We start from the raw sequence: 144,179 nt of genomic DNA on the forward strand, positions 1-144,179 counted from the left end.
CTCTCTCCCCCTCCTCCCTGCCTGTCAGCTCCATGTCTGTCTCCACCCCCCTCTACACTATTATTAGAAATGAAATATTGCAATGATCACTGCCAGCCTCTCTATTAGAGCTAGGCATATCACACTGTATAAGTCTTTTTTTAAAACGAGGCATGTAAATACAGATTTAGAGTGATCTTCAGACCAGACACGTGACTCTCGGCCTGTGTCCAGGGCTACTGCGGGAGGGGCTGAGCAGCCATGTGACCTCCCCAGCTAATGTCAGAGGGAGATCTTGCACCTCCTGCAGTAGACCTGGATCAGAGGTGTACAGCGGCTGCGAGTCACGCAACCAGCCTGAAGATTGCTCTGAAAAGGTTTTTACATGCCTCGTTTTAATTTAATAAAAGACTTATACAGTGTGGTATGCCTAGCTCTAATAGAGGGGCTGGGAGTGAATCACATGTTTGGGTTAACAACCACTTTAAAGAAAAGGAGACAACCCTAGCTGCCACACCAGAAGAAAGCAGCAGCACTTTATGAGGTGATTTAAAGCCTCACCTTTGCAGGCAATTAGGAGGGGTGCCGACACTACAAAAGAAGAGAGCCCAGAATCGGGTTTTTAATATTTCAATCCTTTCAGAGCGGCACGCCTGCTGAGATTTGAAACAACCTTATTCAAACCTCACCTACGCGGTTATTGTGCAGGGCTTCACACTACATGAGCAGTGAGTCACTATTACCAAAACTTTGAAATGACTAACTTCTCTCTCAAGTGAGTTTGGGTGCTGAACTGAGTCTTTGCCCCGTGTAAAAGAATGCCCCCAGGGGTATATCCGATCATTCACCTTTGGTGGCATGGCTTAATGTTAAACTTTGGAAACCCTGGAACACCAAAACACTCTTTGGCTGAACCTATTCTCTCACTCCTATATTGAAACTAAGGTAATTTTTCTCCAATCACAAACATTTTACTGATCCACTGATGTGATGGGAGTCGTTTAAAGCATTCCCCTGGGGGGGGGGGGGGGGTCTTTATCTTTAAAATTATGGCTATTTAAAAAAAAAAAAGCATCCAAGGAGCATGAATCCTAGGTGCCTCAACTGGTACAGAGGCTGGAGCAAGAACATATCTGTCTAATCCCAGATGCTATAAAAGAGACCTTTCTGCACAGGATATTTATGTTCAGCTGACAGATTCCTCTGCTAAAAACATTTATTTCAAGTTAACATTTTATGAAGAAGGGGGACAAACTTGTCGCCTGCTAGCATAGATTGTTAATGCTCAATGTACCTCCCAAGCCATATGTGCACTCAGAACACTGGAGGGTAAATTAGTCAACGTCCCTGTCTGGATAATGGCTGAACTAGTTTGATTCTATTTGGATTTCTAGAACTTCAAGACTTAAACCTCTTTGGTTTCTCTAATTCGCTATGTAAAATCGAATAACCTCCCTAAACAATTTTTTAATCCTCCTTTTTGGACTCCCAGATTACGGAAGAGGAGCCTCAACTGGTGAGCAGTTTGTTCTCAACTTGTAAGGCCCCAGTTGATGGCCTCCCAATAGTGATTTTCTGACAGTATATGGCCTCAGTTTTTGACTGTGTTAAATGGACCCTATTAACTATAGGCCCATATTGTTATTTCTGGCAAATGTTCTTGCCCTCGGGCTAAACAAAGTCCTCATGAGTAGAGTACTCCCGGACTTCATATGCCAAAAATCAACTGCAATCAATCTCCATGGGTTATTTATTAAGATGCAAACCCCCACAGATAATGCAGGTTACTGTGCCTTATTATCCCTAGATGGAGAGGGGTGCTCTCCCACTGTCATGTTGGGGAGAGTGACAACGCAGGGCTGCTTGCTCTAGCTGTTATTTGCCCTGGCCATCAAGCCTTTAGCAGCCGGGATTTGGTCAGATAATATCAAGGGCTTCAGATATTTAGGTATACAGGATATTAAGAGTGTTACGGACAATTTACCCCCAATAAATTGTACCGCCCAGGGCATCTGCCCCTTCCGCCCGCCCGCCCCCCCCCTTTGCACCAGCTCTGATGATATGCACCTGTCAAACAGGTGCTGAGAAGTTGGTCTTTGGGTGTTGGTGATGCCTTCCCACTGTAACCCTATAGAGGTGCTCTTGATGAAGGCAAAAAATAATTGCAATGATATGCAACTGTCAAAGCGGTGCTGAAAAATTGGTCTTTGGGTGTTAACTGTGCCCATGAAACCTATTGTCAGGGAAATAGGCGTAACCTCGCGCGGTACGATCGCGTTAACGCGCGTCAGCAAACAAGAAGGCGCTATATGGTTCCGAGACGAACGTCCCAAGCTGCGTCTGATCGAGTGCGAGTACGCGGTGTAGGACGAACGCATTCCGTTACACGTCGTAGGCGTACGAACGCTACGACGCGCACACGACGTAACCCAGCCACCCTGCCTATTTAAACGTTCACCTGACAGAGCCTCATCGCTGGATTATCGTCAGCTTCTCCTGAGTACCTGTGCCCGTGATTCCTGCTGTCTGATCTCCCGTTCACCGACCCGGCTCGTTTGACCTGCTTCTGTTGATTCTCCTGGCTCCGACCTCTGGCTTACATCTGACGCTCCCTGTCTGCTCCCAGTATCCGACCTCGGCTTGGCTTGACCTCCGCTCTCCGGCTCTCTGCTTGGGACCTATTGTTCTGACCTCTGGACTGATCTTCCGTGTTGACCCTCGGCCTGGCCTTGACCCTGCCATTGGACTTCCTTGCACAGTTGCCCCAAGACTGATCATCGGCTACTGCTACCTGGCAACCTGTGCTACTGTGGGCACTGCATCCCTGTGTCACCTTCAGGGTTGTACTGCACTCGGCCGCAAGGGGAGCCCTCTCAGCATCTCGGCCTCCCTACCCGGACGTGACAGTATAATCCAGCCAATGTCCGAGGCCGACAGAGGCGACTCCCCGATGGAGGCCATCCTACAGGAAGTTATGGCTCTTACTCCAGCAATTAAGGGACTCCAAGAAAAGTACCTCCGGCTGGAAGAACATCTGCAGCACTCCTCCTGCCAAGGTGCTACCTCCATAACTACAACCCCGCCGGAGCCACGAGTCCCTGCACCAGAGTATTTTCAGGGGGACCGAAGGAAATTTAGATCCTTCCGGCGCTCATGTTATTTATACTTTTCCTTACAACCCCAGACTTTTGCTTCCGAAGTAACCAAAGTGGGGTTCACCATCTCCCTGCTAAGGGACGATCCCCAGACGTGGGCCCACGGCCTACTAGAACAACGCAGCTCCTTCGTCAGTACGTTGGACCAGTTTTTTCAAGCCATGGCTCGCCTATACGACGACCCCTTTCGGACAGCAACAGCCGAAGCAACCTTGTATTCCCTGCGTCAAGGTGAGCGGCCTGTGGAGGACTACACAGTGGAGTTCCAGACATGGTCTGCAGATTCTGGCTGGAATGAGGCAGCTCTGAAATATCAATACCGGATGGGGTTGTCTGAAGTCCTCAAGGATGAACTAGCCAGAGTAGAGGTTCCCCCTACACTTGAGGATCTTACCCGACTTACCATTCGGCTGGATAGGCGTCTACGGGAACGCCAGTCTGAACGCGCTCGGACCCTTTCTCCTATCCTGGCGCCACCTTCGGTCTGCCCCTCGGCAACCTCCGCTCCGAAAAGCCTGCTTCGTTCCCCCTTAACCTCCGAGGAAAGACTTTACCGCCGACAGGCACACCTTTGCTTCTACTGTGGAGAGCCAGGACATCTTATAAACAATTGTCCCACAAGACCAAGCAAACCAATCCTCTATCCTCCACTTCACCTCCAAGTAACGAAGCCCGCCTCGGCCCATATCACCCTTCCTGTCACATTGATGGTGGCAGGTCGGGAAGTTCACTTACAGGCAATACTCGATTCTGGGGCCTGTAGCTGTTTTCTGGACTTAACCTTAGCCAAGAATCTCGCTCTCCCACTACTCCTCAAGAAACAAAGACTGACTGTCCGTCTGGCCGATGGCTCCCTACCTAGCTCTGGCCATGTCACCAGGGAAACAAGACCCATTCTAACGACCACAGACTCGGGTCATCGGGAGTTCCTTAAGTTTGATGTCCTATGTTCTCCTATGTTTCCCGTTATCCTAGGAATCCCATGGCTGCAGGCACACAACCCTCGGATTGATTGGCCTAAGAAGGAGATATCCTTTACTTCCGCCTACTGCCAACAATATTGTCTGGATCCCGAATCTAAGGACTTGTCCAGTTGCCTGACCATTCAACCCATACTCAGTCCAGCCCCCAACATACCAGCTGCCTACCAGGAATTCAGAGATGTATTCGACAAGAAGAAAGCAGATGTCCTACCACCACATCGCCCTTATGACTGCCCCATCGAGTTATTACCAGGGGCTCCCATTCCCTTTGGCCGGATATTTCCTCTTTCCGAAACCGAGCTTGGGGCCCTAAGACAGTATATAGACGAGAACCTGGCCAAGGGATTCATTCGTCCCTCTTCGTCCCCTGCCGGTGCAGGCATCTTCTTCGTAGAAAAGAAGGACAAAACTTTAAGACCATGTGTAGACTATAGGGAATTAAACAATGTCACCCTGAAGAACCGTTATCCACTCCCGCTCATCCCCGAACTTCTTCAGAGGTTCCATACTTCACGTATTTTTACCAAGCTCGACCTACGTGGAGCCTATAACCTTGTCCGCATCCGGGAGGGGGACGAGTGGAAGACGGCATTTAGGACGAGGTTTGGACATTTCGAATATTTAGTCATGCCCTTCGGATTGTGCAATGCCCCAGCAACTTTCCAGCATTTTATTAACGACATTTTCCGGGAGTATTTAGACCACTTCGTTGTCGCCTATCTTGACGACATTCTCATCTTCTCAACCACTCTGGAACTCCACAGAATACATGTTAGGAAAGTATTATGCATTCTCAGGACTCATGGATTATTCGTTAAAGCCGAGAAGTGTGACTTCGAAAAAGAATCCATCCAGTTCTTGGGGCTCATCATCACCACAGGCGGAATTGCCATGGACCCCCAGAAAGTAAAGTCTATCCTAGACTGGCCCGCCCCTTCTGATAAGAAGGGTGTCCAGAGATTTATTGGCTTCGCAAACTTCTACCGAAGATTTATAAGAAACTTTTCCACTATTGTAGCACCCATTACTCAGACCACTCGCCAGCATACCAAGTTCCTTTGGTCCCCAGCAGCTCAGTCCGCCTTTGACCAGCTCAAGACCCTCTTCACCACCGCACCAATTCTGCAACATCCAGATCCCGCCTTACCCTATGTGCTGGAGGTTGATGCCTCAGAGGTAGCCACAGGAGCGATTCTATCCCAACGCCAAGGCCCCAAGGCACTACTACATCCTGTAGCTTTTTTCTCACGAAGGATGAGCGCTCCGGAGAAAAATTACGATGTGGGGGACCGGGAACTTCTGGCGATCAAGACCGCCCTCGAAGAGTGGAGATATCTCCTGGAAGGTGCCGCTCACCCCATTCTGGTTTTTACCGATCATAAAAACCTAGAATACCTCCGCACGGCCAAACGCCTAAGACCCCGACAGGCCCGATGGGCTCTATTCTTCTCGAGGTTCAACTTTCACGTAACTTATCGCCCAGGATCAAAAAATGGTAAGGCCGATGCTCTGTCCCGAATGTTCCCAGATTCCCCAGAGAGAATCCCACCCAGTACAATCCTGTCTCCTCAAAACTTCCTGCTCATCCAACCGGATCTAAGAGCTTCATTAGTGCAGGCCGCCAGCCAATGTACGGAAACAGAAGCTTCTTCCCTGAGAAGCCAAGAGGGGCTTCTATGGCATCAGAATAAAATTTTTGTTCCTCAGCAAGCCAGGTTACTCGTGTTAAGGACCTTTCACGATCATCAATTAGCCGGCCACTTTGGGGTCCGAAAGACTATTGACCTGGTGCAGCGGTCCTTATGGTGGCCTACCCTAAGATCTGACTGTAAGAAGTATGTTGACTCCTGTTCAATCTGCCAGCGTAACAAAGGGTCGAACGCCAGACCCTGGGGCCTGTTAAGGCCGCTACCAGTCCCAGAAAAACCTTGGAAGGAAATCTCCATGGATTTCATTGTAGAATTACCTCCTTCTGAAGAATATACTACCATCTTAGTGGTGGTGGACCGTTTATCCAAGATGGCGCATTTTCTGCCAATGAAAGGGACCCCCTCTGCCTTGGATACTGCTAAGATCTTTGTAAAAGAGATTTTCCGACTACATGGTGTACCTGACAGCATTGTGTCAGATAGAGGGGTACAATTCACCTCCAGGTTTTGGAAGGAACTCTGTAAGCTGCTGTCAATTAAGATATGTCTATCCTCGGCCTATCACCCACAGAGCAATGGCCAAACGGAAAGAACCAATCAGACGCTTGAGCAATACCTCCGATGCTTCTGTTCTTTCTCCCAGGATGATTGGGTCTCTTTGCTGCCCTGTGCGGAATTCGCATACAACAATTCAATGCACGCCTCTACCAACCAATCACCCTTTTGGGCAAATTACGGGTTCCATCCTTCATTTTTACCAAATACCATTCCTGAATCTACCGTCCCAGCTGTTCAAGATAGGGTAAGCTTCATTCAAGCAAATTATCAAATGCTCCAGGATACTATGAAGAAAGCCCAGGAGGAATATAAGAGGCACTATGACAAGAAGAAGAGGAGTAACCCCACCTTTAGGATAGGGGATAAAGTGTGGCTCTCAGCAGCAAATCTGAAATTGTCATGTCCATCTCGGAAGTTGGGACCCAAGTTCCTGGGTCCTTTTGAGATCAAACGTGAAATTAACCCTGTGGCATTTGAACTTACCTTGCCTAAATCTTTCAGAATCCATCCTGTGTTTCATGTCTCTCTTCTCAAACATGTAACTGTCAGTCCTTTTTCAGGAAGAGAAGAAGCGCCCCCGCCTCCGATTCAGGTTGGTGATGATACGGAATTCGAAGTTGAGTCTATCCTTGACTGTCGTCGGAGAGGTAGGACAATCCAATTCTTAATTAAGTGGAAGGGGTATTCTGTCGAAGAAAACTCTTGGGAACCTGCAAGTTTTGTACACGCCCCTAGGCTCATACACAGGTTTCGCAACCTTCACCCTGAAAAATGGGCTCGTTTAGGCATCCGGAGGCTGCCCCTTGGGGGGGGGCACTGTCAGGGAAATAGGCGTAACCTCGCGCGGTACGATCGCGTTAACGCGCGTCAGCAAACAAGAAGGCGCTATATGGTTCTGAGACGAACGTCCCAAGCTGCGTCTGATCGAGTGCGAGTACGCGGTGTAGGACGAACGCATTCCGTTACACGTCGTAGGCGTATGAACGCTACGGCGCGCACACGACGTAACCCAGCCACCCTGCCTATTTAAACGTTCACCTGACAGAGCCTCATCGCTGGATTATCGTCAGCTTCTCCTGAGTACCTGTGCCCGTGATTCCTGCTGTCTGATCTCCCGTTCACCGACCCGGCTCGTTTGACCTGCTTCTGTTGATTCTCCTGACTCCGACCTCTGGCTTACATCTGACGCTCCCTGTCTGCTCCCAGTATCCGACCTCGGCTTGGCTTGACCTCCGCTCTCCGGCTCTCTGCTTGGGACCTATTGTTCTGACCTCTGGACTGATCTTCCGTGTTGACCCTCGGCCTGGCCTTGACCCTGCCATTGGACTTCCTTGCACAGTTGCCCCAAGACTGATCATCGGCTACTGCTACCTGGCAACCTGTGCTACTGTGGGCACTGCATCCCTGTGTCACCTTCAGGGTTGTACTGCACTCGGCCGCAAGGGGAGCCCTCTCAGCATCTCGGCCTCCCTACCCGGACGTGACACCTATACCGAAGACATTATTCCAGATGAAGTGATTGAACCCCCTCAAAGCAAGGCAGCCTCAAAGTCCTGCAGAGATTCCACATCCCAAAAAAGACTTAATCTGTGACATCGGCATCAGGGGCTTCATAGCTGGTAATCCAGGACTGATTCATTTTTTATAAAAGTCAAATGGTCCACGGAGTCTGTGGACCGACGCATTCTATGATCAATAATGAAACCTCCTGCAGCACTGAATGCCCGTTCTGAAAGCATGCTGGATGCAGGCAGCCCAACAACTCAATAGCATACTGGGCAAGTTCTGGCAAGTGGTCTATTCTCATGACCCAGTAAGTCAGTGGATCGTCAGCTGGAAAGCTCTCCATCTCTGTTTTGGCCCTGAGGTAATTGTCCACCATGTGAAGCAGACGCTGCTGATGGAATGTGGAAGCTGACAGCCCTGGGCATCGAGGACTAAAAAAATTCCGAAATGCCTCACTTAGGCGGACACCTTCTCCAACGTTCCTCTCTTGACCAACAGAAGACTCAAAACTATGTTTTCCATGACACTGTAACCTACTGGAGTCAGGATTTTATCTTCTGCACTCTCTGTGGGATGAGTTCTGAGGCCTTCCCCTTATAATGGTGGTCAAGGAGGGCTGCCAACCAGTAATCCTCCTTCTCCCTTTTGCCATGTATTCTTGGGTCCTTTCGCAGACTTTGAAGCATGAGGTTGCCCATGCGCCTCAAATTTGCCAAGGGTTGAGAGTCAGACTCCTCGGGGTCACTCAGGATGACAGCATCTGGAACTTCCTCATTCCAGCCACGTACTACTCCTAATGCCGCATACACACGACCAGACTTTTTGACAGCAATGGTCCGACGGAACGAATCCATCAGACAATTTGATTGTGTGTGGGCTCCATTGGACCTTTGCTGTCCAAAAATCTGACGGACTTTAGAAATAGAACTTGTTTCAAATTTTTCCGCCGGAACTCCACCGGACCCAGTTCCTATGGGGAAATCCGCTTGTCTGTATGCTAGTCCGACAGATCAAAACTGATGCTAGGGCAGCTGTTGGCTATTGGCTATGAACTTCCTTATTCTAGTCCGGTTGTACGTCATCACGTTCAAATCTGTCGGACTTTGGTGTGATTGTGTGTGGCCAAGTCCGTTCATTTGGAAAGTCTGTTGGCACTCCCCTGAAAGTCCGTCGGGAAGACCGTCAGACCTAGTCTGCCAGAAAAAGTCCAACCGTGTGTACGCAGCATAAGGGTCCTGGGGTTGAAAAGCCATAGCTTACAGATTGACGGAGGTCTTCCACTTCTTTGAAACCAATGAAAGTGCCAGAATCCTCCTCATCCTCCTCCCCTCTCTCCTCCTGTGTGTTCAGTGACATAGGAATGATGGTGTCTGGATAAAGTGGGCCTTGAGAAGAAAGAAAGTCCTCCTCTTCCTCCTGCTGCTCTGCTTCCAGTGCCCTGTCCATAATGCCATGTAGAGTCTGCTCCAGCAGGAACACAACAGGGATTGTGTCACTGATGTATGCACTGTCACGGCTCACCATGCTTGTGGCGTCCTCAAATGGTGACAATACAGTGCATGCATCCTTAATGATCAGCCATTGGTGTGGGGAAAAAAAGCAGAGGCGGCCTGAGCCTGTCGTTGAGCCATATTCGCACAGGTATTCATTGATGGCCCTCTGCTGCATGTATAGCCACAGCAGCATTGACAAAGTAGAGTTCCACCTGGTCAGCATGTCACAAATCAGACAATTTACGGGCAGGTACATTTCCCGCTGAATTTCAGCCAGCTGAGCACTGGCTGTGTATGGCACATGTCAACTTTCCCTGTCTGAGAGCGGACAGGAGGTTTGAGCCATTATCACACACCACAATTCCTGGCTCCAGCTGGCGTGGGGTGAACCACCTCTTGGTCTGCCCCTGCAGAGCTGCAAGAATCTCTGCTTTGGTGTGGTTCCTGTCCCCTAAACACATCAGCTGAAGCACTGCATGGCACCTTTTAACCCAACTCTTGGAATAGCCCTTTGAACGCTTAGGGGGTACCTGATGTTCATAGGACAATTCTGCAGATGAGGGCATGGAGGTGGCGGAGGAGGAAGAGGAGAGGGTAGAGCTCACAGATCTGGCATCATCACCACCAGCTGTATGGAGCTGTGGGGGCACAACAAGCTGCAGCACAGAGCGCTGTCTTGCATCCTTTCGAGTTGCGAGCAGCGTTACCCAGTGTGCTGTGAACAAAATATATTGTCCCTGACCATGCTTTTCTGGACCACATGTCAGCAGTAAGCTGGAGTTTTCGGCTGACTGCCTTGCCCAACGATGCCAGAATTTTCCCTTCCCATGTGATCGGAGAGAGATGCAATGGCCTTACGTGAATAGTAGTAGCGACTGGGAAACTGGAACTTGCCATTGTGGTACAGCACATTATGCGAATTCACGTAAGGGGGCAGAATCCACTAGGCTGAAAGGCAGAAGTTGGAGAGCCAACAGCTTTGACAAGCTTGCATTTAGACGCTGGGCATGTAGGTGGCAGGGACTGTATTTTTTTTTCCACTGCAGCGGATGGAACAGAAAAATTTGCTGGCTACAGTCTACAGCTGGTGGTGTGCTGCTACAACGTGGGGCACCCTGTGCTATACCATCATCCCTGTCAGTGGAGGCTGCTGAGAAGTAATGACTCGTTATAGCAGGGGCAGACTGCACTGTAAAGTGGAGGAACAGATATGTGCCCCTTCTGTGTGGCTTTTAGGTGCTCTTGCCAATGGGCTGAGTGGTTCGATGTTAAATGCCTTGTTAAGCATGTGGTACCCAAATGTCTGGTGCTTTTGTCACATTTGATGTGACTGAGACACAGTTTGGAGATAGCAACAGTGCAGTCTGCTGCCGATGTACTGAAAAAAGGCCCAGACAGCTGAGCTTTGGGGAGTGGACCGGGAGATAACAGCTGCAGAATGTGCTGGAAATAGGGTGGCTGCTCTCTATTCATTTTTGATGACCCCTCACCTTCAGTTTCCCCCTCTGCTCTATTTAGCACCCAAGTCGCAGCAGGGACCTCATCATCATTACCGCTGGAGACAACTTGGCAATACGCTGCGGCATGCCAATTTGTCTACCAGGGTTCTCCCCTCTCGCTAGTCTCATGTTCCTTTCATCCTCAACCTCATAACTAGGGATGAGCTTCGAGTTCGAGTCGAACTCATGTTCGACTCGAACATTGCCTGTTCGCCTATTCAGCGAACAGTGAACAATTTGGGCTGTTCGCAGCAAATTCGAAAAGCCGGAACACCCTATACAAGTCTATGGGAGAAATCTAAAGTGCAAATTTTAAAGGGTAATATGCAGGTTACTGTCCTAAAAAGTGTTTGGGGACCCGGGTCCTGCCCCAGGGGACATGGATCAATGCAAAAAAAAGTTTTAAAAACGGCCGTTTTTTCAGGAGCAGTGATTTTAATAATGATTAAAGTGAAACAATAAAAGTGTAATATTCCTTTAAATTTCGTAGCTGGGGGGTATCTATAGTATGCCTGTGAAGGGGCGCATGTTTCCCATGCTTAGAACTGTAGCTGCACAAAGTGTCATTTGTGCAGGAAAAAAAGTCTTTTAAAATCACTTGCGGCTATTTTGTCGGCTCACCGTAATACTGAGAACACTCAATGAGTGTTCTCTGTATTAGCCGACAATTCATTCATTCATTGATAAAAAAAAAAAAGCGTGGGGGTTCCCCTAAATTCAATTACCAGGCCCTTCAGGTCTGACATGGATATTAAGGGGAACCCAGTGTCAAATTTAAAAAATTTTTTACGTGGGGGTCCCCCTAAATATCCATACCAGACCCTTCAGGTCTGATATGGATATTAAGGGGAGCCCCGCATCAAATTAAAAAAAAAAATTGACGTGGGGGTCCCCCTAAAAATCAGAGGGGGCGGGGTCACCCATACGCCACTGGGGAACCCCTGGCTTCCCTCTCCAGCGTCAGAGGGGCGGTGTCAGGTGACGGGTGGCCCCGCCCTCCTAATATAAGAAACGTCAGCGCTGGGATCTCCACAGTGGAGACAGAAGACGGATGTATGGACAGCGCTGGACTGAGAGATCCCCTGTCGCTGGATATGATCATCCATCGCTGGACCCCGGAGATTCGTCGCTGGATAGCAAAAGTGGATTAGCACTGCTGGAATCTTTTTTTTTATTTTTTTTATTTTTAATAAAGGAATTTTTCAAAAGTGTGTTTGTTTTATTTAACCATTTTTACACTTTCTTTGTGAAATGGTAGGGGTAAGTACCCCCTTACCATTTCAAACGGGGGGGGCGGGATCTGGGAGTCCCCTTGTTAAAGGGGGCTTCCAGATTCTGATAAGCCCCCCGCCCGCAGACCCTCACAACCACTGGCCAGGGTTGTGAGGATGAGGCCCTTGTCCTCATCAACATGGGGACAAGGTGCTTTGAGGGGTCACAGACCCCCAAAGCATCCTCCCAATGTTGAGGGTATGTGGCCTGGTACGGTTCATGAGGGAGGGGGGCCACTCTCTCGTCCCCCCCTCTTTTCCTGCGGCCTGCCAGGTTGCGTGCTCGGATGAAGGGTCTGATATGGATTTTTAGGGGGATCCCCACGTCAATTTTTTTTTTAATTTGATGCGGGGTTCCCCTTAATTTCCATATCAGACCTGAAGGGTCTGGTATGGATATTTAGGGGGACCCCCGCGTCAAATTTTTTTTTTATTTGACACGGGGTTCCCCTTAATATCCATGTCAGACCTGAAGGGCCTGGTAATTGAATTTAGGGGAACCCCCACACTTGTCGGCTAATACAGAGAACACTCATTGAGTGTTCTCTGTATTACGGGGAGCCGACAATATAGCCGCAAGTGATTTTAAAAGACTTTTTTTCCTGCACAAATGACACTTTGTGCAGGGACAGTTCTAAGCACCAGAAACATTCCCCCCTTCACAGGCATACTATAGATAACCCCCAGCTATGAAATTTAAAGGAATATTACACTTTTATTGTTTCACTTTAATCATTATTAAAATCACTGCTCCTGAAAAAACGGACGTTTTTAAAACTTTTTTTTGCTTGATCCATGTCCCCTGGGGCAGGACCCAGGTCCCCAAACACTTTTTAGGACAGTAACTTGCATATTACCCTTTAAAATGAGCACTTTAGATTGTGAACATTCGAGTCCAATAGACTTTAATAGGGTTCTAAAGTTCACACAAGGTTTAGGTCTGTTCGCAGGTTCTGGTGCGAACCGAACAGGGGGGTGTTCGACTCATCCCTACTCAGAACCAACATCTGAATCCAGTAATGGCTGGGCATCATCAAGGAGCAAGTGGCTGACACTGTGGTCAAATAACTCAGCTGGGGCTATGGTAGAAATAGATGTGGACAAGAAGGCAGGTTTATCCACTCTAGCAACTGCAGGGGACTGCACACTTGTCTCTGCTTGCATGACAGAGGATGAGGAAGGTTTAGTAAGCCAGTCCACCACCTTCTCTGCATGCTGTGGCTGGATAGCACGGGCAAACTCACTAAAGAGAGGCAATGATGCCCTGCCTGAGGACAGACCACCACGTTCACCTTTGCCTGTGGCCACATTTGTTGCTGGCCCCCTTACAGTGCCAAGGGAACATCTGCCTCTCCTTGTTGTCCTCCCAGATATTATTGGGAGGGGGCGGTGCTTATAAGCAAACATATAGAACTGTAAATCTGTACGTAGATGCACTTTAATCAATGTAAAGTGGTGTTTGGTGCACTTTAATTTGAGTACTCACACTACACAGACACTCCAAGGATACACTATAATATACTGCATTATAATACGTCAAACGTACAGTGACGCACAAAACTATATGGCGTTAAACTGGCAGTAATGCACGCAGAAATTTATGGCGTTAAACTGCCAGTAATGCAATCAAATAAATATATTTTTGATGAAGTGCCTCTCTCCAAGGGGAATGAACATTGAGGTAGATCTAAATTGCTTTATACACAATTTTTGATCTAGATTGGTTTTATTTTAGTCTGAATAGGTGTAGATCCTTGAATTGGAATATATTATATATTTTTGTATATATTCTGGAGTTTTTGAGTATTGACAATTATTGTATAATTTTTTTTGTACATTTGATATTGGCACATATGTTTTGAGATTAGGGATACATTTCTGGTCTATAACTGCACATATTTTTTGGATTTTTATTAATATTAATTTTATTCACATATTTTTACTTATATTTATTTTCCTTTTTATATTTTATGATTCTTCAGTTTTATCTATTATTTTTTTAATTTTTAGTTTTATTTTCACTTTTTATATTTATATTTATCACTACACACATTTCATATTTTGTTATATTAAATATATATACTTTTTTTGCATATGGATATATTATATATTCATTAGGGGGAGTGGTCAGATGTAAGGCTCACTAGTTCATATTATGATAATGATTTGATATGATGGGTTAAAATAATGTTCCTTGATCATCCAATGATTTATAAAACTGGTGATTTGTGGCTTTAATCTGCTTGTTCATATATTTTTGTAAGGAAAGAGGTTTTATAAGAAATTACCGCTTTTATTTATGTTATTTTAAAATTTGCATATCCTTTGATGCAGTATTATGTTGATCTGTGAGTGTGAGAAGCTACAATGATATATTGTACTCCTATGACAACCGATGGAGATCGGCAGGTGTATGGGTTGTTTCTCCCACTCAGTTTAAAATTAAAATGATCTGACAGCAGGGTTTGCAGTAATATAATAAAGGGGTGGTGCTGCCTCTGTTGCTCATTGTATGCTGCTTGAATATAGGATATAATTGTTTTATTGTTAGAAGAACTGTGAATAGTAATCAGTGTAAGCTGAGGCATTGATGTGATAGCAGACACAGTTAGTGCGCAAGCGCAGAGGCATTTCTCACTAAGCGATCTGGCTGTGGTGGGAATCAAAAGTCTGACACCCTGCCTAGTAGCCAACCCCATGATTAAGTCAAGTGAATGACGAAACATGTCGGGGCGTGGCTACTAGGTAACAGTGAGAGGAACCATCGAACAGCTCACGTCTATATTCACCAAGGTGCTGGCGAGGCCAAGGAGCGGTGAGAGATTTAAAGAATGTCTCGCATACCCTGGGTCTGCTAAAAATCACCAATGCTTTGGCAATCAGCTGTGTTAAAGTGTGTTGTGGCTTGACTTATTTGGCATGGTTACAAGTTTTTAAATGTGAGTGTAACTTAAGAGGATCTTCTTATGTGTGATTAAAAGTTTTTTTTACGGTATCACGCTATGGGAGCATTTCCTTTTTTCTATTTCATGAGAGCACTGTCTATGAAAGTGTCAATTGGGTCAGCTTTTCTCCCGCTGAAGTGAAGGATTGTATACCTTTCATCCACATCCCTGCAAAAGGGGAAAGTGCTTTTCTGCCAAATACGTTGAGTGTGAGGCTGATTTAGTCAGTAAGTTAATTCACATAAGGGGGAGAGGAATCACATTTCACAGCGGTGTGGTGAAGGAAAGGCGGTTTGAGAGAGAATAAAAAAACACTGATCAATATTACTTGTTAAAGTGAAATGTTTGAGACTCACAGACTTTTGCAACATTGTATGAACACTGCATATGCTCTGCAATACTCCATGAGGAGTGTTTAAACTTATTCACTGGGTTATTGATTTTTATTTCATGTTTATTTACTATTATTTTATATTTATGTATACAATTTTTTTTTAGCTATATCTGACACACTTTGTAGTATAATATTTAGTGGTGTAATAGTCACTTGGTTTAGCGCCACGTATTTCAAATTATTTACAATAGGAACAAATACACAGAAAATGCAATCAAATAGACAGTGTTCAACTGTCACTACACTGACGCTATCTGAACTGTCCCTACTCTAGCTATACACTGTCAAGATTACTGGCACGGTCTCAGTACATTACAGCTATCTGATCTGTCCCTACTCTTCACTAATGTATGGGTGTATGAATGACACAGTGCCACTATACTACAGTGAAATTATCCTAGCTGTCCCTACTCTAGCTGCACACTATGCAATGCTGAATGATGGAGCTCCTCACTGCACTCACACTATACCAGTGTTTCTCAATTCCAGTCCTCATGGCCCACTAACAGGTCATGTTTTCAGGCTATCCATTATTTTGCACAGGTGATTTGATCAGTTTCACTGCCTTAGTAATTACCCCAGCTGTTTCATCTGAGGGAAATCCTGAAAACTTGACCTGTTAGTGGGCCATGAGGACTGGAATTGAGAAACACTGTACTATACTAACTAGCATAGTATAGCACACTAATAGCACTGAACAGAGCCCTGTTCCATCTCTCTCCATGCTGAAATCACATTGAAAATGGCTGCCATTGAAAGAATACTTTTTTACTGTGGGGCGGGAATGAGCCATGATTGGATAAAGTCATGATGACAGTGTTCAATCATGACTTAGACAGTGCTCTGTGCCCTGACTGGCTGAAGCTTTCAAGGATTTAGGAGGGATTTTGGTCCGCTTTACAGATCTTTTGATATGTGTGCAAACCTGGTAACCAACTACAAGAAATGTCTTACCTCTTGCCAACAAAGGTTTATCCACCAAGTCATGTTTTGCTTGGGGATCAAATACATATTTTACTCACTGAACTGCAGCTTAACTTATAGTATTTATTGTGTGCGTGTTTTTTTTTTTTTTTCATCATAGGTGTATTTTAAAATGGAGACAATATCAACCAAATCCAGAAAAAAAAGTAAACCATTCATTTTTGTCAGTGTGCAAACTTACAAAATCTGCAGGGAATCAAATTATTATTTTCCCAACTGTACACTGAGAAAATTATGTAGGCGTTATAAGCAGGGTGGTAGACTGGACCCTAGGACAGTAGGTTCACCTGAAGAGGCAACCCACCAAGGGAGAGTTAGCAACCAGACTCATGTCAGTGTACCTGGAATGCCTCCGGCCTCTATCCTGCACAGCAGGGGAACAGCTTGATAGAAGAAAGCGTAAATGAGTGAATTCTGATCCCACAGTGCCACAAGTGCATCAGAGATAAATAGCTTGGAAAGTAGCAGGGCCACATATAAAAGGAAGCATCACATATATAATTTCAGTCTGCCAGTTACATAAAATGGACCTAAATTCAGCCAGTCCCAGAAACTTGGCCCATTTGGCAAGTGTCTGAAACACCAGGGTTGCGGCCAACACAGGCAACGCCGACCTGGCAATAGTAAATTTAGTGCAGGCAACAGATTCTGCTTTGTGGTCTGTTGGCCTTGTTGTTTCCTTGAGGAAACTCCTCCACTGGTATCATGGTTGCTTTGTTCAACCTGGAGATGGGAAGCCACAACAGGGGGAGAGGTCCACTTCTTCAGAAAGGCCTCCTCAAAAAAGGGGGAACATATTGCAAAGTGCTTGGAAGCATACAGGGCTGCTTTAGATGGTTCCCAGTTCTTGTAGAGATAATTTAATAATGTAGGGCAAGGAAAGACGTTAAAAATGTACTAGCCGATTTGTGCGTACCAAAAGGGGACAGCCACCTTATTCACACCTGTGGGGTCCTCAAGTTTAAGCATCGATTGCACAGAAGTAATAAGTGAGGCCAGTAGCACTCATGTGTGGCAACTGCAGCAGAAACAGATTCTGGCTCAAATGTCTGAGGATGAGGGGTGCTTTGAGAATGCCTAGTACCCAAACGACTCCAGGACCGCTGATAATGCCACTGCCACGCTACAAGAAAATGGCCGCTATGCATCCTCTGCAAGTCTTTGGTAAATGTCCACCCCAAAATGGCTGCTGTGGCTCTGGGAACATGGCTACCACCTGCCCCAATTACATGGTGGCTTCAATACAGCCTCCCATTAAGGGGTAGGTACTGGATTACACCCCCACAGGGGCCTAGGCTTGCCATCCATCCAAGATTTACCCAGACAGTCCAGGTTTTACATCCAGCATCTGGGTTTGACCCCTTACAACCCAGGACACATTCAGACCAGACTGTGGTGGCTCCCTAGGTAACCAAGTACCGCAACTGCCAAGTGCATAGGCGTGGAGCGGGATTGGTGTGTCTGGGCACACCCTAATCACCAAGGTTGGCAACCATCTGGAGGGCTGGCTGCAGTTGTCAGAGTGTCACTGACACTTGGCTTACACTGCCAAGAACCAGCACAGTCCCCCCCCCCCCCCCCACAGCACAGACAGAAAAGGAGAGAGGGCTCAGTCTGCTGCTCCTCCGCCTCCTCCTCCTCCTCCTCCTCCTCCTCCTCCCACCCCTATCCCTCAGTTTCTGCCTACCCACACTCCAATCTCCAGTGTGCTGTGCCTCAGAAAAGGGAGGTGTGGGTGGGTAAAGGCGAAGCCTAGCAGCCAGGAGATACATCTTGGATGAAAGGTGCCGATGCTCGAGCTGTGAGTGAGCTCATCCACTGACTGAAGTCTCCCCCCTCCCTCGCGAGCACAACAAGGTAAGAGGGAGATGGGTTTTATTTTTGTTGGGATTTGTGTGCACCAAGGAGGGTTTTTTTTCTAAAAAAGGTTTTGAATCACATTCAGTGTACACAATTTAAAATAAAAAGTTCTTGCACAGATTTTTAAGATTTTTATTAAAAGAAGAGTTATCTTTCCACAGTAGTTAAAGCTTTGGCACATACAGTATAAAAAAAATAAAAATCACCAACCATAATTACATCAGATTCAACAACCATCACTTGCTAGATTTCAGAATTTAGTTTTCCATGTTAAAAGTAGAAGGAATCTTCTGAAGATGCAGCAGACATTGATAAATAACACTGAAGGAAGGTCAGGTATTAGTAAGGATTGTGCAGAAAAAAAATAAAATTAAAATTGTGCATACGGTAAAGAGGTTGTGCCAGAAGCAGCAAATTCAGTGCTGCATTGGTAATATAATATAGCGCAATTGGTCCCTTTGGCATTTGGCCTCTATTTACCCCAGTGCTGCCAAAGCCCTCCACAGTTCATTGACCAGTGTGGAGATAAACTGTAGAGTTCACAAGGCACATTCAGGAACACTTTCCCAACAACTTTACTCTTAAAGGCTGCAATTCGCCAGATAAAAAAAAATAAAAACAAACAAATCTTCCCTTTTGTTTCCCAGATCATTTGAAGCAAAAAAATAAAAAATTACAATCATTGAATACTGAATGGCATGAAGTACTTCCGGTGAATTTTGAAGCTTTATCAGTTATCTGCCAGTCAGAGGGGGCCTCCACCCTCCTCCCACTTTAATTTAAGTTAACTTCACATGCTCTGCTTTCGACAAAATTAATTAGTTCTTGGTCTGTTCAGTATGATGTGAATCTGCTTGAAGGCCCAAAGGAAGGAAGCACTCAATGGGACATTTCACATTCTGCAAAAAGGAAAAAACAAGACAAAATAAATTTCACAGCCTATTTATTTTGAACAATGACATTTGTATAGGCCTACAAATAAAAATAAAAAATGATACGGGTCTTATTTATCATTTTTGTTGTGCCCCATAGTCAAGGTCCACAAGCAACTTTTTTTTCAATCTAGTTTAGAATTGAATTAAAATTATGTCGGTTTTCTCTGGGTACTCCAGTTTCCTCCCACACTACAATGACATGCTGGTATGTTAATTAGCTCCTTTGTATATATGAAAGTTAGGGGCCTTAAACTTGACACTCCTTGAGGGCAGGGACTAAATTTCAGACTTATGGTTTACTGTTCAGTCCTGGGATAACTCCTGCATACATATGGGGCCCATCTTCATTGTCTCATTACCTCTGCTTTTGTACATCATTGCTTCATTTACTCACCTGGAAGCTGTATGCTCCTGACCTGGCTATCAATTTACTAACTATGTCAGTGTGTCATTTGCCTGAGGACTCCTACCATTCTAGAATTTGTCCTGCATATTATTGGCTGTTGTCCTTCGCAACACTGAGGGTCCAAACAGACAATAGGTTTTAGGTTCTCCCCATTTCTGACTACACTGGAGTTTTTCCAACTGACTTCCTTGCATTACTATACCCTCTTCCTAATATCAACTTTGCCCTTTATCAGACTGATCCTAATGAAGAAAAAATATCCTGTTTTAGTCTCACATCATTCACCCTGCATCTAGCACAGCAATGGCAACATGACAGAAGTCTAGAACACTTACATAGTTTGCTTGATATCGCTGTGTGAACTGAGAGACTGTGTGTCCGGTGGCATCTGGAGTAACAGCAGATCCTGGCCTTCGGCAGTTATCACAGCGCCAACCCTGTCAAAACAAAGAGGCTTAACATCGGACAATAATTTTCATTCTTGTTCATACAACATTCTGGTGAATGCTCAATGGTGTGAAGACTGCAAAATGGTAGACCCATGTTATCCATTTCATTGTAGAGTCTCTAAATATGCCTTTCATGCACATGCAGCCAATTATGCTGATAATGCTAGAACCCAAAAGCAGTTCTAGCATTATCAATACCTTTTTCAAATTACTTAGTAGCGCGCCCGCCCCCCCCCCCAAATAAAAAACAAACACCACACTTTCCTAGGGTGATGCAACATTGATCCAACGCTGCATCTGTCTCCTGCCAGGTCTACGCTGAGGACTGAGCAATCAAACACTGGTGATCACTCAGTTCTCCCCTCGGCTCTGAGTGGAGGAGCTGAGACACAGAGCTAGCTGCCAGTCCAGGCATCTAGGTGTATCACAACTGTAAAGCTAGGATCGATCCAGCGCCTGGGCCAGCTGAGGGAAGTGGTCACAATAGTGCAGAACTGCATTCCTTTGATCCATAGAATTAGGGCCAAAAAAGCTTTAGCCACACTTTTTTAAAGGGATTGTAAAGTGAATTTTTTTATTAACAAACATTTTATACTTACCGCCACTGTGCAGCTCGTTTTGCACAGAGTGGCCCCAAACCTGCTCTTCTGGGGTCACTCGGCGGCTGTTTCGGCTTCCTCCTGCAGGTGCTTCTCACGTTCATGCGAGCTCCCTCGCATGGTGAGAAGCATCTGCAGGCGCGCTGCTGTGATACAGCCGGCGGCTGTATCACACGGCCCCGCCCACCGGCGCTCCGCGTCAGTGGATGTAATTGACAGCAGCGCGAGCCAATGGCTGCGCTGCTTTCCATCCATCCACTCCAGCCAATCAGCGGCCAGGCTGAATGGTGGAAAGGACATCGGGGGATGAGCGCGGGACTTTCGAGGGGTGAGGTAAGTAAAACGGGGGGGGGGGGGGGGGGGGGGGCTGGGGGCGCCGGGACTGTCAGATGTTTTTTTCACCTTAATGCAGAGAATGCATTAAGGTGAAAAACATTTACCTTTACAACCCCTTTAAAATGAACAACTACTGATCAGTAGAAAAAAGTATATGCATAATTTTCCCCCTACTTCCATTGGTACAAAAATTAGTTTTGAGACACTATTTGAAAACATCGATGCACACAGGGTTTGTCTTTTCAAACATGGTATGAAAATGGGCTGCACACCACAATTGCGATCCAAAATCCTTTATTAGGACATCTCAGAGTGACACCACAAGACCAGTGTTGTAGTGATTAAGCACTTATAATTGTGTAACATATGTCTACCAGGCACTCTGGTCTTGTGGTGTCACTCAGATGTCCCAATAAAGGATTTTGGATCACAATTGTGGTGTGTAGCCTATTCTTTTCATATATTGATTGTGGAGGTGACCCGAGGCGTGCACCCACTAGTGTCATCAGGCTTCCTCATCTCACCTGGAGAAAGAGGAGACAGTAGGAGACTGCTTTGCACAATACTATTCTACAGGAGCAGGCAAGTAGAACATGTTTCTTTCAATTTCAAAAATGCCTTTTAGAAACCTGTTAAGATTCTGTAACTTGCAAAATGGAAGAATATATGTTGAACAGGTTATTTTACAGTTAGATTTACAAACTCCCATTAATGGTCCTACAAGCCTATTTGTCTGCCAACTTGTCATAAACATGGCTTGTGTGCATGCTTTGTTAGCTCACCTGCTGTCCTCCATAGCATGTGCATGAACAGATGGCTCCCAGGTACTCTTTCTGCCATTGCTCCCCAACATTGTAGAGTTTGCCTTCATCATAGCATGTAGCCTCATCTGGAAAATAATATATACACCCTGAATAGAATATACCTAGGAAAAGTAGACCCTGCCTTTTGTCAATTGTAGATTTGCACAACAGACCTAGAAGCTGCAGTTTACTTACGCGGTTCACACTTGAACTCTCCCTTTCCATTTCCAAGACAAGTGCAGCTTAGCATCTGCCCATTCTCTCCCCGACGATCCCACTTCTCACCAATTCTATGGTTAACGCCATTGTCATGGCACCATTCTGCAAGAATCAATAAATTAGATCACACCACAAAATTGTACTGACTAGACTGACATGGTTCATTTTTAAGTTTTTCCATCATCGGCTTTAAACGTTGTGAATGTAAAGCAATAGCTTTTAAAGTCATTTGTATAGGTTTAACTGCAGCCTACTTTAGGCCAGTGGTCTCCAAGCTGCCCCTTTGCATAACCATCTGTCCCTTGAGGCACCATGCCTCCCACCAACATCAACATTGGGGCAATAATTTCAGCTCGGATACTAACAGGGAGATACTATTCCACCCACTGACACCAATGATGGGGCGCATATATTTTCCCCAATGCCAAAGATGGTACATAGTTTACTCCCACTTATGCCAGGGTATTTTATACTCACACTGGCCACAGTCCGGCCCCCTAAAGTCTGAAGCAAGGTAAACTGGCCCTTTGTTTAGAAAGTTTGGAGCCCAATAATTGAAATGTCCATTGTACAGAAGTGATTGAATACCTACATCATTTTCTATTACTTAATCATTTTAGCATTAGAGGTCAACAAGAATAGTTCGTACTTACTTGATGAGTCACATCGGAAATGCCCACTACCATATCCTAAACATTTGCACCAAAGTTTAAATCCAGATTCTGAAATGCGCTCCCACTCCTGTCCAACTGTGTAATGTGCTCCAGTGAAAGTGTCATAACAGGTGTCCTCTACTGATGGTAGACCTCCATCAGGAACAACTATCAAAAGATTTCAGTTATTAGGACAAAATTCTACATCACATCTTCATACATTAGTAGATATTAGTTTTGTAATGTACAATTTTTTTTGCTAGAAAATTACTTCAAACTCCCCAAACATTATACATTTTAAAGCAGAGGCCCCAGAGAATTGGTTGGTTTTTATTTATTTATTTAATTTTAATAGGTCACAGTATTATTTTTTGGGATTAAGAAAAAATAAAATAATTCTCTCCATCACTTTAATTTCTGTCACAAGGAATGTAAACATCTTTGTGACCGCAGTAGCCACTTTACAAGTGCTCTTCTCGTGTCCAAATGCCCTCCCGCTGCTGCTAATAGCAATCGAACAGCTAGTTAGCCACTCCGATGGCTCAAAAAACAAACAAAAAAAAAAAAAAAAAAAAAAAAAAAAAAAAAACACAACCCCCACCACAACTAGTACTGGGATGAGATCTGCAGCTACCATCCTGGTACAACTACTTGAAGACCGGTGATGTACCAGATACGTGACTGGTCAGCAAGTAGTTAAGTCTGTAGTTAAGTCTGTTAGAGACTACAGTAGTAAGTACTTGTAATTCAGCAAATTAAAAAAATATTTTAGATATAAATTTTCATTTATCCCCCCCCCAGGGTCCCCTTTACGCTTTGCTCACTTTAAAAACAGACTATTCTCTTACCAGCATTGCTGACTGTCACCAGCTCCTCCAGAATCTTGTGTCTATTAACACCTTTCAGAGCCTCCACAATGATATTATATGTGGCTCCACGGGTGAGGCCATTAAGAGTAGCACTAGTTGAGGTGCCAGGGACCTTGAACTGTTTAAAAAAAAAAAAAAATAATAATTATGTAACAATAAAATTACATTCTTGAATGCATATTGAAAACATAATTTCACATTATATAAATATTTTTTGATCTTCTATTGCCAAACACATGATAAAAAGTAAACCCCATAAGAAAAAAAAAAATGTAATAAAAATGATATAGCTGCCATTTCTGTCCTCCTGAAAATGCTGGTATCAATACTTCAGAGTCATGAGCCCAAAATAGGATTTCAACAAATGTTTGCAAAGTCAGAATTATTTAACTTTATACTTGTTCCGAGTCAGTGGCTCAGAAAACGCAAACAGGCAACAATTTCACAGGGAGACATTGGCAGCTGTCTCAAATGTTTTCCTCAGTGGGATGACTGGAGAGGGGAAGTTTAGATTTTTGGAGGGCCGAACGTCCAATTTTTGTGACATGTTAGTCTCATGTCAAAAGTGAAGAGGTTACTAAAAATATGAAATTTTTCGTACAACAGAATACAACATAAAAAGTGATGAAATGTGTTGAATAGTTTCGTATGTATTCTTTCATTTGAGCATGCGTAGTCTTGCCCCTACGTGTTTTTTTTGTATGAAAAGCATACTAATGAAATGATAATCGCACGTTGAGTTTGCATCTGGCAAAATTATAGTCTACACATCCAACTTTTGTCTGACAAAGTGGAGGAAAAAAAAAAAAAAGCTGTTGAAAGCACCGTACTATGACCTGAAAATCTTCAGACAGCTTGTCGTACGAATTTTCCCATCTGATTTTTGTATCATGTGTACGAGAGAAAAAAAAAAAAAAAAAAGTAAGTCCCGTACACACAATACGAAAATCAGATGGGAAAATTTGTACGACAAGCTGTCTGAGGATTTTCAGGTCATAGCACGGTGCTTGCGACAGTTTTTTTTTTTTTTTTTTTTAAAGGAGGATTTAAAAAGTTGACTGCCTTCCCCAGCAGGGTTCAGAATGATCATTACCTATTACTTTGCATACTATGATTGACTAGCAAAACTGCCTGTTAAAAAAAACTGGCAAGGTTGTGGAAAATACAAACAATGATAAAGTAGCATCTTAGTGTGCAGAACAGAAGTGCAGAGGGTATGATGGCAGGCAATACGGGTGGGAAAGGAGTGTAGAAAGTATGAGAAAAAAAAAAAAAAAAAGGTTTGGGAAAAGAAGGCTGATAATGTACACCATGTACAAGGACAGTGTCTGTAAGACCTTGGGGAAAAAAGAAGAAATGGAAAGTGCAGGAGGATAGGTTACATGGTTTTAAAAACAGAAAAAAAAAAAAAAAAAAAAAAAAAAAAAAAACCACACACAAAACCTTTAACACTATGGAGACAATTACACTTTACAGAAAAACTAGAAACCTATTAGACCCCTTACACCACCTGCAAGCATGGTGTGTGCCAGTGTCTTCATTTTCTGGGTTTGCAGTCACTCGAGTCTGTATGCCTTTAGAAACTCAGAAAGACGGAGTGTGGGGGTGTGGGTGTGTGGAAATAAAGTAGACAATGCTATACGAGAGGTATGGAAATGCTACACAAGGTATGAAAGCAGATAGATGGTGTATGAGCCAAGTGCAACATCGAATAGGAAACAAGGTAGTTCACTTCAAAAATCAGAGCCAGTAGGGAGAGTGAACACCAAGGTGAAGAGCAGACAGAAGGAGGGTGTAAAGCAGAGTGGTTGCCAGAACCCTCCAGTGATCCTTTTAGTACAAGACACAGGACGTATAGCTTTGTTTACTGGAAGGGTCATAACTGCTGTTGTGGATAACTACATGTGAATTGTGCATGGGGAGGGTGTGCGTCATGGGCAGATATACAAGAAAGACCAATGAATGGGTTGGGTATGGAATCTTGCTGTACTCGCAAGTCACCCTATGCAAAAGTGGCACTTCGTGTTATTACTATGTAGAATTTATATGCAAAACATAGCCATAATTATAGAGCAAAAGCACCAGTGACAAATTGTTTCCTAGCTAATCAAGCCAGTTACACGCAATAAAAATTGTTAGCCTACCTCAAGAGGGGCTTCCTCATGACCCACAGGATGGCATGAGATGATGTATTCAGTGGTCTCCAAAAGAGGTCTCCATGAAATGGTAGTTTGAGATGCCACTTCCTGTATGCCAGTTTCATTGATTTGTGGCCCAAAGCCGTGTGGATAAGGCCCTTCAAAATCTCCTCTGGGCTCCTGGTAGGTGGGCTCATGAAGGCCTGCATCCACTGTAACAACATGACCAGGGGTGAATTGCCCAGGTCTCACAGGTAGAGCGGTGGTGGGCAAAACGGGGCTTCTAAAGTATTCTTCAACAAATTGTCCTTCATGGCCAGTGCTAGGTTGTCCAACGGAGCCTGGAAGTTTGATACCATTACCATTGTCAAATGTTGTCTCAGTGATGAAAGGCGTTTTCTCTACATCCGAAGGGACGTCAAGGATTTCAGGGCCAGGGATGGGGTGAGGGAATGTTACCAGTTGGGGAACCTCATCTGACCAAAGAAAGTATTAGGAGCAATAAAAGCAAAGCATTAGTTAAAAGCAAGCAGAAGCAAATGGTCTTTGGCACCAGAGCATGGTTTGTGATCATGGTACACAGACAACAGTAGGTACTTTTAAAATCTAGCAATTTAAGGCCACATGCAAAGTTGATTTGATCTTTGCATACATTTAGTTGGAATGTTGGAGAAAACACACTTATATTTTGAACAGACATTGACAGAAACATCTGCTACTAACGTAGGAACAACAACAAAAAAATAAAAAAATAAATAAAAAAAAAAGACACTGCAACCCATTTCACAATGTTCAAAATAAAGGTACTGACTGCAGTTTGGGCTTTAGGCAATTGGGCAACCAAATAGGAACGCAATTTTACATGTGGCCATAAAAAGGTGTAATACATAGGTTTAAATTTAAAGTGCACATCGTTAAGGTGTCAATACACCAAAAAAGGCAGTTTTAGTTATAGGCCTCTTAAAATTTCTTGGAGACTCCCAAGGCCATATCTCCCCATTAGTTCCTGGTTCTGCTCCTGCTTTAGACTTTGGTGGTCACAAGCCCCATGATATGGAGCAGTTTCAAACTCTGTGTAATATAAAAAATGAATGTTGACCCCACACAAATGGCAGGTGTGTAAAATTGGGATATCAAGTACAGAGTTGTCAAAAATGAACTCCCATTTGGGTGGGCGATCCTTTAAGGGCTACTTAGCTTTGGGTGATCAGGGGGCAATGCATTTGATCAGTAAAGTTCCAACAACACAGCTTTCATTAAATTTCTATATAAAAGTTAATTTGTCACTGCGGTGTCAGAGAATTGGAGGCTTCTATTTGGCCAACTCATGACTGGCAAGCTCAGGCAACATTAGACGTGATGAAAAGCTCAGCTTACCAACCAGCCTAAAAACAAACTGAATTGTCATAACCGTTCATGTTAAAAACATTACTTTAAGAGCTTCTACTATGGAGTCTCAAAATGTAGAGTTAGGACTGCAGATCATATTGATGTGCCTAGTCATGGCCTCTGCAGCTTATGCATTTATTTGCACATGTGTTGCCCTGCCATGTGCTTCTTGCTGTTAAGGCCAGTTATGGGTTGGGGCAATTTCTATTTGTTTGCAACATTAGCAGTGAGTAGAGATATGAAGGACTCCACAGGAAAGTAAAACTGCAGATATTCTGTTCACCCAAAGCTAAAAAGTGGTGGAGAATGTACTTTGACCTGAACAGATATTTAGCTTATCCGTTCAAATTGGAAAAAGGCCCCAAATAAAGGCTATACAGAAATGGATATATGTATTATTGTACCCACTGTTAAGACCTTTTAAAATGCATAAATGCTTTAAGTCTAAATTGTTTTAACATATTGGTTTCATTCAATGATTGCAATGATCATGGTTAGAAATGTAGTTTGCTTCACTGTGAAGGACATTTAACATTGCAAAATCGTGTCCCCCCCCCCCCTTTCGAAACATTTAAAAATAGTAATAAACCTAAAAATATATGTTAAATTTAAGTTTACAGATATGGTGGGCTGCATTATTTTTTCTATTTTCACCTGGTGATCTACCCAAAGTCTATTTTTCAATTCACTTTAGGGCCTCCTCCACAGAGCTGTTTAGCTGCATACATCAGATTCCAGTGACAAAAATCTGCATATTCTTGTGGCTAGAAAGGCAGGTACATGCAAATAGTGGAGGTCGCTCAGTCTGTACAAAATTATCCAAATGCGCCCAGGCTCAGACACCTGTATCTAACCCCAGGTAACCACTTGGGTGTGCGGTGGCTGAGATTCTTCTCTATATGTTCTGTGGATTACATGGACTTCTAGCCTGACCTGTACTGTACCCTCAATGGAACACACCGAATGGGGGACATATGCCAGAGCAAAGACCCTAAAGAGGGAAGGTTTGCTGTAACAGTTTAACAAATTGAAACTGAACTCCAGCTTACACTTCATAATCAAAGTCCATCTAAAATCAGCTAGTCTAACAGTATTATCTCCCCAGACTGACAATGCTAGTCTGTCCAAAGGGGGTCTACTTTACTCTTCATCCAGAATGCAGACAACCTATGACAGGAAGAATGTCTCAAAAGAATCTACCAATAGCATCTTTTGCATTCCTGAGGCCATCTTGATAATTTATACTAACATTTTTACTGTAGGTCTCACATTGAAGCAAACACCTCAATTAGAATAATTTCTTTTAAATTGAAATAACCAGAATTAAAATGACTGAACACCATCTGGATTTTTTTTTTTTTTTTTTTTTAATTATGATGAGAAGCATGTGCTTGGATTTTCAAAATCTGCCCAATTAGTCCCAATCCAGGCACTTTAGTGTCTGTATCCAAAAGATGTTCAGTACAGGAAATTAAATCACTACACGCTACATGGTAAAAGAAAGCAACTGCAGCATTGCAGACAGACAATGAAATGCAAAATTACTTTTGCAAAGGGATGCTAAGCCAGTAAATTGGATGCATGTAAAAACAACGCAGTAAAGAATAAAACTGTCACAGTGCTAACAACCTTGTTTTGACACATCCCTGCATCATTTACATATCTATATAAAAGGAAAGCATTGTTCAGATTACAGTCCAACTTTACAGAGTGCTGTTCATACCTGTCTTCTTGCGACCAATCAAAGCCTCACTCTTCTGGTTATTTCTCACAGCAATTACATGAATAATGTATTCTACACCAGGCTCTAGGTCTGAAAAAAGGGGGAAAATACAACTCATTACTTTACGCCGTTTTATACATTTACCCAAATGCACTTTTGGGGACCACTGTCCCCTTCAAGTCCTACATGTCCCTGATTCAGCAAGATCTTGGCTGTGTCAATATCACTGCTAATTTTTGGTGAAAATGGATGAATGGCTGTATAGCACTGAAAAGATGAAGAGACCTCTTCCACATTGGGAGTAAATGGTTTGCAAGTGTGTAAGTACTGTATCACAGATGCCATGTCAGACAAAAACTTTTAAAAGCAAATCTGTAAAAGATTCGAGTCCACCTTACCAACGGGTATGAGATTCTCCAATTTGTTAAACTACCAAGAGACAGATGATTTCTAATGAGCATCTTCAACACCCTTTATGAATACCACAGAAAGTTACATGTACTGAACATTGATCAGTTAGGACACTCACTGGTTATAGTGGCCTCAGTGGTCCCTGCAGGAAGGCGGGGCAGATGTTCCTTAGGTATTCCTCCTACTCGTTCATACTTAATGATGTACCCTGTGATACGAGAGCGAGGGGGCTGCCAGGAGAAGAGCAGGGAGTTGGGTGTGCTGGACAGGAATCGCAAGTTGGATGGACTATCAACAGCTAGAAAAGTAATAAAAGCAACACTATAATACCCAGTACTTTAGTCTGAACAGGGTACAAAAACAAAGAAAAACAGCAACCAGGAAACGCAATCCATTCGTGTTATTTTACCTGTTGACGCATCCAGTGTGACAGGGGAGCTGCGGGCATTGTCATTTAAAGTATACAGAGAGATCTTGTAGTCTGTTCCAGGCTGAAGACCTATAATAGGAGCATTAATGTTAAAGAGACACCAAGGTAACAGGCACTACAAGAAGGCCTCTAGAGAATGCCGTAAAAAATAAATCTTACCTGTGACAGTGAAGGTTCTCACATCTGGTTTGATTACTCTCTGAATGGGAGTCTGGCCACCAGCAGGAAGAGCCTCAATCAAGAAGCCAGTAATGGTTTCTGTCTTTGTGCGCCAGGTAATGGTTATTGTGGTTTCTGTAACATCTGTGACACGTGGACGGCGAGGGGGGCTAACATCTAGGAAAGTATATGATGATTTTTTTTTTTTTTAGGCTTACTGGTACCAAGAGCAGAAAAATGTCCAAATTCTAACACCACCTAGCAGATACACACCAAAGTTAAATTACATTAAAAACACTATCTTTATCCAATCTAGGATAATGGCCCATTATTACATTAAAAACACTATCTTTATCCAATCTGTGGAAATGGCCCAGACTATGTATTGTGTTAACACAATGCATTACTATACGTTAGGGCACTCCAAGTTCAAACTGGCAGTGTACCTTGCATAAAAGTAGTGTTTTGCAACATAGGCCATGTGTTATGGTGCACTGCATGTGTTTTTACCCACTACTGCGATTCAAAATGAATAGCCAATGTGTTAAAGCGGAGGTCCAGTACCCCAAATTTTTTTTTTTTTTTTTTTTTAAAGACTGATCTGTAACGGTCAACCTGCGAATGAACATTTCTAACATGTCATTTTTTGCGCTTTTACCTTCTTTAAAATTGTTACTTTGTGATCACGGAAGCAGGCAGGTTCCATTTTAGTTGTGGGCATCTGAAGCCCCCTCGTGTCAATTTCCTAGATTTCTGTGCAGCCGTCTACCAGTCATGCAATAAAATGTATTCTCTCTACACACTGTGCAGGGGAGAGGAGCTGTACCCATAAGTATCAGTTACATAATTTAGTACAACTGTGAGCAGACTTGTAATGTGTAGCCTGCGCTGAGACCGTATAACATTGAGCAGACTTGTAATGTAACTGTGTGCAGGGAGAGAGTAGCTGTCAGAATTAATCGGTGATGTCGGGTGTGGGCGGGACCGAGCAGCTATCGAACACCAGCCAATTATTGGTCTTCTTAACATGTAGCAGCCCAACCTGACCCCATGCTATTGGCTGGTGTTTGATAGCTGCTCAGTCCGCCCACACCCGACATCACTGATGAATTCTGACAGATCCTCTCTCCCTGAACAGTTACATTGCAAGCCTGTTCAATGTTATAGGGTCTCAGGGCAGGCTACACATGATCACTAACATTGAGCAGACTTGTAATGTAACTGTGTGCAGGGAGAGAGAGGAGCTGGCAGAATGCATCGGTGACATCAGGACAGAGCAGCTATCGAACACCAGCCAATAGGATGCGGTCAGGGCAGACCACTACGCCTCCTTTCCCAAGCAGCCCAATAATTGGCTGGTTTTAGATAGCTGCTTGGTCCCACCCACCCCCGACATCGCCGATGAATTCTGACAGCTACTCTGTCTCCCTGCATACGCAAGATTTCGTCAGGCTTTTTACAAGTTGTCATGGGATCCCAGGAACACTTGCAAATCGCCTAGGCAATCCCAAGGAGAAAGTAATGTATAGATAAAGAAAACGGTATTTAACAGCAAAAAAATAAAATAAAAAAAGCCATTGTGAAAACTGAGCTACGGGCATGTAGCACAGCCAAGTATTGGGAAAAAAAAAAAAAAATTATCTATAAAATGTGTTTGCATGCATAATGAGCCCAAGGTGGTTCCCCATAAATCACACGCCTAATATAACAAATGGCTATAAATATTCAATGGTTCCTTTTTTTTCTTCCTTTACTAAAAAAAAAAAAAAAAAAAAAAAAAAAAAAAAAAAACACTTAAAATAATATGTTTTGTCTTTGGTTACTTTACTTACTCTCCAGTGTAGAGATGATGCCTTGCAGTGGGGGGCTCATCAGGCCATCCTTAACAGCATATACACTAACTTCATACTTGGTGGCAACCTGATCAAGAAATCAATATTTTAGTAGTCTCACGTTAGGTGCAACAATAAGGTTGCTTTAAAAATATTCATTTATACTTAACCAGATTAATCTTTACTGAACATGGTGAAAAAATAGGTTTAAAAATATCCCAGGTAACTTTTGGAAAGATTATGCGTTGACTACTGCAAGCCACTACTAAACCTTCAAAATGTCCCAGTGTAGAAAAAGGGTATATAAATGCTCATTCTCAATACATTTTTCTGAGCATCAGGGCTTCAGGAGACAGATGGGTTAAAGTACAATTACAGTATAAAGAATTTTTAAAAACACACACAAAAAACAAAAAAAGGAATTATGGTTTGTATGTTATAGAACCAGGATTACCAGCTAGGAGTGGACATGTTTGGGTCTAAACACCTTAGTGAGAACCATTTTCACGGTAACTGCAATTACTGTACGGTAATGAGTACACGTAATTGGGCAGACTCCTACACTCCCATCTTAGTGCACAGATCCACGTTTGCTGACCACAAATCAGAAACCTAGCCATAAAGTTGGTCTTGAGGCAGTCATTACCATTATATTCCATTATGACTAAAATTAGATGAATAGTAAAAGGTCTTAAATGTTAAAGGGCAAATCCATAATCAACATTGCCATAGTCAGCGCATACTTCCAAGTATTTTAATTAGAAAAAGATATCCAGCCATCACTCACCATCAGACCTGTAATAGTAGTGGCAGTTGTACCAGGTGCTGTGGTAAACTCCTTCATTGGTCCAGTTTTCTCTTTGGGATTCACACGTACCCGGTATCCAGTGAGCTGGACATTAGGTGCATGCCAGCTAAGAGTAAGGCCTGTTGGCGTCACTTGGGAGAACTGAAGATTTGTTGGGGCAGGAATGGCTGCAAAATGATAGGAAGTGTTAAATTATGAAAAAAATGTTTTTGTTTTTTGACAAACACTGTATATGCCAAGCAATGTGGATAGAAATGTTTTATATATAATATATATTTTGCCCTCTCTCCATCTCTAAGAGCACACAGTACAGTGTCAGTGGTTCGTTTCATACATACAAATATAAAATCTCTTGACTAGTAAGTACAAAGTTTACACTCTACCTTATTGAATAAGTCAGTACAGTAATGTTGGTACACCCAGTCAAATATTTCCACTGGTTCAGTTAGGCATTTTAAAGGCTCACATGTTACATCAATTTTATAAACCAGTTTAGATGCAAGAAATGTTTAACTACATGACACAAACTATTTCAAAATGTTATAAGAACAGCAGTACTGTGCAACAAGATTTAAATGCTGGAAACTGGCTGTTGACTTCTTGCTCAGTGATCTAAAGTATTGCTAAAAAAAAAAAAAAAACCTGTCAGTTTGGCAAGCCCTTTTGCCAGCCATTGCAGCGTGAAGGTAGAGGTCTAGTACATGCATTGTAGTATGCACCAACAGCTATTAATTTAACTTTTATGGTCCTTTATAATGTATCAGGATATACAGCAAGTGAAAAACTAAAGGATGAACAGAAAGGTGAAATACTGCACGAGGCAAAGTTACAATCATTGGAATTAAGCGACTACAATTTGCTGGTGGATGGCACCTGCAGGGCAACAAAGATATTAAACAGACACACAGAACGCTTCAAATGCTCCAGATACCTGTACGCTGGATTCCAATCACGGGCTTGCTTTCCAGGTCATCGTGCAATGCCACGATGCTTACAGTATACTCTGTGCCCGGCCTGAGACCGTGCAATTCAGCAGCATCGTCATCTCCTTCTGGAGCTGGAAACAACTCTCTGACTCCATCCTCAGGGCTTGAGTAGGTCACTCGGTAACCAGTAACCCGCCCTTCTGGGATTTCCCAGGATAGTCTAATTGAATCAGCATTCACTTCTGGAAATGCCAGTCCTTTGGGTTGATCAATGTCTGTCAGGCAAATTAATCATGAAAGCAATTAAAAGCAAAGACAAGCAGCAGAAGCAGCAACAGGAAAGAAAAAGCTGCCGGAGTATTTCTACTCTCCCAGCAGTTAAAGAAAGTTATACATCATGTGTTACAGCTTGTTAGATATAAAAAAAAGCAGCATTTGAAAGTCTGTCCATTCAAAACAAGCTTTTGTTTTTTGTGTAGATGCTGGTGAGCTGAATCACCCAATGGCTTCTTAAACTTCTCATGGACTCCAAGCAGCCCAATCCATGGTTTGGTGTGTCCAGCGCTAGATCCCACCTCCCATTAGGTTGTCTTAGACTCCATACACACTATTAGATTTTTGTCTTCAGATTTACCAAAACCATATAATAATGGTAAACAAAGACAAAAATCTGCAGAAAATCAAAGTGTGTATGGGGCTTTAGCTGCAGCAGAGGTGGTGGGATCCAGTGTGCTGGCTTTCTAAAAAGGCCAACAGGCAATTTAAGCCAATACTATACTGTAATAATAAGAATGGAAATTATAGTTTTGAGTGGACTGACCATTTCAGCAAATACAATCTGTAGCCACCTTAACCCAGATAACCATGCTAAATTAATGGCAATTTCTTAATGCTATCTTTTTCAGATATAAACAGGCAAAATTTCTACATTGCTAGGCACACACAGCTCTGAGATTCAATCAGGTGCGAATCAATGCAATGTAAAAATGTGCCAAGTATCCTAAAAGATTGAAGATTATAGATAATAATGTTGGAAAAATATACGTGCAAGCTCTCAGGAAGACTGAGCATGTTTGCATATGCCACCCATTGATGAACCACAAACCTTAAAAGTTATAGGTCAACAAAAGAAAATATGCTAAACTGTGCACAAAATTATTGATCCGTTTCAGCTCTACACCCGATGCAAAAGCATAATATGCAGGCGTAATTTTGATGCTGCAGTAATTCTAAATGCAGTTAACTGCCATGTTCACATGCACACTATCAATCAGTTTCTAAAATGCAGTAGATCGCACTATACAGAATTAGGATGACAGAACTTTCTCTCCACTAAAGGCGCAAAAATGCATATTTTACATCCTTCAATTTAGTAGTATATTGAATAGGATAAGCAGAGTAATTTCACACTACATCATTTTAGGAGAGCTAGAAAACATGCACCATTAGTTTCGAATACCAGTTAGAATACACTTGAGCTCTGCGTTTTCAGAAGTTTAGCCCATTAGATCACTGGACAGTCGTCCATCACAGAGGGTGCCTCTTCATGCCTGCAAGAGTTTGCACATCACCCTTCCCAAAAACACCCAACATATTTAGAAACTGTCTGTTTTTTTGTTCTTTGGAGGACAAAAGGTCAGTTAGGATGTTGGTCTACCAGACCTCCACATCCCTCATCACAAAGTCAACAACTCAAGAGCTCTTCAAGCAGAAACCTTTGCAGAAAAATAAAATGGGATAAAACTGACAAATCCCAACAAGTAATACATACTTGTGACAGCGGTTTCAACTAGGGGCTCACTCTCTCCGCCAACACCCAGAGCATACACGCTCACCACATACTCAACAGTTGGTTGAAGCCCCACAATCGTCATTTCAGTTTGATCTGTGAAGAAAAACAAGAGAAAAAAAAAAAAAAAAAAAAAAGTTACCTAAAATGTGAAGAGACAATTTCCTTTGGAAATATTATATGGCAACAAGATATAAAATAAACTTGCATCTTTTTTTTTTGGAAAACAAAGAGGTACTGCTTCCTACAAACAATTAGCCTTACTCTTGCTTCAAAGTTAAGTATTTTCCTAGATGACACTTTGCATTTGTCAGTGATTTGAATGCATTAGCCACCTCAGCACCATTGTTTTACCCCTTCAGTACCAGGCCATTTCCGGTTTTTGTGCCGATACTTTGACAAATACTCCATCACAACACTGAAACCAAATTTATATATCATTTTTTCAGCCAGCTAAAGTTCGAGTATGCACAATTTGAGTCTAACATGTTCAGAATTAATTCACTTTATGCAACTTTTTTTTTGTAAATATATATTCTATTGCGTTTGTGTACACCAAAATTTGTGTATTTTGTTCTTCAAAATGTGTGGTTGATAAACAGCTGCACAAATATTGTGTGGCATGAATCGCAATCACCATTTTTTTTGCTTCAGGGCAGAAGCTTTCAGAACAATGTTTCAGAAAATGTTTGGAGCAAAGTAATTTTCTAGCACAAAAAAAACAAACAAGTGCAAAAAGTTTTAACATTTCCCTGGACAGTAAATGGTTAACTTCCAGTGTTTCTATTTTTTTTTTTACTATAAAATTAGAAAAGACCAAAAATTCTGAGGAGAACAATAAAAAAAAAAAAAACCCCACTTTAAAATATTATAGGACATTTCAAAAACAAAACCCATGAAAACCTCTTTTGGTTGCTTTAGGAAATTAGAAAAAACAAAAAAACAAACTAAACTAAACTAAACTAAAGGCCAGTATTGAGGGGGCAAAGACATTGAGCTTGGCAATGGTGCACCAGGTACATTAAATGTAAAGGTCACATTCAGGAGGTATCAAGAGGTGATGGGCCTCATTATAAAAAGGTCATACAATGGGAGGACAATGAAGGGTGCAGGATATGGTAGAGGAGGGGTTAATATACATGTCAGTCAGACAGGATGAGGTGGACATTCAGGAGAGGGTGAATGACAGAAAGGGGAGAGTTTTCATATAGTGTTGGCACCTTACTGGATTGAACTGGTTCTGGCTGCTGGCCAGGAGGCGCCCTTTTCTCTCACACACTAGTCAGTGTGAGAACAAACAGTGCTGTCTGATCACAGGCCAGTAAGGTAGACAGCTGCTAACTGTAGCCTGTGTTTACATTCTATAAAGCGGATCATAGCAATCACATTGTACAGAGCCAATGAGAGTGGCTCTGTACCATTTGCCTGTAATCTGTGTCTAATTGCAGTACGATCACAGGACCACATTTTTTTTTTGGGAGAATGCTACTTCCTCCCACAACAAGAGTGAACCAGTCTGAAAGAGTTAAATCAGGTCGGGTACAAAAAAAAAAAGGAAGAAGAACTGAGGGATGAAGAGTATATGTTTTTAAAACCGCGAGACGGAGACCCTTATGTAGATAGAATTTTCTAAAAGGCTCAGGGGAAGAAAAAAAAAAAAAAAAAAAAAACACAAAAAAAAAAACAAAGCACACACACTAATAATAATGTAAAATGATTGGACTGCCAGCATTTCAAAAAGGAGGTGGTGTAAAATTTTAGCTATAGGTTTACAGTTAGAACTGTAAAAAAGGTCCAAGAACAAATTCTTGAGGATCTGGTGCATTAGGTTTTATGTATTCCTTGTACAGCCCACAAGAAAAAAACAAAAAAAAAAAAAATTGTATAGTTACCGGATGGTAAAACTTGGGTAATGGTCTCTCCATGACCACCTTTAGGTACACTTGTAACCCTATAACCAGTAACTGGGCCAGTAGATGGTGTCCATCTAACATGGATGCTTTGGTCTTGGACATCCGTGACTTGCATCTCTGTTGGTTGCTCAACACCTGAAAAAAATACCACATATTTAGAATACAGCTTATGATTACAAAGTATTACGAAATTTCAATATGTTCCATCTTTATAAAAGACAGAATGAAGTCCATTTGGTATACCTGTCGAATGAACAATGGTGATTGGCTTGCTTGTGGCAGGACTGTCCCCTCGGCCAGTGACAGCATACACAGTAATAGTGTAACTTATGCCAGGTTTTAGGTCTCTGATTGTTGCAGTGTTGGAAATTCCAGGCACTGTGATTTCCTGAGCTGGGCCTTCACCTCCTGTGTGGATAAAATCCAAATCAGAAAATTCTCATTTTGAACTCAATTAAAATGGGAACCATAAAATTATACTCGATTTCAAATATTAAAAACATACCAGTCTCTGATGTAGTAATTCTATAGTATCGTACATTGACTGCAGGTGCATCCCAAGTAACTGTAATTGTATTGGGAGAAGTAGACTTTGCTTCTAGATCAGTTGGTACATCAGACACTACAATGGACAAAAAGCAGGGAGTGAAATAAGAAAAAAAAAAAACCCACACACACACAAATCATATGAAGCGCCTGCTTGGGCTCTTTAGTCTAGCCAGCAATGCTGACAGAATAAACGCTGCAGATTTTTCTTTCCCCTGCTTGCGTGGTAGCTGCAAAGAGACAGGACTGAGCACAGATTGGCTCTCAGTAAAAGGCAAGGGGTAGAACTTGTCCCTAGCAACCAGCCAGGAGGATCTGGATTTGCTGCGTGCATCCCCACCCACAGATAGGAGAAGGACAGGGGTCTATGTGGGTTATGGAAAGAGCACTGGGACCCAGGAGAGTCAGTGTACAGGACTCAGATTGCCACTACACAGACCCTGGTGGGAGTTTTCCAGAGTTCCTGGGAGAGCAAAGAGTGGAGGGGAGGATGTGCTACTGCTGGACTTAACTGTTTTCTGGGCTATATTTGTGCTAGCAAGCTCAGGAACAAGTACCGACTGCTGTGCACCTCAGAGCCTGCATATAAGGCTAGAGCGTAGTGTCAGTAGACTCACCATCCTAGCAACACCCATGCACCATAGTCAAAGACATAGGGCACCCAGGGGTACACTTAGAAAAAGCACATAACATGCCATGGCTAATAGGTGGGCTTGTAGAGATCATACTCGGACATGGGAGTGGCTTAAGAGGAATAGATTAGAGTCTGAGCCTTCTTGCTATATACACTGCACATGATGCAGTTTTTGTACCCACAAATATGCCCAAATACTGTGCTAATCTGACAGAAACCTTGGCACAACTATCATTTATAAAAAATATCTTTCATCAAATATACGTTTCTGGACACTGAACTCAGGGCAGCTGCTGATGGGGACCCTTTAAGAATTTGAGGGTTATAAGTGTACCTCCCTAGCACTGCCACTGTGGTAGACTCTACACTGCCCCACGTGCCAGTTGTAGGGCATCTTTGCAGTAGGTCGGCTGTATTGCTATTGCAAAAGTAATTTGTATTGCGTCAAGATTTTTTATTTATTTTTGCATTATGAGCCAGTACCACCGTCACGCACTCCTTGTGCATGTGTTTGCAACAGTTGCTTCCCAGGTAAGCGTGGGTAAGGAACTGTGTTGAACAAGGTACTGGTATTGCCGTGATGAAGGAAACTAAGATCTAGAATTTATTTTTATTTTTATAGATCGTTGCATTTAAATAAAGGCCATTTAAAAGGTGTGTCAGTGTTCTCGGAAGCAGGTTCGGGCAGCTCATAACAGGTTGCAGGGCAGAAGGGAAGTGAAACAATTCACTGGCTTCTTTGGGGGCGAGCACTACACATACATTTCTGTCTTGGAAGAAAGGTGGTTTGGTTTATTCATCCAACAGTTTTACATCTACTCTCACTTCTCCCAAGTACATTGTGGTGCCCAATTCTATTGCTTTTTTTGGAATAAAGGAATAACCCTACTTCTTAGGGTCTACAGCAGGACAAAGACGCAGCCTGTATAGCTGAGAGAAAATCAAAGCCAGATACCTACATGTTTTCAAAACAAATATATAAAAAAAAAAAAAAAAAAAAAAAAAAAAAAAAAAAGAAGAAGAAGAAGAAGAAGGAAGGGCAGAAGCAACTCTGCAGAGCTCTGAAAGCTGATTAGAGGGAAGAGACACACCCCTTCATGCAGGAGCAGAGGTTGTAAATCTGCCGAAGGTGCTACCCCTGTCACCATTTCTAGCTTGTCGTCGTCAGGAAAACTCTTGGCGTCAGTACAAAAACTAAAAAACGTACCATTTAACAAAGGCTGGAGAACAGTGTTTTCAAGCACTCAACATACCTGTAGCTTGTTGGCCTACAAGTGGCAAGCTTTCCTGGACACCGTTGACAGCAATAATACTGACAACATACTCAGAGCCTGGAATAAGGTTGGTAAGAGTGATGGAGTTTCGGGACGGAGGAATTCTCTCTTCTTTGGGACGCATGTTACCACTTTCCAGCTGGTATCGAACTTTATACCCAGTAATAGTAGCACGGGGGGCATTCCAGTGTACAATAAAGGAGTTTGTGGTGATTTCAGAAAAGTCAATACCAGTTGGTGAATCAAGGTCTGTGGTAAAAAAATAAAGGAAAATTAGAAAAAAAAAAAAAAAAAAAAAAAAAAAAAAACACAATTACACCCCATTACCAGCCACAATCTAGATCCGAAAAAAGGTGCATTTTATAGTGATTTGTGTGTCACAAAAGAAAATTCAGACCATGATTCATGTACGGGCATTTTTTTTTGTATCAAGATTTTTACATAATATGCAGGAATTTACTTGTAAGATAAAGAGCCCAGTTTACACAAAGACTTTATATACTATGTCTGCTGGTTGAAATGCAGGAATCCATAGCTTGCGGGAATAAAGCATGCATCAATGAGCCAACATCTGTCCTTTCTACTACAAAATGCCTCAGAATGAACCTGCTGGCATGGCACTCACTAGCCAAGCAGAGATCTTAGAGCAAGTTTCAAAGACTGCTCTTTACCACATCAAAAAACATCCTTGGGCACAAAGCCAATTCAACGTTCTTATTTCCAACACATTAATATCAATGCTTTCTCCAGTTCCACTTTTTCCCATTTTTGATACGTTACAGCATAAAGATAATTCATGCATACACCATTTTATCTGCATTTACTGTGTGACTGCAACTTGTAAAATTAAGACTCGGCTTGGGTGGGGAGAATAAAAAATAAAAGTTGTATGGGGCAGATACACACTTATATGGTATTTAAGTTCCACACAACCAAAAATAAATAAAAAATGGATAGGAAAATTCAATTCAATTCAAGCTTTACTCTTGAAGATGTGACATCTCCAAGGGATCTCCCTTGCGTTTAAATTTGTAAATAAATATCGCTAGTGAGAACAAACTTCAACCCAGGACATCATAAATCTGGGGAAAAAAAAAAAAACCCACATACATACACACCTCAAAAAAATGTTTAGTATACGAGTCATGTCAACTAAAGCATAACAAATACTCACTTGTTCTATGTACCCCATTAAGTTCAGTACTTTCCCTTTCTTCATAAACTGAATGAACATTGACTTGATATTCCGTAAATGGAAGAAGATCTAAAAAAAAAATAAAAAAAATAAAATAAAAATAAAAGTGATTGAGATATAGATATATGCACACACACACCTCAAAATTTCAAGTCCTGAGTAGTGATGGCCGAACGGTTCGCCCGGCGGTCGTTTCGCGGCGAATTTCCGACTTTCGCCGTCCGCGGGTTCGAACGCCTTTTTCCGTCGTTCGCCCCGGCGGACTTACGTGTTTAATGTATACAAGAACTTTAACCTTTCGTGACACGTTTATCATGTGTTACAGGACAACCAATTGAGACATGACAGCTCATGGACACTTGGACATTCCCCCTAACCTATAAATACACCCGATCCGGTGGCCATTTTACATTCTTTCTTCTGTCACTGTAGGGAAAGGATCCTGTGTGGAGTAGGGACAGAGAAAACGCTAGCTATTTGGTACACAAAAGTTCTTTTCAGGACTGGTATAGGTGTTAGGTCAGCAGCCTGAGTTTCTTTTGTCAGTTTAGATAAAGGGACAGAGCGCTGTATGCTGCTATTTTAGGGACAGCTCAGCCAGATTAGTCTTTCTTCATCATCATCATCATCATCATCATTAGCTGTTACTATCAGGTCCACAAAAGAGCTGTTCCAGCTAATCGTTCCAGCCTACTCTTTTTTGCCAATTTGTATAGGGACAGGCAGGAAGCAGTGTGTCAGGCAGTGAGGATAATTTTAAAGACTTGCTGTTACTATTAGTTCCACAAAGGTTCTTTTCAGGACTGGTATCAGTGGTACGGTAATAGGCTTGTACACGTATAATATTCTTTCTTCCAAATATAGAAAGAATATTATACTTGACTGCTGCCCTTCTGCTGCAGTCTGCTAATCATTCACAACTCACTTGTTCCACAAAAGTTCTTATAAGGACTGGTAACTTGGTCTGTCTAGGGTGCTACGGTACATAGGCTTGGGTGCGGTACAGTCTGCTGTTCTGTAAGGACCGCTATCGGTCCACAATAGATAGGGTTGCCGTGCACTACTGCTGACCGCTGCCCTATACTGCAGCAGTCCTTCAGCGGTATAGGGACTGACGCACAGTCTGCTAAACACTAATACACAACCTGCTTGGTCCACAAAAGTTCTTATAAGGACTGGTAACTTGGTATAGGGTGCTACGGTACATAGGCCTGAGTGCGTTACAGTCTGCTGTTCTGTAAGGACCGCTATCGGTCCACAATACATAGGGTTGACGTGCACTACTGCTGACCGCTGCCCTATACTGCAGCAGTCCTTCAGCGGTATAGGGACTGACGCACAGTCTGCTAAACACTAACACACAACCTGCTTGGTCCACAAAAGTTCTTATAAGGACTGGTAACTTGGTATAGGGTGCTACGGTACATAGGCCTGAGTGCAGTACAGTCTGCTGTTCTGTAAGGACTGCTATCGGTCCACAATACATAGGGTTGCCGTGCACTACTGCTGACCGCTGCCCTATACTGCAGCAGTCCTTCAGCGGTATAGGGACTGACGCATTGTCTGCTAAACACTAATACACAACCTGCTTGGTCCACAAAAGTTCTTATAAGGACTGGTAACTTGGTATAGGGTGCTACGGTACATAGGCCTGAGTGCAGTACAGTCTGCTGTTCTGTAAGGACTGCTATCGGTCCACAATACATAGGGTTGCCGTGCACTACTGCTGACCGCTGCCCTATACTGCAGCAGTCCTTCAGCGGTATAGGGACTGACGCATTGTCTGCTAAACACTAATACACAACCTGCTTGGTCCACAAAAGTTCTTATAAGGACTGGTAACTTGGTATAGGGTGCTACGGTACATAGGCCTGAGTGCGTTACAGTCTGCTGTTCTGTAAGGACCGCTATCGGTCCACAATACATAGGGTTGCCGTGCACTACTGCTGACCGCTGCCCTATACTGCAGCAGTCCTTCATTGGTATAGGGACTGACGTACAGTCTGCTAATCACTAACACACAACCTGCTTGGTCCACAAAAGTTCTTATAAGGACTGGTAACTTGGTATAGGGTGCTACGGTACATAGGCCTGAGTGCGTTACAGTCTGCTGTTCTGTAAGGACCGCTATCGGTCCACAATACATAGGGTTGCCGTGCACTACTGCTGACCGCTGCCCTATACTGCAGCAGTCCTTCAGCGGTATAGGGACTGACGCACAGTCTGCTAAACACTAACACACAACCTGCTTGGTCCACAAAAGTTCTTATAAGGACTGGTAACTTGGTATAGGGTGCTACGGTACATAGGCCTGAGTGCGTTACAGTCTGCTGTTCTGTAAGGACCGCTATCGGTCCACAATACATAGGGTTGCCGTGCACTACTGCTGACCGCTGCCCTATACTGCAGCAGTCCTTCAGCGGTATAGGGACTGACGCACAGTCTGCTAAACACTAACACACAACCTGCTTGGTCCACAAAAGTTCTTATAAGGACTGGTAACTTGGTATAGGGTGCTACGGTACATAGGCCTGAGTGCGTTACAGTCTGCTGTTCTGTAAGGACCGCTATCGGTCCACAATACATAGGGTTGACGTGCACTACTGCTGACCGCTGCCCTATACTGCAGCAGTCCTTCAGCGGTATAGGGACTGACGCACAGTCTGCTAAACACTAACACACAACCTGCTTGGTCCACAAAAGTTCTTATAAGGACTGGTAACTTGGTATAGGGTGCTACGGTACATAGGCCTGAGTGCGTTACAGTCTGCTGTTCTGTAAGGACCGCTATCGGTCCACAATACATAGGGTTGCCGTGCACTACTGCTGACCGCTGCCCTATACTGCAGCAGTCCTTCATTGGTATAGGGACTGACGTACAGTCTGCTAATCACTAACACACAACCTGCTTGGTCCACAAAAGTTCTTATAAGGACTGGTAACTTGGTATAGGGTGCTACGGTACATAGGCCTGAGTGCGTTACAGTCTGCTGTTCTGTAAGGACCGCTATCGGTCCACAATACATAGGGTTGCCGTGCACTACTGCTGACCGCTGCCCTATACTGCAGCAGTCCTTCAGCGGTATAGGGACTGACGCACAGTCTGCTAAACACTAACACACAACCTGCTTGGTCCACAAAAGTTCTTATAAGGACTGGTAACTTGGTATAGGGTGCTACGGTACATAGGCCTGAGTGCGTTACAGTCTGCTGTTCTGTAAGGACCGCTATCGGTCCACAATACATAGGGTTGCCGTGCACTACTGCTGACCGCTGCCCTATACTGCAGCAGTCCTTCAGCGGTATAGGGACTGACGCACAGTCTGCTAAACACTAACACACAACCTGCTTGGTCCACAAAAGTTCTTATAAGGACTGGTAACTTGGTATAGGGTGCTACGGTACATAGGCCTGAGTGCGTTACAGTCTGCTGTTCTGTAAGGACCGCTATCGGTCCACAATACATAGGGTTGACGTGCACTACTGCTGACCGCTGCCCTATACTGCAGCAGTCCTTCAGCGGTATAGGGACTGACGCACAGTCTGCTAAACACTAACACACAACCTGCTTGGTCCACAAAAGTTCTTATAAGGACTGGTAACTTGGTATAGGGTGCTACGGTACATAGGCCTGAGTGCGTTACAGTCTGCTGTTCTGTAAGGACCGCTATCGGTCCACAATACATAGGGTTGACGTGCACTACTGCTGACCGCTGCCCTATACTGCAGCAGTCCTTCAGCGGTATAGGGACTGACGCACAGTCTGCTAAACACTAACACACAACCTGCTTGGTCCACAAAAGTTCTTATAAGGACTGGTAACTTGGTATAGGGTGCTACGGTACATAGGCCTGAGTGCAGTACAGTCTGCTGTTCTGTAAGGACTGCTATCGGTCCACAATACATAGGGTTGCCGTGCACTACTGCTGACCGCTGCCCTATACTGCAGCAGTCCTTCATTGGTATAGGGACTGACGTACAGTCTGCTAATCACTAACACACAACCTGCTTGGTCCACAAAAGTTCTTATAAGGACTGGTAACTTGGTATAGGGTGCTACGGTACATAGGCCTGAGTGCAGTACAGTCTGCTGTTCTGTAAGGACCGCTATCGGTCCACAATACATAGGGTTGACGTGCACTACTGCTGACCGCTGCCCTATACTGCAGCAGTCCTTCAGCGGTATAGGGACTAAGAGTTTTGTCACAGGGTGATTTAAAAAATGACAGGCAGAGGAAGAGGCAGGCCCTTCCGCAGGGGTGGTAGGGGTAGGGCAGGAGCAACAGCCTTGAGCCAAAGTGGGAAGTTGCAGAAGGTGCGTTCAATTACTTTAAAGGACGCACCAGACTTGGTTGAGTGGCTCACTCAGCCTTATTCTTCTGCACCCTCCTCATCCTCTCGATCTGCACCCTCTTCTTCACTCTCTGCTATGTGCACCCCCAAAGACACTACCACCAACAACACCACCACCACCACATACCTTCCGCTTGAGTGCAAATGGGGGCCTTCATGCTCCAGTGTTTTAATAGGGACCCCCGTATAAAAAGCATGAGGGTCAAGGACCAGTACTGGGTGGCAACGTACTTAGATCCCCGGTACAAACACAAAATGGCGGAAATGTTACCGCCGTCGCAGAGGGCTGTCAGAATGCAGCACTTCCAGGCCTTGCTTCGAGAAATGCTGCATTCTGCTTTTGCGTGCGCTGGCAGAGGAGCAATTCCCACTCCCAGAGAAGGATTTGCGGGTACCAATCCAACAGCGCCTGCAAGAAGAGGCCGGTTTGAAGATGTGTTGGTGACTTCGGATATGAGGTCATTCTTTCAGCCGACCCATCGACAGGTGTCATCCGGATCCAGCATCAGGGAACGCCTAGACCGTCAGGTGTCCGACTACATTGGGTTAACGGCCGATGTGGACGCTCTGAGGAGTGATGAACCCCTAGACTACTGGGTGGGCAGGCTTGACCTCTGGCCAGAGCTTGCCCAATTTGCAATCGAACTGTTGGCTTGCCCCTCATCCAGTGTCCTGTCCGAAAGGACGTTCAGCGCAGCAGGGGGGATTGTGACCGATAAGCGTACTCGCCTAGCTCACGACAGTGTTAACTACCTCACATTTCTAAAAATGAATGAGGCATGGATCTCGGAGGAATTCAACACATGTGATCAGTAGACCATGTATATGTCTATAAACAATTTTTGGAATCAAGCACACAGACCTTCTTAATTCATTTGGCTCACTTCCCTGACCCAAAAAAGCACACCGTACTATATGCCCCTACCCTCCTCTTTGAAGAGGTTGAGCGGTGTCATATTTCTACTGGGGCTGCTTATTATGAGGGGTTCCCACCATCCCTGTGCTGTGCTGACTTCCTCCTGGGTGTTCTTATTATGAGGGGTTCCCACCATCCCTGTGCTGTGCTGACTTCCTCCTGGGTGTTCTTATTATGAGGGGCTCCCACCATCCCTGTGCTGTGCTGACTTCCTCCTGGGGGTTCTTATTATGAGGGGATCACACCATCCCTGTGCTGTGCTGACTTCCTCCTGGGGCTGCTTACGGTGCTGCTGTCAGCGCTGTATGTCACGGAGCTGCTGTCAGCGCTGTATGTCACGGAGCTGCTGTCAGCGCTGTATGTCACGGAGCTGCTGTCAGCGCTGTATGTCACGGAGCTGCTGTCAGCGCTGTATGTCACGGAGCTGCTGTCAGCGCTGTATGTCACGGAGCTGCTGTCAGCGCTGTATGTCACGGAGCTGCTGTCAGCGCTGTATGTCACGGTGCTGCTGTCAGCGCTGTATGTCACGGAGCTGCTGTCAGCGCTGTATGTCACGGAGCTGCTGTCAGCGCTGTATGTCACGGAGCTGCTGTCAGCGCTGTATGTCACGGAGCTGCTGTCAGCGCTGTATGTCACGGAGCTGCTGTCAGCGCTGTATGTCACGGTGCTGCTGTCAGCGCTGTATGTCACGGAGCTGCTGTCAGCGCTGTATGTCACGGAGCTGCTGTCAGCGCTGTATGTCACGGAGCTGCTGTCAGCGCTGTATGTCACGGAGCTGCTGTCAGCGCTGTATGTCACGGTGCTGCTGTCAGCGCTGTATGTCACGGAGCTGCTGTCAGCGCTGTATGTCACGGAGCTGCTGTCAGCGCTGTATGTCACGGAGCTGCTGTCAGCGCTGTATGTCACGGAGCTGCTGTCAGCGCTGTATGTCACGGAGCTGCTGTCAGCGCTGTATGTCACGGAGCTGCTGTCAGCGCTGTATGTCACGGTGCTGCTGTCAGCGCTGTATGTCACGGAGCTGCTGTCAGCGCTGTATGTCACGGAGCTGCTGTCAGCGCTGTATGTCACGGAGCTGCTGTCAGCGCTGTATGTCACGGAGCTGCTGTCAGCGCTGTATGTCACGGTGCTGATGTCAGTGCTCTGTATTACGGTGCTGCTGTCAGTGCTCTGTATCTCCTGCACCCTCTTGTTTGCCTACCCTGGTCCCTGACCTTCCCTCTCCTCCATTGCCTTCATTAGCTCCATAGTCCTGAATTGTCAGAACAATTTCCCAAATAAAAAAAAAATGCTTGTAGTTATCGATCCCAAATTCACCTCATACATGTATTATGCTATTGTCCAGGTGGTGGGACTACGTGCTACCCCCTAATAATTACCCCGTGGCCGCAAATTCGACCTAAAGGTTTGCGAAATTCGCCTCCCATTGAAGTCAATGGAGCCCGCGGCGAACGGTCGTTTTCGCGAACGTTTGTGCCCGTTCGCGTTTCGCGTTCGCGAAACGTCCCGTCGGAAGTTCGTCCATCACTAGTCCTGAGCTACTAGCCAGGCCTCAAGGGCCACCAGTTGCCCCGCTCAACCCTGCCATGCCATGCCCAGACCCTAAACACACCCTTGTAAATTATCTCATGAAAGCACACTTAAGTGTTTTTAACATTAACAAAATGTAAATATTAACAACTTTATCCGTGCCCAAAAATGCAGCCTACTTGTGTTGGGGAAGAGAGGAGAGCCACTGCCTGGTTGATCAGAGCGAGGGGAACATAACAGCTTTTAATTCAATAGCTGTGTGTTCCCCACTGTGCACTATCATAAAGAGCACCTCCCCCTTTTCCAGGCACTTTGATAGACAGATCACCCGTCCAATCCTGGGACGGGTGATCTGGCTATCAAAGTGCCTGGACAAGGGGGAGGGGCTGTATATGACGACATGCAGCGGGAAACACACAGCTATTAAAATAAAAGCAGTTATGTTCCCCATGCTCTGATGAGCCAGGCGGTGGCAGCTCTCCTCTCTTCCCCTACGATCGCTCCCATACAACAACCCAGGCTGCCGCTGGTGCTCCTGTTAATATTTATTTTTATACTCAATTCTGCATAAAACATTTATTATATCTCTCTATCAAGATGATTTGCTGTCTAAGTGAAGACTTTCAATTGAGCCTCCTTTAAAGTATCAAATCAGAATGAGAAATTGGCATTTTAGATATTTCTATACCCTCTTGCCTTTTTTTGATTTGTACGTCGATACATTTTTGCCTGTAACTTCTACAGATGGCCGGCGGTATAAAACTGAAAATCATGTTTGTTTTGTACAGCGACTGTCCCATAACTCACTGACCTGGCATGATTTTGAAATGCTAAATGGGTACCAGAATAAATTTCAAAATGGAGCAGTACAAAAACCAGGCAGCTACATTGTGAAGGCCTGGATTTTATTGATACAAGCTGGAGAAACTTCCTTCCCCCAAAGTTATCTGGATAAATACGATGCTCACTTTACTGACATTAACCATTTGTCTTGTTGACAAACTGAAGCATTGAAAATCACAGAACCATAAAAGCCATCTCTTGGCTTACCAGCTTAAGACTGTTCTGCCCAAATGTCAGCTATTATCTCCAAGCAAAAATCTAACACATGCTCATATTCAAATGCCATCTTAGCAACTTTTTGTTCTCTATCAAAAGGAGGGGGTGAAAAACTTAAGAGGCCCCAATGTTAAGTGTTTGAGGTCTAGTCAAACATTTGAGGTGCTGTAAATTTATGAAAATCTGTCTATTTTATAGTACTTGAACCAGCACTGCCTAGTTTACATTGTTGGAGCAAAAAATAAAAAAATAAAGTGTGCACAAGATCACTTTGGCAGGAAAGTACACCAGCAGTGAGCTTCACACACCCAGCAAATTCCGTTACACTGCAATTTTTATTTACAGTTGGAATCTTACTTGTTAGCACAACCATGTTGTCATTTCTAGAGATGGATAATTCTGTAACATCCTCAGGTCTCTTGACAGGGAAATAGCGCACAAGGAAGTTGGACAGCTCAATGGAAGTTGGGGAAGACCAAGTGACACGCATTGTGTCAGGACCAGTATTGGTGAAGCGCAAGTTTGTTGGGGGTGGAACAGCTAAAATACAAGTTTAAAAAAAAATGAAAAAAAGTTATTACACGAAGTATGCACATTTCAAAACAAATTCTTCATGCACAGAACATGCAAAACACTACATTAAAAATTGTTAATTTTTTTTTTCTAAACTATTTTTCTAACTATCCCTGACTTTCTAGCTTAAGTATTTACAAAATTGTAATTTATGTTGGTATTTATGGTGCTAGATTAGAGTAAGAGGCACTTGTGTGTGCGCGCGACTGGTGCCACCTCAGAAGTGAAGATAAAAATGTCCCATGCAGGATTACAGCAAAAAAAAAAAAAAAAAAAAAAAAAAAAAAAAAAAATCAAGCCAAGCTGGCATAGGTTACTGTAATTTGCACATTCAAGATACTCTATTAACAGGTGTTTCCAAAAAAAAAAAAAAAAAAAAAAGAAGATTATAAATATAAAATCACCCCCCCCCCCCACACACACACACACACACACACACACACACACACACACACACACACTATCTTGACCTTACAGCAGTTTCCTTTTTAAAAATGTTGACAGTATTGCTAGACCTGCATCAAGCAACTCACTTTAGCATAACAAAATATTAAAATAATATTAACTAGGTGTCATCTAACATTTAATACAGTACTACATGGTTTTACATAAAGAAACTGTCTAAACATATGAAATTCTAAATAAAAAAAGGTTTTAAAAAAAAAAAGGATGCACTTTTCAATATTGGAGCTTAAATGAAAAACTCATTTAAAATGCTTTTCGAAAAGGGCAGTCAACAAGCATGCAGCGACACCATAAATGTAAACAGTTACATGCAGTGCAGAAGGAAGACACTGTTGTATGCGAGTCACCCACATATAAAAATAGTAAAGTGCTAGATCTGCTTCTGGTTAAAAAAAGGAAAAAAAAGTGCATTTGACACGTCGAAAGCAGGCCAGGTTTTGCTTTTGCCGAATTTTTACTTTGGCAGCACATTCTACAGGCAAAATAGGTTTATGCAGTTCAGCACCTTTGAAGTACATGAATTCTGTGCAACATTACTGCTCAAAATTGCGCCCGTTGTAAGTTTTACAAAGGCATTTATTCATTTCTGGACCTGCGTTACAGATCACACCCCTTTCCATCTAAAGAAGGGTCATATAGGGCTCATTTAAAGAGCAATTCCATAATTAATGGATTATTTCAAGTTACCAGCTCTAACAAAGCAGCAATAGAGCCTCCCATAGCCATTTAATTGCTAGCTATAATATAGAACTTGTCAAATTTTAAGAATCCTCCAAAGATATTACAGAGGCCAACAATCCATTATGCAGGTGACCCATACAACGGAACCCTCCTCTGCAAAGTGGCTAGGATTGTACAATCACCCGTTTGTTGTACGATTGTGGTCGGGGCGCTCTCTCCACCGTTAATGAGTGTTATCACGCTGATCTCATAATCAATGCCGGGCTCCAATCCTGAGACCTTGTAATACCCCTGTGAAGGGTGCACAAACTCCTCGTAGACAGGGACAGACTCTCCTCCGGCAACCACCGTGATTCGGTAGCCAATAATGGTGGAGGAGTTAAGGGGTGTCCACCTCAGGTCAATACTTGTATCGGTTACATCGACAAACTTTAGGTCAGTGAGCTGGGGTATCTCTGGCAGGGTGACGCAGGAAAGCAGAGGGAATGGAGGCAGGGGGAGGAAGCAAAGCATGTCAATCAAGAATTGCATAATTACACGTAATTATTAAAGCAAAACAAAATTAGAAAAAAAAAAAAAAAAAAGCAATTGATACTCAAAGTGTGTCTGATTTATTGACTACAAGTGTGGAATTGATGCTTTACTGCATTGAATTTTGCAAAGCTTGTGCAGGTAGTACTTTAGACAGATCAGATAGCACATGTATAATACATGTGCTAAAATGCTTTAAACTTTAAAGAGGTTAGTGTATAGCAGTTTCAGCTCTGTGTTTAATGCACATAAGATTTAAACTGGCATGAAAAACATCTGGTTTTTAAAGTGTGCCTGTCCCCAATCTACAAACACTGCCTTGATCTGTCAAAATGGGTCTTAAAAAAGACCCCAAAAAAACCCATACAATTGATATTAGCACAAATAAGAAATCCCAGAAAGTATACCATGCTAATCCTTAAGTGTTCTTTGTTTTTAATCATCTAGTGATAGGTTTGTGTCAGCTGAAATGTTATAAACCAGTAACATTTTGGGTTTTTATTGCGTTACTGTTGGAATGCACTTTAAGTGCCATGAGACAACACCAAGCTGACCTGGACTAACTATAAGAATAAGGTTTTAGGATTGCCATCTCTTTAAATTTGTTCACAAAATGAAAGGTGAAATAGCTGTTGCCATAGATAACACATCCAATGTGTACTCATTTTGTGAACAGAGACTGCAACAAGCTGACAAGTTGGGTTACATTGCCTTGACCACTGAGATTTCACATCCAAAATTACAATCACCGTTCAAGCAAGGAAAAATTTACACCAGAAATTTCTCCACTTGAACCATTCTAGCTGCCTAAATGTTGCTCAGTATCAGTTATGCTGATAAATTGACGATTTGAGGAGAAAGGAGGGAGGAGGAGGAGGAGGAGGAGGAGGAGGAGGAGGAGGAGGAGGAGGAGGAGGAGGGAGGAGAAAGGAGGGAGGAGGGAGGAGGGAGGAGAAAGGAGGGAGGAGGGAGGAGGGAGGAGAAAGGAGGGAGGAGGGAGGAGGGAGGAGAAAGGAGGGAGGAGGGAGGAGGGAGGAGGGAAAGGAGGAGGAGGAGAAAGAAAGGGAAAGGAGGAGGAGGAGAAAGGGAAAGGAGGAGGAGGAGAAAGAGAAAGGAGGGAGGAGGAGGAAGAGAAATCCAGACACAAATTAGCACATTTTTATTTGAACGCAAGCATTACTACAAGCAGAGATTAATGCACTAGATAGTTTTACTGTTGCAATAAGATATTTGCCAGAGACCGTGGGAATGCAAACAAGGTCCAAAATGTGAGAGACGTTACAGTAGGACCTTATTTTCTACAGAAGAATATTGTTCTGAGTAGTTAGCCCAACAATAGGCAGACCTGGTAAGCAAAGTCTACCTATCCCCAAAGCAAAATGTTTAGTGCTACTATCGATCCCAACCTGTACAAATTCATGATTTGTTAAATTATCATCAATAGCTCGTTTGGCCATGCCAGATCACCTACGACACATCTGACTGGCATATGTGGTGCTTTAATCTGTCACACGTATTATGGCCAGGTTGGTTGCCGTTTTTCACAGTTCCCACTTGCATGTAAGCTCATGGAGTGATTAGCGGTCAGTGATAGACCCTGGTTGCATACAGTCTGAGTCCAGAGCCGATCATTTGTAGGCAATTGCCGCTTCAACAATTGCATGCAATTGCATGCAACAGGTCATAATTAGCTGTGGGAGCCATCAGCCTCCCCTTACTTTCAATAGAGCTGCTGCACACAGCTAAATACTGATAACCCCTGCATGTAAAATCGCCAACAGCCCTATTAGCAAGTGTGAATGCAGGACTTAAAACCACTGCTGCTTTACTAGGCAAGATCTCAATTAAAACTCAAATATTCCATAATTGTGTGCTCTTTAAGCAAATATATTGAGCTACATGGGAGGTCAGAATATTGAAGCAAGGTAATGAGCCAAAAGCAATGGAAGCAGAAATACGTAGCTAGGGGTTGTGCAACAGATTATCACAACCAGAAAGCCTTGTTAAAAAGCTGCAGTAATAGTTCCATCAATACCAGGGTTGTTTCCTAGGGAGGTAAAATAGACACAGTATAGTCAGCCCTTACCTTGAGTGATTATTTTGGAGAGGGGGACACTATCCTCATCTCCTTTAACTGCATAAACACTGATATTATATTGCACACCAGGGCTAAGGGCGTCAAAAGTAAAAGAGGACTGGCTTGCATCAACATCTTCTTCTGTTGGATAACCAAGATGCCGTTCTGTGGGAGAGGAGGTTATCCTGTACCCAGTTATTCCTGCAGAGTAAAACACAAGTAAATTGGTTAGAAATAGGTCACTTTTTTTAATAAAGTCCTTATAGTTCGATTTTATACATACAACAGTTACCTCGCCTCAATACTCTGGTGGTTGTACCAACAATGTATCCAATGTTTTCAATATGCTTTGTGTAATTACTGGGGAGGTACCCCTTTATTGTTCTGCCTATATTATGACCAATAAAAACATATTTGCCTCTAAAAATGCAAACACATTTCAGAAAAGGAATACAAGACAGGAACGAGTCACACAGCAATAACAAAATTCGCAAACTAGAGATACCACCTAGGAGTCACCCTACCACTTGGGTGGTACCATTATATTCCCTCCCCTAGGGCCAGTTCACACTGCTGTGTGAAGTAAGACAGAATGCGATTTGCACCAGGAGGCTTGCAATGCGGGAACCTGCAGTGGATTTGCAGTGCTCCCACATCGCAGAAGTGTGAACCGGCCCTTACTGTACATTCTCCAGCTCTCCCTGGCTTATGTAGCTTGCATGTTCCCTGGTCTTTTGTCTCAGTAATATTTCTTTATTCTTGCATTTCTGGTTTCTGCATACTTTTTATTTTGATTCTCTGGAGTCCATGTTTTTCGTGTTGCCTTTTCCCCTTGTGCCTGCCCCTGGGATCCTTGGAATACTTTAGGACACCTCTTTGACCCAGACACACAGTATATGCATACTTGTCATCTCAGCCTCCTTAGAAGTGCATTAATACCATTACTGTGGCTTGCATTAATTATTTTTTGTTGATGAATTTTGGGATGTTTTGTGTGCATTTTTTTTTTTTTTTTACAGTGGTCCTTTTAAAGTGGACGTTTACCCCCCTGAAGACGCATCTGTTTCCTGTACTTCCACTGGACATACGTTTTGGCATCACTGTGTGACTTTCCTTTTCTGAAAACGTGTTTCCCTGTTTAGAAGGATTTTTAACATTGACCAGAAAAAAAAAAAAAAAAAAAGGTTATTTTCATCTAAATCCAAATTTCTATTTACGGCCATTATCCCCGGGGTTATTGCATAGTCCCAATTCCCCCTTCTGTTCCCTTGTGGGTTTTTGTAAGCTGTTGTACAGCATTAGAATGGATTTAGTTTTGTTGAGCTACAAATTACTGCCAACTTGAAAATTAAGGAATGATCACAACCAGAATGGTCGCCCATTTAAAATTAAGTAACTTCTTATATAAAAATAAACTCCTTACCTGGAGAGGTACTCCTATCCCAGTAGATGGTCAGTGTGACAGAATCTGGACTTGACAGGAAGCGAAGGTTGGTTGGCGGTGAAATTGCTGGCAAGATAATTAAAAAGCATTCACTTGTTAAATCAATGTTAGGACAAGGTTATAAAAGCAAATGGGGAAAAAAAAAAAAAAAAAAAAAAAAAAAAAAAAAAAAAAAAAAGCTGCCCCCCCCCCCCCCCCCCCCACAAAAAAAACCTCACGGGACCCAAAAACAAAAAAAAAAAAAACCCAGGCAGAAAAGAAACTTTAAAACCGCTGTAAAAAATAGCATGTTATGTTTCTGTTTAGTCTACAGATCGCTAACAATACCTCTAGGAGAGTCTGGGTCAGACTCCACAGCTCAGCAAATGTCTGCCGTATCCCTACCACCTGCCAAAAAAGTTCATTTAGGATCATAAATCAAAAGAGGACCAGTAGGTGCCTGTGTTATACTTTTAGCATAATGGGTAGTAGGAGTGGTACTCCTGTAAAACCTAAATTACATCAATGAAGAAAAAAAAAAAAAAAAATGGAATATAAATTTATATATATATATATATATATATATATATATATATATATATATATATATATATATATATATATATATATATATATATATAATTTATTTCACATGGCACCCTTTTCTGTATCCCAGTGCTGCTGACCTCCAGACTACCTTCCAGTTTCCTGATCTTGACAGTGAACTACACTTGTTTTAAACATGCAGCTTGAAAACTATTAAAAATTCCTTTATAAGATATAATAAACACGATTAGGTTTTAGTGGTTAAGTTTACCATTTTAATAAAAGAGCATATCTGAAATGCATTACCCTGAACAGTTGTTCCTATGAAATTGATCAGATGCCAGTGGGTACATAACGTTAACCCCATTAAAAAGCTATAAGAAACTTTGAACAAAGGGGGATTAATAATTGGATTTATTCTTACGAGTCACAACAGTCTTTGTGATGGGGGATTCGCTCTCTTCACCATCCTTGAGAACAGAGATACTGTAGGTATACTCAACACCTGGTGTAAGGCCAGAGATCACAATACTTCCAGACTCTGAGATAACTTCTCTGGGTGCTTCACCACCTTGGCTAGGACGTACATCCAACTGATTTATTTAACAAGACAAAAAAGGGGAAGCATATTATATTATGTGCCTGTAAACAAAAGCTATTGGCACCAAACACTTATAGTAAAAATGACAGTATATAAACTACTCACCATCCTTCTGGACCAGAAAGCATGTTGCAAACAGAGATTAATAGTATATTAAAAAAAAAAAGTATTTAACATCCCACCCATGTCATTTTACTGAATGCTTCCTGTATTCAATCTAAACCTAGAAAAGCTGTGCACATATGAAGAGAACACAAACCCAGTACTGAATTATTTGGGATTGCAATGGTTGCTATTGACCGACTCCATATCCTCTGTAGAAAACACACACACACACACACACACACACAGGCGTTTGTTTATCTGCTGAGCTGCATCATCTGCTGTGTGCGTTTCAGGTTTTAGTAAATAACCCCACAGACTTCACAAACCTATATTAGAACTAGTATTGAATGCTCCAGAGTAACAGCAATTGCTGAGCAGCAGTGTTGAGAGTTCAATACTGGTTCTAATAGGAATTTCTGAAAGCCATCCAAGTTTTAAACCAGTGTTAAAACCAGATGAAGAGGGCGTTCTTTTGCCCCTGAAACATGCTGGTGTTTTTTTATGACCTTTTAACATTTAAAATCATCTTGGACTCCTATAGTGCTCCTTTTTGTATTTCTATGGTTTGAGCTACTGTTGTGTGCCCATCGAGGGAAGCCTTGTTGTGTGGGCGCTGCCTTGCCAGAGCTATTGCACTTGTTTGCCTTTTTCTCTCATCAGAAGACAGTTAAAAGTCAAAAATTTCCCAGCACCCGACTATGTTGTTCAGGAGTTTGCGTACCTAAAATTGACATATCTAAGATAAGCCTAGGTCTGAAATCGACTCAAGATTTTTTGCTAACTGAAAAGATCCCCATTTGCAGGCTGTGCAATAAAGGGAATTTGTTTAAGACTGGGTTCACACTGCAGCGATGCGGGAATGCTGCGAATCCGCTGCGGGTTCCCGCATCGCATGCCTCCCGGCGGCAGTTCACACTGCCCTATGCGAACTGCTGGGAGTGTCAGTGAAACGTTAATGACACCCCCAGATCAGTTCGCATATCGCAGTGCGATCTGCAAACTCGGACAGGAATCGGATCGCATGGTGCGGACACCCATGCGATCAGATTCTGGTACAGACCAAAAAAAAGGGTCCTGTGTAAGTTTGGGCCAGATGCGATGCAAATTCAGCCAGCCATACTATCTGTATGGCTGAACTCGCATTGCACAGAGATCGGATGTGATTTGCACTGCAGTGCGAATCACATCCAATCTCATCACCGCAGTAGTGTGAACCCAGCCTAAATGTCTTAGTAGTGTAGACTTATTGCTCCGAGCTTCTGGTCATCCTGGCCAGCACTAGAACTAACCTTGTATGCCTAATGCATTGTAAGGCTGTAAAAATGGCAAAGTGACTCATTAGCTAAAAACTGAAACTGTTTGTAGCCATGCAAAAATCCACACCGCTGAGATGCTGAAAAGACCAGTGAGCCACTACAGACAGGAACAGTTAGCTGGAAAGTTAATCTTAAAAGTCAAGTAAAGACAGACTTCCACTGCTGACATCTCATGAAAAGCTGATTGAATGGCTGCCATGTGATTCAATAACTTAAAATATACTGCCACCAACATGCTACAGGTATGCAAGTCAGGAGATCTGACTTGCCTAGCTAAATACCTTTCTTAAATCGGCATATAACACACCCTTCCCAGAGATAGGAGATAGAGGATAGAGGATAGAGATATATCATGCGTGTTATATGCCGATCCCCGCTCCACTGATTGCGAGCCAAGCGAGTGCCGCCGACATACACAAAGCCGAGTGTACTCGGCTATTCTCGGCTCCTCTCATATTCATGCCCAGTCCCACCATTGGTTTTGTCTAATGTCCATCATATGGGCGGGTCAATTTTAAATAATCAGCCTGCCTAGGCAAGGCTGCAGATGGACATTTAAATGCAAGTTTTTTTCCTTAAACTTCCCTCCTAAACTTGGGGGTGGCGTTATACGCCGATAAATATGGCATCTGTTCCAGGCATTATTAAATGCAAGGACACAGCAATTTCTGCCCTTGTATCTTTCGCAACAAGATTCCTATAAGCAAGGTGGTACAGTTTTTACCTTGAATCCAATTCTTGGCACAGGGGTCCATGTAATAATTATGGTGGTCTCGGTAACTTCTGTGTTATACGGAGGAATAGATCCAACTGGCTCCACTGCAAAAAATAAAAATAAAATTTACAAAAAGCCAAAGACCAACAGGAGAGTGCATTATAATTAATGGACAATACAATAAATTGCATTTGCTTCATAGCAGTAGGAGGGTAGCTAAGAAACTACTTTAAAGGCCACCAATGAGGACTAGGCTTTGAAGAATCTATTTTAAAATAGCTTGAATATCTTAAATTAGCTTTTGTTCCATAGCTAAAAACAGAATTATAAATTTTCCACTGTGGAGATGGTAAATGCAATCCTGTGAAAAGAATATATATTTTTTATTACATACAGTCTTTTTGCATAAGATCCCCCATAACTGTATACAAAAAAAAAAAAATCTAAAGCAAAGTCTTCTCATCAAGAATCCAGGATATAGTAAACATCTGTCTCTATAGATGCAGTGTGACACACCACTGTGTTTACCAAAGGGATGTCTGGGGCCTGTTTACTAGTCTGTTCTCAGAACCCTTTTCCAGGGTCCGTGCTTAGAACTTTTCCCATGAGGTTAGTTCAACAAGACATTTGCCTAAAACTACATCCTGCAGACTGCTTGAAGTGGTTAGGCCTCCATCGCCAAGATCACAAAATATTCCGCTACGGTTTACATGTCCAACAAACCCTGCAAACCTACAACCCACTTTGCTATTTGAAGTTTTCAGGGTATATATTTAAACACCACTCGAGTGTTCTTCAAACTACAAATTAAACTGAAAATAAAAAGCGTGAGGTGTGTACCTAGTTAAAGGACATTGGAAGAATACTAGCTGGACAGTGAGACATTCCTAGAATACTGGATGGTTTAACCAGTTCATTGACAATACACTAAAATAGCAGTGGAGAGGGAGAAGTCTGTAACCAATTTATAGCCTGGGCACAGAAGAGGTTTTGCGGCTGCCCAGAAAGTCTTATCTGATTAAAGCATACACAGCAAGAATCTGTTTGATCCTAGCATTCAAGCTTATTTTATGAAGTGTTATGTGGATGCTTAGAGGGTAAAAATCTTTGCACATTTTCCTGGAACTTTTATTACAGCATCCAAACAGACATCTGCACACAAATGAAAAAATGTGTATATATATATATATATATATATATATATATATATATATATATATATATATATATATATATATATATATATATATATAGTTGAGTTTCCCCACAGTTTCTAAACTTTTACCCTGCATTAGGACAGCATTCAAATCTAGTTTACAACTGATATCAAGATATCACAGTAGAGACAATCCTGGAGGCTGTTGTTATTAGTATTTAAGATTTTGAGCAAAGATTTTTAAAGATGATGCCACGTGGATGTGAGCATGTAAGATATGTAAAATAGACGTCATTCCAATTTATCGGCAAAAGGAGAAAGTGATCGAGTGAGGTAGTAATACAGGTAGAGGTAGTAATACAGCAAGTACTCCAGAATGATAGCAGAAAGAAGTAACTTACATGTTGAGAAGATTCCTGTAGAGGGCTGACTCTGCTGATTTCCTTTAAGTGCAACCAGAGAAACCGTATACTCTTTTCCAGGCTGCAGACCCTTCAGTTTATAGCTTGTTGTAGTGGTGGGTATATCAAACTGGTTAGGCTGTCCACCACGGGTTTGACTCAGTGAAAGAACATAGCGATCAATCTTGGCTCGTGAAGGGGTCCATACAATAAGGACTGAAGATTCAGTCAAGTCTTCAAACTTCAAATCAGTTGGAGAGTCTAACTCTACATAGAAGAGAGGTTATTCATTCCTTAGAAGATATAGCAAGAGCTAAAAGCAATGTTTAATTGTAAAAACACCCCAAGTGCACAGAGAAACGCCGTCACTTTTACAAAATGTGCATTTAAGACTGGCATGACACAGGTTAAAGTATTATGAATAAGAATGGCTTGTTCCCACCATCCCCCAATAAGATTAAAAGCCAACCTGGGAAAATTACAGCTGAATGTTGAAGTTCAAATTCAATTGGACAAAAGAGCAAAATATATATATCTCATTATATTTGATATAGGTCACTAAAGTCAGTCCATAGTTTGAAAATATTATATGAAGTAGGATTCACCAGTATTTACTACAAGTATCATAGATACAAAAAATTTCCACAGAGAATTACTTATTCCCACCCCCATCAAAAATGCTACCTAGTAAACTCCAACACACGATCTATGACCATTACAATTTTTTATCCTATAAAAAAAAGGTATGTAGCTACAAACCCACAAATTTAAAAAAAGTCTGTCTGGGACAGCCATGCTAAAATCATTTAAATTGATTTAATTTAAAATTAATTTAACACATTAATACAGCCTGTTCCAAACTGCGTGTTTTTCTGCTGTTGCTTAAGAGTGCATTTAGGCATTGGAAATGCCTTATGACTATACAGTAAATGGACTGTGTCTGAGTGCAACATTTTTTCTATCACTTGCTTACCCAAGTCACTTCTTTAAAACAGAAGCAGCTACAGAGATGTGAACTTACTGGTTGAGAAATCTCCTACAAGAGGCTGGCTCTCTTGTCCGCGGCTGACTGCATAAACCTCAAATCTGTAGGTGGTACCAGGGCGCAAGTTAACAACTTCTGCAAAGGTACTTCGGCTCACTGGCAGGTTTTGAGTATCCCGACCGGACGGTCTAACTGGTGTCACTACAACACGGTAGCCAGACACATCACTTGCTGGAGCGCTCCATGAAATAGTTATCTTCATGTCAGTTGCATCAAGCAGTTGCAGATCAGTGGGTGATGGGACAGTCACTGTACAAAACAAACATGATTTTCAGGTTAATACCACTGGCCATCTGTAGAAGTTGCAGGCAATGTCTCATTCAGATTTGATACTTTATAAGTGAAGACTCTTTCAATTGAGCCTCCTTTTTAGACAGCAAATCTTCTTGAACTGAAAATTATAAATTTATATAACCAGCCAGTTAGTGGGCTTCTTAAAGGGGCGGAGCTGAATACATGTAGCAGACCACCCTGACTCCATCCTATTGGCTGGTGTTTGATAGCTGCTCGTCCCTCCCACCCCCAACATCACCGATAAATTCTGACAGCTACTCTCTCTCCCTGCACAGTCACATTACCAGACTGATCAATGTTATATGGTCTCAGCGCAGGCTACATATCACTATAACATTGAGCAGACTTGTAATGCAACTGTGTGCAGGGAGAGAAGAGCTGTACACACTATATCAAGTGTGTATAATATATATTATATTGTTTTTTAAAGTGGAAGTAAACCCTCCTATCGTTTTCAGTCAAGGAAGCTGCCATCTTGGCTCTAATTCTTCAACTGCCATAATGCTGCACATGTGATCAGTTATGACACCAGCCATTGGATGGTTTGAAAGATTGGTTGAGAGCACAACCAATGTGAAAGTTACATTCCCAGCATGCCGGAAATGCTAAGCGTTTTTGAAACTGGGTTTACTCCCGCTTTAAATATGGGTCCACTCCCAGGCATTTTAGCTTTTTGAATGGAGCTTTATGGTAATGAAACCAGGGCCATCCCTTAGTCTTGCACTTGCTAGAAATGTCACCCCCCATTTTCAGCAATGGAACCATTCAAATTGCTGCTTGAATAGACTTCTGAAATCGCAAGCCACAATTAAATTGGCAGGGCAAATCACACTAATGTGCAGCACGATATCAAAGCTGCACCGGTGTGAACAGGTGTTTAGTATATTGCTATGTAGGAGATACTACATTGCATACAGTCAGCCATCATGCAAGCATGTTAAAAAAATAAAAACACCCACAATCTTATATTTTAGTAAGCACACATATCCACTGAGCTTTTCCTAAAGAAAGGAAATAAAATGCTAAATTAGTCAGTTGGTCTGCCTTTACTTGTAAGTACTCTTGTAACGGACTACACCAATTACAGACATTAAGCCAAGATATGCACTCCAATCTCTTTCCAGCTCACGATCAATGAATATACAGAGTACCAGAATTTTTCCTTTCACCACAAAACCGTGCATAAATTAAAGTGCAAAGGCTTTGATTATTTGCAGCCACTACTAACAAACCATAAAGGGAAGCAGCCAAATATGAGGTATTAGACTGTCTACAATTAATTGCGGGCCTTGAATCACAGAGCATGTTCAAGCCGTTAAAAAAATTCTATATTCTCATCCATCACTTCAGACATATTACAAATATATAGAGTGCCAAGATAAGCATGCCAGCACAGAAGAAAAACACCAGTGAAACTTCTATTTACTTCTCTTTTCACTCAGGAAAGTTTCCTCCAGGCATCTGACCCTTAACCTCTATGCACTGAGCGCACGCAAATGAGACCTCAGCATCCAGGCCTTGGCATTAAGCGGCTGAATATTTGTACGCAAAGCACCGACAGTGCTGTGCCAAGAGTGTGTGCGCCTTGTGTGCTCCCGACAGCGACCGACAGCTCGCAGAAAGTTCCCAATCATGTGACAGTCAATCACGGCAGTCATGTGGCCATAAGCCCCGCCTTCCGACACAGTAAACCCACAGCAAGATAGTTTGTCTTTGGCCCCTTTCACACGGGCAGATAGAATTGTGATTTTAGCTGCAGACAGATGAAGTTATCTACCGCAGCTAAACGCACACAATGCTTTTCTATGGCCCCGTTCACACACTGCATTTAGCAACAGTTTGGTTACATGCAGTTTTGTGCAGACAGAAAAAAAAAAAAAGCTAAAAGTTGACTGTGTCCAGGAACGATTTAACGCAGCTATCTACACAACTGCAGGTAAATCGCAGTGTACCATTTCTCCTGCAGATAGCAGCGGCAAGAAAGAAAGAAAAAACAGGAAGCACATCAGAAATGGCAAGAATGTTCCAATGCAGCCGCTTGTAAACACAGCTAATCGCAATGTACAACTGCAAGTAAACGTTGTGCCAGGATTCCCTGAATTTCAAAATAAAACATGCTTTTAAACAGTGGCAGAACAGCCCCCTGTGTGAAAGGGGCCTTAAACGAATGCAGCCATCACATCTAACAATTGGCAAGCTTAAAATATAATAAAGGTTTGCTTTTGGGCTCAATACTGATTTAAATGCATCCACTGCTATATGTTCCAACTTGGCGATGCTTAAGAGCTAGGACTGCACATTACAGAGGAGCCTCGTCAAGGCAGTGTGGCTTCCACATAGATTTGCAAATGTGTGCAACTAAATTGGGGTGGTTGCCATTCTCTACAGATTGCTTGCTAGATCTGGCATGGGGACACAGATGCATTCAGCTACCATTGGGCTCTTGCTTGGCTTCTAGCGGTCCCTACGCCTTTAGGGAGGAGTGCCATCTCCCTCCAGGAATACCTGCTCTTAATTTCTATATGCTTCAACTTGGAGTCGCAGCGACTGATGCGACTCGAGTGCCAGAGCATAAGACATTCCAAAGTCACGCTAGTGCGAACCAAGCCTAAGAGTTGGCATTGCTCTTTACAGGGGAGCCTTGGTGAGGCATTGTAACGTGCACATATTAGCAACTGAAAACCACTTATTTTTTAAATGTAAAAAATTGTTAGTGCTTTTTTTATTAATGCAAGTTAAGGGTACTGGGAAATCCTTAGTGTTAAAGTTTACACAGGTATGTAACTGCTCTACCTTGTTGTGGTGTTCCTGTGGTTTCCTTCTGGATGACAATTGGATTACTCTCCTGACTGTCCTCCACTGCATAGATTGTTATATTGTATTCAACACCTGGGTAAAGGTCAGTGAGGGTTACTGAAGTAGCAGTGTCTGGGAGGATAAGTTCTGTGCTGGCTCCTTCCACAGTTGGGGTATAGACAATTCTGTAGCCTGTGATAAAACAGAAAAATATCAGTAACATTCTGAGACCAGCAGCTTTAATAAAATGTCAACCTAGTCATACAGCAGCCATTCACTGACTGTCTCCATCAGAGGTTAATTGTTAATTAATGCCGGAGGATGGCTAAAATGGTAGCTAAAGACCCTAAATGGTGGCAGACTTTGCATGTGTGATCCAGCTACCAAACCAAAGATGGTTGTAAAAACCATGTAGGTTTAAGCTTGTGTCCCAGTGAAAGAGAATCGATGAGACAACAACTTATTCTGGGGGGGGGGGGGGGGGGGAGAAGGGCAAAGCACTACATAGCGAAGCTTTTACCAGTAATGGGAGCTTGAGGTTTGGTCCAGCTGACCATAATAGATGTATCATCAACGTGTTCAATGTTGTATTCGGGAGGGCTGTCAGGTGCTGTAAAAAAAAAAAAAAAATAAATAAAAAATTGAAGATATCTACTGAACACACACACACACACACACACACACACACACAGTCCATAAATGAACTACCTAATTGCAAATTAATTAGGCAGGAGGAAGGACTCACCAGTTGTCTGAGAAGTGGACAAGATTAAGCTTCTTTCTCCCTCCTCACTGATCTCAAACACATTGACAACGTATTTACGTCCTGGCAGCAGGTCTGGGATACTGACAGAAGTAGCAGTGTTGGGGAGATCTAAAATAATAATTTGTCATAAAAACAAACATCTCAAGAGTAGCCCACAAAAAGTATATATTGTCAATTAAGTAATCTGGACATTATACAGATAAATCGGTAAAGGCATACAAACTCAAGCTTAATTAAAAAGCAGATATAAAATAAAGGTGCATCTGTGCACTACCATGTCTAACTGAATATCAAAGACCTTGTTGACACTTACCCAAGTAGCGCTTTTCTTCTCCCTCCTCGCTGAGCTCATATTCCACACGGAATCCAGAGACTGTGTCAGATGCAGAGACCCAAGACACCACAAAACTGCTTGAGGTAATCTCGGTCACAGACTCTGAAGTGGCCACCAGTGGTGGTAGAGGAATGGTGTCTCCGGACTGAGACTGACCTGTATAAAAAGGAAGATAAATTAAAAAAAAAAAAAAAAAAAAAATAATAATAAAAAATAAAAATAAAAAACACAACCCCACACCACACACAAACAATTCACCAGTTCCAGCTTTTCTGCAAATTTTTCTGAAAAAACAAAACAAAAACAAATTGAAGACCTAAAGCAGGGATATGCAGTTAGCGGACCTCCAGCTGTTGCAAAACTACAAAGTTCCATCATGCCTCTGCCTGTCATGCTTGTTGCAGTCAGATTCTTGCTATGCCTCATGGGACTTGTAGTTCTGCAACAGCTGGAGGTCCGCCAATTGCATATCCCTGACCTAAAGTATCCATAACAGACCTTCCCTACATCTTTGGGGGGGGGGGGGGGACAAATGGCTAGGTTAAAAACTACTCTCCCATCACTGATAACAGCGGAGAGCCATTTCTTTGTTCTGTAATGTTGGATTAGCCTTTTATCTACAAAGCAATGAACTGAACAGATTAGCAAACCAAAATTCTTTGAAGGAAAGCTATAGCTATAAATCACTTGATCCTTCCCGGGAAGCTCTCTGCAACCAAAACGGAGCAACCATTTTTTTTTTCCCCAGCTAAAATAATTTCTCAATTACCCATTTTGCAATATTACTGGTTATTTGCAACATTTTTATAGCTGGAATCACATTTAAATTGTTAATCACGTGGCTGCTTTTGGGTTTATGGCCATTGCAATTTACACACTGCAGGCAGATTTTTTTATGCTAGCCATGCAAATGGAACAGTTTTGTCCCCTGGTGAGCCTAATCTCACCTAATTAAAAAATAAAGTTCTGCTCAACCCACATATCCATTCAAAAATACTAGTATGGGGTCATATTAACCTGCTATGCTCACTTAGAGGAACAATAAGTACAATCTTTACAGCACTACTCTCAGTGCAAGTCTATTAGACCGCTTAAGAAAAGTTCATCAATCATGGGTGTAATGCCAGGCTCCTTCAGACTGGTCAGTGTAGCTGCCTGCTCTTGCCGCCAATATGGGCAGGCAGTTACTGGAGGTCCTGGAAGATCAATGACCTATGCGGATGCTCACCAGCGCTCTCATAGTTCATGGAAAAAAAAAAAAAAACACAAACACACACACACACACACGGTTGTTGGTACTTGTCTATTCATTCACAGAAATCTTTAAATTTTGACAGTGGCTGTGGGGAGAAGATCAGGATGTTCAATGCAAACTAGACTCCTGCTGCACCTCAACATCAAGTTTACATTTGCAAGGGCATCAAATTCAGGAGCAAGGCAAACTCAATGCTTTCAGCAGAAAATAAATAAATCTTGCATTTGCAGTCAGTCTGGATGTGCTTAATCAAAAATGTAATTTGTTGAAGTAGTTTTAAAAAAGTGACTATTTGCATATTAAACCTGTCTGGGTTTCTGGTTACCTGGGGAGAAGAGGAAGCTACTTTGCAGCACAGTGGGTTAATGGTAGCACTTCCACCAGGCATCACCAGGGTTGTCAGTTTGAATTCCACGTTCTCCCTGTACCTGCGTGGGTTTCCTCCTACACTCATAAGGAAGGTTTATTGGATGTCTAATTTGGCCCTAGTATGTGCATGCATGAAAGTGAATTGGGGACCTTAGATTGCAAGCTCCTTGAGGGCAAGGACTGAGGTTTGTCACCGCTATATAATTATTATATTGATACATGAAGATGATTAAACATTTATGTTGCCACTTTACATTCTGAAAAGGTGTACTTAAAAGCTGGATTCCAAGCAACACACACATACACACCTGAAAATACATGTGTGAACCTTAGCTGCCAACATGTGTTATGCTCTTTGAAGAGCTTTATGACCCAGGACTTAACTGCCAGACAGCACACACAGCTAAATCTTGTACTGCAGCAGCACAGATTAGGGTGGACACAGATGGATCAAAATTGAGGGCACGTTTGGGATCCCAGTTTGTGTGGCTGGAAGAATCTGTTAATTTTGCTTCATTCAGCCTGCTGCGTGAAGGGGGGGGGGGGGGATATAAAACACACACACACACCAGAGCCAGTTAAAAAATCAAGAACATAACAGCAGCTTACTAACTGGACAAAAGGAGGCATGGAGAGTTAATCTGCTTGTTCTGCTTTCTCTTGTTGGCACAAGAATACAGCAGAGCTCAGCTGACTCCTAGCACTGGACCTCCCCCTGCACCAGTCTTCTGTCAAATGGGTTTTCAGGTTTGTGAAGACAAGTGCCTAAACTATTGGGAAAAAAAAAAAATCTATATTTAATCCATCTTCCTGGAGCCAACTTGATGAAAGTACTTACTTCCTAGGGTGGTGGAGGTGGTTGTGAAGTCAAATCGGGTGACTTCCTTCTGTCCAAGATGCAAGACACTTACAAGCTGTCCCTCATACACTACTCCAGGCTTCAGACCAGAAATTGTATAGGAATTCAGATGTCCTGGAATGGTGGCTTGTTTCCAAACAACTTGCTTGTTTTTCTAGAGAGTAACAAAAAAAAAAAAAAAAAAAAAAAATTATAAAAAAAAGAAGAAGAAGAAGGATACAACATATTTAATAATAACTTTTGCAAAAAGACATACAAGGATCAAAAGGACTGACCCTGCTTCAAAAAAAAAAAAAAAAAAAAAAAAAAAAAAAGTAAAACCTACACCACATTAGAGGTCGACCGATATGGGTTTTTCTCTGGCCGATGCCGATATTTAGAAATCATGGCGGCCGATAGCCGATATATGATGCTGATTTTTTTGGGCCGATATGTTAGGCCGATTTTATTTTATTTATTTATTTTTAATCCCCCCTTGATCTAACACACCTTTCCCACTGGGGCGTTTTTTAAGGCGCTTTTGGGCTAAAAATAGCACCTGTAAAGTGCCTGCAAAATGGCTCCCCTGCAGTCTGTGTGAAAGACAGAGTGCTTTCACACTGAGGCGATGCGCTGGCAGGATCTTAAAAAAAAAAGTCCTGCAAGCAGCACATTTGGAGTGGTGTATACCGCTCCTCCACCACTCCTGCCCATTGATATGAATGGGCACCACTGCTGAAGCGCATGCAATGCGATTTGGCAGCGGTGCTTCATGGGCGCATTTAACCTCTTCCTTGGCCGCTAGCTGGGTTATATGTGCCCCACTAGCAGCCAAATAGCACCGCTAAAATGATGGTAAAGAGCCGCTAAAACTTGCGTTTTACCATCAACGCCTCCCCGCTCCAGTGTGAAAGCAGCCTTCATAAGTGATACAGAAAATTTCTTACACTTAAAGCGGAGGTCCACCCTAAAATGGACCTTCCGCTCATCAGATTCCTCCCCCCCCTCCGGCGCCACAATTGGCACCTTTCAGGGGGGAGGGGGGTGCAGTTACCTGGATAATCCAGGTAACTGCACCCACTTCCGGGCTAGCTCTCTGCGGAAAGGGGCGTACATTACGCCCCTTTCCGCAAGTGCCCGCCCCCTTCCGCAAGTGCCCCGCTGCCTGCTGGGAAACACACAGATCCCAGAGGCAGCGGGGACCGTCCTCATTGCGCAGCGCGGCTCGCGCAGTAGGGAACCGGGAAATGAAGCCGAAAGGCTCCATTTCCTGATTCCCATACCCAAGATGGCGGCGGCAGCACTCGAGTGTCGATCTAGAGATCGGCTTCGGGTGCCGACATCGCGGGCGCGCTGGACAGGTAAGTGTCACTATTTTAAAAGTCAGCAGCTGCAGTATTTGTAGCTGCTGGCTTTAAAAAAAAAAAAAATAAAAAAAAAAAAAACGCGGAGTCCCGGCAGACTCCCACTTTAAACATTTATTAAACAAAACAAACCTCCAATCAGTTTACTTGTATGTATGATCTAGATTTAAAAAAAAAAAACTATATATTAAATAAAAACGGGTAGTCAAAACTTTTGGACAAAAAAAAAAAAAAAAAAAAAACAAAAAAGGGCTAAATTTACTGTTTTTTTTTATTTTTTAAATGGTGTATATTTTCCCCCAAAAAAATGCATTTGAAAGACCTCTGTGCAAATGCCGTGTGACATAAAATATTGCAACAACCGCTATTTTATTCCCTAGGATCTCTGCTAAAAAAATATATATAATTTTTGGGGGGTCTAAGTGATTTTCTGGCAGAAAATACAGGATTTTTACTTGTAAGCAACAAGTGTCAGAAAAGATTTAGTCTTTAAATGGTTAAACTGAGAACTTCTACACACAGAGATGACTTCATTCAGAAGTGTAAACATTGTATCATTTAGTTCTTTTCTTGGCAGCCTGCACAGAGAGGAGGAAAGTGTTGCTATGACGACTCAGGCAACTCACACTGACTTCTTACAGAAGTCATTTCAAAGTCCCGCTGTAGAATCGGCTTTTTATCAACACAATCGGCCGATGCCGATTATTTAAAAAACGGCAAATATCGGCCGGCCGATATATCGGTCGACCTCTACACCACATTACTGGTATTTTGGATGCACTGCAACAAGCATGGTAAGCAGAAGTTGTTTGTCACAGCTGTGCAGTGTGGTAACCCTAAAACCACATTATACCCATTTTGAAAGCTAAAATGGCTGGAAGTTTTAGTTTCAGACAAACATGCCAATTATTGTAGGTCCCATTATGCCCATTGCACTTCTAATGTGCCCTACTCATCCCCAAAATAAGACCTGAAACAATTTTGAGCTTTACTGAAGCCTATGTGGATCATAACAATCTGAGCATTTACATCAACTACGAAAACATGTTGGGAAGCATCCTTTTAGCTTTCCATAATTATCTGTGTGCACGTTGATCATGGTCTACAATCTATTTCTAGATTTATGGCAAAAATAAATGAATGGAGGGTCTAACCCTGAGGTTAAAGTGGTTCCAAAAAGGTGAATCGGTGAATCATTTTCTACCCTAATGCATTCCCCGCATTAAGGAAACAAAAAAAAAAAAAAAAAAAAGAAGATCATTTTTATTTTTCTCTCCACACCCCAGCAGCTGACAGAGGTTAAAAATGGTTCAATTTGTGGTCTATATGCTGAAAAGCGCTCGTCAAGAAAATAAATCAAACAGTTAAGAAATGTCATGCAAAAACATCAGAAATTCTATGAACAAAGACAGGATATTCTGCAGCCAAACACCTGCTGTTTTATTAAAGTGCCAAACAGTCAAATACTAAAAATATTGCAGCAGGGAGGCAAATCAAAGAGCTAGAACTACGAGCCTGATGCAATCTCAGAACCAGACTTCACAAAAAAAAAAAAAAAAAAAAAAAAAAAAAAAGGTAAAACTCTCAGAATAAGGATGGGTGGTCTGTTTTCCTACAGCACTTGGGATTTTCTAACAAAAGCAAAAAGGTTAGAGCCAATAACCGTCATTATCAAACTCTCCAGGCAGGGATATTCAAACAGATCTCAGTACTTGAAGATACCAAAGATGGTTTCCAAGAATTCCATCAATCTTTCAATTATCTATATTTCTCCGTTTGCCAAACATTACACAAACCACTTGTACTTGTTTTGACCTAGCTAAGATTGTAAACAGAGGGGAAAAAATAAAAAATATTCAAGGCTGTCAGTGAATGCAGATTTGTGCCACCATTCCCAGGTTTTCTGAAAGTTAAAGGGTCATTTTTTGTCACTATAAAATTCCCTTCTCATTAGGGAAGAATTTACATTTTAGGGAATGCTAGCCATTGGACCACTGTGGGAGAGAGGGGATTCATCAAATTGAATGAGATAGTGTTGCAGTATATAAAATGATGTTTTTTTTTTAAAGGGGTTGTAAAGGTTTTTTTCTCTTAGATAAAATGTTATACTTGCCTGCTCTGTGCAATGGTGTTGCACAGAGCAACCCTGATCCTACTTTTCTGGAGTCGTCACCCCCGCTTCTGGCCTCTGTCCCCCCACCCCTGCTGGCTCGTTTCAGAGTCCCACTGCTGTCTCCATGACACAGACAGCGAGACTCGGCCCTGCATCCCCCAGTCACTGGATAGGATTGACAGCAGCAGGAGACCATGGCGCCTGATGCTATCAATCTGTCCAATGAGGAGAGAATGCATAGCGCAGAGCTCAAGGGTGCACTACATACATTAGGGCACTTCTGAGCTCTGTGCTACATACATAGCTCAGGGGTGCGCTGCGTGCAGAGTACATCCTTCCACAGCCACTTAGCTCTTTATCCCCCCATCCACATCTCATTTTCACCCCCCACCAATACCTCCCCTCACACTGTAGATGGACCTGCCTCTCAGTTCATCCAGTGGGGACATCAGAATCTGCACCTGCTTATCCCTTGTCCCCATCTTGCACTCAGTGGGAGGCACCCAGGAGCTCAGATCTGTGGGAGCCAAACTCACTTGTAAACACAGAAGTCTGGCTTGTGTTTACAAGGAATAGTGGTGAGCAGGGAGCAAAGGGCTCGAGTCAGAGGTGGTGGAACCAAGTTCCACCAAGTTCTGCTTGAAACCAAACAGATATCAAAGTTTACTTACAGGTTTCCAGCGAAGGACATATTGCTTGATGTGTGTCTGCTGGGGAGCAGTCCATTGAATGGGGTGCGAGTTGGGATGGTTGGCACTTTCAGTGATGATTACTTGGACAGGTCCAGTTCCAGCTATCACAGAAATTAAAATGCACAGAAGCAGCTTTATATAGAGAACACATACAAACGTAAGAAGTAAGGGCTTGCTGTATAGCCCAGACTACTTTAATATTTTAGTACCATTTCATTTAGAACATTCCCCCTCCCCACAACATAAGGGCAATTAGCAAAATTTTTACAGAGCATGAGAATTACAAAAATAAAGGCCATCCACACAGGTAGGGGGGTAGGTGTTCCTTCACAAATGGAAGCAGATTTCACAACTCTAGTTTCAACAAACGCCACTTTTTTTTTTTTTATGTGAAAATGACCGGCAAATAGGTGAAGGCTGTTTTCCAGCCCAGCATTACTGCTGTGTTGAAAGAACATATTAATAATTAACCAATTGTAGCACAGCTGACATGTGAACATCTAAAAAAGGTTGTTCCTGGAAGCTTTGGTGATTGAAGTATTGCAGAGAAGGACAATGGCCTGACCTTCATCCCTCATTCCAGGGTTAGTTTATTTAATTTTCAAATCAGTTTTAGTTCATGAAGCCTCATCTTAAAAAAGGATAAAAACTCTTACTACATCCGAGTCAGAAAATTAGCACAAAAACAGAATTCCCCAGAATAAAAATATTTTACCTGGGTAGGAAAGAGGTTGGCAATGCCATTCACCAATTCCCTTTCCATAGCAGTAACACTGGTAACTGACACCATTTGAAACTTTCTCCCAGGAGTCACCAATCTGGTAGAATTTTCGGGATTCCGTTTCCTGGCACTGATCTGAAATGCATTTAGATGTGATTTAATATATCCAATGAAAAAGTTTGTTATACATAAAATAAAAATGTACAACAGTGGATTTCAAAATAAAAAAACACACATGCTAACCAACAGTACAATGGGAGGAGTGAAGTGACCACATACATAGACATTTGCGAATGAGAGCTCTGAAGAAGTCATACCCGTGTTAAAAAAGCCTGTATAAAGTTAGCAGAATTAACTTAGACAAGCTATAGTATGACGGATTTTAGAAATCCCTGACAGATTTTACTGTAAAACATAAGCAGCAGGATTTAGCCTTTGTGGTGAAAAAGTTTAAAACCCAATGTATTTGTGGTAGACAGTCAAAGATAAAAAGGCTGATGCACGGTGCAACCAGTCTGGTTTTAGCAATATTGTGCTATGCTACTAGAGAAGCTATACAGCCATGCCGTGACAAGGGATGGGCATCTGTCCAGGGCACTGTGGTATCATGCAAGGCAGGAGGGAGGGGTTGGTTTGCGCTAAGAGGAGGGAATTTAAAGCGGAAGAGTAGAGTATTTGTACAAGGAGGGGCAAATTATTTTTGAGGCGGTGGTTTGCAGGATGCAGTTTGGCACGTTCACCCTGCGCTCTAGATGACCTTGTCCTGGCCCTGCAGCCATGTCTCCTGAGTTCTTGTGGATCAATTAGTGTATTACATGTTTCTAAAGGTGCCATGCACACTAGCTTAAGCATTGTTTCTACAGGAGTTTTGTGTTCTGCCTGTAGAACCAGCTCATTGTTATCCAATGTGTCCACATTAGGACCATTACAGGCATATTTTAGGCTCAATGTTTCAAGGCAGGAAAAAACCCTTCTGGTTGTTTGATTGGAGCTTGCATGGCAGAATACATAAAACTCTTCTAAACTTTACCTAAAATGCTCTATATGAGCGTTTATGGCCAATAGAAATTTTTTTTTTTTAAGCCCAGTGTACATTGAGCCTAGAACAGAAGGGGACCACATGGGGATACTTTTACAGTCAAGAATGTTCATCGTTTAGCTAGAAACAGTGACCTTCATATGTACACAGCATCAGTTGTCTTTTTGTACTGTGCCCCGAGATAAGTCAGCCTATTGAATGCTAGCCAAGGAAAACAGATGGGAATTCAGAGTTTATCAACCATTGATTGAATAAACAGATTAGAGGTTGTCCTAGGCTTTGACCTCACCCACCCCCGCACCGCCTAAATTATTATTTTCCAGACTGTCTGCTACCATGGAAGAACATAAAATGATACCCAATAAAGGTTTGATGAACAGAAAAAACACCAAGCAACTTATAAACTGGCATAACAGGAAATGCATGTTAATTGACAGATCTACATGGTTTCACTTTACCAGTCCCCATAATCCGACAGGAGAAAACAAGTGGACCTTTAGAAAAGCCTAATATTTTTCTCACTTTCAAAAACAGAAAAGTGTAAACCCCTTCATTGTAGGAAGTTTAAATGCCCAATATTGGCACTACGGATTCCTAACAACTGGAACTTTTGTAGTTCAATTGCTTCAAAACAAAGCCTAATATTGTTTTCCAGTTAAATTGACTTTTTTCCCCTCTCACACAAAGTTATGAACGCTTCTGCGTCACAAGAATAAAAAAAAACAAAGAAATCTGTAGGGGTCAAGGGAAAATACTGGATTAATGGTAAAAGGGGCATGGCCAAAACCAGTCGACTTGGACAGCTTGGCGTTACATGGCCAACATATTGCAGAGATACAAAGATATTTGCTGCTTAAGTTTTCATGGCAGTCATGTATAGTATATTATACTACTGCACTTCAAAAACAATAAATAAAATTAAGCAGAGACACTGCTGTGAAACTTGAAGTCGCCCAATTTATATACCTGGCTCCACAAAGCAAATAAACTGGTCATGAGTCACTTACCAACAGCATCGCACTTCCATCTACCACGTCCTTGACCAAAGCAGGTGCAGTTCATCAAGTGCCCCTCCTCATGATATTTGTTGAAAGACTGATTTATATCATAGGTAACACCGTCCACGATGCACTGATCTGTTCCAGAAGTGAACATATGAAAAATATTAGATTTTACAAGTTTAAGAAAAGCAAATTTACAGTTTTAGAGAACACATCCTTTAAGATTTCTGGTTGGCACATAGGATTTTAGGGGGGGGCAGCATTCTGAATTTCTGTACCTTATACAAAAGACGTGGTGGCAAACAAAAAGGTCATTCGAAATGACTTTTAAACCAGATTTAGGAGGATATATATATATATATATATATATATATATATATAAAAAAACACAGGAGGTGCACGCCAACCCCCATAGTTGGCCATTTAGCAACATGAAAACATGCAGTCTGGCAGCATAGAGGCGTTTATACAAAATGCTATGGAGACAGAATCTAAAATGTTCTTGCCAGACAGCAAGTTATTTGATGCTCGAGAACCTAGCCCTTCACAGCACCATTTACAAAATGCACAAGTTGGCAGTTGCAGAATTAAATCTTTCAATGTGGCTATACATAAGGGAGAACAAGATGCCAATCTAAATGGCATTTGTTATATTTGGAAAGATAAATATTCTCCACTCATTCCCACAACCTTAGTGTCAAAGTGTAGAAAGAAAGAAAGAAAGAAAGAAAGAAAGAAAGAAAGAAAGAAAGAAAGAAAGAAAGAAAGAAAAAAAAAAATTCTTATTGACTGAAACGCGGAAACATCAAATCTGTCGGCTGACTGAACACTTTAACCCGGCCATGTGTAAAAATGAAAAAGTTTTTGTAATCCATGTATATGGGTCCATTATAGAGCTTGGCGCCTGAGCCAAAACAGTTAGATTATACAGAGGCGGTAAACCCATTTATAATGATGCACATATGGGAAATCATACCAAGGGATATCAATACATTCATCTGATTTCTAAGTGAGTGCTAAATTGGTAGGATAAAATAAATGACTCTTGGATAGTGTGGCTAACCGTCTTTTGTAGGAGCACCAAAGGAAAACCTTTGCAGAGAGAAATGGGTGGGCTGGCATTTTTTTGCCATCTTTCTGAAAAAAATGGCCACTTGGCTGCCATGCTGATCCAATGGCTTGAAACAATATTTAAACCCCCAAGAATAGATTGTAGGTTACCGGGGCTTATAAAGGGGATACATTGGTTTTCATTTTTAGGTCAATGTCATTTTCAGCAAGTACAGAAAACCTCTATTAATATTGTCAGAAATGCAGTATCTGTTCTCATCACCAGTGATCCAGTGGAGGTGCTGTGCTACCATCCTGACCTGACTGGGGTTGGTGGCTATGCAAATCCGCTGGGGTGAAGGGGACCTGCAAGGTTGGTATCTGCAGAAACTGAATCTTGAGTGCCTGAACATAATTGGGGGACAGGAGCAAGTTCTCCCAGAAAAGGACTGGAAGTGTCCATTACCTCCTAGTTTGAGCTGCCTACCTCGTCTGGCCATGGGCTAGGAAGGCAAATCCGCAGTGTCTGAGCCACTTGGGAGTGGCAGCCCAAGAGGAGTTCTTAGTAACACTTGGGTGTGGGACCCCCACAGTGAAAAGAACTCCTGGTCACAGGCAAAGCTTTTTCTGCACTGCGCCTTTGGCTTACCAGGCCTCAGGGCCTAGGCCAATGCACAATTTGGGCAAGAACATTATGTACAGACAGTGCAAAATTAGATGGTACAAGTAAATTACCACCTTTTATCCCCCCTCCCCCACACACTAACTAAACTCCATCTCAAATTCAGATCCTCAATTTGTACACATTAGATTTACCTTTGAGCTGGGAATAGGCAATACAGTTCCATTCACCACGGCCATTGCCAACGCAAGTACACCTCATCATGTGACCTTGATCATGCATTTTGTCCCACTGATCACCAATACGATACATAACACCATCATTGGTTGTGCAAATTTCTTCATGAGCTAGAATTAAAAGAAAACAGTTTAAAAAAAAAAAAAAAAAAACACTAATGCATAGGGATTCAAATTATTGGGGAAGTGTGCTCCTAGGATATTCACACATGATTCTCTTCAGCGTTTGATATTCCTTACCCCCTATTCTAAAAACAGGAAAGGAACTATAGTACCAAATAAATCAGTTTTCAAAAATGTTCTCTAGATCTGCGCAACAGCTGATAGAGGGGAGAACTAAACCGGAAAAAAAAAAAAAAAAAAAAAAAAAAAAAAAGCCAACACCGAAGATATCCAGATACACATAGCAATAAACACTGAATATTAACACAGGCTATATTCAACTCTACTGCATTTTAATTTTCAGTTTTAAAAGTATTCCCACCTGCCATGGGGCAGAAGCCAAATTTCTGGTCCACGTCATAGTTTAAGGTAGTGCCGCACCACTTCATATTGTCACGGCGGCCCTCTGATGTGCAGTCTGTGTAGTTACGATTGTTGTACAAAAATGGGAAGTGGCAGAGAGCTCCATTGGAATTACCACCTCGTGTTTGAACCATTGCTTAAAATAGACAAAAAGGCAACAGTAATATAAATTATGCTTTCAAAATTGCTACAAAGTTAATTGTTTTCCATGCAATTCTCATTCTGTCTTTATAATTTGTACATTGACGTTGTGTACCAACTAAGGCTAATAAATGGTTATATTTGGAAATACTTGCAATTAAGCCTCTAGTACTTCTAAGTAGTTGGCACAGAATCTTACCACGCTGCTCGGTACAGAAAGAATACTTCTTGTCCTCATCATAGTTGGAGGTGGTTGAGCACCAGAGCTCGCCATCTTGGCGACCTTCTGTTGTGCAGTAGTAGTAGGTTTTGCCATCGTGGATGAAAGGGAAGGCACATGGGTCACTATTTGAATTGCCTCCATAAGTCCCGACGGCAACTGTTTAAAGAATATGAAAACCATTGTCTATACATTGCAAAGTAAATTTGAATAAATATTCTTAGAAGAGGAAAAAAACAAAAAAAACAAACACACACACACACACACACACACACACACACACACAAACTGGACTTACCACTTTCTTCACAGCTGACACCATTGCCCAGACAGGTGCAGAGCATCTGCTGACTTCCCTGAGTTTTGATCCATTTCATGCCCACAGAATAGAGGACTCCACTGTCAGCAACACAGTGCTCAATATCTCGCACAGCTGGGTAGATATTTATTTGTGCACCAGATGCAACACCAACTCCTACAATAATAAAAAGTAGAACAAAAAAATAAAAAAAACACACTTAATTGAGGTCATACTCAAACGCTAAAGCATTAAGTAAAATTAGTCTGAAACCTGCTAAGACCATCCAGATTTGCAACAGGCAGGAATTCCACAATTGTCCCTCTTTTGCAGCTCAGGTGTGAACATTGCGGTTAGTTATTGACAGTAGGAATTTCCAGCTAGCAACCAGTAGAAGGAGCTAGCCAAGAAGCCTAGGCATGCCCAAGGAGTGTGGGACTATCTGGGAGGGTATTGGGCACTGGATCAGTACCTATTGGCATGACCCGTATAAATTGAGGAAAGTTGTTGGGTGGGACTGGAAAATACCACACGACATTTGCTGCATGGATTTTGTTACCATTTAACCCAAACAGTTAATTGCTTTAATTAGAAACCACCGTATTTAGGCAATTTCTCGGAGATGCCACCCTTTCCAATTGTACATAGACAAAAACAGGTTTAGCTGTAACCTGTTAAACATACAGAACTACTGATTGGTTCATTTTAAAATGTACAATTGCCTGTGCCTCTAAACATTAATAACCTGTAAGAATGTTTGTGTTGGAATACCAGATCTAGTCTGGAAACGAGAGATATAGATAATTCTCCCCCCCCCCCCCCACACACAACCACTGAAGCAGTAGACCAAACCTGCCAGAACTCACCGGAAGCAGAAGAATGCCTCTCACACTTCCATTCACCACGCCCATTGCCTGTGCAGATACACTGCAGCAAGTTACCCCTGGCATCAGTCTTGCTCCAAGTATCTCCAATCCGGTAGGAGGTCCTTGTGTCCTGATCGTTACAGCGGTCTGCAATTTAAAAAATATATATATTTTTTTCTACTAAAATATCTATATATCCCCAAAAATAAATAAAAAGGTTCTATTGCCAAAAGCCTTGAACACATTTAGACGTAAAATTTTAACTTGTGGTCCCAAGAACAGTGTCCGATCAGGCAGCTCTTGAATCTTTTCTGACTCTTACTACAGCCGCATAGACAATAGGGGAGATTTCCTAAAAACTGGAAGCTGGTTATAACACCCCCAAAACAAACCAACACACCTGACAAAACCTGGAAGCCAATTTGTGTCTATGCAGAACTGCACTGGTTAGTAAAGCTTTAGTGGGCAAGATTTACTGATTCTGTTTAGAATTAGGGAATGCAGATAAAATTTCAATAAAACTGTCATGTACGAAAGTAATCCTTATGGGCATGCTGTAAATGCTAAAAAACTCAGTCAAATATTTGTAAAACAGCCAAGATGTTTCTCTTTTATCTACTACTCTGCAAAATACATTAAAAACAAGTGATAAGGAAGACAGTTCCCCAATGACCATACTTACAGAAGCAGCAGACAGAAACCTATGTGACTACTAGATTAGAAGGTCATTTACATTCCAATGAAACAATCCGGAGTGTAAAATGGTTTCCAAAAATAGAAGAAGACTCCTCAAAATAGATATAATGCAATTTCACCACATTTCAGTAGAGAACATATGCAGTCATGTTCCCTTACAAACATGTTCAGGAATCCATGTAATGGTTCAGCAGAGCAAAGGCTACAATAAGGAGTTCTATCCAAATGTCCATGAATTACCTGTTAATCTAATTCTAAGCAGCTAGCCTGCTTACGTCCCTCAGGTTATGGCAAATCCTGAGGTAGGAGACTCATTTACAATTACTCCTTGAAGGATAAGTTCACCTTTTGTAACATGTTCCATCCATATTAAGGGTAAAACATATCCACCTGGTCCTGCATTAGCCGAGTCATACAAGAAACAGCAACAGCTTCCAACAAGCAGTCACTGGTTTTGACTGACAGTAGCAAGAACCAATGGCACCCACTGCTCTTACTAAATCCAGTAAGGAGGGAGGAGAGCAAGCAGCATCACTTCTCTCAGGTACTACTAAATTAAAGTGGTTGTAAACCCTTACAAACCACTTTGACCTACAGGTAAGCCTAGATTAAGGCTTACCTGTAGGTCCAAGAAATATTTCCCAAACCTATACGGTTTAGGAGATATTTGCCCGAAGACGGGCACCGCTGTTTACGCCGCATGCACCGTACACAGTGGCGCGCAGGTACACTGAGGGTGGCATCGTCGATGAAGATGCCGCGCGTCTCGGCTCCCGTGCGCGGGAGTGATGTCATCGCTGCTCCGGCGAATCACAGCGCCGGAGCAGCGAGATCCACCAAGAAGATGGACGCTCGGAACTACAGGGGACAGCGGTGACTTCGCTGGCTCCTGTGTCAGGTAAGGGACACATAATGGGCTACTATGCTTTGCAGGGAATGAAAGAGGAAGTAAACTCATCAGGGTTTACTTCCTCTTTAAGATCAGGCTTAAGTAACTGGGGGAGGCACTGCACACAAAAAAAAAAAAAAAAAAAAAAAATCTAAAAAAAGTTTACCTTAAATGCAGAGGCTGCAATAGCATTACTTCACCATCTAAAGCCAGCCTTCAAAAAACTACCAATCTATAGCTCCCCTATTTACCTTCAATGCGTAAACATTACAACATTTTATGCTTAATGCTACAGAGGTTTAAGATTTCATTTTTCTAATTTTCGATTTTAGTAGCCCCATGCCTGGGCAAGCATGAGACTTCAAATAAGCATTTATTCTTTTGGCTCATAATTCACATAATCTTAAATTTACAGCAATAAAAAAAAAAAAAAAAAAAAAAAAAAAAAAAAAACACCCCACACACACCACAGTTAATTCCCCCCCCCCCCCCCCCACATAAAATGAAGGTTTTGATCACTGAAATCATTTCTCGTGAGTCTGTATTTTATCTCAAGAGTTCATATCACCCACATTACCACCCCAGTGCAAAAACCTGTATGGTGTGCCTAGCGATTTTTTTTATTTTTTTTTTTATTAAAGTACTGTAATTTTGGCAGATCCAAAATCTCTACAGAATTGCAAACAAAACAAGTTAGCAAATTACCTCTGCATTATTTTAATCATTATGCTTTGGTGAACTGCCAATATGTCTGCATTTCCATTCATGTCAGACTAAGGTTTTCTACCGTAGACAAAAAATAAATAAATAAATAAATAAAAAAAAAGACCCACACACACACGATAGGTTCTAAAGAGTAAAATAACCATTAAAATGTACTGTAAGCAGCTATTACTTACTCCTAGATGAACATGTGATACGTCCACTGCCTTCTCCCAGACATGTACAATCCACCATCATCCACCCCTGGTAAGGTTTTTCCCAGGTTTGTCCAACCACATAGGATGTGCCAGCTGTGTTATCATAACATCTTTCCGCTATGAGAAAGGGATAACTTCCATGAATCTTCCATATTATATTGCTAGAAACCCAGAAGTACACATACTGTATATTTATAAACACAAAAATAGTCCAAACAGATCAGTATGTTAACCACTTTCTTACTGGGCACTTAAACCCTTTTATTTATTTTAAACACACAGATAAATACCACCAAAAGAGTGTTTTTTCAGTGTTAATTTTTCAGCTGCGCCGATGGGCACTGGTAGGTGACACTGATCTATGGCACTTATGAGCATTGCTTGGCAGCACTTCTGGCCAATGATGGATGGCACAGAAAATGCAGCCGTGGCTTTCTGTGTGAGTGACCAATGTCCTGCTGACAGAAGCCAGTGATCAGCTTCCCACTCCTGACCCCCCCCCCCCCCACGGTGACGGGGGAAGGAAGGTTGATTACAGAGCCTCTGTTTACATCATGTGATCAGCCACCATTGACCGACAGCTGATCACATGGTAAGGGGCCAGGATCGACCCCTTACTCTGATGCTTGGTCAGGACGACGTCCATGGACTCACTCCCAGCAAATAAGACCCGCACTGTAACAGTTTCTTTCAGATACAGCAGGTGGCAAGTAGTTAAAGTGGAACTTTACCCATAACAACCTAATAAAAATACATTGTATTTAGCACGGAACATATGCCACAAAAATTATGCTACCAAAAATTTGTGTGCTGTAAATTGCTTCCGCAAAATGGCAGCCTCTGGCAAGAAGCAGGAGCAATGCTGGAGCAGAGAGACCCTGAACAGCAGTAAATCTTTAGGCTGTCTGCTGCCAATGGAACTGGTTCCCTTGTATTTATTGATGCGAGTGCTGATAAAAGCGGCAGGATAAATTCTGATGCGTTTCGGGCAATATCTGCTCATATTCAGCAAAATGCTTCAGAACTCATTGGACGGCGCTTCACAGTGCAGATGGACAATGACCTGAAGCATACTGCGAAAGCAACTAAAGAGTTTAAGGGAAAGAAGTGGAATGTTATGCAATGGCCAAGTCAATCACCTGACCTGAATCCGATTGAGCATGCATTTCACTTGCTGAAGACAAAACACCGCAAGAACCGAAGACAGTTGCAGTACAGGCCTGGCAGAGCATCACCAGGGATGAAACCCAGCGTCTGGTGATGTCTATGCAATCCAGACTTCAGCCTGTAATTGACTGCAAAGGATTTGCAACCAAGTATTTAAAAAGTGAAAGTTTGCTGGATGATTGTTAATGTGTCCCATTACTTTTGGGCCCTTAAAAAGTGTGAGGCACATATACAAACTGTTGTAATTCCTACACCGTTCACCTGATTTGGATGCAAATGCCCTCAAATTAAAGCACATCTTGTTCGTTTCATTTCAAATCCATTGTGATGGTGTATAGAGCCAAAGACATTAGAATAATTGTGTCGATGTCCCTGACTGTAGCTATACTTGCAAAAGGGGCCAGCCTGAAGAGATCTAGCAGAACTTACTTTTCTAACTAAAGTTTCACTTTAACCGAATTAGGCTTGTAAACTTACGCTGCAAATTAGATGGTTAAAGCATACAACCTTTATTTTTGACAAACTTACCTACAGGCTTGCAGGTCCATTCTCCTTTGCTGTTACCAAGGCATACACACTCCAACATATAACCACCGGTTTCATGAGGCCTACGCCAAGTGTCCCCAATCTTATAAGATTGTCCACCCTCATGGCAGCGATCTGCAGTGGAGGAAAAAAAAAAAAAAAAAAAAACCCCCACAAAAATTCAAATCAAGGCTGACTTTCAAATGATAAAAATAATCTGAAGATCAATGCATAGCAAGTTACCTGGGCCAAATATCTCTCTCTCTATTTAATTGACGACCAGTCACAAACCCAATACATCACTAGTCTTTAAGTGGCTGTACTGAGATGATGCCTTCACGGCTGCAAGAATCATCCCCTTAGGGTTATTGTTGGCTTTCTTGTAAAAGCAACTGGAGGGGCTAACTAGTCGCTCGATAGCCATTACAAGCAGAAGGGGACATCCTCTGCCCTTCCACAGCTTGCTCAAGCTCTTCCATCCCACCAGGAGACCCAAGCGACCAGTCAGCATCAGTTTTGATTGGCTCGTCAACATAGTAACTGGGAGAAATGACATGACACCAATTCTGGTTTACCTGGGTGTTAATGCCCCATTTTTTTTAATGAAGTTGAAAGAATTCTAAAACAGGGGTATTGGTGTTTTAAATGCTTTTAAGTGCAGAGGAGAGATTTGGGGTACCTTCATAAAAAGGAGGCCCTGTCACTTTTTTTCTTCATATAAAAACAGGGAAAAAAGTAGTAACCCTACATGCCACACACAAATATTGTTACATGTAAACAAAAAGTGCAGAAAAATTAAAAATAAAATAAAACCCCAACACACACACACACACGACTTTACTCCTATCCTGCAGAAGGCAACATCTGGTTTTACACCTTCAAAATGACTCAACACCTTTGTTTCCACAATAGGACCCAATTAGCAAGTGATGCTGGAATGTCATGACGTGTATACACGAGGGGACGTGACAGCAGCAAATGGATAAATACAAACACCCCCCCCCCCCCCCCCCACACACACACACACACACGGAAAACAAAAACTCAATTATGAGCTTTCATAAGTCATTACTTGCTATGGTGCAGCTGATGCGTCCTCTTCCAGCTCCAATGCAGGTACAGTCCCAGATCATGTTATCTTTAGGTCGCTCATAAGTTTCCCCAACTCGGTACGTGGTGCTTGTGTACTTGTCAAAACAGGTTTCTTCAGCTGTTCAAGGGTTTAAAAAGGATATAGTTTATTGGATGAAAGTTTCACTATGCAGACAGTAAAAAGTGTAAAGACTGGTTCATAATTTTTATAATCTTTTCATGCCAGTGCTTCCTAAAAGATGAGTCAATTCTAAAGAAATTGAGTTGTGTGTCCCAGACTGCCCATGGGCTAGTGCATTTCTGGATGAAATTATAAGTGGACAGTATATACACGTGGTGAAGTAGAAGAGCCTGGCAATCACAATTTTACCACTTATTAGAAAAGATTGCATCATGAAGAGAGCACACAGCTAGGGTGTAGAAACCATTTTCTACTTTTAGTACTCCCTTGAAGTGAAGCAACGGGCACAATTTTGAAAAGAAATCTCAGGGTTGTGCGTTTTAAAATGCCTGGTAATATTTAAAAAGGTTTGTGTCTTCTGGAGATACCATTTTAGGAATGTAATAACAGACCAGGCTTTACTAAAACAGGCAGATGCCAACATACATTGACAGAATATATTTAAGATCTGGTTCCTACAGGCTTTTATGCTCAAACCCAGAACTAATATTGGTACCCCAAATTTGTAGCTTTTTGGTTTAATTCCAATGGTAGTCAGCATGAAACCTGAATATGCTTTCAGAAGACAGATACATTTCATCAGCATATTTTTAAAGCCTATTCATGTGGACAATAGAATAAAAAAGTCCTTTTACAGAAGGAATTATCCTTTATTTTTATACAGGCATACCCACCCTCTGGTTTACTTTCACAGTTGAAGCCTCGGATTCCACCATAGCAGGTACAGACCAGTGTATTGCCCAAATAAATCCTTTCCCATTGCTGCCCAATATTATAGGTTTTTCCATTGTCAAAGCAGCCTCCTGTTGAGATCAATTGGTATTGAGTTACTTGAATATCTTCAAAATGTTTATTCTAGCATTTCTTTAAAGCAAGCCAAAAACACTGCATACGTTTATGACTGCCAATGGTTGGAGCCCACACTGGTTAGGTCATACACACCTCTTCAGGGTGACTATACTTATTCAGGCCAATTCAAAGTAGTACTAAAGAAAATCAGAGCTGGAATCTGATATGGACAAAGTCAGTAAAATATATAGAAGATACGTTTTCAGAATGGGTATACACCATATGTTAGTTATAGCAGAATATCAATGTATATGGGGCTTGCATACCATGACTGATTACAGTCTCACTGCAAATGTAGATTTAGAACTATAGGAGCAGTCATTGCCCACCTCAGTTATCCCCTTGCCTCTACTTTCTGGTTTAGAGATTTTTTTAAACTACTGAATGAGCATACAGTAAGGAAACATATGCCAGAGCCCTTTATCTGCATACTTTTTTTGGTTCAATGAGTGTCACCAATGGAAACCTTCACAAATTCTCTGTACAGACTCCCTATAACAGCTAGCAAGTTGCGAGAACCATAGCAACCCAAATCCAATCCTAGGATTGTAAGCTTCATAATTAGGGCACTCTTTTCTTCTATATTAAACTGTTATAAATCATGCGGTCTCCCTTTATATTGCAACATGCTGTTCAAACTATTGGCATATAAAGCCAGAACGCCATCAGTTTAGGCCAGTAAGAACAATGAAACATGATTGTGGACTTATGGATTGCTTCACTTTACAGAATTTATCACAAGAGGCCCGAACTGGACTTGTTAAGAAAAGATATTTTGAGTAGTTAAAGACTTTACATTTTGCAAGTATTGTAGCGTGATGTATAACTGATGTAGGACTTGCCTGCTCCAAGTGTAAATGTGTATTCTTAGAGTCAATTGGGGGGGGGGGGGGGGGGGGAGGAACCAAACAAGTGTCTTTGGAAGCCACTTTGTTCTTAAAAATAAAATTAAGGCCAGTTCACACCAGATCATCTGGAATCCCTAAGGAGGTTGGGGGGGGGGGGGGGGGCAGAGCAGAGCCAGTGACTGTCCCTCTGCTGTTTTAGAGATGGCGGGGGAACAGAAACAGATGCAGCAGATGTTGAATGTTATTAAAAAAGGTTTCTCAACAAAGGTGGAGTTACACTTTAAGTTAAGGGGATGGTAGCTAGGGAAAATATGTACATCTGTATATAATGCAATATAACCCTCAGGAGAGGCCAATGGCCAAATTTGGTGTATAAACATACATGTCAGGATACAAACATGAGTGTTCATGCCTATGTAGAAGGATGTGACAGGACAAGTTTTCCTAATAATTTTTCTGTAAGTTTGGAGTCTCTGCTGTGCCCAGACATAAAAAAAGAGTGCCAATCTAGCTGAAATTGCATTCACATGGACAGCCTCCATAACAAGGAAATAGACAGCAGAAGAAAAAAATATTCTATTTGTGGTCAGTTATCAAAAGAATTCAGAAACCCAATTTCTGAATACCCAAATACAGTGTTCAAACTACTGGACCCTAGTAGGGCTGAAACTACTAATCGACAACTAAGATTATGAAATTTCACAGTTCTACAATAAAAAAAAAATAAACAAACCCCTCTACAGTAGTGATTATCTGCTTTTTTTTGTACAATAAAGAGCTAATTTTAGTTTAACCCCATTATGTTACTAAACGACATAGACCTGGTTCACATCTATGTGTTTTTGGCGCTTTTTTGCAGAAACGCACTACAGTTCATTTACATTGTTTCCTATGGGACACGTTCACATCTGTACTTTTTTCAGCCGCTGGGTATTTAGAAAAGATTTGATCTCCGAGTCTGATATTTACCAGATTCACCGTTTAATAGTATATATAGTACATCTCCTCTAATAGTGGTATATACAGTACATCTCCTCTAATAGTATATACAGTATATATAACATATAGTTGGTTATTTTTATTACCACTGCATACAGAGATATTTAAGAATTGCCTTTTTTTAAAACTTTACATATTAGCTAAATTATACACCACACTAAGTTTATTAACCGATTAATCGGCCAACTAATCAATTATGAAAATAATTGTTAGTTGCAGCCCTAGACCCTATTCCCTGGGCCCCACAAATTATTTCTTACCATGTCAACTGTGATCGTATGGATTTCTTAAAATGCATGCATTTCATCCTGGCAGGGCTCACTTTAGCGCAGGATAAAACATCTGTGTTCTATTATCAGTCTAAGCCTCTCAATAGTTGTAACAGGAATGACTCCTTATGGTCAAGTAGCTCAAGTTGCCACAAATCATTCTTGTGAATTAAACCTTGGTTTTATCAGAACATAGTGATATCATAGCCTAGTCAATTTTAAGTTATAGCATATGCCATATATTTGGAACAATCATGCAAAATTATGGCTCAAATATATATAAGGAAAAAACGATTTCAGAGCTTCTGGATGTTTTCCACATTACAAAAAGGTTTTTTTTTTTTTTTTTGTTTTTTTTTTTAAAGCCTAGTGTGTATGGATTTCCCAGCAAGTCTGTTATAACATGGAAAGAAAGGACAAATGCCTGCAACCACTCAGGGTCAGAGCTGAAGTTTCCTTAGTACATGGGGATTATTCTAAACATCTACAGAACCTCTGGACCGATATTAATGGGCTATAAAAGCAAAATGAACATATTTTACTGCACAAGTATTGCAGCCATGATTTGTAAATTACCTCCACTGGCCTTTAAACCAGTAGAATCCAGGCCCTGTTTTTACTATAAGATGAGTATTATGCGCTTGTCGAATATAAATATTCATAAACAAGGTAAAAAGACTTCATAAAAGATGCCAAAAAAAAAATAAAAATAAAAAAACACACACCACCACAGATTGACTATATAAAACAAAAAAGCTGGTCATAGACCTCAGACGATAGCTGCATGTGCAAACACGATCTAGCCTTAAGTAGAGGCTTTTTGGTCTAGTTGCAGGCATAAACAAATGCCCAAGTGTCCAGGTACATGCCTGTGGTATAGAAAGGAGTTGGCAAGAAAGGACTACAGATTTATTTATTTTTTTGTTTGGGGGAGCACAACCAAATCCAGTCTCCCACAGGCTACGTGCATCACAGAAGCGAGACAAATGGTTGCATCAAGCAACACTTACCCAATTTCTGTGTCCAGTTTAACATTTGTATCAGCATAACTGCTCAGAAGAATTCTCTACAGCTGATATGTGGACTTAAAATGATCTGATGACAGACCATAACACTGCCCTCAAACATCCCAGAATCCACAATGTTAATAAAATCAGTCATGGCCGAGTCCACATTAAGCTTAAAGGGGTTGTAAAGGTAAATGCTTTTTCCTTTTAATGCATTCTATGCATTAAGGTGAAAAAACTTCTGACAGTGCCTGCGCCCCCAGTTTTACTTACCTCGACTTCCTCTTCACCACTCAGCCTGGCCGCTGATTGGCTGGAGTGGATGGATGGATGGATGGATGGATGGAAAGCAGCGCAGCCATTGGCTCACGCTGCTGTCAATCACATCCACTGTGGTACAGCGAGCGGCTATAGCCGCCGGCTGTATCATGGGAGCTGCCCGCAGATGCTTCTCACCATACGAGGGAGCTCGCATGAACGCGAGAAGCACCTGAGGGAGGAAGCAGAGACAGCCGCCGAGGGACCCCAGAAGAGCAGGTTCGGGGCCACTCTGTGCCAAACGAGCTGCACAGTGGAGGTAAGTATAATAAAAATGTTAACTTTACAATCCCTTTAAAGTGGATGTAAACCAGAATTTATTTATTTTTTTGTCATAGAGTATAAGATTACCTATCATTTGAGCCCAGTCTTGCCACAAAGTTATTCAATTTCTGAGCAATCTTTTATTGTTCAGTGAGATAAATCTAGACAAACAGATAAACGTCGTCAAATCCTCCCCCTTGCTGTGAGTGGCAGGCGATTTACATATCTCGTGGACTAGCCTAAGGCCCCTTTCACACTGGGGCGGTGCGGCCGTCGGCGGTAAAACGCTGCTATTTTTAGTGGCGGTCTGCGGGCGCTAGTGATGTGGTTTTAACCCCCGCTAACGGACGAAAAAGGGTTAAAACCGCCCGCAAAGCGCCGCTGCAGCGGCGCTTTGCTGGAGGTATTGCCGTGCTGTCCCATTGATTTCAATGGGTGGGAGCGGTGAATACACCACTCCTTCACCGCTCCAAAGATGCGGCTAGCAGGACTTTTTTCACCGTCCTGCCAGCACACCACTCCAGTGTGAAAGCCCTCTGGCTTTCACACTGGGGTGAAAGGGGCCGGTTTTTTTTTCAGGCGCTATTTTTAGCGCTGTAACGCCTGAAAACCGCCCCAGTGTGAAAGGGGCCTTAGAGACATGCATTTTTTTAATTCCCTCCCACTCCTTTCTTCTGCTGCTCTGCCAGAATTGGATGTTCCCCACCTCAGCATGATTTGGCATGCTGAAGTCATGTGGTAACTTTCCTGTCTTTTCACTAGATGTTAGAGATCATAGCAAAAGTTCAGTATAAGAAACACACAGGAGAAATGCATATTGACAAGGGGAGTGTAGAGGTGGGCGGGGAGTAGGGATACATGCAGGAGGCATGTATATCCATCCTTACAGATAACCTGTAGGGCAGTAATTTAGAAAGGATGACATTTGGTTTACATCCACTAATTATTTTTATGCAACATATTTGTAGAAGCATCTCATAGTTCTTAATTTTTTGCAAAGTCCCACTCTTAGGTATTTTCACTAGATAGTTCCCCTCTATTTTAGGTAATCTATTTTTCAGTAAATTGGACTGTGCTACAAAATTTTAGGGTATTAGTATAAAGCAATAGATCTGCCATTCAAACAAATCTTCCAGATGCACAAGTTATAAAATATGGGGATGGACACACACACACACACACACACACGTTTCCAAACTCCGAAGGTTAAAGCCACCTATAGACATTAATTGCCAAACTTAAAGGTTTGTGCTCATGTAAAGAAAGTCTTCAGTCACCAAAAATAAAAAATTGGCCAGGAAGGTCCATGGAAGCCAACTAAATTTACTCAAGCAGTGTTAGCCAGGGCCGTGGAAGGACCTACAAAACACAGGAAGAGTCCTGAGAAAAATTTACACAAGCTGAAATTGCTGACCTCCCTTTTAGAAAGTTAACTGCCTGGTTATGCTAGCTTGCAATAATGCCTAATAAGCTCAACAAGCAGGTGTAGCAGAGAAGTCAGAACTCATAATTTGTCTCCTACTCCAAATTAGTGGAAAAAAATAATTGCTTCAGAGAATGCCTTCCCCCCCCCCCCCCCCCCCCATGAACAAAACACTACATGACATTCCATAAATGCCAGCAGTGCCAAGTAAATGACCCCTTTGTGTTTAGAGAAGAACTCCAGCAGGAACTGGAAGATTGCAGCCATCACTGTTGCAGCACTTAGAGCCCATTCACACTGAGGCAGCACGACTTGCAGCGCGACTGCCTCAGGCAACCGGGATCCGACTTTAGCGGCGGCTTGTGAAATTACTTCTGTATAGAAGTCAATGCAAGTCGCCCCAAAAGTCGTACAGGAACCTTTTTCTAAGTCGAAGTGACTTGAGTCGCTCCAATTAGAACGGTTCCATTGCATAGAGCGGGACACGACTTGTCAGGCGGCTAAGTCGCCTGACGGGTCGCCCCTGTGTGAACCGACCCTGAGTGCTTTTCCGCTTCTCCCGTAATGCATCAGGGAAGAGATGCACATGATTATATTGGCCCAGCTTGCCACAATGCAAGTATGCAATGCAGATCATTTCTGGAGTTTTACCTTAAAAAAAAAAAAAAAAAACAAACACACACACACCTTCAACAATTTAGCATCATAAAATCTTTAGTTTATCAATAGAAAGGAGTTTTAGGTGTCAAGGTGTTCATTAGCCCAAGCAAATTAGAAAGGATCTTAGAAAGGGCTGGGTAAAGAACAAAGACTTTTCCCCAAATTCACACTTGCCTTGTAATTACATTTAAGCCTGGTGTGTAAACTGACAAAAGGTGCTATAACTATCTCACTTCAGATAGCCACAGGCTATACACAGAAAATGACAGGACGGAAGACAAAGCATCTTATGTTTAGCATGGCTGGCAGCCTCACTCCCATTGTTCTCTACACCCATCAATAAAGCAAGTAATGGTTTTCTAGGATTTTTGTAGCTTGCAGCCTTCTGTTCCTCCTTTCCCTCTGGTAACCAATTTCCTTCAGGGATAAACATTCTTCTAGACTGCTAGTTTTACAAGAGGAAGCATAACAAACCCTGTAATTTATATTTTTTGGCATACCATTAGCTATTCTACAGTATACAATCTATGTAGGCATTCAGCATGGCTACAGATCAAACAGCTTGGATATGAAATGACTGCTAGAACTGCCCATTGGTGTCTGTTATGACACTAAAACCACATGGGATACAGAAATTATTCTGTGCTGGACTGATAAAGTCATGCATTAGTAGCTGACTTTATTTATAACCAGTTATGTGCTTTAGAACAAAAACACTCCATAAAAGCTGATAAACCAGGGGAAATGAACAGCATGCAATATATGACCGCTCCCCCAAAACATAACAAAATTTACCTCAACTTAAAAAGGATCACAAAAAAAAAAAAAAAAAAAAAAATTTGCCTTTAAACAAAAATGTTATACTTGTCTCCACTGTGCAGCTCGTTTTGCACAGAGTGGCCCCGAACCTGCTCTTCTGGGGTCCCTCGGCAGTTGTCTCGGCTCCCTCCCGCAAGGACTCCACAACTTCATGCGAGCTCCCTCACATAGTGTGGAGTGCTTGCGGGCGCGCTCCCGTGATACAGCTAGCGGCCGTAGCCGCTCATAGTATCACTTGGCCCCAGCGCACCGCGTCATTGAATGTGACTGACAGCAGCGTGAGCCAATGGCTGCGCCGCTTTAAATCCATCCACTCTAGCCAATCAACGGCCAGGGTGAGCGGCGAAGAGGACGTTAGGGGCAAGCAAAGGACTTTCGAGGGGTCAGGCAAGTAAAACAGGGGGGGGAGGGGGGGGGCTGGGGGTGCCAGCATTGTCATTGAATGCATTAAGGTGAAAAGGCATTTACCTTTTCAACCCCTTTCAAATATACAGTAAAACCTTAGATTGCGAGCATAATTCATTCCGGAAACATGCTTGCAATACAAAAAAGTAAAAAAAAAAAAAAATAAAAAAAAAAGCACTCGTATAGCAAAGAGAATTTCTCCATAAGAAACTCAAAGGATTCATTCCACAACCATTTATTCATAAGTCCTTCGGTTTAAAGTCCATATAAAAAGATTATAGCAATGCAATAGGTTGTGGAATCATAAAATGTACATCCACAAAATGGCAGCCTCCACAAGGGGATTAGAAGCAAAATCCAGTAGGAGCTAGAGAGTATAAAAGAGAAGAGAGCCACCTCTAAGTGTAGCAATATGGTTACATTTAATAGCTCCTAAGGTTGATTAAAATAGGCATGTCAAAGCCGGTCACAGACCATCCTCCACACCGCTGATTCTTACCGCTGTCAGTCTGCAATTGTGGCCGGGAAGACTACCCTGCAGTAGAGCGATCTGAAAGCAAAGCTTAAAGTGCAGAAGAGATGACGAGGACAGTCTATGGGGACAGCTTTACCCTGCATGCAAAATATTATATTTTGCATGCGGGGTAAAGCTGTCCCCATAGACTGTCCTCGCCATCCCTTCAAGCCTTGCTCTACTGCAGGGTAGTCTTCCCGGTCACGATTGCAGACTGACAGCAGTGAGAGCCGGCTGTGCGGAGGGTGGTCTGCGAACAGCTTTACCCCGGATGCCTGCATACTTTGACGTGCCTGTTTAAAACATTAACCCTAGGAGCTGCTAAATGTTGGATCTTCATTAAATGTAATCATATTGCTACACTTAGAGGCGCCTTTTCTCTTATACTCAGTTGTGCCTTGACGGCACTTGTTTATCAAGAATATAATATAATATCTTTCAAAACACTCGCAGACCAAGGATTTGCTATATTGCAGAAAGTTGATTTTAAATCTGAAGGCCAGGCAGATACAAGTTAAAGCGGACTTCCAGGTTTCCCCCATTTTACATTTCGGCCAAGCTAGTCCAAATGAACCATTTCCAATACTAAGTGATTCGGCCACTAGCATCATACATCATTATGTTTTAATACTGTGTGATGCAGCATTGGCTATTACCAAATCAAGTCAGCCTTGTATTAAATGATTACAAGGCTTCCTCTGATTGGCCAAGATGGAGATGATCTCCAGCTCAGCCAATCACAGGAAGCCTTGTATTAAATTGATAATACAAAGCTTCTCCTGAAGGGCAGAGAAGCATTCAGGCCAAGTTTATTTAGTTGCAGCAGCAGATGGGAAGTTACTCGTACTGCTGCAGGAGACAGCACCACATACTGTATGTAGCTGTTGTTCCTGCAGTAAGATATACAGAATACAGAGTGACCAAACCACTTAGTAATGGAAAGTTAATTTGGGCTATCTTGGCCTAAATAAAACAAACTAAAGTGACAGGAAACATGAAATTAAGCTTTAACACATCAATAGTTTGACTTTGTATCAGCATCTTGAAGTCCCTGTACCAGAGCCTACACTGGAAGAGGGAAAAATCAGTACAAAGGGGCCAATTAGCTATACTGCAGTGCAGGAAGCATGCGGATAGAGGAGATAAATGCTTATCCAGCTGCTGCTTCTCCTTTTACTGTCCAATCAGATAGAGAGGAGACCTATAGCCTCATGGCTTTTAAGTGGCAACTGTCTATCTCAGGTATAGGTAGTATAGCTCTCATCTGTATTCCATCTTTGCATTTCGACTTTTGCCTAGAATTAAGGTTTAAAGTTGAGCTCCAGACAATATTCCTTATAAGCTTTGAACAAGTTAAGGAAGGATTACAGCTCCAGACATTTTCACTATAGTGACCCCACTGGGGAGATCTATACCTCCAGGTGGCACCACATGATATATGAAAGTAATGGGAGGGGAGGAGTCACTGGAATAGAAAGATCACAAAAACCTGGCAGGGCTTCTCTTCTTTCCACATTTAAACTTGTGTTTTGTGACTGCATCTCCATTGGCAAGATTTTTCCAGCATCCCTCGCCCTTTGACCCTATATCATCTGAGCAGGTGGTGAAGGAAACCAAATAAAAATTGACCCAGGCTGTAGCATTTTGAAAGTTTTGGATAGTGGTGGGCATTTAAGTTCAAGCAATACAATTCACTAGCCAAATTGAAATTTAAGATAAGATTTTGGAACATGGATTTTCCCATGAGTCACAGCCAATCAAAATTCAGCACACAGCTATTACACCTGATCAATTACCATTACTAAGCTGGCCATACACCCAAAGATATTTCTGTTCTAACCGATTCCATCATCATCCACCTAAATAGTACGGAAGGATGAAATCTCTCACTGACAGGCAGTGCCAGAAAACCTGACTAGTACCTGCAGTTGACTAGATACAAGTGCTGTCCGACCAACAATTTTCCAATTTTACAAGCGAAGGAGGTTGAGTGGAGTCAACATGACCATCTGCTTATTATGAACTAGCCAAGATTTACACAGTAAATGGACAGCTTTAGTCAAATAATTCATGTGGTGGAGGATGAAATTAAAGCCACAAGCTAGCGATAAGCCAAAAGGCAACAAGATAAGCCTAATCTTAGCTAGTCTTTAAAATATTCCATCCCCACGCAAACAAAAAAAAAAAAAAAAACACCCCACACCAAGCTACATAATCCAGCGAGCAGCTGCTGCAGGGTAAAGGAAGTGCCAACAATGGTTGGGCCATGGGAGCCGATGGACGACGTCAGGGCTCCCAGAATCCTCAGCAGTTATCAAGCGCTCCTGACATAGGGCAGCCAGACCTGCTGAATCACATGACTGCATTAAAAGACAAGTACACTTTTTATACAGCATAGATGTTTCGGGGGGGGGGGGGGGGGGGGTCACACTTTTAAAGACTAGTCAGAGCTAGGCTTTACTGTTACTTTAAGACCAGTTGTCCCAGTAAAGGGTAGAAAATGAAAGCTACAACTTTCCTGGCTGTGATAGAGAGCAGTGTATATAACATACATACACACACTTCCTTAAACCCATTTAAAATGCTAACGCACGAGAAGCATTTTTAGAAAATTCCTTTATTACACTACTGTAGATCAAAATTCAGACAAGGTCATTTCATACTGATCTGGGTGTAGCACACATCTGGAGCTAACCTCCTCAGAGATGGGTGTGCAAGTGGAATCATAGCAATAAATCGCCTAACAGCAAGTCCCTTATAAGAAAACTTTTCCTGGTTGAGGGGTCATTAGGCCAAGAGACAGCTATGGAAAACATGAGATACAAATGAGACCAAACTGAGTCTTCTTTTAGTCTCCAGAAATAAAACAAAGGAAGCAGACGAGTCGCCAGAAATCAGACTCTTTACTTCATTAAAATCCCTTATATATCTCTACAGTGCTGGAATTCAGCACAAGTAATATATTTCCCTACAGCACCGGCAAACACATCCGAAGGAAAAAATAAATAGTAAGGCAATGTCATCTTACATAACTGAGAAGGATGAAGCATTCACTTTTAGAGGGATATGGAGAAGACAATTACATTCTGTATCACAGATCAACAGAACGGCTCAAGATATACCAGGCAATCCTAACCAAGGTTCCATGGGGGTTCCTTGAAGTGTGGCTGACCTCTGTCTTCTGGTGCCTGCTTAATTATATAGAGTCAACGGCACCATCCAAAGCCACCAATTATTTTGTTAGCCACCGGTAAGTAGAGCATTATTTCTACTGAACACCAATGTAGGGGACATTCTCTCCCCCCCCCCCCCCCCCCCATTGACCACCATGAATTGGAGTTTAGTAAAAGTTCCAAGAGACTTGAAAATTAGGGGTTCCTCTGTGGTAAAAAGTTGAGAAAGGCTGTGACATACAGTACTTTGTCTCTACACTTTTCTGATTCAGGAGTTGTGAACGGATACTAGTATTTGGAAGAATTAGGACGGAATGTAGTCAGTTAAAAATGAAAGTCTTTATAAACAAAAAACAAACGATATAATGTAACAGATTCAACACAAAGGTTTATCAGAACTGGTAAGCAGTCAGAAAGAGTCCTTTGAAAGGGGCATAAGGCGTGACTTCCCAGAAGCTATTGTTTGAACCTACGAGATGGAAAAAATAAAAAATAAAAATAAATAAATGCAGTACATCTAGCCAGGTTCACAAAGGGCTGTAGGAATAACTTGACCAAGACAAGCAATGTCCCATTCAGTTCCTTAAGTTAAGTCATCTTGAGGTTTTTGGGCTTTTTTTTTTGTGTGTTTTTCACACATTCAGGCGTGAGGATTTTTTGTTTCAGCCAATGGAAACCCATTTACTAGGAGAGGGAAAGATATAGCAGGAAAAACTCATGTTTTGTGAAGTTCCAAGAGCGCCCACTGAATTCTGTGGGAACCAACATGCCACTTTGCCCCAAAGAAGCCCACATGCTTTTTCAAGTGATGAGCTTCAAGACACACAACGCTCAGGTGTGAACAATTCACTGTAGGATACAATGGCAATCCATCACAACATTTCTAGAAAAGTGCTTCAAATGGCTCAGATGTGATCTAGGGCAGGGTGAATGCATAGATTCCAAACCGACACCAGAAGGTTTATGAAAACAAGGAAGCCAAATGGTCCATAGCAACACCTCAATTTTATTAATAAAAAAAAAAAAAAAAAAAACAAAAACACACATTAGAAAAGTGGTGCAGCTTCTCATAGCAACCAGATTCCCTTCGTCAAACTCAATTCTAAGTTTGAACAGAACAAATAACTAGTTTTCAGCCACATGATCAACTTTTAGAATTACATGCAACTTTTTTTTTTTTTTTTTTTTCTTTAAAAACAAGGATCCATAGAGCTTTGTTAGCAGTGTCTATTGGCTTTTAATACAAGATTTCTGGTTGCGATGGTCACCCTCTACATCTTCACCAGTTTTATACCCCACATAAAATCAACGCTGACAATTCTGTACCTACTTACAGGTTAAAGCAGCCTGTCTCCACCTTAAGATGAAGGAACCCTTGAACTTTCCAGGCTCAGAGAACACCCTGCTAATAATGGAGTATACCTACAGCTCACAGGACATGGGTGTGATGGTCATGGAAAGAACATTCCTCACACTTGTGGTCATTATAGTGGCAAACCATGGACCAATTTTATAGCTCATCATAGGACCAGTCTACACCTGAGCGTGTAGCACATCTCTGTGCGATTCCTATGTGATTAAGTGTGGTGTGATTTTTTTAGCCCAAATCGAATTGGATCGCACCAAACCTAGTGCATGCACTACTTTGCAAAAATGCACTGTGGTACCAAAAAATCCGGTGCCGGTAAACCTACTGTATTTGAAATCCGTGTTTGGGGTGTCATTATTATATTGACACCTACAGCAGATCACACACCCAGTGCCTTCCGAACATGGTGCTGGGAAACATCCAGTGTGAGGTTTTCCATACCACATTCCCAGTATGAATGAGCCCATGTTAATTGTATTATGGTCAGGGAGAGAAGATAAGGTCAGAACCTTGGGAAATATATCAATCTACTTTCCCGTGATCAGATTTTCCATTTAAAATGATGCAGAAGTATTTCTATTAAAATCAACCAGTTTAGCTTAAAACCTGATTACACAGTATGGATCTTTTCAGGAAATCATAGATTCTATCATATAGTCTAATTCCATGATGAATTGCTCAATCCCACTTTTAGGTGTGGGGCCACCATTACAGACTGATAAAAAGGATCACTGGTGTCAGTGGTTACCCGTCTGAGGTAGAAGTTGCTAATGGCTCAAAGAACCCCAACACCCCTGAGAGGACCCCCCTACACACACACCTCTAAGAAAGAAAAAACAAAACAAAAAACACTGAATGCCCCTCAGAGGACCCCCAGAGAGGAACACCATTGAGAAATGCTGTTCTGAAGAAATGGGACGTTAGTTACCATGGACAACAGCCTGCCTTTCCTAACCTCCAACACAATAGCTGTACCCACATCCATTGCCCCCCCCCCCATACAGAACTATAGCAGCCCCAGTCCTGAAATGTGAGGGGGGGGAGATCTATTCCAAGATGGGGCAACATGCAGCTCCTCAGGTGTGGTGGACTCTCCCTTTACCTATAGAATTGACCTCCACCCTCTCTCCTCACCTATAGAGGTTACCTTCCCCTATAGAGATTACCCTTACTCTCCCATCACCCATAGAGAATACCTTCCCCTATAGAGATTACCTTTACTCTTTCATCACCTATAGATATGACCTTCCCCCTCCCCTATAGAGGATTGCCCTTACTCTCCCATCACCTATAGAGATGACCTCCCCTATAGAGATTACCTCTACACTCCCACCCCCTATTGAGATTACCTTTACTCTCCCACCCCCTATAGAGATTACCTTTACTCTCCCACCCCCTATAGAGATTACCTTTACTCTCCCACCCCCTATAGAGATTACCTTTACTCTCCCACCCCCTATAGAGATTACCTTTACTCTCCCACCCCCTATAGAGATTACCTTTACTCTCCCACCCCCTATAGAGATTACCTTTACTCTCCCACCCCCTATAGAGATGCCCCTCCATAGCCCCCCCCAGTAAAATGTCTTACTCTGAGAAGTGTCTCCGGCCAGCACCGGTTGCACGGCATGCTGCGCCTGTCTGCGGCTCTTGGTCCTCTCAGATGGGGCGGCTTGCACGGCGGCGCTCACACACAGGGTCAGGAGCAGCCCGGTCAGGGGCCCCCGGGGCATCTTCCCGGATTAGAGGGGGGGGCAATTGCCTAGTATAGAAAAGGGTGCAGAGCTGAATGTCCGCCGATCACTGGCACATCTCCCGGGGAGCGGCACCGACAGTCACAGATAGCGGAGTAAAGCAGAGAAAGCGCTAGAGGATAAAGCGGCTCCGTGCCGTACTGTGGATAGAGAGCGGAGTCCGGGCGAGCACTATATATATACATACACTCCGCACACCGGCCGGGGCTCCCTCACTCACTACTCCTCCGACTCTACCATTGGCTGCTCGCTGGACATGACGTCACTGGAGGGCAGGATTGCCCCTTGTCTATAAAAGAGGTGGGAGGCGCATGGAGCTCAGTGTGTGGGAAGAGGATAGCTAGCAGGGGGTCCATGAAGTGGCCCTGAGGGAAGGACAGAGGCAGAAAACCATCCTCAGGATCCCCAAACCAAGCTCAAGGTTCCCAGCACATGGAGTCTTTCTGCTCTGAAACGCTTAACATAAAAAAAATAGTTATTTTCTAAATAGCAATATGTGAATGTTTGCATGTATTATACTGTACAAGCTTAGCCATAACAAATTCTTCTAGCGTTCCCTTTTTTTTTTTGACCAGGCCAATTTCCATCTTTCAGCTCTGTTGTATTGAATGACAATTGCAGGTCATGCAATGCAAACTTTTATAGTGTTTTTTTTATTTTTTTTTATCACACAAATAGAGTTTTCTTTTAGTGGTATTTCATCACTGCTGTTTTATTTTTTGCTAAATAAACGAAAAAAAGACAATAAAACAAAAAACACAAAAACAAAAAAAAACCTTTTCATAGTTTTTTCAGATTTTTTGCAAACAGGTAAATTTTCTCTTTCACTGATAAGGCGGCACTAATGGGCACTGATTGGCAGCTCTGGTGGGACTGCACTGATTATCAGTGCCCTGATTCAGTGGTTCTCAACCACAGTCCTTAAGTACCCCCCAATGGGCCAGGTTTTCCTTTACTTTGCACAGCTGCTTTAAATCAATATCAATGATATGGTATTAATAAGAGCTATTTTATCTAAAGCTGGCCATACACCTACAGATTATCTGCAGGTTTTCTATGGTTAGATGCAAAAAGTGGCAGATTCCTCCATCCACACAGTTTAGCGAACATGGAGAAATCTGTTGCACTTTTTCCATCTAACCATAGGAAATCTGCAGATAATCTATAGGTCTATGGTTAGCTTAATTGAAGTTCCCAATTACTGGGGTACTTGAGGACTGAGGTTGAGAACGACTGCCCTGATTATCAGTGTTCACATTCATTTTTAGAGAAGCCAGTTATCGGCTCTCTTCTCTGATCCTCATGCCATCAGCATGAGGAAAGTAGTGCCGATAACAGCATCCATTTACCTCCAGGATCAGCTGTGATTGGACACGGCTGATCACGTGGTAAAGAGCTGCTGATTGGCTCTTTACCTCAGTCTGTGATCAGGAGTCATTCACAAGGCCATAAATATTGGAATTACAAGTGTTTTTAATTTATGGATCTGAACACAGCTCCACTGCTTTCAATGGAGACATTGACACAGGTGTGTAAACCTGCACTGTGTTCAGATCTGAAATGAGAAATGCAAAAATCTGAGTCTGAGGACATAGGTATACAAGTATGCCAGATGTAGTTATTGGAAAGAAAAAAGGACAGTTTTAAAGGTTACTAAACCCAAGGTCCTGCATTCACTATATCTGGTCTCCCACAGTATACAGAACATGGAAATGCAATTATTTTAGTAAATATAAACTGCTAAATACCTTTTCTCATCAACAGTTTAAACAGCCTTGTGACTTCTATCTGCATATATCTACATCTAGATATATAGATCGATATAGGTATATCTAATTTTATAAAAAAATTTCCATTGTGCTCCTGATGAGTGGACATCTCCATGAAACGCGTAGAGCCCCAGCCTTATGCTACATCATCACAATCATGTGATTCTGAGATGTAATAAAATGCATTTTATCATCAATTATTATCACTATTAACAACATTATCTTTATTATGAATTGGAACCTTTTTTACTATATATATTAATGTATATATTACTACTGCGAATCATGTTTAATAAACTGTTAAGGTGTTACTATTGTCTATCATGTTATTTTTAATTATTCAATGTATATTTATTAGGCAATCACATGATGGTAAATTCCAATCTTATTACCTAGCCATGCTTCATACAAAGTCCCACCCTACCCCCTTCTTTTAATAAAAGCTATCTTGTGATATATTTATAAATTAGATGTTAAAAACATATGGAGGAATAAGATCCTACCCAGCTAAAATGATTTTTCAAATTCCTACATTGTTCCCATGTGAAATAAAAAAAAATAGTTATTAGTCCATGCAGTCCAGTGTCATTTTGATTGCAGCTAAAGATCTCCTTCGCTGCTCCATTCCCCTGCAGCCATTTTGCAACATGCACCGACATATTGTGGGCCTGCCAGGTGCCATAGACCAGTAGAGACCTGCAGCAGTCTACACATGTGCGAGATCTCACACTGAAATACTGCCCCTTGGGATGACATGCAGACATTGCAGCAGGCAGTGGGTGGCCGGACCTACATGATCCTATCCTAGGTAAAGAATCAGAAAGTGGAATACTGCAAGGCGGAAAGGTCAGTTGCAAAGTTACCCTGTGTGTATCACTGTTGTACTATGTCAATGTGTATACTAAAATTCAAAATTCTGAATCCAGTGCTATAGATTGCAGTGGGGAAGATGGAACAAACTCACTAGGTTTTTGCAATCTTTGATTCCTCAAGGGAATTTTTTTAATATCACATTAAGGCTAGGTTCACATTGCAGCGATGCGGGAACACCGCAAATCCGCGTCGGGTTCCCGCATCGCATACCTCCCGGCGGCAGTTCACACTGCCCTATGCGAACTGCTGGGAGTGTCAGTGAAATGTTAATGACACCCCCAGATCAGTTCGCATATCGCAGTGCGATCTGCAAACTCGGACAGGAATCGGATCGCATGGTGTGAACACCCATGCGATCCGATTCTGCTGCGGACCAAAAAAAGGGTCCTGTGCGAGTTTGGGCCGTGTGCGATGCAAATTCAGCCATACTATCTGTATGGCTGAACTTGCATCGCACAGAGATCGGATGTGATTTGCACTGCAGTGCGGTGCGAATCACATCCGTTCTCATAAACCGCTGCAGTGTGAACCCAGCCTTAAACATATATTAGACATTTAAATGCATCATAGTTTTTTTTTACTCCGATAGTAAAATGTATTTTTATATGCTGATGTTACCCAAAGTGACCATAAAGCCTCATACACACAATCGGACTTTGTACAAGCTTTCCCTTGGATTTTTGTACAAAGGACGTCGGCCGTGAACTTGTATTGCATACACACAGCAGGACTTTTTCAGCCAACTTTCACCAAATCATGTGTTTTTTCTGCTCTTTACCGCCACCTTTGGTCAACTTCTGTATTGTTGTCTGATCTTTTGCATTGGTTCTAAGCATGCCTGTTTGTACTTTGTACAAAAGTCCTATGGTTTTCGGTACACACGATCGAACTTTGCTCTATCTGACTTTTGCTGTCAGAAAGTTTGTCCGGTCGCACAGCCAACAAAAGTCAGATGAAAACCGAAAAAGTTTGTCCGATGGAGCGTACACACGGTCGGCTGTTGCCACAAAACTGCTAATTTGCATGTTTGTTGTCAAAAAGTCAGATCGTGTGTACGGGCCTTAGCAGGTAATTCTAATGATCACATTTTCATATGAGCTTTAACATTTATGTTGTTTTTAAAAATGTTTAAAGGAAATCTGTATTCACAGAATGCATTTTCAAGCTAAAACATCAATATTGTTTTTATATATTCGCTCTTTTATTATGCAAAAGATATTAACAAGTATACACTTTATACCACTTTTCTATATTAAAATTCCTGGTTACATCTGTTTATTTATTCTCCCCATATCCCCAATCCCCCCCCTCAAAAAAAAAATGTTAAGGGGGGAAAAAAGAAAAAGGACCTACCACCTCCCATACAACCCCCCCCCCCCCCTCCTCTTAGTATACATCTGTGGAGGGGGAGGGTGGGTGAGGTTAGGTAAGTGAAGGAGGTAAGAAGGACAGGTACACTTAATATTTTTATGCTGCCATTTATCCTGGTGGCTTTCGTCTCCCCAGCAGTACAGACAGCAAAAAATAACAAAGTAAAGTCTAGATTGAGTCAGTCCCTAGTGGGTGGAATACTACTGGACACCACATGCCTACTACAACCTACAAAAATAAAACAAAATGCCATTTCAGAGTGTCCTAATTATACACCGTCTTTATTTACAAGTTTAAAAACACACCACAATATAAAGTACATATAACAAATAGCATGAATGGCACTGTACTGTGTCCATTTCACCATAAGTAATTCCCACATAAATGCCTTTATCAACACACCATATTGCCGGTACTCTCTCCTGAGGTTAGTAGTTTTTTTATTCCAAAGAGTATCAAGGTTCTAGTTACAAAGTGGCTGTTATTACACATTTCATGGACTCATTCTGCTTAATCAGGAATAAGGGAATGTCTATATTCATACATATATATATACATGAGATTAGTAGCAGATAGTTCCAAGACATGAGAGGGGTATAGTAGGAAATGCCCCAAGAGGAGGGCATACTAACAAGCTGTCCAGAAAACAAAACATGAATTATTGTTGGGGTCCATTAGTCATGATTTTCATCCTATCCTCTGCCTAGAAGAGTATACCGTAGTTTGCTAGTGTCCCCTATAGCCTCCCCGTCCCCAGGGAAATTATCTTGTGCTTCCGTAGTACCACATCTGCATATCGTATGACTGAATTATTGTAAGTAATATGTAATATAATAATAATATTTAATAAAATGTGTAATAACCACCTTGCAAACTGGAACCTTGATACCCCATGTGTGATAAAAAAAACACTCTTCTCAGGAGAGAGTACCGGCTTCATGCAAAGGCATTTATGTGGGAATTATATATGGTTATTATCATAGTACAGTACTATATTATATTGTGTGTGTGTATATATATATATATATATATATATATATATATATATATATATATATATATATATATATATATTATACAGTATATGTCTGTGTGTGTATATGTATGTATAGTGTGGTATTTTATGAACTTGTAAATAAGGACTCAGGAATTTTATTCTAAACAGATTGGAATGTGTGTATGTATTCTCAATGGAATGACAACCTGAAAATCCTTTTTTTTCATAACTTTTGAAAAATTAAAGATGAAGTGGTGAGGTAGTCTGCAATTGCCATAATGTGGAACAGGGGTGGCCCATCCATTTAGGGATCACGGGCGCCGCCTCCCCTTTCCATTGCCTCTGCCACCCCCTATTCATGCCTCCGGCTCCTTTCAGGATGCCGAGAGCATGAATTACAGTGGTTAGGGTGTTTTTTGAAGCACCTAATTAGAGCCAGAGGGTCTAATAGGCTTTGAAATAGGGGGGCTCATGCCGCAGAGCATTGCGCTCGGTGCCCACCCAGGTGTGTTAGCAAAGCAAATGAATATTCACTTTTCTAACACTGAATTGCCTCTTCGCCAATCGGGAAGCGCGGGTCCAATACCCGTTTCCTGATTGGCTGAAAGGATAGGCAATCCTATTGGATGCCTAGGAAGAGGGAGATGCACGGCGGAAGCTGCCATGATCCACAGGAGGAGGAAGAAAGCAAGCTGCCTTTCGCCAGACATGCTGCCCGCCCACCTGCTTTCTATATGGGGTAAGCGCGGGGCTTTGATGTCCCAACTGCCCTCCCTGGAGGCGGGGGGTTGCAGGTTGACCGACACCGACCGGGCGGGGGGTGGGGTGGGGTGGCTGTTTGCCGCTCCCCAAAAGAAAAAAAACACCAGTCGCCACTGATGTGGAAATATGCACAGTAGGACAGTTCCCCTGCATTCCATGCTGTTGATACTCTTTATGTCCCGCAGAATGTCCCACCAAGCAGGGGATTGCAGGCATATCGCTGTGGTAGGCAGCACAGGAAGTGCATTGCTATTTATTTTCCTAGAGTCTCCTATCACTTGTTTACTTGAGTTGTTTGTCATCTCAGTCCTGGCTTCACTAACGAGTGTGCTACTAATGCTGAAATAATTTTGGAATTTAGCAATTTGGAGGAGGCTGAAAGGTTCTTTTTGAGTTTAGGAAGTTTTTTTCTTTTTAAACTAGAGTTTAGTGTCACTTTAATTGCCACACATGTGAAGGCCACGTGTCGCAGTGCTTCCAAATATCTCACTTTATATAGCCACCTTAATATAATCTTAGTTTTTTTTTATTTTTTATGATTCTTTTATAGAGCAACTTCAAAGTGATGTAAATGTTTTACACTCTTTTTTTGGCAAAATAGTAAACTTTTTGTGGCTGTTAGTAAACTTTATATTTATCACCAAATCCACCACCCAAATGGTTATGTAATATGTGCCTCCTGGGGTGTCAGGAATAAATTCCAGTTCCATTTGCTGCCAAGAACTCTTCCATATAACTGTTAATGCACGGCCTCCCTGGCGAGTAAGATGTGGTAAAGTATTTCTTTTCATTATGTTATAATAGTGAAATGTTGGTGCCAAATGTATGACATCACAGTACATCTATAGTATGCTGTAAAATCTCTTAGTAGGAAAAGGATACTACAGAAAAATGGCTGTATAATCGTTATTGAAAAGTGATAATTGCATGGACCATACAGAAGAATAAGGTAATAGCAGTATTTGTGCTGTGTCATGGTAAACTGAATATCGACTACAATAATGGTCTGAGTTGATGCATCAGCTGTCATTTATGTGAAACACATGCCAGGAAAAATCATTGAGCTTGTGCAGGTTCTATGGTCATTTTAAATTGTATTTAAAGCCCAAACATTTATTTTTTTATTTTTTTTAGTTTCATATAGTGTGTTAAGGTGTTGAACAACTGTCAGGTTTTTATTGTTGTCCCATTAGTCAGATTAACTCTCCCTATCTTTCCTGGTGACCACTGTCAGGGTTGCCACCTGTCCGGGAATCACCCGGACAGTTTGGGTTTGGAATCATGCGTCCGGGTTTCAAACTGCCTTAAACCCGGACACATTATTCAGACTGGACTATGGCTTCCAAGCAGGGTTGCTGGCTGCGGTTGTCTTAGCTGAGAGTGTCTGTTATGTTCTCTTTCACACTGCCCAAAGCCAGCACTAACAATCCCCCTACATACAGATGGGAGAGGAGAGAGGGCTCGATCTGCTCCTCTTCGTTCTCCCGATAGGTAGGCACAGTGCCGGGGATTGGAGTGTGGGCAGACACAGAGGGATAGGCTTCTGTGTCTGCCCACGCTGCAATCTCCGGCACTGTGCCTCAGAAAAGGAAAGTAAGGGGCCAGAAATTTGAAGTCCAGCAGCCTCAGATACATTTGGATGAGAGGTGCTGACTGCCAAGGGGTGAGTGAGCTCACCATTCATCCCTGTCTGTGACCAAAGTCCCTCCTCTTTTCTCTCCTGCCTCTGAGTGAGTACACTAAGATTAATTAGGGTTCTCAGAGCACCCTTTATATCACAATTCCCCTTTACACCAGAGGCCACAGTGTTCCCCCTTACATCAGAGTCCTCTCCACATCAGAGTTCTCAGTGTTCCCCCTTAAATCGGGGTTCCCAGAGCATCCCTTATGTTAGAGTCCCCAGAGTTGTCCCTTACATCAGGGTCTGCAGAGTAAGGGAACTCTGTGAGTTCATATGTGTGCGGCATGTCATGTTGTAGATTGGCTATGGCTGATTGCTGGCATAGGCATGCACATGTTGGAGCGTGTTTATCAGCGTATGTTGGTGCAGGTGCATTAGCATGCATTGGGTGCATCTCTGGTACTGGGGGTTGAGCTATTACATATAAAATACTGTAGAATGTGCACCTTGCAAGGGAATTCTCCCCAGAGCTTAGTGAATGAGGCAAAGCTCTACTGATTTTCATCATTCAATCATGTCCAAGCAAAAAATGCTGTTTGATTTTTTTTATTTTTAGTTTTTTTCCCTTTTCTTGCATGGAAAATGAAGTTTCACCGCATCCACTAAGCTCTGAGGAAAATTCCTTTGCAAAGTGAACAGCCTATATGCCTTTAGTAAATCAGCCCCTGGGCATGTACACAGGCCTTGGGGGGGCTTATTAAATGCCTTTTTTATGGTGGCTGGTGCTGTATCGTCTTGACTGTTTCTTAGTGTGTTTAGACTACTGTTGTTCCTGCCCTGTCAGTTGCTGACCTGGATTGCCTGACCCTGCAAGTGTTCCCCCACCCCTGTTGCAAAATTTCCCTTTTATCCTCTCACCTGCTTTCTGCATTTACCTCCCCCTGGACACCAACTACTCTATTGCCTGCTACCTGCCTTGACCCCAGCTTGGACTCGGACTACTCTCCTGCCTGCCCCAACTTCTGCCTGGCAATTGATTACTCTCTTGCCTGGAACTTGCCTTGACTTCTGCCTAGACAACGGCATGTTCTTGCTTGGCACCTGCCTCGACCTCTGCTGAGATGTCTCGCTATATTGCTACATGTCTCCACAGCATAACCACCCTGATCCTGCAACCTCTTGGTAGGGCAATTCTGAGGGTTACAATGGGGTGAGAGGTTCCAGCAAAGTGTATTTGGAGCCATTAGGGGCATTGGCCCATCGATACCAGCGGGGAGCTCTGGTGAAGACCACTAGGAAATCCAAGCCTTGTGTTAGCTTGCATCACTTGTTGGGGGTTTCAATCCTAACCAACCCTTATAGCAAGAATTGAACAAAAAGGTCTGGATGGCCACACTCCAATGAAAAATTATTTATTTATTATTACGATAAATCCATACAGCAAAGATAAAACCACTGACGCATTTGACACTGCTAGAGTAGGTGCTTATTCATAACTAGGTTTTAAAATAATGACTGACCTGTATATGCAAGCAAGCAAAACCATAAATTGGTATAATTAGGTATCGAATACACCCACTGCAGGTGACACGTTGCTCTAAAATGATGTTGAGTAGGCTTGTGCAATTCGTTTCGTAACGAATGGAAATTCGGCCGAATTTTGCATCTTTCGGACATTCGGATGCATCCAAATGTCCGAATAAAAAAAATAACGAATTTCAACAAATACGAAAGACATTATAGCAGATATAATGAATGAATTCGACTTGATTCGGTAATTCGTTGAAGAGCTAATGAAACAAAAGGTCAACTCAAAGTAAATCTTACAGTCCAATCAGCTGATTAATTTTGTGCTGGAAGCTGGATTACTGGCAAAATGCATTCCTGAGAACTAAGTGAGAAGGGTGTTGTATTGTATTTGAGCAGAGGAGAAGCAATGTTGTCATTGTGTGTTTTAATAGATTCAATAAACAAACTAACTAAACAAATTCCAAACTACGAATCGTTATCACAAATCAATATACATACATAAATATCAAATTTCAATGACTACAAAAGAAATTATAGCGGATACGAATGAATTTGACATGATTCAGTAATTTGTTAAAGATCTAGTGAAACATAAAAGGTCAACTCAATGTAAATATTACAATCCAATCAGCTGATTAATTTTGTGCTGGAGGTTGGATTACTGGCAAAGGGCATTCCTGAGAACTGAGTGAGAAGGGTGTTGTATTTGAACAGAGGAGAAGAGATCTTGTCATTATGTGTGTTAAAAGATTCAATAAACAAACTAACTAAACAAATTCCAAACTACGAATCGTTATCACAAATCAATATACATACATAAATATCAAATTTCAATGACTACAAAAGAAATTATAGCGGATACGAATGAATTTGACATGATTCAGTAATTTGTTAAAGATCTAGTGAAACATAAAAGGTCAACTCAATGTAAATATTACAATCCAATCAGCTGATTAATTTTGTGCTGGAGGTTGGATTACTGGCAAAGGGCATTCCTGAGAACTGAGTGAGAAGGGTGTTGTATTTGAACAGAGGAGAAGAGATCTTGTCATTATGTGTGTTAAAAGATTCAATAAACAAACGACTTTACAAACTACGAATCATTATCACGAATATATATACATAACTTTTAGTAAAAGAATGAATGAAACATTCTGGCCGCAAACAACCTGTTCTTAATTATTGGCCAATCATTTTGGTACAAGTTTATAATACACCTCTTGCGGACATCTAGAACACCTCACAAATATACATATAACATAACCACAGGAGAGAATAAGTGAATGTAAAGAGGTAGATAGACATAATGATACCAGGAAAGAACTGTCAGAGACATATATGAGATATTCTTTCTAATCTATTTGAAAACCGTTTATCTACCTGTCCCATCCTGAATTAACATGACAGAGTTACTTAAAGCGGGATTCCACCCTAAAGTGGAACCTCCGCTGATCGGATCCCCCCCCCCTCCGGTGTCACAATTGACACCTTTCAGGGGGGAGGGGGGTGGAGATACCTGTCAAAGACAGGTATTTACACCCACTTCCGGGCATAGACTCCCGTGGGAGTCTACGCCATTTCCTGCCCTGTCTGCTGGGACACACACGGGTCCCAGTGACAGCGTGGAGATTTCCTATTGCGCGACGCGACTCGCGCATGCGCAGTAGGGAACCGGGAAGTGAAGCCGATTCGCTTCACTTCCTGATTCCCTCACCTAGAATGGTGGCGGCAGGAGCCGAGCGATCGATCGACCTCGGCTGCCGGCATCGCTGGAACCCGGGACAGGTGAGTGTCCATTTATTAAAAGTCAGCAGCTGTAGTATTTATAGCTGCTGGCTTTTAATATTTTTTTTTTTGGTGGAATCCCTCTTTAATGAATGTCATATATAACCTTGTGCTGACTATAAACCATCTTTTAGTCAGATATTATTGGCTAACAGCAAACTGCTAGCTGACATGCGACCATTATAGATTGTCAAGAACCTGTATTTAAGTGCAATGACATCAAAATCTGTGTAGTGCACACATTGTTACTCAGATGCACAGCTTGAAGCTTGTGGGCCCCGATACAAAAGTTGACATGGCAATGAGAACAGAGGGGTGTGGACAATGGAAGGCAAAGTGGAAGCCCAGTATTGGAGTGTGGCTGTGGGGCCCTAGGGCAGATTGGAGCTGGACTTTGTAGAGGATATGATAGTAAGACAGGGAGGCTGCAGGGGCCCCCTGAAGCTAGGACGGGGTTGCAATTGTGACCCCTGCAACCCCTTATGCTATGCCAATGTTGTTACTCATAGAAATGGGAAATATCCCATTCATGATTCATTCCCTCCAGTTTTCTGGTATTGAAAAGAAGATCCAGTATACCTCTTTTACATAGTATTCTGAATTTGCCCCCTCCTCTAGCTGGCAAGGATATCGTCTCAAGAACCTGGATCACTAGACTTAAGTATTTTTCTGATGTACCAATTCCAATCATTAGCTACATTGGTATTATGGCCTTTGTGAATGTCATACAAATGATCGCACAGGCGATCATGCAACCTGAGTGTAGTACACCCAACGTATACTGAGCGAGCCGCTGTTAACGGCGATATGCCACGAGTGGCGGTTCCCATGCACATGCACGGGAGTGACGTCATCGCAGCTCCACCAAATGACAGCGCCGGAGCAGCGAGACCCGCCAAGTAGATGGAGGCTCCGTACACAAGGGGACAGCGGTGACTTCGCTGGCTCCTGTGTCAGGTAAGTGAAACATAATGGGCTACTATGCGATGCATAGTAGTCCATTATGCTTTACCTTTGCAGGGAATCAAAGAGGAAGTAAACCCATCAGGGTTTACTTCCTCTTTAAACTCCAGCCAACATCTACTAGGACACTTGCTGGTATACAAACTTGGTGGTAGGGTGCCTCCTAATGTTGGAGCTGTACAAGACACAGTCTTAAGCCCATCAGCAAGAATTTTTGCATAAATTGGATAGTTAAATAATACCGGCAACTGTTTAGAGACAATATTTCTGATTTTATAGAATTCTGTACTAAATGGAGTAGAAAAGGTTGGTGTGGAGGAAAAAGAGAGGGAATTGTTTTTATGTCCCCTGTTAATCTTCTTCCTATCTGGATTTTCTTCCAACAATTTTGTTGGCGATTTGCCACTGATTTTAACCAATCTATTTAGTATGGAATCAGAACAGTTTCCTTAAAACGAGAGAACATCATTTTTAATTCCTGTAAATATTCTTCGCTGCAGATTCATTTAAGACGCAAATATTGGCCCACTGTTATCCACCGCACGGTATATTTTGTATGGTTAGTGTCTGCTCGTAACAGTGAATTTCCTGCTATAGACTTTCTGAAAAGGCTGGTAACAATTTTGTCACCCACCCTCTTCAGAGTAACATCCAAAAAATCTATTGAAATAGGACTCTTGTATCCTGCGAACTTCAAATTAAGGTCATTGTCATTTAGGTAAAGCAACAATTCTTCCAAACTATCAGCTTCTTCTGAAACTATCAGTATCAGGTCATCTAGTAACCATAAAATAGTGTGTTTGTTCGCAGGGGACTACCACATGCAAAGATGCGGGACCTCTCCCACCATCCCATGTCATTAGGATACAGACACATGGAGCGGGTTCTCTTTGTTTCAGTTGGTGTGTCTGGATTTGTAAACCCTTATAGCAATTAACCACCGACCAGCCGCAGTCATTTTACTACGGCAGGTTGGCACGATCCCGTGAGCCATTGTATCTATATGTTGGCTGACGGGATCGGGATAGCAGGCGCGCATGCCCACTGCACAGCAGGGGTGCCGATGCTCATGGCCGATGGTCGCGATGACCACTTGACCATGACGATAGGCAAGCATGAGAGGCAGAACAGGAACGAGTGTGTGTAAACACACAAATCCCTGTTCTGTTCTGAGAGACGTGACAGATTGTGACTTCCTAATAGCTAGGAACCACAATCCCAAAAATGCCTATGGTCCCAAAAATGTGTGAAAAGTGTCCAATGTGTCCACCATAATGCCGCAGTCCCAATAAAATTGCAGATTGCCGCCATTACTAGTAAAAAAAATAAAAAATTACAATAAAAATGCAATAAAACTATCCCCTGTTTTGTAGACGCTATAACTTTTGTGCAAACCAATCAATATAGGCTATTGCGATATTTTTGGTAAAAAAAAAAAAAATGTAGAAGAATATATATCGGCCCAAACTGAGGAAAAAAAAATTGTTTTATATATTTTTGGGGGATATTTATTATAGAAAAACATATTGCGTTTTTTTTTAATTGTTGCTCTTTTTTTGTTTATAGCGCAAAAAATAAAAACAGCAGAGGCGATCAAATACCACCAAAAGAAAGCTCTATTTTTGGCAAAAAAAGGACGTCCATTTTGTTTGGGTAGAACGTAGCACGACCGCGCAATTGTCATTTAAATGTCTCTTGCGTCCCTGCCTAACCAGCGGGCTGCAGCGGGCGGGCGGCCAAGCAGGATAGAGACACAAGCGGGCGGACAAGCAGAGATGACATCATCTCTCTCCGCCAGCATGTCACCACTCTTCTGCCCTCACAGCCGGGCCACTTCAATGTGAGATCCATGTGTGTCAGGGAGCAGAGAGATTACATCTCTCACTGCCCGCCACACATCAGCGCTCTTCTGCCCTCACAGCGTGGGCCTCTTAACTGTTGGAGCTGTGGCGGGGAGCAGAGAGATTACATCATCTCTTACTGCCTGCCCCGCATCTTTGCTCTCATGCCCTCACTAAATGGACCAGTGCTGCCAGCCTGCCACCAATGCAGCGAAAATGCACGTTTGGTGGTACTGGCTGGCATGGCAAGTGACAACCCACATCTAGTGGCAGGTGACGTGGCAAGTAACAGTCTGCAAATGGTGGCAAGGGACAATATGCAAATGGTGGCAGGTGATGTGACAAGTGATGTGGCAAGTGACAATCTGCAAATGGTGGCAGGTGACTTGACAATCTGCAAATGGTGGCAGGGGACGTGGCAATCTGGAAATGGTGACATGGCAATCTGCAAATGGTAGCAGGTGATGGGACAATCCACATCTGGTGACAGACGATGGTGGCAAGTGACATGATGCATCTGGTGGCAGGAGATGTGTCAAGTGACACACCCATGGCTCCCACTGATGCTGCATTATGGTGAGTTGAACCACTTCATTATATATTAGAATGTAACAATAGAAACAATGCTCTTCGATCACTCTGACACCATCAACCAGGTTGGTGACCGCTGCTATGGGTTCTAGCCCCAGATCTTTTGCAGACCTTGCTACGCCCCTGCATACACTTGTTGTTACATTCATGTAAGCTATGAGTAATGTTTCATTATCCAGTTTGACTGACTTTTTGCCTCACTTTGGTAAAACGCAGGTTTGTTTTATTGCTTATAGCTGCTTCTATTGGTATGTAATTTATCACGGTCTGTCTAGAAGTAATGGATTCTTTCTATTCATTTAATCCATAAAACATCTGTGCAATAAAGTTTACAATACATGTTTTAAGTAGGCATACTGATTCATTGCCATGTCTTGAAAAAATACGCACTTCATGCCGTAAATCCCACCTAATTCTGCATGGAAATATTATAAAGATTAGTACTGGATAATGTGTGTGACAGGTGTATAGTGGGGGAATACAGGTTTACTTTCCAGATGCAGCTATGGATCTCTGCACACCAATTATTCTTATTCCTGCTGAGTCATAGATTGCATAAGAACTGCCTGCAAAGGATAAAGGGTCAATGATACCAGCACAGTACACTGACGGACAGCTGTTTACAATCCCCAAAAATCCCCTTGGTTTTAAACACAGATGAATCCTTAGAAACATTTTATTATTTGCAGACAACTTTAACAATATAATGAGGTATTTACATTAGCTGTCAATTTTTTTTTTTTTTTACCGCAATATAGTATTATTCCCTGAACAGGTTAGAGCAGTGCTCAGAGATGGCTGAAAAGATGAGTACTTATGGGTATCACTGATAGGCAACACTGCTGGGCACTGATGGGCACTCATAGGCGGCACTGCTGGGCACTGATATGCTGCACTGATAGGCATCCCTGGTGGCACTGGCAGTGGTAGGCATTGTGAGTGGGCACTGATTGTCAGCTGCCTTGGCATAGATTTGCATTTCTCTGGTGGTCTAGGGGGGGCATACCTGGTGGTCCAGTGTGGATGGCTATCCTGGTGGTCCTGGGTGGCATGATGGTGGTCCTGGGTGGGATCAGAGGGGGGCTGTGCTGATAAACAATCAGCACAGACCCCCCCCCATCAGGAGAGTCCCCAATCGGCTCTCCTCTACTCGCGGCTCTTCTGTTTACATTGTGATCAGCCGTGATTGGACACACGTTGGAGGCTCTTTACCAAAATTGATGTAGTGGTATGTAAGACTGATCCACTGCACCACCAATCCCTACGATTTTCATGTTTCTCTTTGTAAAATTTTGGACGAAAGCTGTGTACTAACGATCAGTTTATCGTACGATCGCTTCAAAAGCAGTATTTTTTGTACAACAGTCTGATCATGTGTACTAGGCTTAAGAATGCATGTATTTTCAGAGGACAGTAGGCAGTGGCTGAACAGGGCTGAAGACATACCAAGTGGTACTTGTGTTTAGAGCTCCACATCTTCAGGTTAGACCAGTGTTTCTCAACTCCAGTCCTCAAGGCGCCCCAACACATCATGTTTTCAGGATTTCCCTCAGATGGAACAGCTGTACTAATTACTAAAGCAGTGAAACTGATCAAATTACCTGTGCAAAATAAAGGAAAACCTGAAAACATGACCTGTTGGGGGCGCCTTGAGGACTGGAGTTGAGAAACACTGGGTTAGACGGTCAACCAACTGAAGGATCTTTTGGACAGAGCATTCTTTGAAGGGTTTTTCAATAAAAAAGGAAAAACTATTTTTGCTAATGATTTTTATAGGTCTTGGAAACTGAGATGTAGAGGATACTCTTTCATGACACACAAAATCTGTATAAGGAGTGTGAAATTGGTTTTAATGCCTAAGTTCAGTCAAAAAAAGGTTTTTAAAAAATCAGCACAAGAAACATTACTTACAGTCAATTTGATGTGTCCCTTGTGCTGCTGGATGCAGATTTAGTTGAAATCTTCCATCCTCCAATCCACTTTACGCCTGCTAAGGTAATCTTCCGTTGCTGTGGGTATTAATAGAGCTGAGGGACTGGGTTTATGCGCTCACGAACAGTGTCAACTATGCCCACCTTTTCTGCCAAGCTCCTACATTTACAATCTAAGCATGGAGTATGGGCAGATGAATGCAAGGCCTGCTTCCTCCATTCATAGATCTTTTCCATTCACAAAATGAAGTATCAAGCATTAGAAATGAGGGCACGAATGAAAAGCTATTTTAAGATACTGATCGTTCCCCCAAACCTTTAGAAGACATCTAAAACCACAAAACAGTGAGGGATTAGACACGTCTTCTAATCTGCAAGTAGGATTTTTTTCCAGGTAATAGAAAAGTACAGGCTATCTGGGCTAGAAGAATCTTTGAGAAATCTGTGGGGATGAAATGCGACCAATTGGAAGGCAAGCAAACTGGTAGTGGCATCCTAAACTTTGAACCAGAGGCACGATGATATGCTGGATAGATGGGTATGTTAAGGTATATCTCGGCTGGGGTCTATTAGCAGCATTCATTTCAGAGGTTGTACGTTTGATAAGATTCCATGCTAAATCCTGTCCGAATAATGAGGGTATTTGAATACTTCAGATCTAATACAAGCCTAAACTTTCGTGAAGATCCTATGGCCAGGAAGATGGGGGATTAGACCCATTTACAGCACTAATTTGCTGGTACTGGAACTAAAGTGCTCAAAGCTAGCAATTCTCAAATGTTAGCTTATAGAGATAGTCACTTCTCAACTGAAGAGGAGACATGAGTATAAACAAAGTGGGACATCCCTGTGGAAGTGACGTTTGATACCTGGACAGAATGGGTGTCACTCTAGCTAAGTGCGCCAATGGTAGAGGTAGACAAGGAGACTGAGGCAACCACCATGCAGTTTAAAATGGGAACATTAGTGGCATGGGGGACACAGGCAATGATGGCATCCACCACTTAAGCTAGAATCAAGTAGGCATATTTCTGGCACTAGGGAACACCTGAAAAGGAGGATTTGTCCCGGGTATGGAGTTTTCCACCCCAAAGAGGCCGAACCAGTGTGGAAGGGTAGGAAAATGTTGTTGTTCTTTTTTTCTATGGAATTCTATGGGGAAGGAATTCTCTCAAATGTGTTACTTTTCAGGAGTTTACCCTAAGCGGTCACGGGGCAGAACTAACCCATAGAAGGCTAACATGATGAGTACCAGAAAATTTAATTACAGACTCTATCCCAAAGTCACTGAACCTGCTGACAAGGTTATTGTATGTGCAAAATATGATCTCTTGAAAACAGTTGGGGAGTAGTTTGGTATACCCTTAGCTATATATGTGATATGGTGTCATCTACTGTAAACATGACTCTTTAGTTTTCCAACACCAGGAAATCTGTAGAGCTTTTTTTCCATATAGCTTACCTGTCCTTATCAGACCAAGAATTTCCAAATTCGTTCATTTTCTTGAAGGAGAATTTAAATCAAACAACAGAAACTTTAATAATGAAAATAGATTAGTATGTTCCTATGTTGTTTTTGTTTTTTCCATTTGAAATATACTATATAAACTGTGATTCATAAGACTCCCTCAGATTTACTTTTTATTCATTCTCAAGTGGTGAGTCTTGCAGAATACCAATATCCCCCTGTGGTATGAACAGAGGTTTTAATGTAAGAACAGCTAAGCTTTAGGCGTTTAACCATGCAGATCTTCTAAATGAGGTCACAAAGGTCTACAATAAAATAACACATTTAAACAGCAGGCCAGCTATATATTTAAATCACCCAAGGAATCCAACACATTCAACGTATAAATCTTTCCAGATCAATACCAATTGTGACTTCATTCCCCTTACTAAAATATTTGTCCTTCTAAAACAACTATTTCCTCAAACAGAAAATATATTGTGTGTGGGGGCGGAGTGTTTAAGACAATATTAACCCTTTGGAGGCATCATCGATTGTATAATATAATACAAAAACTACAAGGAAAGTGGGACTTGGTACATACCTCCTTAAGTGTGATACAAACTAACAATGTAAGTAATAAATCTTGATACTTTATTGCGTATATAACAAACATTTAAAAGTTATTAAAATCCTATGTTTGCCATCCAAAGTCATTGTTCATATGGCCTTGAAATCAGCTCTAAAAGGTCAGCGCGTTTTACAGAAAACCCCCGCTTCATCTGGACCTCAGATCTTAGTACAAGGGTACTGTAACAATACACATAGACATATAATCATTCAATAACCTCTCAAAGAAACATCTCATGTATCACCAGGGCAGGACTTACCATTGGGCTTGACTGGGCTCAAGCCCATGGGCCCCTGCCCATTAGGGGGCCCCGCGGGCCCCACCGAGATACATAGCCGAGTTTACTCAGCTCGGCTCCGCTTACAGTCATGCCCATTCCCGCCCTATGGTGGACATAACACAGGGACTGGGCGTGACTGTGAGCCGAGCCGAGTACACTCAGCTACTCTCGGCTCCGCTCGGGACTGCGAGAGGACCTGAGAGCCACTGTAAGGACATATTCGGCGACCCATCGCAGTTTTTCACGGAAGTTACATTCCGTCTCCGCCATCTTGCTACACCCCACAGTCGTCCACAGTAAGCATACACTAAGAAGGGGTAAAGCGGACATGTTGTTACACCCACAGGAGTTTTGCATTTTAGATGTATTTATAACATTAAAGTTAGTATATAGTAAAATACAGGACTTACAACTCCGTCTGACTACTTAGATGTTGAATTTTAAAAGCAGCGAACTTCTGTCAGATTAGCAAACCTGTGAGATGGGCAGGGTTGCCGCTGCTTTTAAAATTCAAGATCTAAGTAGTCAGACGGAGTTCTAAGTCCTGTATTTCACTATATAAATTGACTTTACTGTTATAAATACATGTAAAACTCTGGTGGGTGTAACAACATGTCCGCTTTACCCCTTCTTAGTGTATCCTTACTGTGGACGACTGTGGGGTGTGGAAAGATGGCGGCAACGGAACGCCACTTTCATAGCAAACTGCGATGGGTCACCGAATATGTCGTTATACTGCCAAGAGGACCCAACAGCCACCGAGATACACAGGACTCTGTATCTTGGCAGCGCCATTTTTAAACTTCAAGACTGCAATGACAAGGCTGCAAATAACACTGGACAAGGCTTCAGAAGGATAGGCAAGGCTGCAGATGGACACTGATGAGGCTGCATTGATGGGCATTTAAATGTAAGTTTTTCCCTTAAACTTCCCTCCTAAAAGTTTTTTTTCCTTAAAATTCCCTCCTAAACTTGGGGTGCATGTTATACGTCGGCACGTGTTATACGCCGATAAATACTGTAATGTATGGAAGGTAGGGCCCGAAAGTGACTGAAGCCCAGGGGCCCCCACCACCCTAAGTCCTGCCCTGTGTATCACATATAAAATATCAAGAAAATATAAAGCAATTTCATATGTGTCATACCCACTTTGAGTATAGAAGAGGATGGAAAATGACACAAGGTAAGGTAATGCATCTCTACATAGCATAGTAGGGTCAAAAAAATATATCTATCTATCACCTTTGACTATGTTCATAAAGAAATTGGTGATATAAGACAGCTGGGCCCATGGGGAGAAACCAAATCCCAAAACCACTCCACATCCAACAGGAAATTTGTATATCTGTAAAATAAATTCCAATATTTATATAAAATAACGTAGGAAAAAGTAGAGAAAAAAAAAAAGACACAAATAAAACTTGAAACACAAATGGAAAAACGACATGACGGGGATGTGCCCTCGGCATCCTCAGTTACAACATAGGACTGCTGGTCTTGCATTGTGTGTGATGATGTAAGAGTTCTATTTTTCTAAATATTCTAATTTAATTTTTTCTTAATTTTTATTAGTTCTGTTTGTTAATTTTCTTGGTCTCACATTAAAAAATGTGCAAAGAAATTTACAAAGTTTTGTACCAGAATTGTAACTTTAGTGTTGTTTTAAACAGGACTGTATTACCATTATTTTTAACACCAAAGTAGAAAACATTTATTTTTTATCACAAAAAAAAGCCTGCCTTATTTTGTTATTACCAAAACAGAGCCTTAGGCCCCTTTCATGCGAACGGGCTGTCTATCCGTTTTTCTTCCATCTGTTAACGGATGACAGTGCATTCCTATGGGCAATGGATGACCATCCGACCAACCTCTGCATCCAATTTAATCAGGTTTTTTTTTAACGTACAAGGCTACATCGAGATCCATTAAAAACGGATATTAACTGATGTTAACGGACAATGTCTGTCTATGTCCAATCAGTTAAGATCCATTCTAAAGAAATAATTTTTTTTTGTTTATCTGTGAACTCAACCTATTACCCAGGCAGTAGTTGGACAATACTAAGTACATTAAAAGTCCCCAGTACATACCCAAAGAGAAACATGGCCAGAGATGTCTCCCAGGAGGAACTAATAAATCGGATGCACAAGGCCAGGCATGTGGGACTCAACCTGTCGGGACCACAGTGACAGAGTAAGAACACGGCAACTATGGGATGGAATCTCTAAGGTTGTGACACCAAATTGGTCCACCATGACTCCCAAACAGTGTGATCAATGTAGTAAGTGTTGCCCAACTGCAGCATGCTTTCTTGTCACTGTTTTTATGAGATTATGGAAACATGTGTGTTACGTACTGTTCAGTCTCTCGCTGCAGCAGAGCCAAACCATGTGGCATTCTGCCTTATATCTATTATTTATTGTATGCTTATGTATGTGTTATTTACTAGACATGTGCAGAGTAAAATATTTCGTTTCAGAATTTCTTTTTCGTCCGAAAAATTAATTTATTTAGTTACTCCTGAAATTTGTTTTTATTTATTTAGTTTTCCGTTCAAAAATTGCATTCGTCCGAAAATCCACATGAATTACGGTCGAATTTGTCTTTGAAGGCTTATGGTGTCTGTTGAATGTATAAAGAAGATTTGACGGAGCTAGCATATAGCATACTTCGTGTGAACTTTAGAACCCTATTAAAGTGTATGGGACTCCAACGTTGAAAATCTAAAGTGCTAATTTTAAAGGCTAATATGCAAGTTACTGTCCTAAAAAGTGTTTGGGGACCTGGGTCCTGCCCCAGAGGACATGTATCAATGCAAAAAAAGTTTTAAAAAGGGACGTTTTTTTTGGGAGCAGTGATTTTAATAATGATTAAAGGGAAACAATAAAAGTGTAATATTTAAATTTCGTACCTGGGGGGTGTCTATAGTATGCCTGTGAAGGGGCACATGTTTCAGGTGCTTAGAACTGTCCCTGCACAAAGTGTCATTTATGCAGGAAAAAAAGTCCTTTAAAATCACTTGCAGCTATTATGAATTGTCGGCTCCGTAATACAGAGAACACTCATTGAAAGTCATTGATAAAAAAATAAATAAATAAACAAGTGTGGGGGTCCCCCAAATTCAATTACCAGGCCCTTCAGGTTTGGTATGGATATTAAGGGAAACCCTGCGTCAAATAAAAAAAAATTGATGCGGGGCCCCCCTAAAAATCCATACCAGATCCTTTTTTCGAGCACGCAACCTGGCAGGCTGCAGGAAAAGAGGGGGGACGAGAGAGCGGCCCCCCTTCCTCCTGAACTGTACCAGGCCATGGCTGGTGGTTGTCGGGGTCTGCAGGCGGGGGGCTTATCAGAATCTGGAAGCCCCCTTTAGGGACCCCCAGATCCGCCCCCTGTTTGAAATGGTAAGGGGGTACAAAAGTACTCCTACCATTTCACAAAGAAAGTGTAAAAAATTGTTAAATAAGATAAACACACTTTATTTTATTAATTATTTTATTAATTATTTTATTAAAAAAGAAAAAAGAAAAAAAAGATTCCAGCGGTGCTAATCCACTCTTGCTATCCAGCGATGGATGGATGATCAACTCTCCGGGGTCCAGTGCTGGCTGATCTGATCCAGCGCAGCGAATCCATCCATCTTCTGTCTCCACAGAGTTGACACTGTGGGATCCCGGCGGCCTGACGTTTGTTATATGCGGAGGGCGGGGCCACCCGTCACCTGACCCCGCCCCCCCTCTGATGCAAGGGAAAACCCGGGCTTCCCCAGTGACGTATGGGTGTCCCGCCCCCCTCTGATGTAACGGAAACCTGCCTGTGTCACGGGGAAGCCCGGGTTTCCCCTTGCGTCAGAGGGGGCGGGGTCAGGTGACGGGTGGCCCCGCCCTCCGCATATAACAAACGTCAGGCCGCCAGGATCCCCGCAGTGTCTCCTCTGTGGAGACAGAAGATGGATGGATTCGCTGTGCTGGATCAGATCAGCCATCACTGGACCCGGAGAGATGATTGTCCGTCGCTGGATAGCAAGAGTGGATTACCACCGCTGGAATCTTTTTTTTTTAAAGGAATTTTTCAAAAGTGTGTTTGTCTTATTTAACTATTTTTTACACTTTCTTTGTGAAATGATAGGGGTACTTTTGTATCCCCTTACCATTTCAAACAGGGGGGGTGGGATCTGGGGGTCCCCTTGTTAAAGGGGGCTTCCAGATTCTGTTAAGCCCCCCGCCCGCAGACCCCCACAACCACCGGCCAGGGTTGTGGGGATGAGGCCCTTCTCCACATCAACATGGGGACAAGGTGCGTTGAGGGGTCACAGACCCCCAAAGCATCCTCCCAATGTTGAGGGTATGTGGCCTGGTATGGTATGGTTCAGGAGGGAGGGGGGCCGCTCTCTCGTCCCCCCCCCCCAACTTTTCCTGCAGCCTGCCAGGTTGCGTGCTCGGATAAAGGGTCTGGTATGGATTTCTATGGGGGAACCCCACGTCAATTTTTTTTAAAAATTTGACGCAGGGTTCCCCTTAATATCCATACCAGACCTGAAGGGCCTGGTAATTGAATTTGGGGGACCCCCACGCTTTTAAAAAAAATGTATTTATTTTTATCAATGACTTTCAATGAGTGTTCTCTGTATTACGGAGCCGACAATTCATAATAGCTGCGAGTGATTTTAAAGGACTTTTTTTCCTGCATAAATGACACTTTGTGCAGGGACAGTTCTAAGCACCAGAAACATGCGCCCCTTCACAGGCATACTATAGACACCCCCCAGCTACGAAATTTAAAGGAATATTACACTTTTATTGTTTCACTTTAATCATTATTAAAATCACTGCTCCAGAAAAAACGTCAGTTTTTAAAACTTTTTTTTGCATTGATACATGTCCTCTGGGGCAGGACCCGGGTCCCCAAACATTTTTTAGGACAGTAACTTGCAGAATCTTTTCTCTCTGTCAAATCTTTTTTCTCTGTCGAATATTTTCTCTATATAATCTTGGACTAATAGAGGTAAGGTTAGGCACATTCGACCACAGGTTCTGACTTATTGTCAGAGTCACGTCGAATCTCCTATTCTATATCGAACTGTTGTAACAACGAAAACGAAAATAAAGCATTTATTTATGTTGGATCTTTCGTTTTTCGGATTCTGTGCTTTCGTTATCGTTTGTCAAAACGAAAAAGAAAATACCTGAAATTCGGACGAGAATGCATTCGGACGAAAATGAATGCACATGTCTATTATTTACTGTTTGTAGTAATGCAAGTGAATTTGAGGTCAGTGCACATCCTTTCTGGCCTCTCTGAAGTGTACGCACCTTGTCCCAGAAGGACATCATTTTTGCTATTATGTCTGCTTTTTTTTTGCTATCTATTGCTGTCCTTGTTGCACGTGCATTTTGTGGTGACCTAAGCATAAAAATATTGCTGTCCATCTGAATATGTTGGTAGCATTCTGTGCACATTATGTTTAGTATTGTGAATAGGCAAGGGCATGCTGACTCCTCCACAGACTATGGAGTCCTATTGGTTATAGGTTTTTTCTCAGCTACTCAAAATCTTTACTCAAATTCTTTCTCAATGTGTGTTTACAGGATTCAAAATGAACAGAAGGTGGTGTCCTGTGAGAGACCGTTTTTGAAGACATTTGAATGATGAGGCAGAGTGTGCAAGCGGTTCCAGAGCTACCACAATGAAAAAATCAGTCTTCTTCGAAATGTCATCCTTCTTAAGGAAAGTCATGGACGTTAGACTATAAGTAACTTTTGGATGTTCAATCTAGAAAGTGAAAAAAGTAGGTCTCCATATAGTAAGGTTTTGTGACCAAACGTTCTTCCTTTTTATTGTAGTACATCATCAAACGTCTCAGAGTGTGAGGAGAACACTGAAAATAATGAGACAGAAGCAGTGCAGGGAGGGGAGCAAGCCACACAAGAGGGAGAAGGCCAGTCTAAATTTGGGGATGAGACTGCACGTCCGAGTGCACGTCCGAGTGCACATCCGAGTGCATGTAAGCATACTATTGATTACAAAGCTTTATCTAATGTACACCAAGGCATCATTGCATTTCTCAATCAGCATATTATTCTGTATTCTGTTAGTAATGACAGGCCAACAACATCACAATCCTCGCAGTGTGTAGCAAAAAGCCTGAAAATCCTGAGATGGACAAAGTCCTTCATGGACGAGATGACCACTTTTAAAAGAAAGGAGAGTAAGGATCCATTCTGTGATCCAGATAATTCAAATGCATCCTTCCTGAGGACACTTTATCATACATTTCAAAAATCACCAGCAGATAGGCAGATGGAGATACATATGGGTATATTTAATTATGTGGGGAAATGCATTAGAGCTGCTGAGTCAAGAAAGCCATTGCCCACTATTAGCCAGTATGAACCCCCTCAGAGGTCATACTTCCTATGCATTCCCATGCCTTCTGGCCCAGCCATATCTACCACCCTATCCACAGACCACTGTGTGTTCATACAGCTCATTGCACAATACCCAGAGGCCTTCTTATGTAAGTTCCTCTCCTGCTCATTCCTCACAGGGAACATATCACTAGCTCAAATTCTGCCGATGTTTCTCAAGCTAATAGCCAAACCATCTCTGTTTTTTCTTCCCAAATGTCTACTTAATTTTCACCACCCCCCCACCTCTTTTATCATGATTTGTAACCTGTTTTTTTATGTTAAATTAAGAATTTATGCAAATGCATAATAATAAAACTAAAACTGTTTTGAACATAGCATAAAATGGTACAAAAGCACATGGTATCAAAAAACAATGAAATAACCAAAAATAGCACACATAACACCAATAATTTTCATATGGCATCATAGGACATATTTGTGCAATTATTGAAATTTGTACTGCATTATTTACATATATTGATATTGCCAGGGAAAATCTCCTAGTGACGATAGCAGGTAGTCGGCAAATTGTTCCCAGATGGCAATGTAGGATCTCCTTGCATGTACTCTGCTGTAGTGTACAGGGGGCAGGTGGAACTCTTCCTCTTCCTCAACGTGGATGCCCTCCTTATCCCAGACAATATTATGCAGAATGCAGCAGGCCTGAATTACTAACTCAACATTCTCAAGACTGAGTTGCAAGTCTGTTTGGAAAACATGCCATTTACTGGACAATATGCCAAATGTACATTCAATGAGGCATCTTGTGCAGCTCAGCCGATAGTTAAAGATCCTCTTTTTGTCGTCCAGATTACTTCTGTTTACTTAACATTTATTGCAAGAATTCATTTTTATGAGAACATAGCGCAACTTAACCACTTGACCACTGGGCACTTAAACACCCTTAATAACCAGACCAATTTTCAGCTTTTGGTGCTCTCACATTTTGAATGACAATTACTCAGTCATGCAACACTGTACCCATATGAAATTTTTGTCCTTTTTTTCACACAAATAGAGCTTTCTTTTGGTGGTATTTAATCACCTCTTGTTTTTTTATTTTTTGTGCTATAAAAGAAAAAAGACAGAAAATTCTGTAAAAAAATGAATTTTTCTTTGTTTCTGTTATAGAATTTAGCAGATTAGTAATTTTTCTTCATAAATTTTGGACAAAATTTATACCACTACATATCTTTGGTAAAAATAAGTACAAATTGGTGGATATTATTTGGTCTTTGTGAAAGTCCACAAGCTATGGTGCCGATATCTGAAAATTGATCACACCTGAAGTACTGACGGCCTATTTCAATTCTTGAGACCCTAAACATGTCATAAAATTACAAATACCCTCCAAATGACCCCTTTTTGGAAAGAAGACATTCCAAGGTATTTAGTAAGAGGCATGATGAGTTTTTTGAAGTTGTCATTTTTTCCCACAATTCTTTGCAAAATCAAGATTTTTTTTCCTTTTTTTTTTCCACAAAATTGTCATATTATCAGTTTATTTCTCACACACAGCATATGCATACCACAAATTACACCCCAAAACACATTCTGCTATTACTCCCGAGTACGGCGATACCACATGTGTGAGATTTTTACACAGCGTGGCTACATACAGAGGCCCAAAATGCAGGGAGCACCATCAGGCGTTCTGGAGCATCCAGGCCAATTCTGACATTTCTCTCCTACATGTAAAAATCATCATTTATTTGCTAGAAAATTACATAGAACCCCAAAACATTATATATTTTTTTTTTGCAAAGACCCTAGAGAATACAATGGTGGTCGTGGAAATTTTTTATCTCACACGGTATTTGCGCAGCAATTTTTCGAATGTGTTTTTTTGGAGGAAAAAAGAGTTTTGTGCTTAAAAAAAAAATAAAAAGGTAAAGTTAGCCCAATTTTTGCATAAAGTGAAAGATGAAGTTATGCTGAGTAAATAGATATCGAACATGTCACTCTTCAAAATTGCACATGCCCGTGAAATGGCGCCAAACGTCGCTACTTAAAAATCCCCATAGGCGACGCTTTAATTTTTTTTACTGGTTACATGTTTTGAGTTACAGAGGAGGTCTAGGACTAGAATTATTGCTCTCACTCTAACGTTCACGGCGATACCTCACATGTGTGGTTTGAACACCGTTTTCATATGTGGGCGGGGCTTACGTATGCATTCGCTTCTGCATGCGATCACATGGGGACAGGGGCGCTTTAATTTTTTTTTTTTTTATTGTTCATTTTACTTTATTTATTTTAGTTTGACGTTTTTTTCCCCAAAAATAAATTTTTAATCACTTTTATTCCTATTACAAGGAATGTAAACATCCCTTGTAATAGGAATATGGGATGACAGGTCCTCTTTACAGTGAGATCTGGGGGTCAATAAGACCCCACATCTCACCTCTAGGCTGGGAAGCCTGAAATAAAAAAAAAAAAATAAAAAAAAAGATTCTGTCTTTGATCGTATTGGCGAATTGGTAGAAGCACTGGAGGGCGGTGAGGGGGGGGGGGGCGTTTATGGCTGGGTATCTCCGAGTATGGCTGGGTATGGCTGGGTATCTCCAAGTATGGCTGGGTATCTCCGAGTATGGCTGGGTATCTCCGTGTATGGCTGGGTATTGCAGGGTATCTCCAAGTATGGCTGGGTATGGCAATTTATGGCAGGGTATTGCAGAGTATTGGCGGGGTATTGCAGAGTATTGGCGTGTATTGCAGAGTTTTGGCGGGTATTGCAGAGTATTGGCAGGTATTGCAGAGTATTAGGGGGTATTGCAGAGTATTGACGGGTATTGCAGAGTATTGGCGGGTATTGGAGAGTATTGGCAGGTATTGGAGAGTATTGGGGGGTATTGCAGAGTATTGGGAGGTATTGCAGAGTATTGGGGGTATTGCAGAGTATTGGGGGTATTGCAGAGTATTGAGGGGGTATTGCAGAGTATTGCCAGGGTATGGAGGGGTTAAATTCGGTGAGCAGCGATGTGGGCACTGCAGATGCTGCCCACAGCGCTGCTGACACCGATCTCTTTCCCCTCCGCTGTACCATTGGTTGGTCACATGGGTTGATGTCACATGGGGACTGTGACATCGTAAGGGGGCGGGGTCACCATGTGACCAACCCATGTGACATATACCATGTGACACCGCCCCATTGTCACTATATAAGTGGCCGCACAGCGCGGCTCTGGCATTCCGGCCGGAGAGAGCGACGTGTCAACATCTCCTGGAGAAGAAGAAGAAGAACAAGAAGAAGAACGGAAGGCGACCGGAAGGCGACAGCGGCGACAGAAGACCGGGCCACCGCCTCTAAAAGAGCTATAAGAAGGCGCGGTGGCCCGGCAGAAGAACGGAAGGCGGCGGCGACAGAAGACCGGGCCACCGCCTGCAAAAGAGCTATAAGAAGGCGCGGTGGCCCGGCAGAAGAACCGAAGAGGGGGACAAGACCCCCGAAGTCGGGAGAAGAGGCCGGCGGCGGGGAGGAAGAAAGCCGGACTCCTCCGCTAGCAAAAGAGCTACAAGAAGATAGCGGAGGAGTCCGGCGAGAAGACCCCCGAAGACGGAAGACCCCCGGAGCTGTGCAATAAAATATTTTATCTCGTGTGTTGTGTTTTTTTTTGGGTACTTTTATTTTACAGGTGAATGGGTAGGGGTACATTGTACCCCATACTCATTCACATAGGGTGGGGGGCCGGTATCCGGGGGCCCCCTTATTAAAGGGGGCTCCCGGATTCCGATAAGCCCCCCGCCCGCAGACCCCGACAACCAACGGCCAGGGTTGTCGGGAAGAGGCCCTTGTCCTCATCAACATGGGGACAAGGTGCTTTGGGGTGGGGGGGCCGCGCGGCCCCCCTTCCCCAAGGCACCCCCCATGTTGAGGGCACGCGGCCTGGTACGGCTTGGGAGGGGGGGCACGCTCGCTCGCCCCCCTTTCCTGGCCGGCCGGGTAGCGTGCTCGGACAAGGGTCTGTTGTGGACTTTGGGGGGACCCCCACGCCGATTTTTTTCGGCGTTGGGGTTCCCCTTTAAGTCCATACCAGGCGGCGGGGCCCGCGACGTCTCCCTCGCGGGCCCCGCCTACCTGGAGACGCGCTCGAAATGAGCAGACTTTCCTCCGAGCGGGAACAGTTTGCTCATTTCGAAAGTGGCCTACACACGGGCGGACTGTCCGCCCAAACCAAGTTTCAGCGGACAGTTTTTCGGAATTTCCGAAAAACTTTGTTCGTCAAACTGTCCGCTGAAACTGTCCGCTGAAGCCCCACACACGAGCGGACTGTCCGCTGAAACACTGTTCAGCGGACAAAGTTGAGCGAACAGTCCGCCCGTGTGTACGCGGCCTGACTTGTCCTTGCAGTGTCCTTTGTCCTTGTGTGTGCTATCTGCGTTGTGTGATGGATTCCAACAATTTTTAGGACAGCGTGACATTGTTTGTCATATTTGTCTATATGAAGAGAATGGAGAGCAAGAAAAAGTAGATTGTGGCTAGATGTCATAGATTTTGGACCCACCCCATGCTACTGAAGCGGCCTTCTGAAGGTTTTGTGGCTCTGCACTATGCTCATCTCCGACAGTATCCCACTATGTTTTTCAACTTCACCAGGATGATCGTAGCCACATTCGACTGCTTATTGGACCAGCTGCACCCATGGCTGCAGCAGAGACATACCAATATGAGAAGGTGTGTACCTGCAGATGAACATCTCTTAGTGACCTTGAGGTAATAAGTCATTCATTTATGTCTTTTTTTGTTGGTCTACTGCAGGGGTTGGCAACCTCGGCCCTCCAGCTGTGGTGAAACTACAAGTCCCATGAAAAATTGCAAGACCCTGACAATCACAGGAATGACTCCTAGCGGCAGAGGCATGATGATATTTGTAGCTTCAAAACAGCTGAAGTGCCAAGGTTGCCTACCCCTGGTCTACTGTGTGGGTATATACAGTATATATAGATAATAAATAATATATCCATTTATGTGCAAGTAGAATGTTTTTTTTACTTAAACAGCTTAAAAGATGTAATTTTTTTTCTAGGTTTGTTGCAACTGACCAGTCCTATACCACTTTAAACCATTACTTTTTACTAGGCATTTCAACTATTTCAGATATAGTGCATAATACCTGCTTAGCCATATGGGAAGAACTGTGTCCAGCAGTGATGCTATTACCAGATGGAAACATGTGTGGCAAAGAATAGCAGATTTTGGAATCAAGAAAACTTTCTAAATTGTATCGGAGCCTTTGATGCAAAGCATATCCGCATCCAAAAGCCTCCACGTCCCGGGTCCAGATTTCATAGTTACAATAAATATTTTTCATTGGTCCTCATGGCTATCTGTGATAGCAATTATAAATGTATCACTGTTGACATTGGGGCATATGGCAGCAGTTCTGATTTCAGAGTGTTCCATGATTCTGTAATGGGTCGAAGACTGCGAGAAGGGCGGTTCAACATACCATCTGATCAGCCTCTGCCTGAAACTGAAGGGCCAGACCTGCCTTTCGTGCTTGTTGCAGATGAGGCCTTAGCGCTTTCTCAATCTCTAACAAAATAAAAATTACTGCACTTGTCAGAAAAAAAGAACAAGTGAATAAGTGAATGGATGAAACATAAATATGTTTGTTTTTTTAGAAAGCCAAGCTGCAGCTTTCTGTGAGATACACACAAAATAAACAACTTTCTATAGTAACCACTTAACAACCGCCCATAGCCGATTAACGGCTTCAGGGCGGTTGTTTAACTCTGAGAGGCCGTTAATTAACTGCCTCCCAGAATTCTGCTCTCGCGCGCCCCCCTGGGGCGCGCACACGAGAGCATCCGGATCACGGTAAATGCAGCCGTTTACCACGTGATCGCTCCATCAAATGACGGAGTGATCACTTGTAAACAAACCGGCGTCATGTTATGACGCTGGTTCCTCCCTCCCCCTCTCTGTACCGATCGGTACAGCGGTACAAGAGGTAGGCAAACAGTTTCATGAGTCCAAGAAAATGTAAGGGTTTATGAAGTTAACCACCAAAGTAACACCAAATGAACATGTAACCCTTCCATAAGTCACAGATCCACAGACCTATTATTATTGTTGTTATTATACAGGATTTATATAGTGCCAACACTTTTGCAGCGCTTTACAATGTAGAGGGGGGACGGTACAATTACTATACAGTTCAGCTTACAATCTAAAGAGAGGGGGAGGTGGTACAAAAGGTAATAGCTAGGAGGAATGATCTGAAGGATTGCTTAAAGGAGTTGTAAAGGCAGAAGGTTTTTTCATCTTAATGCATTTTATGCATTAAGATAAAAAACCTTCTGTGTGTAGCAGCCTCCCAGCACCCCCTAATTACTTACCTGAACCTCTTCTCTCTCCAGTGATGTCCACAAATGTCTAAACCATCCGGTACACTCCCGTGGCTGTCAATCAAAGCCAGTTAGCTAATCAGAGGAGAAAGGGGGCTGGGCCAGGCTGGGGCTCCGTGTCTGAATGGATACATGGAGGTCTGACTCTGGCTCGGGTGCCCCAATAGAAAGCTGCTGGCTGAGGGGGCACCCCATAGGAGGGAGGGACCAAGAGTAGCAAAGAGGGACCTGAGAAGAGGAGGATCTGGGCTGCTCTGTGCAACACCAACTACACAGAGCAGGAAGGGCCGCTAAGGGTAATCCTCTAACAGGTGGGCAAAAATTGTCCCGTACCTCATCCTAATCCATATCATATGCAAAAAACCCTAGAAATTAAATCAAGGACTTTACTGGTACCATTAAGATAAGATGTCAAAGGATTTTATTGTTAAAAAAATTTAAAACGTGTATATAACATAGAAATACAAACATTTTTTTACAAAAGCATATACTGTATGTACAAAAGAACATTATAATTGCATCCAGGTGATGAGTAGCTTGCTGTGACTTCAACACAGGTGCATTTCACAGCCCGCTTCTTCAGGAGAAAAACTACAGCAAAGCTCTAAAATGGAAAGTATATAGCATCAATTCCAAGCTTATAAACATTATACATACCTAAATAAACAGAAATGTGTGAAATGCACCCGCCTCAAAGTCACAGCAAGCTACTCAACACCTGGATACAATTACAATATTCTTTTGTACAGTATAAGCTTTTGTAAAAAAAAAATTGTATTTCTATGTTATATACACATTTTTTGGAACAATAAAATCCTTTGCATCTTATCTTAATGGTACCAGTAAAGTCCTTGATTTTATTTCTAGGGTTTTTTGTGTAGGATTGGAGAGGCTCTGGAGAAGTTCTGGAGGCGAGTATGGGAGGAGGTGACACGGCAGCTAGAGAACAGGAGGAGCGGAGAGGACAATTTGGGCAATATAACAGCTACAGTACGACAGCTTGATTTACTCTACCACTACTAAGCACCCAAAATACAGTAAGAGCATCCCTTATTTCTTTGTGTCTATAGACCTTCTCACATGCTACAAATCACATACTGTATTCAACTGAAAGTTTAAAGCAATGCTTGATATTGACATTCAGAATGGAACTTCTTACAATGAATGTCTTTTTCATTAAATGGAAAGTATAGCATATTTTCATTGAGCGTATTTTTTTTTTTTCGTTTTTTTTGCAATGTTTACCTTTTATTTTTTTTATCATTTTTATTTTTCATATTTAATCTTCCATATTTAGCCACTAGAGTGAGCAAACCTCATTCTACACTCAGTAGAATGCATAATGAATTAGCCAGCAACAACAAGTGTAAAAAAATATATCAACAAAGTATAACACTGTTAAAACATTTGTTACAGAAGATATATCCTGTTAAAACCACCCAGTATAGCACAGTCCTCATTTGATGAATTAACCAATGATAAAAAATCGTATTGTACATTTGCTCGTACCTCTGTGTATGACATTGTGCTGTTAGATAGCCATTAAATACTCCATCTTGGTGTACATCCTGTTGGCAACTGTCCACCACAGTTAACATAAGTAGGGGGAAGAATGTATCAGAAGTAGAACCCCCAACTGAAGGTCTAATCACAGGTGGTGATGAGATTGTAAAAGCCACTAAACCTGCAGAGAGTGCTCATTGTGATGGCTGTTTAGGTCACTTTGATTATAATGACAATTTTTGTCACTCAATTTACCCTTTGTAAACCTTTGAGATGCTAGGGATACTGTTCACTTTGCAAGGGAATTTGCCCCAGAGCTTAGTGAATGGGGTTAAATTCTGCTGATTTCCATAATCTAATCATGTACAAACAAAAAAATAAAAATGTTTTTTTTTTCCTTGCACATGATGGGGTATTCTATGGAAAGTAAAACTCCACCACATTCACTAATATCTGAGACAATTTTCCTTGTAAAATAAGTAGCCTATTTGCTTTTAGTAAATTAATCTCAATATATCAACCACACTGGAAGTTCATTATTTTATTAAGGTTGGCTGTGACTCACGGGGGTTTATTTAATAAAACTGGACAGTGCAAAATCTGGTGCAGCTCTGCATAGAAACACAATTCCTCCCACTGACACCAAAGATGGGGCATTGTGTTTTAACACTCACGTCCAGACCTTTTCTACTCCCAGTGGTCTACTAAAATCTGAAGGACAGTAAACTGGCCCTTTGTTTAGAGAGTTTGGAGATCCCTATCTAGGTTATATTGTCAAAGCTTAAGCCCTGGTTCACACCAGTGCGGCTTTAAAATCATGCTACAAGATTTCAAAGCTGAAAATCAGTGAAATTTTCACCTATTTCATTGTGGCTTGCGACTTCATTTAACAGAAGTCTATGCAAGTCACAATGAAATCGCAAAAAAGTAGTGCAGGAACCTTTTTTAAAGTTGCGGTGACATTCAGACACAAAGCCCTGACCCGGCCCTGTCCCCTTTCTCCCCTGATTGGCTAGCTGACTTTGATTGAAAGCAGCGGGAGCCAATGGTGCCACTGCTGTGTCTCAGCCAATCAGGTAGGAGAATCTCGGACAGCTGAGACACTCGTGGACATTGCTGGACAGAGAGGGACCTCGGGTAAGTGTGAGAGGGGCTGCTGCACAGAAGGCTTTTAATTTTAATGCATAGAATTAGGGATGAGCCGAACACCCCCCGTTTCGGTTCGCACCAGAACTTTCGAACTAGCCCCAAATTCGTACGAACGTTAGAACCCCATTGAAGTCTATGGGACTCGAACGTTCGAAATTAAAAGTGCTAATTTTAACTGCTAATATGCAAGATACTGTCCTAAAAAGGGTTTGGGGACCTGGCTCCTGCCCCAGGGGACATGGGTCAATGCAAAAAAAAGTTTTAAAAACGGCCGTTTTGGCGGGAGTGAAAAAAAAAGTGAAATATTCCTTTAAATATCGTGCCTTAGGGGGTGTCTATAGTATGCCTGTGAAGTGCCACGGGTTTCCCGTATTCAGTACAGTCCCTGCACAAAATGACATTTAACGGAAATAACGTCATTTAAAACTGCTTGCGGTTTTAATGTTATATCTGGTTCCTGCAATATGGTTGAAAATCATTGAGAAAAATGGCATGGGTAGCCCTCCCCGCCCATTACCAGCCCCTTTGGGTCTTGTACGGATATTAAGGGGAACCCCGTACCCATATTAAAAAAAGGAAATACGTGTGGCCCCCAGGCCCTATATACTCAGAACAGCAGTATACAGGTGGTGCAAACAAGACAGGGACTTAGGTTTGTTAGGTGTAGGTTTGTTGTGTTAACTAGAATGTGTTTGTAATTTTCAACTGGTACATTTTTAAAGTGTTTTTAAGCTTTTTGGAAAACATAGGGAAGGGTTATCACCCCTGTATAATTTGTTTTGCCGTCCGTCTTTTTTCATCTCACTTGCTGTTGTCTCCTTCCGTTTGCAAGTAGGAGATGTTTGTAAGTTGGATGTTTGAAAGTAGGGGCCTGCCCTATATGCTCTGCAGAAATGGCGGAACAAGGTGTTGGTTTTGCCACAACATTGTAAGCCCTCAAAGTGACTCTTGGTGGGCGCTGGAGCGCCCTGCTGTGAACGATTATATCAAGACTTGTAATTACATGCCATTGTCGAACAGTGATAGAAAAATTGACCTTTGGTGGTTGTGGTGCTAGTGCCACAACACTATAAGTCCTCACATTTACTCTGGGTGGGCACAGGAACGGGCCCTCCTGTGAAATATTATATCAAGAATTGTAATTACATGCCCCTGTTAAACAGGGGCTGAAAAATTGGGCTGCTGGCACTGGTGCTGGTGCCATGACACTGCAACCTCTCCCATATACTCTAGTTGTAGTGCAGGAATGAGCCCTGCTGCAAAGCATTGCATCAAAAATTGGAATTAAATGCCCCTGTTAAACAGGGGCAGAAAAATTGGGCCTTCGGCACTGGTGCTGGTGCCACAACACTGCAACCTCTCCCATATACTCTAGTTTTAGTGCAGGAATGAGCCCTGCTGCAAAGCTTTGCATCAATTGTAATTATAATCAAATTGTAATTAAACGCCCCTGTTAAACAGGGGCAGAAAAATTGGGCTGTTGGCATCACCCAGAACCAAAAATGTTCTTCCAACATATCAGCGGAGGAGGAATAGGATAGACAATCAACATAACAGGACAGTCACTCAGCATCAGCATAGGCAGTCTTGAAGGGATGTGGTATTTAAAAAAAAATTATTCGGTTACATCAGCTTCAGGTGCTTGGTAGCTGTGGGTGATCCAAGACTGATTCATCTTGATGAAGGTCAGTCGATCAACTGAGTCGGTGGACAGGCGCACGCTGTGACAAAGCCACCAGCAGCACTGAAGGTGCGTTCCGAAAGAACGCTGGATGCAGGACAGGCCAGTAGCTCAATTGCATACTGTGCAAGCTCTGGCCAGTGATCCATCCTCAAGACCCAGTAAGCCAGAGGATTTTTGGTGGGAAAGGTGTCCAAGTCTGACCTTGCCCCTAGGTATTCCTGCACCATGTAAATCAGACGCTGGCGATGGTTGCTGGAACCGATCATACCTTGGGGCTGCGGACTAAAAAATTGTCTGAAAGCATCGGTCAGACGGCCACCTTCTCCACCGCTCCTTCTGACCGATGCCTCAGCAACACGTTGTCCAGGACCAGGAGTTTGTAACCTCCCAGTCTCTGGGAACGCGTTGCACAGACCTTTCTGCAAGGCCTCCCGGAGATGTCTCATCCTCTGCTCCCTCTGCGACGGCAAGATAAGGTCGGCAACCTTACCCTTGTACCGTGGATCAAGGAGAGTGGCCAGCCAGTAATGGTCCCTCTCCTTGATCCGAAGAATACGAGGATCCTTCCGCAGGCTTTGTAGGATCAGGGAGGCCATGCAGCGTAGGTTAGCTGAGGCATTCGGTCCGGGGTCCTCTGGGTCACTAAGGACAACATGATCTGCAGCTACCTCCTCCCAGCCACGTACAAGTCCACGGGTTTCTTCGGACTGTAAATCATCCCTATAAGACTGCTGCTGCTGATGCTGAGTGCCAGTCTCCACCTCCATGCTGACACAATCATCCTCCTCCTCATCCTCTTCCTGTGTGATGAGTGGCACAGCAGGAACACTGTCTGGATAAAGGGGGCCTTGAGAGGCAAGGAAGGTCCTCCTCTTCCTGCCTCTGTTCTGCCTCAAGTGCCCTGTCCATTATTCCACGCAGCGTATGCTCCAAAAGGTGGACAAGAGGTACAGTTTCACTGATGCATGCACTGTCACTGCTCACCATCCTTGTGGCCTCCTCAAACGGTGACAGGACAGTGCATGCATCCCTGATCATGCCCCACTGGCGTAGTGAGAAAAAACTGAGCTCCCCTGACCCTGTCTGGTGCCGTAGTCGCACAGGTACTCATTGATGGCCCTCTGCTGCATGTGCAGCCGCTGCAGCATGGCCAACGTTGAGTTCCACCTGGTGGGCATGTCACATATAAGGTGGTTCTTGGGCAGGTTCAACTCCTTTTGGAGCTCAGCCAGCTGAGCACAGGCATTAAATGATCGGCGGAAATGCACACAGACTTTCCTGGCCTGCTTCAGGACATCCTGTAAGCCCGGGTACCTGCCCAAGAACCGCTGCACCACCAGGTTAAGGACGTGAGCCACACAGGGCACATGGGTCAGTTGTCCCTGTCGGAGGGTGGAGAGGAGGTTGGTGCCATTGTCGCAAACCACCATTCCTGGCTTAAGCTGGCGTGGCGTCAACCACCTCTCGGCCTGCCCCTGCAGAGCTGACAAAACATCCTCCCCAGTGTGGCTCCTGTCCCCCAAACAAACCAGCGCAAGCACGGCATGGCATCGTTTTGCCTGCGTACTTGCGTAGCCCCTGGAACGACTACGGAGCACCGCTGGTTCTGAGGACAGAGCACTGGAAGAGGCCATGGAGGAAGAAGAAGAGGAGGGGGTGGAAGAGAGAGGTGTGTCACAACCAATAGTAGCATTTTGGAGGCGTGGGGGCGGAACAACCTCCAACACTACTGCACCTTGTCCTGCATCCTTCCCAGCTGCCAGAAGAGTAACCCAATGGGCCGTGAAAGACAGGTAACGTCCCTGTCCATGCCTGCTGGACCATGAGTCAGCGGTAATATGCACCTTACCGCTGACCGCCCTGTCCAGCGAGGCAAGGACATTGCCTTGCACATGCCGGTAGAGAGCCGGAATCGCCTTCCGTGAGAAAAAGTGGCGTTTGGGGACCTGCCACTGAGGAACCGCACATTGTACAAATTCACGGAAGGGGGTCGAGTCTACCAACTGAAAAGGCAGCAGTTGAAGTGCTAGCAATTTAGCCAAGCTAGCATTCAACCGATGGGCATGTGGATGGCTGGGAGTGAACTTCTTTCGCCGGTCCAGCAGCTGGGGCAGGGACATTTGCCTGCTATAATCGGACGTGGGTGTACTGCTAGCAGAGTGCCCGGAAGCACTTGGCTGTGACACACCTAATTCTACACCTTCATTCCTCTCAGAGCAGGTTTCAGAGAGGACTGAAGGTCTAGTGGGGTTGGAGATCCCAGCTGATGAAGAGCAAGGAGAGGTCCGCTTTGTTCTTTGGTGTGGGTCTTTGAGGTACGCTTGCCAACGAGCTGCATGGCAGGTCAACATATGTCTGATCAAGCATGTGGTACTCAAGCAGCTGATGTTTTGGCCACGCGAGATACGCTTGAGACATATGTTGCAAATAGCTGCGGTGCGATCTGATGCACTCGTCTCAAAAAAGGCCCACACCAAATAACTTTTAGAATAACGCGCAGAGGCAGCGCCCTGCACAGGCGGAGCTCTGCGGTGTGATTCAGTCGGTGTGCTGCCCCTAAGCTGGCCCCCGGAGGGCATCCTGCCTCGTTGGACATGTGCCTCCTCCTCCTCCTCCTTCTCTCTCCTACCAGGCACCCACGTGGAGTCAGTGCCCTCATCATCCCCTACCTCTTCATCGCTGGAGCATACCTGGCAGTATGCTGCAGCTTGTGGAACATGACTGCCAGATTGCTGTCCTTCTTAAACATCCCCTCTCTCTGCATTCACGCTACTGCCTTCCTCTAGCTGTGTATCATCATCAGAGCCTACAAAACACTGGGCATCCTCCTGGAGCATGTACCCAACACTGTGCTCAAAGAGTTCAGGAGACTCCTCAGGAGGACGTGGTGGGTCTAGGGAAGGAGTCACTGATGATGACATTGAGAGGAGGGAAGACGATACGTTGGCAGCTGCTTTGCTAGTACCCTGAGCCTGGGTGAGAGAGGATGAAGAGGATGAAGAGGGCTTGGTCATCCACACTACCAATTTATTGGCATGTTGCGGCTCAACATGTCCAGCTGCCGAAAAGAAGGACAAGCATGTCCCATGGCCACGTGCTGATGATGACGATGTACCGCGTCCACGACTAGCACTGTTGTCTCTAGACACAGAGCCTGCTTGCCCTCTTTTATCGGCTCGCGCCTGTCTGCCTCTCCTTGCTGGCCTTCCAGACATGGTAATGGCCTGAAGGGAGTTGGGAAAACCAGCAATTGGGTAGTGTATATTGTGCTGGAGGCAGGGCTGCTGATAGAAATCATGGGGCCCCATACAGCCTACCTGACGGGGCCCCCTTTAGCCCCATCCCTGGCCCCGCCCCTATACCGAGAGGCTAGGGTATACAGACAGCACCCCCCCACCAATTTAACACAACTAGATGATGATCAAATGAAGTGGAATCAGTATACAAAGGTTAACTTTTTCTGAGAGATATTAAAGGAACACTCTAACCACAATGACCACTTCAGTGATTTGAAGTGATCAAAGGTGGTAGGAGTCGGTATGTGGGATGGCATATGAATATACTAAGGTGGTATAATGATTGGCTTCTAACAAGGAGGGCTACACATAGATCAAAATTTGTCTGATTACTGCTAAACTGAATTTTGATGTGTGTGTACCCAGCTTTACCCAATTTCTTGCTTTAGCTGGCTTCTTCCAGCGCTGAATGGTCCCCTAGAGCGCTTGTGTATGTTTTACTGACTAAAGCCCAGTTGCTCACACTTCAGCCCCCTTGCGATGTGATGAGGCTGAGGTTTGGTGGAGGAGGAGGGCTCTGCAGCTGGCTGGAGCATGGAAACAGATAAGTGAACACACTTTCTTTGCTGTTAATACTCAACTTTATGAATATGTTAGGAATATACTGGGACTTTTCAGGTGCTATATAAATATATTCAACATACACATATATTAAAAGAATGATTTTGTGAAATGCATCTGTGTGTAGTACCTGAAAAGTCCCATTATTTTCCTAACATATTCTTGAATTTAGTTTAGTTTCATTTAGTTACAGTGCAAGTTTACAGCACAGTATTGTACAGAGACAGAACAACGGTGATCACAGGAGAAGAATGCAATCTGTCACCTGTTATCTTGCCTTGAGGAGAGCTCCAATGTTCTGTCCTTCCCGAGGAGGGGGGAGGGAGGCTCGGGTGCTGATAGGAATACATGTCCGGATACATGTCCACTCTTCTCTTATCCATAGACCTGTGTGTTATCTGAGAGTTGGTGATATCCAGGCTCCTGTGGTGATGCTCTCCTCCTCCCTCGGTCCGCCCTGTGTAGTCAGACTTTTTTCTTTATTATTCTAAATGCTGTTAAGATTGCTCGGGCCCCCCTGCTGGCCGGGCCCAGTACAACAGGGTCAGCTGTACTGGCTTATCAGCGGCCCTGGCTGGAGGCACGCACAACACCCACTAACTCCTGCAGATGGCAGATGGCTCAATCAGAGAATAGCTATGTAGGTGGATATAACGATGTATATTGGGTTCAGGGCACGCAGGCAGCACGCACAATCTCCTACAACTGACTGCAAGCTCTATTTAAAAAGAGCAAGATAGCTAGCTATATAGATGGATATAGCAGTGTATACTGGGTTCAGAGCACACAGACAGCACGCACAATCTCCTAAAACTGACTGCAAGCTCTATTTAAAAAGAGCAAGATAGTTAGCTATATAGGTGGATATAGCGGTATATACTGGGTTCAGAGCACGCAGACAGCACGCACAATCTCCTACAACTGACTGCAAGCTCTATTTAAAACGAGCAAGATAGCTAGCTATATAGGTGGATATATCGGTGTATACTGGGTTCAGAGCACGCAGACAGCACGCACAATCTCCTACAACTGACTGCAAGCTCTATTTAAAACGAGCAAGAGAGCTAGCTATATAGATGGATATAGCTGTGTATACTGGGTTCAGAGCACGCAGACAGCACGCTCAATCTCCTACAACTGACTGCAAGCTCTATTTAAAACGAGCAAGATAGCTAGCTATATAGGTGGATATATCGGTGTATACTGGGTTCAGAGCACGCAGACAGCACGCACAATCTCCTACAACTGACTGCAAGCTCTATTTAAAACGAGCAAGAGAGCTAGCTATATAGATGGATATAGCTGTGTATACTGGGTTCAGAGCACGCAGACAGCACGCTCAATCTCCTACAACTGACTGCAAGCTCTATTTAAAAATAGCAAGATAGTTAGCTATATAGGTGGATATAGCAGTGTATACTGGGTTCAGAGCACGCAGACAGCACGCACACAGCACGCACAATCTCCTACAACTGACTGCAAGCTCTATTTAAAAAGAGCAAGATAGTTAGCTATATAGGTGGATATAGCGGTGTATACGGGGTTCAGAGCACGCACAATCTCCTACAACTGACTGCAAGCTCTATTTAAAAGGAGCAAGATAGCTAGCTATATAGATGTATATAGCGGTGTATACTGGGTTCAGAGCACGCACAATCTCCTACAAATGACTGCAAACTCTATTTAAAAAGAGCAAGATAGCTAGCTATATAGGTGGATATAGCGGTGTATACTGGGTTCAGAGCATGCAGACAGCACGCACAATCTCCTACAACTGACTGCAAGCTCTATTTAAAATGAGCAAGATAGCTAGCTATATAGATGGATATAGCGGTGTATACTGGGTTCAGAGCACGCAGACAGCACGCACAATCTCCTACAACTGACTGCAAGCTCTATTAAAAAACAGCAAGATAGCTAGCTATATAGGTGGATATAGCGGTGTATACTGGGTTCAGAGCACGCAGACAGCACGCACAATCTCCTACAACTGACTGCAAGCTCTATTTAAAATGAGCAAGATAGCTAGCTATATAGATGGATATAGCGGTGTATACTGGGTTCAGAGCACGCAGACAGCACGCACAATCTCCTACAACTGACTGCAAGCTCTATTTAAAACAAGCCAGATAGCTAGCTATATAGATGGATATTTTTTATTGATAATGACTGCTACCAATATAACATATTACAAACAAACTTTACAAATCACTTTACAAACAAACCAAACAATACTACAACTTAATTATTTAGCAACACTTTGCCTACACAGGGGGGACATAACCAAATCACGTACTTGGTCATCTGACATCCTGTCAAGAACCTTGTCCCACTCATAACGTTCTTTCTTTTTCTTTTTCTTCCTAACAAGAACTTTACCACCACTATTAGGATCAGGACCACCATCATCCCCCGGGACTTCTTGCGCCACTTCCCCTTGAGCCGTTTCAACAGACCTACTCACTACTTTACTGTACCCATGTTCGTCTCCAGACACCGAGGAGGCCGAAGACTCAACTCCCTTACCCGAAAGGCGACATGGAGAGGAAAGAACCGGACTGGGGGATCTGAGAGGACTCCTACTCCGCGAGGAGCTTACCCGTGCCGGTTTCCTCCTTGCTGACCTCCTCCTCACCACTCTCCCTCTTTTCTCCTCCGCCGGGCTTAGCCCACGACGAGACGCTCTGCTACATGGAGCACCCCCAGCACGAGGAGAAGTAGCAGGAAGACTCTTCCCTAAGGGACCTTCATTAGTGGGACCGACTACACCTTCCATTGGGGCTTCGTTAACAGACGGGCCTTGACCCCTGGGTACTTTGCTAGCATCGGGGGTCACCTCAGCATCAGTTCCCCTAGGGGGTGCTTCCTTGGTTTTCCCCACCACATTTTGATTACCCTGAGCATTTCCCCCTGTGGGCCCAGGGGGAGGTCCCTCCCCCCTGGGTTGACCACCAGGTGGAACATCACCTCTGTAGGCCTTAGGGCACCTGCTAAATGGGTGACCCATTTGGCCACACAGATTACAACAGATAAGGCCACATGCATCGCTTGAGTGGCCAAATTTGTTGCACTTTATGCACCTAACAACTGTGCAATCTGCGCTTAGGTGGGTTGGACACCCACACTTAAAACATCTCCGGGGTTGTCCTGGATAGAACACCAGGATTCGGTCCCTCCCGATAAATGCACTACCGGGAACATGCGCCACCGTATTACCGGCTCTCCGTAACCGAATCCTGGTGTTCCAAGCCCCGGTCCAAACTCCCCGCTCATCCAGGCACTTATTTAGGGGACACTGCAATTGGCCGTGCCTACTCAGCCAAGTTGAGATGTCCTCCGGGGGCAGGCTTTCATTCCTCACCAGAATAGTGAGGGTTTTCACATCTTCTTGCCGACTCAAGGGGATGATCCTGAAACCCTTCCAGGGATCAGTCCCCTTGATCAACCCAAAAGAGGTGATAAAAATCTCCATCACCACTAGGTTTGTGAAACTCAAATCAAAATCATGAGACCCTGCAGGGTGGATGACCGCAAAAATTTCACAAACTTTAATTCCCAGTGATAAAATCATGTCAACCACCTGGCCCCTACTAGGGCACTGACCTTCCCCCTCCCACCTTAACTGTACTACATTACGGCGCTTGCGCTCCGGGCCACCCGCACCCCGAGACCACGAATTGGCCCCAGAAGGTTGACCAGCCGGGGGAGCACGGAAATTACCAGCCCCAAACTGGTCATACAGGTGGCCCAGAGACACATTCGCCCCTGCGACATTTGCGTAAGAACGCCTTTCTCCCAAGGCATTCAGGAGACTGGCCTCCGGTGAACCCCTCAAAACAGATCCTGGGGCAGAAACCCCTTCTTTAGGATCCGGATGAGCCACCCCAGCTTCCAAGCCCCGAATACCTTCCTCCAACTCCATACCTCCTTGCTGGACCTCCGGGAGACCCTCCACCAGACCACTTAGCGATTGGTCACGGAGAAGGGCATCCAGGCCATCCGACTCCTCTGCAGTCTCATGAGCCCCACATGAGTCCACTTGTACATTTTGTGACCCTTCCAAGCCTTTAATAAACACCAATGCTGGATCGTCAGCCTCATCTACATCCCCCATGGGACAATCACCCCATACTGACACTTGTCTAGGGGGTAGATTGTCCGAGATTTCCATACACTCATTTTCCTCCCGTTCGGATACTACAAAAGCTGCCGACCGAACGTTCTTCACACGGCCAGCTTTCACTTCCTCCCGTTCGGATGCTACCGAACTTCCTCCCGTTCCTCCCGTTCTCCCGTTCGGATGCTATACCGGAAGCTGCCGACCGGACGTTCTTCACGCGGCCAACTTCCGCTTCCGGCCCTGGCGTCACTTCCGGCGCGACCGCAGCTTTCCTCCTTACAGAAACCCCGCCAAATTCTCCCGCCAAACGATTGTTAGTGTCAGCATGGGAAGACGGCGTCCCTCCATGCTGTCCCGCCATTGCTTCACTACTGGACACCGCTGTGTTTACTACAGAGGTAGCCAGGCTGACCTGAGTCTTTTGTCCACCTTTACCCTGGAGCTCCTTCCCCTTACCCTGTAACCGGGTTGCAGCAGTGGCAGCCGACAACTCAGCTGACGGCATGCCCTGCCCGCAAACACCGGCTGGGTTCACTGGGGATTTACAAGGTAAGTCCGTGGCTTTTTTAGTCTCCATCAGTCTTTCCAGCTGTACCACTAAACTCTGCTTTCCTCTTTGACCTTGGCTTGGCACTGCACCACTGGCGTCCACAGCTACCACCGGGTCTGCAGCCCTGGCAACAGGCTGAGAACCACTAGGCTTGCCGGGACCCACTGTAGCGCTACCTAAGCCCTTAGTCACTGGGATAGAGTCTCTCATGTCACCTTCTGTCTTTGCCTTGGTCCTTATCTTTTCCGGGGACACAACCTTCTGCTTTTCTCCTCCATCTGTCTGTGCACTCTCACTTGTGGGTTCCTCCGCCTCTCTCATGGGCTCCGCCGCCTGTGATAGACGCTGGTTGCGGCGTCTTACCGCTTGAGAGCCCTCATCGCACGCCACTCTCATAACTTTATCTATTCTCAACAGAAAGTCCTTTTCGCTTGAGGCACTGTCAATTAGATTTGATAAAAGCTCACCAAGCATGTTACACTGCTCTTTCAGTCCATCTATGACAGGCTTGAATTCTGTTCTCTTCTTGATACCTGATCTGTCGCGTCTATTCCTCAGCTCGGCCAAAACTTTCATTTTTTCGCAGTAACAGCGAGAAGCCTTTACCATTAAGCTCTGGGCTTTTCTTTTCCTCTCCGCAGATTTCTCCACGTCTTCTCCTGGCTGTCTCAGAGACCAGTCAACCAAGTCAAGCTGGTTTTCCAAGTACAGCCTCTCCTCCTCAATGAACTCCAGGAGCTTCAGGGCTCCACGCTTTTCCTCAGGCCGAGGAACAGGCTCCTGGCCTGGGCTGACCGACGCCATCAGCTCCCTGTCCTCCTCCACCACTCTGGAAGTCCTCAGAGCTCAGAGCACGCAGCCAGCACGCACAAGCTCCTAACACTGACTGCAAGCTCTATTAAAAAAGAGCAAGATAGCTAGCTATATAGATGGATATAGCAGTGTATACTGGATTCAGAGCACGCAGACAGCACGCACAATCTCCTACAACTGACTGCAAGCTCTATTAAAAAAGAGCAAGATAGCTAGCTATATAGGTGGATATAGCGGTGTATACTGGGTTCAGAGCACGCAGACAGCACGCACAATCTCCTACAACTGACTGCAAGCTCTATTTAAAAACAAGCAAGATAGCTAGCTATATAGATGGATATAGCAGTGTATACTGGGTTCAGAGCACGCAGACAGCACGCACAATCTCCTACAACTGACTGCAAGCTCTATTAAAAAAGAGCAAGATAGCTAGCTATATAGGTGGATATAGCGGTGTATACTGGGTTCAGGGCACACAGACAGCACGCACAATCTCCTACAACTGACTGCAAGCTTTATTAAAAAAGAGAAATATAGCTAGCTATATAGATGGATATAGCGGTGTATACTGCAGAAGAGCAAGAACGAAAAATCGGCCGATAACGATTGGTGTATACTGTGCTGAAGGTACACAGAACACCCACTAACTCCTACAGACGCCAACACACTACACAAGGCCGCCGCGCTGGCGGCCTTATATAGTGTGGGGCATCTACTACACAGCCTGAGCTATGATTGGCCACAGGCATCCTGCCTGTGTCCAATCATGGCTCTCCTCGCTGCCAGCGCTGTGATTGGCCAAGCATGCGGGGTCGGAGTGCATGCTTGGCCAATCATGAGCCAGCAATGCACTGCGATGGCGCAGTGCATTGTGGGCCGTGAGTGCCACACAAATTTGGCGCGAATGGCCCACAACGTTCGGAATTCGCCGAACGGGCGAACAGCTGATGTTTAAGTCGAACGTATGTTCGACTCGAACACGAAGCTCATCCCTACATAGAATGCATGAAGATAAAAAAAAAACTTTTGGCTTTACAACCACTTTAACTTAGAGCAAGCTGACCTTTTTTGCATGCTATCCAAAAATCATACACTTTCCTTTAAAATGGAATATTGGTCAGAAAGTTAAGTCCTGATAGATTACTTCATGCTGGCCCCTTTTCCAGGTAAAAACAGTAAAACATTAAAAAAGTGCCTATACTGTTTAAAATCTAATAATGCATGGTCTCATCCTGCTCTGCCCAGCCTCAGTTGTTTGCTATTCTCAGCACAGACCCGAAAACCAGAGCCCCTAGAGGCACGTTTGCTGACAGCATATAGATTTACTGCTGCTCAAGGCCCCTGGGCTTCATAAAAATGGCAGCCTTTGTCAAGAAGATACAGAAACAATGCTGGAGGCAATTTACAGCACATACTATCTTTGGTAGCATAACTATTAATGTGCAATGTATGTTCCTTGCTAAAGAA

At 42.9% G+C, this 144,179-nt stretch overlaps 1 protein-coding gene across 7 annotated transcripts; it reads right to left on the reverse strand.

Annotated features, from left to right (window-relative positions):
• Window positions 1–18,396: 18,396 nt before the first annotated feature.
• FN1 (fibronectin 1) lies at window positions 18,397–98,041 on the reverse strand. Of its 7 annotated transcripts, none has more exons than XM_077448317.1 (46): window positions 97,721–98,041; window positions 83,887–84,015; window positions 83,012–83,149; window positions 81,943–82,074; window positions 80,227–80,364; window positions 77,743–77,889; window positions 76,877–77,053; window positions 76,558–76,737; window positions 76,177–76,353; window positions 75,651–75,803; window positions 73,791–73,919; window positions 71,739–71,879; window positions 71,003–71,124; window positions 66,855–67,029; window positions 64,372–64,548; window positions 64,038–64,166; window positions 63,813–63,902; window positions 63,290–63,484; window positions 60,179–60,451; window positions 59,158–59,424; window positions 57,610–57,704; window positions 55,288–55,456; window positions 54,318–54,404; window positions 52,904–53,095; window positions 50,469–50,741; window positions 48,925–49,107; window positions 40,692–40,781; window positions 39,497–39,766; window positions 37,569–37,685; window positions 37,307–37,471; window positions 37,043–37,198; window positions 35,133–35,246; window positions 33,367–33,636; window positions 32,415–32,602; window positions 31,628–31,715; window positions 29,796–29,972; window positions 29,616–29,705; window positions 29,325–29,504; window positions 28,796–28,885; window positions 25,690–25,895; window positions 23,525–23,663; window positions 22,677–22,844; window positions 22,000–22,125; window positions 21,784–21,890; window positions 19,953–20,054; window positions 18,397–19,175 (listed from the first exon to the last, which is right to left on the reverse strand). In XM_077448317.1, the coding sequence occupies exons 1-46, from the start codon at window positions 97,860–97,862 to the stop codon at window positions 19,095–19,097; spliced, it is 7,134 nt and encodes a 2,377-aa protein (XP_077304443.1). In that variant the 5' UTR covers window positions 97,863–98,041; the 3' UTR covers window positions 18,397–19,094. The 7 variants fall into 7 exon arrangements, with proteins under 7 accessions (XP_077304443.1, XP_077304441.1, XP_077304439.1 ...); XM_077448315.1 differs by having other exon boundaries at window positions 25,690–26,024; XM_077448313.1 differs by having other exon boundaries at window positions 25,690–26,159.
• Between the last annotated feature and the right edge of the window lie 46,138 nt (window positions 98,042–144,179).

Source organism: Lithobates pipiens, unplaced genomic scaffold (assembly GCF_037356315.1).
Source record: "Lithobates pipiens isolate NorthernLeopardFrog02 unplaced genomic scaffold, aLitPip1_a1.2 Scaffold_22, whole genome shotgun sequence".
Taxonomy (NCBI): Eukaryota; Metazoa; Chordata; class Amphibia; order Anura; family Ranidae; genus Lithobates; species Lithobates pipiens.

Bases quoted from the DNA above. Each gene is read 5' to 3' on its own strand.
- FN1 (XM_077448313.1), bottom strand. From the start codon at position 97,862: ATGCCCCGGGGGCCCCTGACCGGGCTGCTCCTGACCCTGTGTGTGAGC. The intron at 77,054-77,742 runs GTGAGTTCTGGC...TTATTATTGTAG, and splicing joins GAGGCATTCTTCTGCTTCCG to GAGTTGGTGTTGCATCTGGT. The intron at 76,354-76,557 runs GTAAGATTCTGT...GTCTATTTTAAG, and splicing joins TTTCTGTACCGAGCAGCGTG to CAATGGTTCAAACACGAGGT.